At 46.1% G+C, this 113,944-nt stretch overlaps 1 protein-coding gene and 1 non-coding gene across 4 annotated transcripts; both read left to right on the top strand.

Moving 5' to 3' along the window:
- The first annotated feature begins 9,366 nt into the window (after positions 1-9,366).
- Positions 9,367-95,286, top strand: KREMEN1 (kringle containing transmembrane protein 1). Of its 3 annotated transcripts, none has more exons than XM_007975295.3 (10): positions 9,367-9,559; positions 32,092-32,254; positions 36,987-37,078; positions 61,897-62,021; positions 66,466-66,619; positions 77,374-77,706; positions 78,088-78,297; positions 79,747-79,831; positions 81,375-81,531; positions 94,073-95,286. In XM_007975295.3, exons 1-10 carry the CDS (start codon positions 9,463-9,465, stop codon positions 94,211-94,213), a joined length of 1,557 nt encoding a protein of 518 aa, XP_007973486.3. In that variant the 5' UTR covers positions 9,367-9,462; the 3' UTR covers positions 94,214-95,286. The 3 variants fall into 3 exon arrangements, with proteins under 3 accessions (XP_007973486.3, XP_037863578.2, XP_007973489.1); XM_038007650.2 differs by having other exon boundaries at positions 9,368-9,559; positions 78,088-78,246; positions 94,073-95,281; XM_007975298.3 differs by lacking the exon at positions 94,073-95,286 and having other exon boundaries at positions 9,370-9,559; positions 78,088-78,246; positions 81,375-86,265.
- Positions 73,683-73,789, top strand: LOC119627500 (U6 spliceosomal RNA). The gene has a single exon (XR_005243686.1). It is a non-coding gene; the product is annotated as a U6 spliceosomal RNA (small nuclear RNA).
- Positions 95,287-113,944: the final 18,658 nt, after the last annotated feature.

The following is a 113,944-nucleotide window of genomic DNA, read 5'->3' as shown; positions in this document are numbered from 1 at the left end:
CCCGCCACCTCGCCCAGCTAGTTTTTTGTATTTTTTTAGTAGAGACGGGGTTTCACCGTGTTAGCCAGGATGGTCTCGATCTCCTGACCTCGTGATCCGCCCGCCTCGGCCTCCCAGAGTGCTGGGATTACAGGCTTGAGCCACCGCGCCCGGCCTCAGCCTTCCTTAAAACTAACCCAGGGTACCTTGGTCTAACCTATTTCTCCTATGTCAATAAAACTAGTATTTATTGAATCCTTCCTGAAGGCCAGGCACTGTTCTAGCCACTTTATTAGCATCATGTCATGAAATACTACCAACAGTCCTATGAATTTGAGTACTATTACCTGTTTTACAGATAAAGAAACTGAGGCACAAATTGCTCAATTATCATGCCCCAAGTAACCAACAAAGGCTGAACCCAACCCAACCAAAGTCTACAATGCCCTTTATAATGCTCTTGGGGTTTTTTTTGTTTTTTTTTTTTAAGTTTCACTCTTGTTGCCCAGGCGGCTGGAGTGCAGTGGCACGATCTTGGCTCACTGCAACCTCCACTTCCTGGATTCAAGGGATTCTCCTGCCTCAGCCTCCCGAGTAGCTTGGATTACAGGCACGCACTACCATGCCTGTCTAATTTTTGTATTTTTAGTAGAGATGGGGTTTCACCATGTTGGCCAGGCTAGTCTCAAACTCCTGACCTCGGGTGATCCACCCACCTTGGCCTCCCAAAGTGCTGGGATTACAGGAATGAATCACCACACCCAGCCCTACTATCCTTGTTCTTAAACAGTTATCACCGTGATGCCTGGCCTCGCTGTTAGTCAGCCTATCCATCTACCATACCCAGGCCCAGTTCTAGTCCTGTCCTTGTCATGAGACTTTCTCTAGGCTCATGAGAGAGTCTGCCTGTGTTGGCATCCCAGATCCATCTTTCATTAGGCAAGTGAATTCATACCCGTGAACCTTAATTTCCTCAGCTGTGAAATGGGCCTAGTTATAGTGCCTACCTAAGGATTATTGTGAGGGTGAAGTGGGACAATTCATCTGAAGTACTTGGCATGGCTCCTGGTGTATAGTAAGCACTCAATAAATATTTGCTTTTTTGTATTTTTGTTTTTGTGTTGAGACAGGGTCTTAGTCTGTCACCTAGGCTGGAGTGTAGTGGTGTGATCATGGTTAATGGGAGCGTCGACCTCCTGGGCTCAAGCAGTCCTCCCACTTTAGCCTCCCAAGTAGCTGGGATCACAGGCTTGTGCCACCATGCCCGGCTAATTTTTTTTTTTTTTTTCTGTAGAGATGAGGTCTCCCTATGTTGCTCAGCTTAGTCTGGAACTCCTGGGCTCAAGTGATCCTCCCAAAGTGCTGGGACTACAGCTGTGAACCAACACACCCATCCCATGTGAACGTTATTATTTATTTATTTATTTATTTATTTATTTATTTATTTTGAGACAGAGTCTCAATCTGTCACCCAGGCTGGAGTGCAGTGGCACATTTCTCAGCTCACTGCAACCTCTGCCTCCCAGGTTCAAGCAATTCTCCTGCCTCAGCCTCCCAAGTAGCTGGGATTACAGGTGCCTGCCACCACACCCGGCTAATTTTTATATTTTTAGCATAGACAAGGTTTCACCACGTTGGCCAGGCTGGTGTTGAACTCCTGACCTCGTGATCTACCCACCTTCATCTCCCAAAGTGCTAGGATTTCAGGCGTGAGCCACCGGGGCGCCTGACCATGTGAATGTTATTAATATTATGGTCCATTTACTCATCTGACCGTTTCTTGAGCTCCTGTTGCCCATGGTCTAAGTGATGTAATGCAACATTTGATATGATCTTCATCTCAGGTCACTCATATGCATCAATCTGGTTTATGGCCGGGTGTGGTGGTTCCCACCTATAATCCCAGCACTTTGGGAGGCTCAGGCAGAAGGATCACTTGAATCCAGGAGTTCAAGATGAGCTTGGACAACAAAGAAAGACCCCATCTCTACAAAAAAGAAAAAGAACAAAGAAAAATAATCTAGTGTATGAGGTCAAGCAATGAGCCTCTTGGAAGTAGGGAATGTTTCTGATCTGACTTGGGTATCCGACTTTCATGATTCATCTTTATTATGTATTTGTCACATTGATTGATCTCACAGAAGTGTTGAATGTAGAGGAGCTACATCCCCTGGTTATGGGAGTGGTTCAGAATATTCTATGCTTTGTTACACGGAAAGGGAAGCAGGTAGCTGAAGATAAGATAAGGAAGTGGTTAGTCTTTAGCAGAGATTGTCCCATCAAAGGTTGTTTAGAATTATAAAGTCAGGATAGAATGACTATTTGGTCCAGGGTACTGAAACCATGGCAAGAATTTCCATCATGGGTGCCAGCACTTGATCCAGGGAACTCAGGGTTAAAGCGGTAGGGCTTCCAAGTTACTGAAAGACCTCTTCCTTAGTTTGATTCTTCCACGAAGGTTTTTTATTCTGCTGAGCTCAGTCTCACTAACCTTTATTTTCCACCCATCATTTGGAGCTGTGCTTCCTGACATATCTAAACCACCGCTTCTATTTGCAAACACATCTGTCCTTCTTTGATGTTTAGCCAAACTTTCCTCACAGTATTTTTAGCTCCTATAATCTTCCTTCTTCCTTTTTTTTTTTTTTTTTTTTTCGGTCTTTCCTTTACTACTACCTTTCTTCTTTTTAGCTTCTCTTAGCTTTTATTCTCCTTCTGGTGGATCAGCTAATAAAGAAGAAATTGAGTCAATTTCTATTAATTCTTGTCTTCCGCCTCTATGGCCCCACCCCACCCACGCAATTCTAGCGGAATTTAGTTGCTTTTAATTTCCTCAGATGTTTTTGTTTTAACACCCAAGCAGTAAACTTTCATACCCATGTGGGAACATATCTGAGGTTCATGATGCAGAAGAGAAACACTTTGGATGGGAAAGAATTGGAAAAGATTCCTGAACTATGATGCAAACTCCGAGGACCAATGATTTGGACTACATGTGCTGAATATGCTCCAATCGTGGGCCAAGTATGTGAAATAATGGTGTCCTGTGTGCTTCCCACCAGTTCTCACCTGACTCCCGCAGAGACTCCCGCTTCTTTCCTTCCTTCTTTCCTTCCTTCCTTCCTTCCTTCCTTCCTTCCTTCCTTCCTTCCTTCCTTCCTTCCTTCTTTCCTTCCTTCCTTCCTTTCTCCTTTTCTTTCCTTTTCTTTTTTTTGAGATGGAGTCTCGCTCTGCTGCCCAGGCTGGAGTGCAGTGGCACGATCTTGGCTGACTGCAACCTCTGCCTCCTGGGTTCAAGCAATTCTCCTGCCTCAGCCTTCCGAGTAGCTGGAATTACAGGCACTCACCACCACGCCCGGCTAATTTTTGTATTTTTAGTAGAGACGGGGTTTCATCATGTTGGCCAGGCTGGTCTCGAACTCCTGACCTCAGGTGATCCACCCGCCTCAGCCTCCCAAAGTGCTGGGATTACAAGTGTGAGCCACCGCACCCAGCCAGTGCCTCCTCGTTGATAACCCAAACCCTGCTGTGAGCCTTCAGAGGTGCCCACCTGGATGCCCCACAGACACCTCTAACTCATTATGTTCAAGACCAGATTCTTTCTCTTCCTTCACCCCCATCAGAACAAGCAAATGACTGCGTCTCTTGAATTTCCCATCACTAGTTGTCAGAGCCAGAATCCTGGGAGACTCAGTAATGACACAGTGCAGACTCAAGCCTGAGACTGAAGGAAAATCGGGAACACAGATCTTATCTTCATTTAAAGTTGAGATAGTCTGTTCATAATGGATTTTTTTTTGGATTCATTTAGATGTTAAAAATTATTTTAAAATATTGCATTAAATACTATTTATTAAATATATTATTCGATGTATAAAATACCTATTAAATAATATTTATCTTGATTACCGGATTTTTTATTGTGTTTTCTAAAAATCCTCTTAAACTCTGGGCCTGAGGCACATACCTCACTTGCCTCATTCCAATCCCAGCTCTGTCCACTCAGCATTTGGTGACAGAACCCTATTATTTTATTTTTTATTAATTATTATTATTACTTTTCTTTTCTTTTCTTTTCTTTTTTTTGAGACGGACTCTCACATTGTCACCCAGGCAAGAGTGCAGTGACACGACCTACAACTTCCACCACCAGGGTTCAAGCGATTCTCCTGTGTTAGCCTCCCAAGTCACTGGGATTACAGGCATGAGCCACCACTCCCGGCTAATTTTTGTATTTTTAGCAGAAATGTGGCTTTGCCATATTGGCCAGGCTGGACTCAAACTCCTGACCTCAGGTGATCTGCCAGCATCAGACTCCCAAAGCAATGAGATTACAAGCATGAGCCACCGCACCCAGCCTATTACTATTAATTTTAGAGACAGGCTGGATTGCAGTGGCTCTATCCTATTCACTGTAACCTCAAGCTACTGGATTCAAGAGATCCTCCCACCTCAGCTTCCCAAGGTGCTGGGATTACAAGCATGAGCCACCACACCTGGCTTAATGACAGAACAAGGAAGCATTAGGTACAGTAGCAAGCACCTGTAGCCCCAGCTACTAAGTCTGAGGAAAGAGGATTGTTGGAGCCCACGAATTCAAGGCTGTAGTGTGCTATGATTGTGAATTATCACTGCACTTCAGCCTGGGCGACATATCAAACCCTGTCTTTTTTTTTTTTTTTTTTTTTTGAGACAGAGTCTCACTCTTCCCTGGGTTGGAGGATAGTGGCACTATACATGCTCACTACAACTTCTGCCTCTCAGGTTCAAGCGATTCTCCTGCCTCAGCATCCCAAGTACTTGAGACTACAGGTGCCTGCCACTACGCCCAGCTAGTTTTTGTATTTTTGTAGAGATAGGGTTTTACTATGTTGATCAGGCTGGGATTACAGGTGCATGCTCCCACACCTGGCTAATTTTTGTATATATACAAAATATATATATATATTTTGGTACAGATGGGGTTTCACCATGTTGGCCAAGCTGGTCTGGAACTCCTAACCTCAAGTGATCCACCTGCCTCGGCCTCCCAAAGTGCTGTGATTACAGGTATGAGCCACCACACCTGGTTCCAAGACCCTGTCTTTAAAACAAAAAAGACAAGGAGGTGGCTCAGCCTGGCTTTTTGGCTTTTCTTTTTTTTTTTTTTGAGACAGAGTCTCGGTCTGTCACCTAGGCTGGAGTGCAGTGATGTGATCTCAGCTCACTGCAACCTCTGCCTCCTGGGTTCAAGCAATTCTCCGGCCTCAGCCTCCCAAGTACCTGAGACTACAGGTGCCTGCCAGTACGCCCAGCTAGTTTTTGTATTTTTGTAGAGATGGGGTTTCACTATGTTGATCAGGCTGGTCTTGAACTCCTGACCTTGTGATCCACCTGCCTCGGCCTCCCAAAGTGCTGGGATACAGGTGTGAGCCACCGCACCTGGCCCAGCCTGGTACTTATGAGGGTGAGACTAGGGTTCCACTGCCTGGGTTCAAAGCCCAGCTCCACCACGATGTCACCTTTGGGCAAGTCATTTAACCTCTCTTTGTACTGGGGTGGGTGTGGGCTGGTAAGAATGCCTCCCTCACAAGGTTACTGGGAGGATTTTGTGAAATGCAACCGTGGACACCCTGCACAGCCTTAGTCGAGTCCGCAGTAAACGTTTGCTATTGCTGTCACTATAATCCGGACCCCTCCTCCAGGGCTCTCTCCATAAAAAGACTGTCCTTTGAGTGGAAATCATCCCAGCTAGAGTTTCAAAGACACTTGAATGACCAAAACTCCAACTTCATAGGTCTCCTGGCTTCTTGACCAATCCTGCTGCCCTCGGAGGAAGAAAGGGGCCTGACTTGCACAGTGCAAACAGACAAACGGACACCAACATCTTTCTGGAGGCCCAAGAGCTGCATTCAGCGTCCTCACTCTTTCCATGAAATAAAGCTGCTAAACACCCCAGGCATGTAAAGCACTGAAATGAGTATCCCGGGTTGCTCTCTGCCAGAAGCCAGGACCACATAGTGGAGCAAAAGACCTTGAGCTGTTAAGCGCCATGACCTAGACACGCCGGGCTGTATTTTTAGCCTCTTGTGCACTGTTTCCATCACCTGTGCTGGGCTTTCAGCTGGAAAAGAGAAGGTGGGGGTGGAGAAAGCTAGAGGGATGTTTCTTACCGCAGCCAGTGCCAGGAGGAGCTTGCCAGGATTTCCAAGTCCTGTTGTACAACAGGGCTATTTTCATGGGCGTGCAACAGGTATATTAACATAGGCCCCCTTGCTACTTGCTTGGAAGGGCCTCATATATGCTTTATCTTTTTATCTTCTGCTGTCACTGTCTTGAAATTCCTTTTTTCTTTTTTTTTTTTTTTTTTTTTTTTTGAGATGGAGTCTTGCTGTGTGGCACGATCTTGGCTCACTGCAACCTCCACCTCCCAGGTTCAAGCAGTTCTCCTGTCTCAGCCTCCTGAGTAGCTGGGATTACAGGAGCCCACCACCACGCCCGGATATAATTTTTTGTATTTTTAGTAGAGATGGGGTTTCACCATGTTCGCCAGGCTGGTCTCAAACTTCTGATCTCAGGTGATCCACCTGCCTTGGCCTCCCTAAATGCTGGGATTATAGGTGTGACCCACGTCGCCTGGCCTGTCTTGAAATTCTTAATAAGTTTGGACAAAGGACATACGTTTTCATTTCTCACTGTGCCATGCCAATTATATGGCTGGTCCTAAGGAGTGCACATGACAGAGAGAGCCAACTGGAGGAGGGGCTGCTGCCAGCCCAGGAGGGGTGCCTTCCCACAGCAGGCAGGACAGACCAAAGCTACTATCACAGGGCATGGCTGCCCAGATTTGGCCAAATAAACCTTGTTTCCAACCTCCTGGGTGCCCTTCCTACTTTCTTCTCTGAAACCTGAATGAGATGTCGAAAGAACCTTGGAAACTGTAGAGAACTGTGTCCTGCTTTGCTACAGTCTTTCTCTGGCATCCTGTTTAAAGTAGCCCAAAGGTTAGCTGGGTGTGATGGCGTGCCTCTGTAGTCCCAGCTACCCAGGAGGCTGAGGCGGGAGGATCATTGGAGCCCAAGAATTGGAGGCTGCAGTGATCCATGATCTCATCACTGCACTCCAGTGTGGGCGACAGAGGGAGTCCCTGTCTCCAGAAAAAGAAAAAGAAAAAAAAAAAAAATCCACAGAGCCTTCAGTTAACATAATTTTCTTGTCTTTGTATTACTTTTTGTTCTCAGGAATTTGCGTGTTTTCAGATTGACTAGAATGTAAGTTCCAAGAGGAAGGTTTGGTCTTGGTGGCTGTGTCCTCAGCCCTCAGCAAGTTCGTCGCTGAGTATTTGCTGAACAAAGGAAAGTTCGACTTTATTGTTTGCTTTGGGCTGAGGGCTTCACCTGCATCTTCTCATTTCATTCTCTTCAAAGGCACTGCTGTCTGGGAGGGCATAGAAGTCCCAGAATAAGGGTTCTCAGGTCCGGTGGAGAAGGTGGGAAGGGCCCAAAATTGTGGAAAAGGGGAAAGCTGGACAAAAATGGGGATCACCGGTGGTAGGAGGTGGGGGGCTCCCCAGGACTGAGGCTGGCTGGGTGAGGGGATGGTGGGTGCCCCTAAGCTCCAATAAGAAGCTCAGAGGGTCCTTGAACTCGGGAGTGACACATGAAAACAATAACTGAACAAGATTCTTCTTGGTACAGCGCTGAGTAGTGTGGGTGGAGAGGGACAGAGATTGAGAGGCCTCGTGGGAGGTAGCTGCGCCCTTCGGGCCCGGACCTGAGAGCAGCCGTGGGTGGGGAAAGGAGTTTGGGGGGACGCGGGCTCTGGGAGTGGGTGAGGGGGCGGCGCCTGGGGGTTGAGGGGGCCCAGGGGCGAGTGTACCTAAGGCGGGCCTGCCCCGCCCAGCCGCGCTCTGGGTGCGGCGAGTCTGCACACTGGGGCAGATGTTCCCGCCGCCGCGCCGCGCGCAGGTCTGCACTTGCAAGCCCGGGACCAGGGACTTGAAAGCTGCCGGCGCGCCGCCCAGACCTGCCCCGCCGGGCGTCACCGCTGCGCTTTAGGCGGGAGCTGTAGGAAAATCCCCTCCGCCTTGGGGGAGGGCGGGGGAGGAGGACGGCCCACGACCGACCCCGGGTGAGGCAGGGAAAGACCTTGCCGGGGTCGGCGTGGAGGAGGGCAAAGGGCCTACCACGCGGGCCGAAAGTTTAAGCACGCCGCGCGCTCTCTGATGCCTAACATCCCAGGCTGTAGGATAAGCAGCACTATCCCATCCATTTCTGGTCGTTGCACTGGGCGTTTTACTTGCTTCTATCTCATCGAATCCTCTGAAGGCCTTTTATTATTCCTATTCTGCAAACGGCTGAGCCTCAGACACATCAGGAAACTTGCCCTAGTTGAAACTGGCTATGTGATAAGATACGGAACCAGGGGGTCAGTATGTGGCTGCAAACTTGGGGTGGAGAAAGGAATTCAGCATTTGCTGAGCTCCTACTGTGCGTGCCTAAAAGCTTCCATGCTTTCGTTTTGTTTTGTTTTTTGAGACAGGGTCTGGCTCTGTCACCCAGGCTGGAGTGCAGTGGTGTGAACAAGGCTTACTGAAACCCCGACCTTCCGGGCTCAAGCGATCCTCCTGCCTCAGTCTCCTGAGTAGCTGGGACCACTGATTTATTTATTTTTTCCTGTAGAGATGGGGTCTCGCTGCTTTGCCCAGGTTGGTCTCGAACTCCTGGGCTCAAGCGATTCTTCCGTCTCGGCCTCCTCCCAAAGTGCTGGGATCCCAGGATTTGTTAGCCACAGCGCCCGGCTCTAGGCGTTCTTATTTAGTGCAACCGCTCTGGGGAGTAGTAGCTATTATCACATCCATTTAACAGATGAGGAAATTGAGGTAAGAGCTATTTTTCCTTTAAACATGTCCAAGGTCTTACAGGTGACCAAGTGGGATGTGAACTCTCCAAAGCATTCTTTTTTTAACCATTACGATGAGCTAAGCAAGGGAAAACAGCTTGCAAACTGCTGTTGTAATTATTATCGCTGTAGCTGAGCTCGCGTGTGGGTCACGACCCGAGTGAGGGTGGAGGAGGGGTCACTGGGAGCCCGGCCTATTTCAGCCCGGCCAAACCGCTTGGTGACTTGGAGGCCGGGCCGAGGCCCCGCCCCTCACCTGCTGATCCCACCCGTGAATGGGACAAACAGAGGACCCTGAGGGGCGGGCCCAGGTGAGGTGAGGGATGGGCGGGGCCTGATGCGTGAGTGGCAGGAGAGGCACGCGGCCGGGGCGGGGCGTGCGCGCGCGGTAGGCTCCACCCTCCGGGCCTCTCCGCGGATCCAGGCGGGCCCCAGGCTGCAGGGGCGGTGGCGGCGCTGAGGGGGGCGGGCCGGGGCGGGGCGGCCGGGCAGCCGGGGCGGGGCTACACTCGGGCCCCGCGTCCTGCTCCCATGGCCGCCCCCGGCTCCCCGCGCTGCCCCCTTTCCCCCGGGCCGCGCCCCGGGGCCCCGCACTGACGGCCCATGGCGCCGCCCGCCGCCCGCCTCGCCCTGCTCTCCGCCGCGGCGCTCACGCTGGCGGCCCGGCCCGCGCCCAGCCCCGGCCTCGGCCCCGGACCCGGTGAGTGTGAGCGACCCCCGCCGCCAGCCCTGAGCGGAGCGCACTCGAGGGGCGACAAGGGCCGGCCGGCCTGAGGGCCCCCTCCCTCCCGCCTCAGGACCTTTCGGTCCCCTTCCCCGGGCCCCTCGGCGACGCCCCTCAGGCTGGGACCGTCCCTCCCTGGGACCCGGGCTTCCCCCAGGCCCGTCATCGACGCCCCCGGGCCGGGTACTGTCCCCTGGCTGCAGGACCCGGTGCTCCTCAGCGACGCCCCTCAGCCCAGGACGCCCCCTTCGCCTTGAGACCTCCAAGGCCCTCTGCGACGCCCCCCGGGCTGGGACATCTCCTCTGTCTTGGGATCCGGGACCCGCTGCCCGAGTCCCTCAGCGACCCCAACCAGGCTGGGACGCCCCCTCTCCCCGGTACCTCCTGGGATCCCATCCCAAGTCCCCAGCGACTCCCCCCCGGGCCAGGGCGACCCCTGCTCCCCGCTACCTCCTGGGATCCCGTCCCCAAGTCCCCAGCGACCCCTCCCGGGCCGGAACGACCCCTGCTCCCCAGTACCTCCTGGGATCCCGCCCCAAGTCCTTCATCGACGCACCTTGCACTGGGACGGCTCCCCTGCTACAAGAGGCTACATCCCTCTCTGCAAGACCCTCAGCGACATCCCTCCCCCGGGCCAAGGTCCCCTCCCTGAGCCTCACTACGACGCCCCCGCGTCCCCCAGTCCTCTCCTCCCTCCTACACCGGTGGAACCCGGCGCCTCCCCGCACAGAGCAGAGCGGAGGCGGGAGGAGCCGGCACTCAGCCCCTTTTCCCGAGTCCTCGACTGCACCCGCTTGGCGGACATTGTAACTTCTGCCTCGCGAGGAACGGGATGGACTTGTTCGCCCTGCTAGAGGCAGGTTAGGGTCCTGGGACGACCTTGTACCCAGACGGACTGGACGTGCCCTCTTTCTCCGCTGGGCCGCTTTGAACTTCCGTATGACTTAGGTGATGGCGCAGCAGGGGGAGAGGAAAAAGGAAGCGGTGATGGGAAACTTCTCCCCTACTGAGCTTAGGGTGCTCTTCCTAAGGGTGCAACGCCAAGCTCCGTGTTTCGGTCACCCCACACCTTAGACAGGTCACTCACTCCCCAGGCCAAGGCCAAGGCCAGGTCTTCCCGAGGTGGGGCTCTGGTCCAGGATGAAGCTTGGACTTTGCTTAACTTCCACACGCAACCTTGTAGCCAAATCCTTTCTAAGTTGAAGAGAAGGCAAGAGGGCGTTGCATTTCTCTGCAGGTTGTTTGGATGTTGAGCATAGGACATTTGTGAAAGGGATGGGAAGAGTTTATTACCAGTCTGCAGGAGTAAGAAAACCCGCCTCTGGGTTCACCACCCAAAGTCACAGACTGATATTGGAAAGGATGGGATTTTGCTGGTGTAAGAAAACTCGGAGTTGCTTTGTTTACTCATTGGCTTGGATTAGTGAAAAAGCTAGGACTTGGTATTGTCACTTACTGCCTGACTTTGGGCCATGTCTTCAGCTCTCTGAGCCTGTTTCCTCATCTGTAAAGACAGGATAACTTCTTTGCAGAGTGTTGTGAATATTAAATGATATACTACTGTAGGTAACATACCCGCATATAGGAGGGAGTCAATAAACATATTTTAATAATACTTTTATAGGACCTCACAGTTCATCGAGTGCTAGACACCTCATTTACCCTGGGAGTGCTAAGAGCTTTCTGTCTGATTCATTTCTGTAAAAGGCAAAGCTTGGCTTTAAACTGGTAGAACTGGGGTCTCCAAGTGTTGTAAACCTGAGGCTCAGTGAGTGGTTTCTGAGTGGTCACCGCCTTTTATGGGACTTCTACAGTATGATCGCTTCTACTGTTGTGAGGAGTGAGGGACATTCCGAGAGCCAGGATATGTCAACATAACTGTAACCTAGTAACCCCTTAGCTCCACTTTGCTATCTGTGTGGTCAGGATTTAATGTCCCCTATAAAGAGAGAGGTATGGGTGGCAATAGACTGGTTCCCCTTCTGGAAAGGGCAGAGTAGTAGCTCTGAAAAGCATCAAGTGAGCCAACTCTGCTTAAGCTTGTTGGAAGCTATTCTCTTCCCAGATATCTTTGCTTTTTTAAGATCAAATGCAGCAGCTCTTATGAAGTTTGCACCCCAAATTTTGGTGTACTTTTATTTAGGAGTCTGGGGTAGGGGCAAATAATCATTGTGAAATGATTTGTGGTAAGTGGCCCAAGTTCCCAATTCACTGAGCCTTGCCAGCTTGGTGTCTTACCGTCCTGGTAACTCAGTGCTTTGCTTTTTTGACTTTTCCTGCCTAGTTGCAGAAGCAGTTTTAGGGAGATACCACATGGTCTTCACCAACACATCCTGTCTAGATCCTACCCACTAGCTTTTAAAATCTTTTCCAATAAAACACACACACACACACACATTTTACTCTGAGGATATGCCAAACTTGCCATTTTATATTTTTTGATACTGTAATTTTCTCTAAAATTTTGTGGATGGAAAAAATTATTTCAATATTTGTATTCTGCACAATTTTGTAATATTTAAATTACTGGTGGTTTGCATTTTTGAATGCTGACTTTATAAAAACAGTTAGCTCATTCCCCATCAATCCTACTTCTAATTACAATGTGTACCCAACCCCAAATGATCTCCCTTCTTTTCATTCTTCCTCTAAGATTCTCTTCCTTCCTTCACAACTCATAAGAAGGAAAATAGAAGGTAATGGAATCTAGACTTTCCTTCAAGGAGGAGTGCAGCTAGGGCCATGCGGTCGATGGGTTCTCTGTAGTGGGTCCCATCTGGAATGTATGGAATTTATGGTCTACTCACTTGGGTGTTTTACTACCTTTAGGGTCTATCAGATGCGCATCAACAGAGCTTCTCCACTCAGGTTATGTTTGCTGTGAATATCTTTTATAAGTTTATAGATTGATGCTCATTCTCCTCTAACTCCTCATCTGGAATTTGCCCCACTAGCCAGTAGTGTGTTTGCTATAAAACCTATGAGTTCAGTTAACAGCTAGAGTTCATACTGTCTACCAATTCCTGGCCCTCTTGGGGACTTCATTAATGCTAATAGAATTATCTGCAAGCAATATGGGGGGTGAAGCAGTGAAGGAGTGAAGGGTGCATACCAGTTACTTGTATGCTCTGAGTATTTTAAGAAACGCCATTTCGACGTGGTATCAGAGACCTCTGATATTTTTGTGAAAATATATTTTGGCCTCTAGACAAACTATTTAAATCTTTGAGGCCAGGCGCGGTGGCTTACGCCTGTAATCCCAGCATTTTGGGAGGTCAAGGCAGGTGGATCACCTGAGGTCAGGTGTTCAAGACCAGCCTGGCCAACATAGTGAAACCCTATCTCTACTAAAAATACAAAAAATTAGCCGGGCATGGTGGCGGGCACCTGTAATTCCAGCTACTTGGGAGACTGAGGCAGGAGAATTGCTTGAACCCAGGAGGCGGAGGTTGCAGTGAGTCGAGATCGCACCATTGCACTCCAGCCTGGGCAACAAGAGCAAAACTCTGTTTCAAAATCAATCAATCAATAAAAAATATTTGAGATAGGCAATGAGCCCTTTTATAAATCCTAAAGCAAGAAAGCATTCCTTTTAGGCTCACTACTCATAAACAGAAAGTTGATACACTCAATATAGATATTATTGATACACTCATAGTTTAGCATAGTTAGACCAAAAGCAATAAATTAGTAAGATGAAATACATTGTTTTAAATAGCTTCACAATATACAGATTAGGGATTTTTGGTGATGGGGAGTATACCATCCTTAATATAGAATTTTTGAGTATGGAAATGTCAACTGATAATCTAGGTCAGGTATGGGCAAACATTTTTTGTAAAGGGAAGATAGTAAATAATACGAGATTCATGGGACTTATACTATCTCTGTTGCAATTATTCAACTCTGTAGGGCAAAAGCAGCATAGACAAAAGATAAATGAATGGATGTGACTATGTTTCAGTAAAACTTTATGGACACTGAAATTTGAATTTCCTATAATTTTTTTTTTTTTTTTTTTTTTTTTTTTTTTTTAAGGGACGGAGTCTCACTCTGTTACCCAAGCTGAAGTGCAGTGGCGCGATCTCGGCTCACACTGCAACCTCTGCCTCCCGGGTTCTAGCAGTTCTCCTGCCTCAGCCTCTCAAGTAGCTGGGATAACAGGCATGCATCACCATGCCTGGCTAGTATTTTATTTTTAGTAGAGATGGAGTTTCACCATGTTGCCCAGGCTGGGAATTTTCTATAATTTTTATGTTAAAAAATACTGTTCATTTGATTTTTCAAAACTAAAATATTTTTAAAATTATAGATTTTTGAAGTCTTAGCTTGTGGGCCATACAGAAGCAGGCAGTGAGCCAGATTTGGGCCACAGGCTGTGCTTTGCCGAGTTCTGTTCAAGGTCCATGTCTTCTGATTTTTTTCAGTGTTCACTGGTCTAGAAACGGTGACAAGGAGGCTTGATGTTGGTGAACGAATGAAACTTTTACCATTTACTGTTAACTAACTTTAAGATACATATGGGAGAAATGGTTAAAATGGTAAATTTTACGTTATTTTTTACCACAATTTTTTTAAAAAGATACGTATGGGGAAAAGTTCATGCACATACATACATTTGGGTCTTTAATAGGACTTTTAGACCAGGCGCAGTGGCTCACGCCTGTAATCCCAGCAGTTTAGACGATCCAGGTGATTGGATCCCTTGAGCTCAGAAGTTTGAGACCAGCCTCAGCAACATAGTGAGACCCCGTCTCTGTGAGACCCCATCTCTACAAAAAATAGACAAAAATTAGCCAGATGTCGTGTAGTCCTAGCTACTCAGGAGGCTGAGGTGGGAGGATCACTTGAGCCTGGGAGGTCAGGGCTGCAGTGAGCTGAGATTGTGCCACTGTACTCCAGTTTGGGCAACAGAGCAAGACCCTGTCTCAAAAAAAAAAAACCTTGAAAATGTCCTAAAGAGAAATTCAGCGTGGTTCAGTGTGCACTACATAAATAGTGCCTGCCTTGGAACTGGCCTATGGTTTGTTCAACTGTGCCTGCAGATGTTGCTTAGAACAAACCGTTGAGAGATCTATTTCTCAGAGGAAAGCCCAGGCAGCAGGTGGCACCAGCCCTGACACAGAAAAACAGCCAGGAAAAAAAAAAAAAAAAAAAAAGAAGAAGAAGAAAACAAACTTCTGTCACTTTCCTAAGCAGTTAATTTTTATTTCCAAGGTTCTGTTGTCATATTTAAAGTCGTTTTAAAAAACAACAATGTGCTTAGCGTGGCTGATTATTTTGTTTTAATTAAAACATTTCTGAAAAAACAAAATGAAACATTCAAACATACCAAGTTGATTGTGCTTGTACTGTGGAACAGTTAATGCAAAACACTTGAGAGAGGCCGGAAGTTTGGATCTGTAACTTTTGCCTGAGTGTCTGCCGCCTGAATAAGGACAACATAGGAGGAAGTGAATGTGTCCCTTAGAAAACTACCTGTATAGGTTTTGAAGTGAGATCCAGCACCTCCGATGCCACTTGGCAGGTTACTTTCTGGCCGGCTCACTGTGCAGCCTCGTCATTGGTGAGAATGATGATTGACATTCCTTCTATATTCAGTTTGACCTTGAGAATCCAGCTGGAACTCGTAAGTATTAGTCTAGGAGGAGCAGTCTGAGGTCACTCTATTTTTCCTCCCTCTCTTATCTTCATAGTCTCCCTGCCAAGATGGCAGTGCTTCCCTCAAGCCTCACCTCACCTTCTGAGACTTTGTCTGGATTCAGACTGATGAGGGAAAGGAAAGAGGCCATCGTAGAAAAATGTCACATGCGTGTCCATACACCTCACAAATAACTACTTCACAGAAACGTGACTTCTCCTCTTCTAAGGGAATCCCTTCCCCGCTTTTTAAATTCTCTTTCTAGGTAAATACCTCCCTAGCCTGGGCTTGTACCAGTTTAAAGAGGAATGAATGAATTGGGGTTCTAGGGGGCGCCTTGGCAGACAAAATGTTTTAGGCCACCTCACACACAAGGTTGCCTCTCTCCCTGCATTTACACAACAGGGCCGTCTCAGAGCTACCCCTCTGCTGGGCCCAGCTTCTAGCTTCCCTTGCCACGGATTTAATCCCTGGCAAGTAGCCAAAGCATTAAACTTTTATTGTTCAATTTGCCACAAGGGTGGGGCCCTGCTTCTAGTGGGCTGAGGAGGCTGCAGCCGCTTCCAAACCCAAGTGTCACACCACATTAGCAACTGCAGACTTTGAGGGCTGGATTTCTTTCAGTTTGGTTAGATTCTTGGTTAGAACCAGAACAGTATACTCACACTCAAAATTTTAAAGCTAGGAAATAGTAAAAACAGTGTAGGCAACTTTTAAAGATGATTCAGAGTGCTTGTAGTTATCAGCATGTATGATTGACTCTGCATGGTTTCTTCATACCTTCCAAACAGACATATTAGATGGCCATGCATGTGCCTTAGTGTCCTAAAGTTAGATGAAAACATGGCAACCAAGTAGTTTTCTTCTAGACTAGTAGGGACTGCTAACCAATCCCATCACAGTATGTAAATTACTTGCTGCTGTTCAATCTATAAAAATTCATCTTCAAAGAAAATTATTGGGCTGGTAAAAATATTTTTAATAATGACCACAGAAGCCATATTTGTTTTTCTTTGATGTTCTTCCGAAGACCCTTCTGGTTCTAATCAGATTGTTCCCACATAAAATACAGTGGAAATCTACAATAATAAAATCCCTATTCCTATGTCTATGGGGAAATAAACAGGATGAGGACTGTCCTTTTAAGGGGCTTTCCCCTTCCCTTTCCCCAGACTCAAAGCCTCTATTACTGGTGGGTGTTTTGGCATCAGTTAAGGGCCTTCAATCCTTCCCTCCCTCCATGTTTTGCTCTTTCATTAAAGTGTTTCTGTTGTCTAATTATATCCTTTCAATCAAATTAGAGACTGTAGCATCTGGTGAGGGCTGTAACTGCTGCCATCTGCACCTCGTCTATACAGGCCTTTTCAGCTGAGAATCACTCAACTTCCAAATGGCAGGAAGAGATTTGGAAAAAGTTTAGTTGGAGGGGAGATTAACTTAAAAGGAGTGTCTTCAAAGGCTGGGTGCGATGCCCTCCTTGCTGTGATGTGTGCATGGCCATGCAGAGCTTCACTGGCCTGACTCACCAAAGATTCTTCCCTAGCGCTTCTGGCAGATGAAGGGTTTCTGATTGTCTTAGCTGAAATGACTAGGCCTTCTTTGTTAGGGGCTTGGAGGGACCAGGGGCTGAGCTGAGAAAGTCTCCCTTGAGAACAATCTTTAGTTATATGACCACTGGTTAATGGATGTGACACTTTCTGTTTATTTGACCATTTCTTCTAACTCAGTGATTTCAACTGGAGGAGATTTTGCCCCCTAGGGACATTTTGCCCCCTAGGGACATTTTGCAATAGTTGGATTCATTTTTGGCTCTCACAACTAAAGAGGTACTACTGGCATCTAGCAGGTAGAGGCCAGGGATGCTGCTGCTAAACATCCTAGAATGCACAGGAGAGCCCCCACGCCAAAGAGTTATACAGCCCAAAATGTCAGTAGCGCTGAGGTTGAGAAACCCCGTCCCGATTGTATTATCCTTTTGTTCTTCTTTTTATTGTTAGTTGCCTGCTTAGGAACAATTGATTCTGATGAGCATCTTTTTTCACTCTTTTTGTTTGTTTGTTTGTTTGTTTTTTGAGACAGAGTCTTGCTCTGTCCTCCAGGCTGGAGTGCAGTGGCACGATCTCAGCTCACTGCAAGCTCCGCCTCCCGGGTTCACGCCATTCTCCTGGCTAAGCCTCCTGAGTAGCTGGGACTACAGGAACCCGCCACCTCGCCCGGCTAATTTTTTGTATTTTTAGTAGAGATAGGGTTTCGCCATGTTAGCCAGGATGGTCTCGATCTCCTGACCTCGTGATCCGCCCGCCTCGGACTCCCAAAGGGCTGGGATTACAGGTGTGAGCCACCGCGCCCGGCCTTTTGTCACTCTTAAGCAAATTCTTCGTTATCCACATCAAACCTCTTTAAGCATTTCTGTTGACAGTGTTTCAGAAACCTTAATGTGGTAAGGGGTCTGTGATTCACTGTCTTTTTATTCTTTCTAGAGTACAGTTGTCAGATACATTACAGGATGCCCAATTAAATTTGAATTTCAGATAAACACCAAAGAATTTTTAATGATAAGTCTGTTTCATGCAATGTTTAGGAATACTTGTCCTAAAAAATTCTTTGGTGTTTATCTGAAATTCAAATTTCACTGAGAATTCTGTTTTTATTTGTCAAATCTGGCAACCCTAATTGAGCTTCATGGAACACTCCATGAAACTTTAAAGCTTTGACAATCAGAATTAATCTGTTGGCCACTATCTGCTCTTATTCTTATTGCTCCAAGTGACCAGAGATGATAGTTCCATCTATTTATAAATCAGTTTTAAATTGAGCCTTTCCTTCTGCCCTAAACTGTCTCCCTGGCCAGAACTTATGAAACCCATCTCTTGAGTCATATTTTTATGTTGGGACCAATTAACAAGTACTTATCAAATTCCTACTGTGTGCCCAGCATCTCTGATTAGGACTTATCCCTGTGCCAACTGACAGAAGGCTACAACTTTGTTGCTTCGGGTTTTGCTTTGAAATGTACTCTAGAGATACATGGTCCACCTGGTGTCAGCTTCCCAGTCAGGAGCTCTTGTATTATTTGTCTATCCCATATCAGCCGAGGGAAGCCGAAAAGCCCAGAGCCTGGCTTCCATGGGGTATTGGCTGCCCTCCAGGACTCCATTATTGGGGAACTTTCTTGCCATCTGACATTAAAAATAGGTCACAGGCATTACTAACAAAACTTGTCTAGAAGCTGGATTATATCAGTTTATCTCCTTTTCGTCTAATTGAGAACTTCAGACAATACGGAAAAAGTTTGCTCAAGCGAGTGAGGCAAGGCATAGATTTGAGCTGGGTGCCTCCTGCTTAAAGCAAACTAAGAATATAAAATTCATATTTATTGTTTTATTTTATGTTATGTTATTTTTTAGATGGAGTCTCGCTCTGTCACCCAGGCTGGAGTGCAGTGGCACAATCTTGGCTCACTGTAGCCTCTGCCTACTGGGTTCAAGCAATTCTCATGCCTCAGCTTCCCAAGTAACTGTGACTGCAAGTGTGCACCAACACACCTCGCTAATTTTTGTATTTTCAGCAGAGACAGAGTTTCATTATGTTGGCCAGGCTAGTCTCGAACTCCTGGCCTCAAGTGATCCTCCCGCCTTGGCCTCCCAAAATACTGGGATTACAAGGGTGAGCCACTGTACCCAGCCACCATCCATTTCCTTTAAATAGCAGAGTCCCTGGTTTAAATAGCAAATATTTGATTTTCTTGATTTACATAAACTTATACTTGATTTACATAAACTTTCCTAGAACTTCTCATAGGTATTGCTAGGTAAGTCTTGAGTCTGGGCTAGAGGAATACATTGGTGAGGAAACTAATGCACCCTGAATGTATCTGTAGTGGAGCTTTCCTCTAGCCCCTCATTCACCAGCTTCCCTTTTTCAACAGACATTTTGCCAGGCACCTTCTATGTGGTCTGTAGTTGCTGAGGATACAAAGGTGAGTAAGATGCTCACAAGCTATTGGAAACAGGGCTATGTGCTTCCTGAGCAATTACAGTTCAAGGTAATCAAGTCCTTTAAGAGCTGTGGCAGCAGGTACTGTGTGACTTGTTTCAAAACCCCTGGTTTCTATAGAAGTTAGTGCTACCTATTCTAGACCCTGAGCCTTCAAATAGTTCTCCGTCTTTTGTCTTTTTGTTTTCTTTAGAGCTGGCTTATAATGAGCTGAGGTATTGTCCCTCAGCAAGCTGGACTCACAGCTTTAAAACATCTCACGTTTCCCGTATCCTTATATGAAAACTTCTTTTTTTGAGACAAGGTCTCGCTCTGTCACCCAGGCGTGATTACAGCTCACTGAAGACTTGACCTCCCAAGGCTCAAGAGAGACCCTTGCCCCAGCCTCCCGAGTAGCTGGGAGGCACCCTAATTTTTAAAAAATATTTTTTGTAGAGACAGCGTTTCACTATGTTGCCAGGCTATGAAAACTTTCCAGTATGAAATTTTATTTCAAGAGTCAGGAAGATATTTATGAATAAATATCTAAGGTAGATTTATTTGTACTCACATATTACATTGAGAGATAGATGCTTTACATCACCAAAGTATAATAGAATATATTCTATTGGTATTAGAAGTAAAATCCATCAAGGTGCTTTGGTTAATAAATGAAACATTTTTCTTAGAGTTCTGCTGAGTCGGTGACTTTTGACTATTTGAATGAATCCATTCTTTAACTGAGGTTTAATCTCTACATATTATAGACCTGAATGTTGCTAGGTTAATGGACTTTTTTTCCTCAAAAAGTATTTTTTGGGCTTCAGTTTGATGGTTGTGGTACCAGAAAGGGGTCCTGATCTAGACCCCAAAAGGGGGTTCTTGGATCTTGCATAAGAAAGAATTCAGGGGTCCAGCACAGTGGCTCACGCCTGTAATCCCAGCACTTTGGGAGGCGGAGGCGGGTGGATCACCTGAGGTCAGGAGTTTGAGACCAGCCTGGTGAACATGGTGAAACCCTGTCCCTACTAAAAATTCAAAAATTAGCCAAGCATGGTGATGGGCGCCTGTAATCCCAGCTACTAGGGAGGCTGAGGCAGGAGAATCGCTTGAACCCGGGAGGCGGAGGTTGCAGTGAGCCGAGATTGCGCCACTACACTCCAGCTTGGGCCACAGAGGGAGACTCATCTCAAAAACAAAAAGAAATAATTCAGGGCAAGTCCACAGAGTAAAGTGAAAGCTAGTTTATTAGAGAAGTAAATAAACAAAAGAATGGCTACTCCATAGGCAGAGCAGCCCCGAGGGTAGCTAGTTGGCTATTTTATGGTTATTTCTTAACCATATGCTAAACAAGGGGTAGATTATTCATGAGATTTCTGGGAAAGGGGTGAGGAGTTGCCAGAACTGAGGGTTCACTTTTTTTTAGATCATATAGGGTAACTTCTGGATGTTGCTGTGGTATTTGTAAACTGTCATGGTGCTTGTAGGGGTGACTTTTGGTTTGCTAATATATTATAATTAGTGTGTAATGAGCAGTAGGATGACCAGAGGTCACTTTCGTCGCCATCTTGGTTTTGGGGGGTTTTGACTGGCTTCTTTACCACATCCTGTTTTATTAGCGGAGTCTTTGTGACCTGTGTCTTGTGCTGACCTATCTCATCCTGTGACTAAGAATGCCTAAATTGGGGATGTAGCCCAGCAGGTTCCAGCCTCATTTTACCCATCTGCTGTTCAAGATGGAGTGGCTCTGACTCAAATGCCCCTATTATATGGGTTTATAATATGGTAAATGATAAATAAAAATTCTCCAACACTAATGCATATTCATGATGACTATTCCTGGCAGAAACACACATGCTCACAGTGACAAGCATGGCATGTTTTCCAGGGGACCCTGCCTGGGTAGGAGTGGAGCATATTCAAGATGAGAGCCAGATGGGAAAAGAGTGGTACCAAAGCCACTGCATTCTGGACCTTCTCTGCCTTGATAATTATTTGTTTTTTGAATTTTTATTTAACAAATAAGGCCCCCTCTCTGAAGCATTTTCATAGTTCTTCTGAATTCAAACATCTGGTCTTATGCTTGCTCTGTAAGTTCAATTTTTCTTGGAATGGTCTTTTAAGTAATTAAATATTTCATCTCTTAGTAGAGATAAATAAGTTGGAGATTCAAATAGAAGAACTCACGTCCCCTTCCAAAAGTATAAATTCTTTAGTTAAAGTATCTTTGAGAGGCATGGCCTTTCCTTCTGTGCTGTTTTTAAGGGCACCGTCTCCTTAAACGGAAAAGATCTAAAAGGTATTTTAATGAAAAAGCAACTAATATGTAAAACATTGCAGTGATTTTTGTTGTGGTAATTCCACTTTGGGCAAAAGGGCAGCTCGTTCTATGGTCATTTGGCACTGTTAATACATAATCCAAGAACATGATATATGAATATTGATTTTAGATGGCTAACTTTATGGCTGAATTTATTTATAGTTCTTGAAAAAAGGCTAAGGTAGATTAATTTCAAAATAACATGTTGGTAACTATTTTCAAGATGTCCTTTGAAAAATTTTTTATTTTTTATTTGTTCAGGACGCAAATAGAGAAGAGAGTGCAAGGAAGTCCCATGTATCTGTCTCCCGACTCCCACAATTATTAACCATGGCTAATGTTATTTCATCTATACCCTCTTCATTCCCCTTACTACATTACTTTGTAACCAATTTCAGATAGGTCACCTCATCTGTAAACATTTTAGTATGTAGCTCTAAATGCTAAGGATTCCCTTCAAAAACATAGTAATAGTACTGTTATTACACCTGGAAAAAAGAATAATTCCTTAATGCCATCAAATATCCAGTCAATGCTCAAATTTTCCTGGTTGTCTTATTAGTATTTTTGACACTTCAGTCAAGATCTAAACAAGGTGTATTTAGATAATGTGAGTCCTAAATCTCTGTTAACCCTTAGATTTCCCCTTTTTTTATTTTCTTGCAATTTACTTGCTGAAGATGTAGTTTCTTTTAAGCAAGAAGAATGCCTAAGTAGGCCGGGCACAATAGCTCTTGCCTGTAATCCTAGCACTTTGGGAGGCAGAGGCAAGTGGAGAGCTTGAGCCCAGGAGTTCGAGATTGGCCTAGACAATGTAGACCCCATATCTACAAAAAAATTAAAAAATTAGCCAGGTGTGGTGACACATGCCTATAGTCACAACTATATGGGAGGCTGAGATGGGAGGATCACTTGAGCCCGGGAGGTAGAGGCTGCAGTGAGCCGTGATTGCTCCACTGCACTCCAGCCTGTGTGACAGAGCAATACCCTGACTTTAAAAAAAAGGAAAAAAAGGGCCTAAGTGCCTCTCAGAGGGAAGGCCCACATGGGAGGTGAGGTTTGTTTGTTTTTTTTAAACCATAGAATTCTTACTTCCATTAGAGAAATATAGAATTAGAGAATTTTAAGCCTAGAAGAGATTTTTAGCCATGAGTCCTTTCCAGTCATATCACCCCAGACTTTTGAACCTGAGTTTCATTTTGTTAGATCTTGAACTTGAAATTGTAGACATTTACAGTGAAGGGACATTGAGATAATGTGACTCAACCCTCCTAATTTCACAAATGAGGAAACCAAGGAAGACACTGAGGCCGAATGACGTCTGGTTGGTTTGTTCAAACCACAGTTTTAGCTGCTTCTCTGATATCATTTCCCCTTTATTGCACTGATTCTCCATATGTACTATGTATGTACAGGATTGTTGTTTTTTCCCTAAAGTGTCCTCTCTCTATTCTAGATCTGATGACATTCCTCTGTGTAATTGTAGAAATCACTGCTCTTGGAGAGCCATGTTTGAAGATAGGAGTGTGTCCTATCATAGCCTCAGTGGTGGTGGGTTGGAAAAGGCTGGGAACCCCTGCCTTCCCAGGGCCACAGGCCCCTTTACTACAGGGTTTCACATAACTGAAAGCAGCTTTCCCATAGTGCTTTTGAGTGTCTGAGGGCAAAGGGTAGTCTGCCCAGGAGCTTTGAAGTGGTACAGGTTCCCACTGGGCACCAGTCTGTATTTGAAACCCAACAGGGCAATAGGTGTGCTATGTGAATATTTGACAACACTGTCATTTTGCCCTCTCTCTATATATATGTTTTTTGAGGTAGGGTCTCACTCCATCGCCCAGGCTAGAGTGCAGTGGTATGACCATGGCTCACTGCAGCTTTGACTTCCTGGGCTCCATCTCAGCCTCCCAAATAACTAGGATTATAAGCACATACCACCACACCCAGCACATTTTGAATTTTAATTTTAATTTTGTAGAGATGGGGTCTCCCTATGTTGCCCAGGCTGGTCTTGAACTCCGGGGCTCAAGTGATCCTCTTGCCTTTGCCTCCCAAAGTTCTGGGATTACAGGCATGAGGCATACCCTCTAAATATTAAAAAAAAAAAAAAAAGCATTTACACCTAAACCTTAGATTTCTATAATCTATCCACCTACCAAGCTTCACAGACATTTTTTAAAGAGCAAAGGATATTCTCATTGGAACATGTTCTCTACCGTCTTGCTTTAAGATGCTGTTTTAATGTGAATTGATTCATGTTGATTTCAAGCCAGGTTGAAACCAGACAGATTCTTCCAACATAAGATCAGTAGAAGTGCTAAGTGGTCCTACAGAGAACAGAGACTTAACTTTGGTGGATTAAAAAAAAAAAAAAAAGACTCTCACAAGCATCATATATAGAGATCTAGCTAGTAATTCTACCAGAAAACCAGGAATATTCTAGATTCAATATGATAAAAATGTTGTATTTCTCAATAGTATGTTTTTGGACAAATTAAGAATTACCTACTTACAGAGCGTTACAGAGAGCATATTCTTCAGCTTTATTAAATCTTACCAAAGATTAGGATGTCTTTTAGATTAACTACTGGATTAACTACTGTTTTCCTACCACTACCTTATACATGTCAAGTTTTGTGTTTTTTTGTTTTTTTTTTTTGTTTTTTTTGAGGCAGAGTCTCGCTCTGTCGCCCAGGCTGGAGTGCAGTGGCTGGATCTCGGCTCACTGCAAGCTCCGCCTCCCAGGTTCACGCCATTCTTCTGCCTCAGCCTCCCGAGTAGCTGGGACTACAGGCGCCCGCCACCTCACCCGGCTAGTTTTTTTGTATTTTTTAGTAGAGACGGGGTTTCACCGTGTTAGCCAGGATGGTCTTGATCTCCTGACCTCGTGATCCGCCCGTCTCGGCCTCCCAAAGTGCTGGGATTACAGGCATGAGCCACCGCGGCTGGCCTGTTTTTTTTTTTTTTAATGGAGTTTCACTCTTGTTGCCCAGGCTGGAGTTCAATGGTGCGATCTTGGCTCATTGCAACCTCCACCTCCCGGGTTTAAGTGATTCTCCTGCCTCAGCCTCCTGAGTAGCTGGGATTACAGGCATGCGCCACCATGCCTGGCTAATTTTGTATTTTTAATAGAGATGGGGTTTCTCCATATTGATCAGGCTGGTCTCGAACTCCCGACCTCAGGTGATCTGCACACCTCGCCCTCCCAAAGTGCTGGGATTACAGTTGTGAGCCACCGCACCCGGCCAAGTTTTAATTATTATTATTATTATTATTATTATTATTATTATTATTTTTTTTTTTTTTTTGAGACGGGGTCTCGCTCTGTCACCCAGACTGGAGTGCAGTGGCTGGATCTCAGCTCATTGCAAGCTCCGCCTCCCGGGTTTACGCCATTCTCCTGTCTCAGCCTCCCGAGTAGCTGGGACTACAGGCGCCCGCCACCACGCCCGGCTAGTTTTTTTTTGTATTTTTTAGTAGAGACGGGGTTTCACCGTGTTAGCCAGGATGGTCTCGATCTCCTGACCTCGTGATCCGCCCGTCTCGGCCTCCCAAAGTGCTGGGATTACAGGCTTGAGCCACCGTGCCCAGCCAAGTTTTAATTATTTTAAAAGAATACCTTGTTATAGTTTAAACATGAACTTTACAACTACAGAGCAGGTATTATACAATCTGGCAGAATTTTTCCTGGGACTCTATTAACTTGTGTCTTCCTCACTTATGATTAGTATAAATATTGAATTATGTGATTTTAGTAGCATAAATAAATGAAGATGTGTTTCATCGTATTTACAGCTGAAATTTTGATTAAGAAAAACCTGGCCGGACGCGGTGGCTCAAGCCTGTAATCCCAGCACTTTGGGAGGCCAAGACAGGCGGATCACGAGGTCAGGAGATCGAGACCATCCTGGCTAACACAGTGAAACCCCGTCTCTACTAAAAAATACAAAAAACTAGCGGGGCGAGGTGGAGGGTGCCTGTAGTTCCAGCTACTTGGGAGGCTGAGGCAGGAGAATGGCATAAACCCAGGAGGCGGAGCTTGCAGTGAGCTGAGATTCAGTCACTGCACTCCAGCCTGGGTGATAGAGTGAGACTCCGTCTCAAAAGAAAAAAAAGAAAAAGAAAAACCTATTTGCTTCTCTGTATCTTTTTCCCTTACTGCTTATCCGTTGAACGCTAGGATTCAACACAGGATTCAAACCATATATATGTTCCATTTTGATTTAGCCTAACTTTAAACAGAATTGTAGTAGGATGATGTGCCCATATACTCATGTTATCTTGCCTTTTATAGCTAATTATTTTATGGACCAGAATAATGTGCCCCCCCCAACACACACACACATTTTGAGATGGGGTTCTCACTCTGTCACCCAGGGTATAGTGCCGTGGCGTGATCTTGGCTCACTGCAACCTCTGCCTCCCAGGCTCAAACAATCCTCCTACCTCAGCCTCCTGAGTAGCTGTGACCACAAGCCCACACCACCATGCTTGGCTAATTTTTTATATTTTTGATGGAGACGGGGTTTCGCCATGTTGCCCAGGCTGGTCTCAAACTCCTGATATCAAGTGATCTGCATGCCTCAGCCTCCCAAAGTGCTGGGGTTACAGGTGTGAGCCACCGTGCCTAGCCTCAGAATAACCTAAATTATCATGATGCTTATAGTATTTCTAAGCTTATATAAAGCTTGATTATTTTTATATCTTTATGATTATACAATAATAATTTTTGGATACCTACTATGTACCGAGTACTTTACTTGCACACTTTCCAATTCTTCCGACTGCCCTGAGCTGTGGATAATCAAATCCCTTAATTTGCAAGTCAAGAAACTGAGGCTTAAAGAGGTTAGGCAAGTGCTTGTAACTTATAAACTAAAAAGCTGAGGTCTGGTTCTAGAGCCCCTAACATACACTTTCCATACTATACCACATTGTTGCTAGAAGTTGTGTGATAAAGAAAACAAAAATTACTGAAAACGTTTTCCTAGCTTTTCTCCTACCCCACAGGCTGTACTTTTTCGGTCATCATTGCAAAGTGTGATATGTTGGAGGCCCCAGGGCTCAGCCCCAGATGGTGGGGCTGATACACACAGAATCCTATTCCCTCTACACGTAAGTGCTGGAGACCATATTTCTAGCTTTAGCCTCAGCCTTTTTCCTGAACTCCAGACTCATGTAGCCATTTGCTTACACTACATCTCCATTCAGTTTTCCGAAGATGTCAAATTTAACCTACCCAAAACCAAATTATTGATTCTACCCCAAAAATACTCTGACATTCCTGAGCCCTCCCTATTACAGTAAATGGTATCACTACTCACCTGGTTGCTCAGGTCCTTTTGGTGTTCTGTGTGACCCCTCTGTCTCTCAGACCCTGTATCCAAAACCCCAGCAAATACTTTTGCCACTACCTTCAAAATATATCTGGAATCGGTCCACTTCTCACCACCCCACAGCTGCCAGCCTAGTCCAGGCCATCCTTTCTTGCCCATCCTTCTGCGGTAACTACCTACTTTTCTCCCTGCCTGTCAACAGGTTTTCCTCCACCCAACAGTTAGACAATTCTATTAAAAGATAAGTCACAAAAATAAAAAAATAAAAATAAAAATAAGTCACATTATGTCATTCCCCTGCTCTAAACCCTCCAGTGGCTTCCCCTTACACTTAGAACAAAAGCCAAAATCTCATTTATCTAACCCTCAAGACCTTACATGTCCTGGCTTTGCCTGCCCTTCCCTGCTCATTCTGCTCCAGTCGGATTAGAGGAGCAGCTTTGTAGCTCCCCAAACCTGCCAAGCATATTGCCATTTGCAGAGGCTGTGCATTTGCTGGACCCTCTGCTGGTTACACACCTCCCGCCTCATTCACTGGGTTTGCTTCCTCCCTTCATCCACAACTCTGCTCACTAGGCGTTCCCTGACCCACCCTAAGAGAGAACCCTCACCATTCCATCTTACTCCCTCTCCTCTGCTTCATTCCTCCTAATAGCACTTATCACTGTATGATATTCATTTTCATCAGTTTATTATAAACATGTAAGCCCCATGAATACAGGATATTTGTTCATCTCTGTAGCCCCAGGGCTGTGAACAGTGCCAGGCACATAGTATTGAATAAATATTTGCTGAATTAATTAATGAATAATTTCCTAGACATTAGATCTCTTGCTTTCACTCATTCTCTCTTCACTGAATACATAAATAAACAGTTGGCTCAGTGTGTGTATGTGTGTGTTTCATATTGGTGTAAGCCACTCCTTGCTTATTTAGCCAAAGCTTCCATCAGTTTCATAGCAGTAGAAAATAAGGGAGGCTGGGAGCTACATGATAGAACCTTATGAACACAAAGAAGGAAACAACAGACACTGGGGTCTACTTGAGGGTGGAGGGAGGGAGGAGGGAAAGCAGCAGGAAAGAGAACTGTTGGGTACCTGGGTGATGAAATAATCTGTACAACAAATCCCTGTGACATGAATTTACCTATGCAACAAACCTTCACATGTACGCCTGAACCCAAAATAAAAGTTAAACAAATTTAACATAATCACGATAGAAAACAGTATGGAAGTTCCTCAAATGATTCAAAATAGAATGACCATATTCCAGCAATCTCAGTTCTAGGTATATAGTCAAAGGAAATAAAATCACTGTTTTGAAGAAAAAAAAAAAATAAGGGAGGTAGGGTCATATTTACCTAATATATACCCTAGTACTCTGATGAAATCAGGATGCACTAGATGACTTTAAATGCAGAGCATTCAAGTTTGTTTTCCTTGCTTTTCTTCATCATTTATATGTACTGGGCAAGTCTGGTAAAAAAATAACCACAGAATCTGATACATTGCCTCAGTTTCACCAGTGTAACTGAGAATAAGATTGGGTCTGAGAGGAACAGACCCAAGCAAAGAAGCCTGCACTTTCCCGTTTCCACTCTCAGATCCATCTAGTTTCCATGAGGACTGCCGGGTGCGTGGATTTTATTTATTTATTTATTGAGACTGAGTTTCACTCTTGTTGCCCCGGCTGGAGTGCAATGATGCGATCTCAGCTCACCACAACCTCCACCTCCCGGGTTCAAGCGATTCTCCTGCCTCAGCCTCCCAAGTAGCTGGGATTACAGGCATGCACCACCACCCCCAGCTAATTTTGTATTTTTAGTAGAGACGGTGTTTCTCCATGTTGGCCAGGCTGATCTCGAACTCCCGACCTCAGGTGATCCACCTGCCTCAGCCTCCCAAAGTGCTGGGATTACAGGCTTGAGCCACTGTGCCCAGCCATGGATTCTTTTTATTACACATTCTGCCATATTCTTTTGTATTACAAACCAAGTCATCTGAGTCTCAGGAACCCCACCTGTCCTGCAGGTTGCTATGTATAGCTAAGACCTTCCATTGATCTATTGAGCTGCATTTCTGGCCCTGGATCACCCTTCATACTTTTTTAAAAAATTTATTTTTATCCTATTTATTTAAGGGGTACAGTATGATGTTTTGATATGCAAGTTCTGATAGGAGAAAAACATGTGTTAACACACAGCAATTAAAATTCTAGCAATTGGTAAAGGTTGGCTGATGTTCTTAGAATCATCTAGTCTAGTGGTTCTCAAACCTGATTACTTAACAGAACCACCTGGACTGCCTTATAGAAATAAGGTTTCAGGTCCTGCTCTAGCTCTGGGGTTGGGATAGAGCTCTGGTGTGTCTGGTGTGGTACATACCACACACATTGTCTCTCTCTCTCTCTTTCTCTCTCTCAGATCACATATATACCTTGTGATGGTAAGTGTTGTGAAGCAAACAAAGGGCAGAAAAATAGGAGTAAAGATGATAAGAAGGGTTTTCTGAGAAGGTAGTATTTAGTCTGTGATGGGAAGTATTAGGGGAAGAACATTTTGGGCAGGAAATAGCATAGTGTGTTCACAGAATTAAAAGCAGACCAGGGTGGCTGGAGCACAGCGAATGAGTAAGGGAAGAGCTCTGCTTCAGTGGGAGGAAGGGGCTGAGGCTGCATCACAGAGGCCTTGCACACACCAAGGAAGAGTCTGAGTTTTGTTTTGAGTGCCATCATTCTCTTAAGAACTATGGAGGCCGGGCGCGGTGGCTCAAGCCTGTAATCCCAGCATTTTGGGAGGCCGAGACGGGCGGATCACGAGGTCAGGAGATCGAGACCATCCTGGCTAACCCGGTGAAACCCCGTCTCTACTAAAAAATACAAAAAAACTAGCCGGGCGAGGTGGCGGGCGCCTGTAGTCCCAGCTACTCGGGAGACTGAGGCAGGAGAATGGCGTGAACCCGGGAGGCAGAGCTTGCAGTGAGCCAAGATCGCGCCACTGCACTCCACCCTGGGCGACAGAGCGAGACTCCGTCTCAAAAAAAAAAAAAAAAAGAACTATGGAGAATGGATTGTAAGAGAACAACAGTGGAAGCTGTGAGACCCAAACTGTTCTCTGATGATAAAAGGGACTATACTGGTGGCATCAAAGATGGAGAGAAGAAGGCAGTTTCAGGGTATATGTTTTAGGGAAGTCAACAGGACTTGCTGACGAATCGGAAGTGGAGTGAGGGAGAGAATGGGGGAAGCAAGAATGATGCCGAAGAGGTTCCATTAGAGGCAGTTTAGGGTATGGTCGAGTACCCAGTTCCCTTATCTGCAAAATGGGGTACTAAGGTACCTCTCTGGGTTGGTGGCAAGTTGACATTTGTAAAGCACTTAGACAGAGTTTGGCACATGGTAAAACACTGTGTAAATATTAGAAGTGATTTGGATGATGTTTATTCATCCAAGGTCGCACAGCTGGTCAGCAGCAGGTCCAGGACAAGAAGCCAAGGCTTAGTCTCTTGGTTTAGTGCATTTTATGCCACACTGAGCTGCCTCCTTCAATTTATTCCTCCTTTGAACTTATTTATGCAGACTCTTGGTAGAGGGGTTTGGTCCTCATGGTATACGAAGAATTGCACTTACCATAACACATGAGTGTTGTACCAGACATGATAAATTGCTAGGGTTGGCGGGGCGTGGTGGCTCACACCTATAATTCCAGCACTTTGGGAAGCCCAGGTGGGCGGATCACTTGAGGTTGGGAGTTTGAGACCAGCCTGGCCAACATGGTAAAACCCTGTCTCTACTAAAAACACAAAATTATCTGGGCATGGTGGAGGGCGCCTGTAATCCCTGTTACTAGGGAGGCCGAGGCAGGAGAATCGCTTGAACCTGGGAGGCAGAGGTTGCAGTGAGCTGAGATTGTGCCACTGCACTCCAGCCTGGGCAACAGAGCGAGACTCCATCTCAAAAAATAAAAATAATAAAAAATAAATTGCTAGGGTTTCCTGCACAGGTGGATGTTCAGATTATTTTGGCTATCCATAAAATGGTGCCATTCCAGACAAAACACAGGGCCTGGATGGTCGGAGGAAGGGGGTGCTGGAAGAGAGATGTTCTGTGGATAGATTGACGTATTAAAAGAAATATCTTCCAGAATGCGTTCATGTTGTTCAGACGCTTAGACTGGAGTAGGCACATGGATGACAACAGGAGATGGTATTAAGAGTCTTTAATACTGGAAGTTATAGGTCAGTGCATGCCAGGAGAAGGAAAGAAATGCAGCTAAGAATGCTAGTGTAACTCCCCCAGATTGTCCGTTTTCTAGTGATATATCTTAAAGAAGTGTTTGAAGTGCTTCTATCTGTCAGTTTCAACTAAGCTAATTTTAAAAAGTTGTTCTTTGTACTGTGCCTGTCTCATGAACCTCTTCGAGTTTAATGCATGCAATATGTGGGTGAAAATCCTATCAGCCTCAGTTCCCATCCCCCAAAGTCTGAGAAGCAGATTTTAGAAACACATTGTTGCACCTGTGAGGATTTGTCATTTTATTAAATTGGACCTGAGACGATTTTCAATGTGCCTCATCAAAAGAATTTCAGAAAGAGGTGAGAGAAAATGCCAGCCCGGCCCTTCCCCTCATGTTGATTGTCTGTTTTGTTGCACCTCTATCTCAAACAGCATGGGGAGGACTGTTCTTCATTACCAGGGAATGTGAGTCATTCCCAGATTTGTGTGATTGGGATTCCAAAGCATTGCTGTATCCGATGGTCTTATTAAATCCAAGTGTCAGTGCAGCCTTTCAGACTGTAGGGGAGAGCTCAGTTACAGCTGGTGACCTGGTTCTAGTTACCACACAGAGACACTGGCTACAGCAGTGACCCCCTCCGAGTACCCAGAATTCCACATGGATGGCTGTTACCAACTGTTCCCAGATTTGGGGGTTTCCTGGTTCACTTCATGGGCTTCAGTACACTTCAGCTCCCTGTTTATGTCCTAGTTGGGATCTGTATACTTTAGGGGAAAATGTTCTAGTGTCTGTAGACAAGCTAGTGCCAAGATTAGCCTAGCTTTTTGAGGGTACCTTGTTTCAGATTTGTTCAGCCCCAGAAGTGTTAACTGCACTGTGTCCAGGATCTAGCAAGACACTATCCATTTCCAACTCGGTCCAAACAAAACAAAACATCAACCAAAGAGGGAGGAAACTATGAATGTTGCCAGAAAATTAGTTTGCTCTGTCTTTTCTTTCTTCTAGAGTGTTTCACAGCCAATGGTGCGGATTATAGGGGAACACAGAACTGGACAGCACTACAAGGCGGGAAGCCATGTCTGTTTTGGAACGAGACTTTCCAGCATCCCTACAACACTCTGAAATACCCCAACGGGGAGGGGGGCCTGGGTGAGCACAACTATTGCAGGTAAGATGGGACCACTCAGTACTTTAAAACAATAGATATATATCTGGTCTCTTCTTCCAACCCCTTTCATCCCAGCTCACAACTAGGGAAAGTCTTTTGGCCAACTCAAGAGACTTATCTTGTCAGTTTTTAAAATATTTCCTCCACACCTTACACACACACACACAAATACACACAAATTTACCATTGTTTTCAACATGGGTTGCTTTAATGCTGGCTTTCAAAGCTCTACTTTTCTGTCTGATCACTTCTTTGTCTCTTTTGAAGGGTTTTCTTAGTTAGCCCTACCACCAGTGGACAATACACAGTTAGCAGAGCAGCCTACGCTACTGAGAATGTTGTGGTCAAACAGCACCATCTGTGACCGAAAACTCCCTCTGCTTCTGAGCAAAGGAAGCTGCCTACATTATTCTACCTCCGGCCAGCCCAGGATAACCTTGCTCTGGGAACAACTGTATCCATCAGATGTGTGCCATTTACTTCCTTTTAGTAGACTAAGGTGTTACTTCGCTTTTCACCTCCTGTCTGACTCTAGCAGGGGATCTTAACCCGACATCCATGGTGCTTCAGATGTGTATTCACAATTTCCTGGAGATGATCCATAGCTTTGATCAGCTTCTCAGAGTTATCTGTGATTGAAAACAAATTCAGGGCCGGGCGCGGTGGCTCAAGCCTGTAATCCCAGCACTTTGGGAGGCCGAGACAGGCGGATCACGAGGTCAGGAGATCGAGACCATCCTGGCTAACACAGTGAAACCCCATCTCTACTAAAAAATACAAAAAACTAGCCAGGCGAGGTGGCGGGCGCCTGTAGTCCCAGCTACTCGGGAGGCTGAGGCAGGAGAATGGTGTAAACCGGGGAGGCGGAGCTTGCAGTGAGCTGAGATCTGGCCACTGCACTCCAGCCTGGGCGACAGAGCAAGACTCCGTCTCAAAAAAAAAAAAAAAGGCCGGGCGCGGTGGCTCACGCCTGTAATCCCAGCACTTTGGGAGGCCGAGGCGGGCGGATCACAAGGTCAGGAGATCGAGACCATGGTGAAACCCCGTGTCTACTAAAAATAGAAAAAATTAGCCGGGCGCAGTGGCGGGCGCCTGTAGTCCCAGCTACTCGGGAGGCTGAGGCAGGAGAATGGCGTGAACCCGGGAGGCGGAGCTTGCAGTGAGCCAAGATTGCGCCACTGCACTCCAGCCTGGGCGACAGAGCGAGACTCCGTCTCAAAAAAAAAAAAAAAAAAAAAAGAAAACAAATTCAGGATCACTGATACGTAGGGTCCAGAACAAAGATTGTAAGCACTTTTGGTTATACATTTGTGCCGCTTATGCCCAAGATCCTGGTAATGAGACTCATGGTTGAGCAATGCATTGAATTTAATTATTAGTAGGACAGGTGCAAAGGCAGCCTCTTGAGCCATTGGGATGGGGAAAATGATTGTTGAACTATACACCGTGTCCCTGGTTCTACATACATTGGAATCTCAACCATGGCACTGTTGACGCAGCTGAGCCAACATATATTTTCCTGTATTGTGTGGGCCACACTGTTTACCTTCTGCCATCTACATACCTTTTCTAACACTCTAGGGCCCTTGTAGTTGTCTCAAAGTCACCAGGCCTTTAGTCTATGGTTTCTTTATCCCTATACCTTTGCCTATCTTGTATCAACTGACTATTCCCTCCTAGTTGCTATTGACTTATTTTGTTTGTTATAAAAGTGTTAAAAGCTTGTTCTTAAAAAAAAAAAAACTTCTCAAACAGTACAAATATATGTTATTTAAATAGTTAGAGTTCCCCATTTTACCTATTTTCCCTGAAACCTTCCCCACCAAGTCCCAAGTCCCAGAGACAACCAATTTGGGTATTTGCCCCTTCACATTTTGCTATCTGTTGTCTTTTATTGTTCAAGTTACACATGCTCATTAAATAATTCTTTTATATTTTATTTTCCAAGTTATACATGTTAATTTATCTTTTGCATAAATTAAAAAATTAGTCCCACCCCAATTTTTATTACCTTCCCATAGGTTTTCTATTCATAGGAATAGTGGGTTGGGTTGAGAAGAGTGTTTAGGAAGAGAGACAAGTATTTGGTTTTTGTTTTCCCACAGTTACTCATCTTTTTGTTCCACAGTGTCTCTTGGTAGTAGGCTGTTGGTTTATTCTATTGCTCTGTTGCTTCCTATCAAGCAAGTCGTCTTAGAAGAGCTCATGTTTTTAAGTCTGACTTTAAGATACATTTTAAGTTTCCAGTGAGGCCTAATTTATGTGAAAAATTTTTCTTTCTTGTGGATTAGCACCCACTTCTACTCACAGGCTCCTAGAAATGTACCTGTAAACATCCATTAAGAGAGCAGTGAGAGCCAGGAGGGACCACCTTTCTCCTTAGCCCTGGTCAGCCATCAAATCAAACCCTCTCGTTTGATTTGATGGAATGCAGGAGACCTGAACTATTTAATACCAGTTTGTACGTTGGAAAAGGGAGGCTGAAATTGTTGATTATCACATCAAAGAGTCCAAGCCTTTTGTTTTAGCACTGCAGCAAAGTCAAAGATGAATTTGCTTGTTCTTTATTAAGCTATTCTGATGCTTTTCAATATGGTTTTGACATTGGTAATAAACAGTTTTCTAAGGGCTTTACCAAATAAATACATCAAAGCTGAACACTGAATAGAGGGAGGAAAATGACAGTGAAATACTGTTTAAAGAAGGGCTTTGTACAAGTTTTCCTACTTTGATTTCTCAGCTGACACCCGACACCATGTTTGTTTTGTGTGACTTTTTCAGACCCATCACATTAGAGATGTCTGAGAGTTGGCGAGTGATGGGAATGCACTTTTCTGGGCTCAAAGTAACTGGCTTAGAAGGGAAGGCAGAGACTGGGGAAGAGCAGAGTTGGTGCTGGCACCTGCCTTTGGGCACAAGAAACAAAAGGACGCTTTGTACTTTGGGAAAGCTTATCTTCTAGGCTACACGATAGGCTTAGTCCACTCTGGCCTGATAGGGGTTACTCCCAGCTCCTGTTGCAGGATCTTTATGCCCATTTCCGGCCTAACCGGAGTGTCAGCTTTCCAGTGTTCTGAGTCTAAATAAAAGGGGCTTGGAAAGCAGTGAAGAGAGGCGAGGCTTTTCTGTGTGTCCAGTAGCCCCTGCCATTTTATTTATCTGCTTCAGTAGTGTTGCTTGTTATTGTTATGCCACCTATGAGTTGGAAAGACCTTAAAGCATATTTACTCCAGGACACTCTCATTTAGAAATGTGAAATAGATCTTTAAAAATATTATCTCCATATCAGAAGTTGGTACCTCATGACAGGATCACAAGTTCTAGCTGAGACTGACGCAATTTTCTTCAGTATTCTCTGAGGAGTCAGCATTTTGAGGAAGGAATAGCACCCATTTCTAGCAAATGTGAGCCTGATCCTGGTGAAAGCTTGTCAGTGGAGTCTTTTATTTTATTTTTATTTTTATTTTTTAATTTTTGAGACAGAGTTTTGCTCTTGTTGCACCCAGCCCAGTGGAGTCTTTATTAAGTGAATTCTATTTTACTGTTTAAAAATTACACCATTGGAGTATTCAATATAGAGGAAATAAAATAAAACCAGAAAAGAAAAAAGTCGAAATCACCAATAGTTTCAGTGTCTAGAGACACTTTATAAGAGTTTGGTGTACATTCTTTCCTAAATAAGTCTTTTCAAAACATGGGATTATGTCATCTATTGGGTTTTATAACTGCCTCTTTAAAAACACATCTAAGAAGGCTGGGCATGGTGGCTCACGCCTGTAATCTCAGCACTTTGGGAGGCTGAGATGGGCGGATCACTTGAGGTGAGGAGTTGGAGACCAGACTGGCCAACATGGTGAAACCCCACCTCTACTAAAAACAAAAAAAACAAAAATTAGCCAGGCATGGCGGCGGGCACCTGTAGTCCCAGCTACTTGGGAGGCGTGAGCCAGGAGAATCGCTTGAGCCTGGGAGTTGGAGGTTGCAGTGAACCGAGATCACGCCACTGCACTCCAGCCCGGGTGACAGAGTGAGAGTCCGTCTCAAAAAAAAAAAAAAAAAAAAAAAAAGCCTCACAAGGCATTGTGAATATATTTGCAAATTAATAAGACTGGTCTCTATATCACATATTCCCTTCTATGGATATACAATTTATTTAACCAATCCTTTGTTGTTGGATATTTGCTATTCCCACCTGTTTTTTTATATTATAAAAGTGTTTTGTTGAACATCTTTATAGGTAAGATTTCCTTAGAATAAATTCCTAAAGAAGAAATTGCCAAGTGAGGGGCTTGCATATTTCTAGGTCCTTTGGCTCTAATTCCCAAATTGCTGCTCTGACCATTTGTGTCAGTTCGCATATTCATCAGCAGCGCTGAGAACCCCTATGCTCACTCAGCCTTGGAATCTCCACGTTCACATTCAAGGTGCCAGTGCTATTTGGCATGATGTGTGCAGTGGCCATTTGTCCTAGTTATACTACAGTGAATTTGCCTAAACATATATTACCTTTGCTCACTTCCCCCCAAACTCTGAAGTATCTGTCAGAGCAGATATATTTGTTCTTGTAATATTACCATTTTTTCCCTTTTGATGAGAGACAGCACTGAGATACGGACCAACTATTAGAGAGAATACAGAAGTTAAAGCATTTCCTTTTCTGTAAAACTGAAAAGCAATGAACCAGCTGAATTAAAACATCAGAAGTCATCAGTTTTGTCCTTTTCCCCAACAGAAACCCAGATGGAGACGTGAGCCCCTGGTGCTATGTGGCAGAGCACGAGGATGGTGTCTACTGGAAGTACTGTGAGATACCTGCTTGCCAGAGTAAGACTGTAATACCCAATGTGATGGTTTACAGGACTGTGACACTAAGAGTGCGGAGAGGGAGGCCCCTGCCAGAGTCAGGTAGTTAGGCTGGTGGATTTCATGGAGCATGTGAAAGGAGAAGCCCTCCTGGGCTGAGGATTTTCACTTCTCTTGTTGAGGCTTTTCAGGAATAGGAATGCTGATTTCCTTGGCACCTCATTCTAAAGGTATTCCCTTGATGGGTAAGCCCCATGAGAATTCCTACTTTTGGTTAATTTCTGATTCTTTCAGGGATAGAGAAGGCAACGGCTCAGAAGCAGGCTAGGGGAAAAAGTATCTTGTACTTTTTGGAACGAACGTCTTTATACGTAGTGAAACTCAGTGATGGCACTACTTATTATTTGGATTTGAATAGGTCCCCAGAAGTGATATTTGGTAAATACCTTGTTAAATACCATACAAAGCTGATGTGGTAGTTCTTTTACGCACATTAGCCTAACATGTTCTACTGTTTATAATAATAACTCACAACCCAGTTTCTTCAGCCTTTTACTAAAATGCCTGTTTTCTTTTTTTTTTTTTTTTTTTTTTTTTTTTTTTTTTTTTTTTTGAGACGGAGTCTCGCTCTGTCACCCAGGCTGGAGTGCAGTGGCCGGATCTCAGCTCACTGCAAGCTCCGCCTCCCGGGTTTACGCCATTCTCCTGCCTCAGCCTCCCGAGTAGCTGGGACTACAGGCGCCGCCACCTCGCCCGGCTAGTTTTTTGTATTTTTAGTAGAGACGGGGTTTCACCGTATTAGCCAGGATGGTCTCGATCTCCTGACCTTGTGATCCGCCCGTCTCAGCCTCCCAAAGTGCTGGGATTACAGGCTTGAGCCACCGCGCCCGGCCTAAAATGCCTGTTTTCTAACTGTTTCATTCATTTATTCCCTGGGTTTTTTTTGTTGTTGTTGTTTTGTTTTGTTTTTTTGAGACAGAGTCTTGCTGTGTCTCCAGGCTGGAGTGCTGTGGTGCGATCTCAGCTCACTGCAACCCCCGCCTCCTGGGTTCAAACGATTCTCCTGCCTCAGCTTCCTCAGTAGCTGGAACTACAGGCATGTGCCATCATGCCCAGATAATTTTTGTATTTTAGTAGAGATGGGGTTTCACCATGTTGGCCAGGATGGTCTCCATCCCCTGACCCCATGATCCAAAGTGCTGGGATTACAGGTGTGAGCCACCGCACCCGGCACCTGTATTCACTGTTTATTATATGCAAACTACAAAGACAATAGGATACGCTGACCTTCGGGAGTGTATGGTATAGGAGGAATCTTAAAAAGATACAGTCGTGCACCACACAAAACAGACCACATATACAATGGTGGTCCCATATGGAGTATTTAAACTGATTGTTCAGTCAGTTACAGATCACACTTCTTTTTCTACTCTTCTTTCTTCCTTCTTTCTTCCCTTCTCACTACTGCACTTGACTAATCTTTTTTTTTTTTTTTTTGAGACAGAGTCTCACTCTGTCGCCCAGGCTGGAGTGCAGTGGTGCCATCTCGGCTCACTGCAACCTCCACCTCCTGGGTTCAAGTGATTCTCCTGCCTCAGCCTCCCAAGTAGCTGGGATTACAGGCATGTGCCACCACGCCTGGCTAATTTTGTATTTTTAGTAGGGACGGGGTTTCTCCATGTGGTCAGGCTGGTCTTGAACTCCTGACCTCAGGTGATCCGCCCGCCTTGGCCTCCCAAAGTGCTGGGATTACAGGCATGGACTAGTCTTTATATATGTGTATAAAGATTATAATGGAGCTGAAAAATTTCTGTTGCCTACTGATGTTATAGTGCAACATGTTACTCATGTGTTTGTGGTGATGCTGGTATAAATAAACCCACTGTACTTCCAGTCACACAGAAGTATAACATATACAATTTTGTATAGTACATAATACTTGATAATGATAGTAAACAACTATGTTACCGGTTTATGTATTTACTATACTATATTTTTACTATTATTTTAGAGTATATTCCTTCTACTTATTAAAAAAGTAGTTAACTGTGAAACAGCCTCAGGCAGGTCCTTCAGGAGGTATTCCAGAAGAAGGCATTGTTTTCACAGGAGATGACAGCTCCATGTGTGTTATTGTCCCCTTCCAGTGGGACAAAATGTGGAGGTGGAAGACAGTGATACTGATGATCCTGACCTTGTGTGGCCTAGGTTATTGTGTGTGTTTGTGTCTTAGTTTTTAACAAAAAAGTTTAAAAAGTAAACGAAAGTAAAACATTTAAAAAATATAATAAAAAAAACTTATAGAAGAAGGATATAAAGGCTGGGCGCGTTGGCTCACACCTGTAATCCCAGCACTTTGGGAGGCTGAAGTGGGCAGATCACTTGAAGCCAGGAGTTCCAGACCAGCTTGGCCAATATAGTAAAACCCCATCTCTACTAAAAACACAAAAATTAGCCAGGTTTGGTGGTATGCACCTGTAATCCCAGGTACTTGGGAGGCTAAGCAACAAGAATCACTTGAACCTGGGAGGCAAAGATTGCATTGAGCCGAGATCATGCCACTGCACTCCAGTCTGGCCAACGCAAGAGTCTGTTTCCAAAAAAAAAAAAAAAGAAAGAAAAAGAAGGATATAAAGAAAGGAAGAAAATATTTTTGTACAGCTATACAATGTGTGTTGTAAGCTAAATGTTACTATGAAATAGTCAAAATGCTAAAGTAATTAAAAAGTTTATAAAGTAAAAAAGTTACAGTAGCTAAGGTTAATTTATTATTCAAGAAAAATAGTTTTTAATGAATTTAGTGTAGCCTAAATGTTCAGTGTTTATAAAGTCTACAGTAATGTACAGCAATGTCCTAGGCCTTCACATTCACTCACCACTCACTCACTGACTCACCCAGAGCAACTTGCAGTCCTGCAGGCTCCATTCATGGCAAGTGCCATGATACAGGTAAACGAATTTTTATCTCATATACAGTATTTTTACTGTACCTTTTCTATGTTTAGATATGCTTAGATACATAAGTACTTACCATTATGTTACAGTTGCCTATGGTATTCAGTACAGTAACATGCTGCTCAGATTTGTAGCCTAGGAGTGACAGGCTATCCCATTATAGACTAGGTGTGTAGTAGGCTATCCCATCTCAGTTTGTGCAAGTGCACTCTATTATGGTCACACAACAACAAAATTATATGACCATGCAGTTCTCAGAACGAATCCTTGCCTAAGAGATATATGACTGTACTTTTAAACAAGGTAGAGAAAATACTGTGTGTAGAAAGCTCTTTCAGAAGGTTTGAACCACAGAAACTAAAGGAAGATCTGGTTCTGTAAGGAGTCTATTAATGTAGTATATATAATGTATTTTAAAATATGCCAAAAGAGCTCAGTGCCTAGAGCTGAAGAAAAAGACAGTGCGTTCATAACATTCTATCTGGGTTATTTTTTTTCTTATTATTTAAACCTACCCTTTGCCTTGCCATCTTTCTCACCTCTCAGGTCAGGAGGCTTATATATGGGACCTGGGAACCCTTTCACTAGTACCTGGAATAACATCTGAATTCTGAGGCCTTCAGGGGGAAAGGCGGCCCCCTACCAGTGCTGCAGACATAGTGCTCACCTTTTGTAATTTAAACGCCCAGATGTCAACACTGCCTGGCAGTTCAGGCTTAGCTTCACTATCCTTCCAACCTGAGTGTGCCTTCTTCCAGTCCCCAAATTGAGAAAACAGTAAAGACCAGAAGAATGGGCTTTTGCTCAGTCTGCTTAATCAAATTTTTAAAATGAAAAACATCTCATTTGCCTCTAGTTATGTAAAGAAGAAAGAGGCAGAGGGAGAGGAAAGCAGATTTTCCTCGGTCCATTTGTTCAACACAAAGATAGTCTTTTAGTACCAGCCTGTGTCATTCTCTTGGGAGTGGTAAAGAGGGGGTTTCAATCTGGGCACTTTTATTTGGAAAGATAATCTTCGACTTGTATTTCTAAAATATAATCTGGGCCAATAGGAGCTGATTCATGTGGTCATTGAAACCAGGTTCCAGAAGAGATAATTATAACAAAATGCTATAAACCACTTAGTATGCGTCTAATTTGTAATATTTACCAGATATGCTTTACTGTTCCAAAAAAGGAAAATTAAATATTATTTCAACTTTTCTGTGGCCCCTTGATAACCCTCTAAAATCTCTAAAGCTGGCCGGGCGCGGTGGCTCAAGCCTGTAATCCCAGCACTTTGGGAGGCCGAGACGGGCGGATCACGAGGTCAGGAGATCAAGACCATCCTGGCTAACCCGGTGAAACCCCGTCTCTACTAAAAAATACAAAAATCTAGCCGGGCGAGGTGGCGGGCGCCTGTAGTCCCAGCTACTCGGGAGTCTCGAGGCAGGAGAATGGCGTGAACCCGGGAGGCGGAGCTTGCAGTGAGCTGAGATCCGGCCACTGCACTCCAGCCTGGGCGACAGAGCGAAACTCCGCCTCAAAAAAATAAAAAATAAAAAAAAATAAAATCTCTAAAGCTAGCCTTGAGTTGGTCTGGGCAGAGATTTGTAGAAGTTGGGAATGAGAGCTCTACAGTACCTGGTTTCTGGGGATAGAGGGTGGGTGGTATCTGACTTTGGTTCTTTGGAAAACCCTTCAGTTTACCCTGTGGGGACCAGGGCTCCCCATCAGGCTGGACCTCAGACATAGAGTCTGGCAGCATATTGTGCTTCCAGTGTGTCTGATTAACACAGTTGAGCAAAATCTCTTGTGTCGTTTGTAGCAAGAGACGTTGGTAATTGCCTGGCGGATTTAACAGAGATACAACCTGCCTATTTTAGGCCACTTTTGCCCTATTTCTGGATGTGGAGTCAATTTTCATGAATAATACTAAACCTCTGCATGAAGCCTGCTATTCATGATTAGCATTGAACTTGTCATACAGGAAAAGGCCTGTGGCATGATCAGATTCCTGGAAAGTTCATATCTGAATATAACAGACCCAGCAGGAGCCAGGGAGAATGAATATTTAGGGACAAAGCAGAATCTGGCTGAATGGTGGGCCATTGTGTGGAAACCAGATCTCTGCCCCTTGGTGTGTTATGTGTAGAGCTACAACAAGCAGGAGGCAGACCTGAAGTACGACTCAAATGGGAGCAGAGAGAAATCTGAACTGCTCTTGACCTGCAGAGCACGGAACAGAACTTACCGTTAAAAGAACAACTCAGAGGTAATTGGATTTGCCCCTGAAACTGCTTCTGCCAGTATGTTTCTCAGAAACCCTAAGTTCTTATTGCAGCCAGGAGAAATTCAGACTTCAAAAGCAAATTCCAATGCCATCGGGTTTAACGTGTCTCTAGATCCCACACTTTAGATCTCTAAGGCCTGTTGGTTTGACTATTGAGAGCTGTCTTGTTTGCTGAAAAACATTCCCCCAATTTCTACAAATCCAGCCATAGAAATTCATCTTTGAATTAGGGACATTTGAATACAGACGAGTATTAGATTATATTAAGGAATTACTGTCAATTTTATTAGCTACGATAATGGCATGGTGGTTAAGTCCTTTAAAATTACAGATACTGAAATATTTGTGGTTGAAATGACATAATATTTGGGATTTGTTTTAAAACAATCCAGCCCCCCAAAGAGTGACTAGGTGGGGGTGAGGGAAATAGATGAAACAAGAATGGTTTTTTAAGAAGTGGATATTCGTCAATGCTGGGTGATGGGTTCATTATTCTTTCCCACTTTTGTGTATATTTGAAACTTTGCATAATAAAAAGATAAAATTTAAAATTATTTTATAATATTTTAAAGAGTACATAAACACAGCATCCTGAGTAACTAGATTCAAATATGTAACATGATTAACCTAAATTGTAGTACTTTTTTTTTTTTTTTGAGACAGAGTCTTGCCGTGTCACACAGGTTGGAGAGAAGTGGTGAAATCTTGGCTCATTGCAGTGTCTACCTCTTAGGCTCTAGCGGTCGTCCCACCTCAGCCTCCTGAGTAGCTAGGCCTACAGGCACATGCCATCACAGCTGGATAATTTGTGTATTTTTTGTAGAGACAGGGTTTTGCCGTGTTCCGCTAGCCGGTCTCGTACTCCCGGGCTCAGCAATCCTCCTGTCTTGGCCTCCCAAATTGCTGGGATTACAGGAATGAGCCACCGCACCCAGACAATTGTAATACTTTTACACATAGCCCACAAGTATCTGACATCATTGTTAAAGTTAGTTATTAAAGTTTTAGTTATTAAACTTGTTAAAACTATTAGTTATTTAAAGTTATTAAAACTATTAATTATTGAGGTTAAAGTTAGTAAATAAAGTTTAAAAATCACAAGAACTTGGCTGGGTGCAGTGGCTCACGCCTGTAATCCCAGCACTTTGGGAGGCCAAGGTGGGCAGATCACCTGAGGTCAGGAGTTCAAAACCAGCCTGGCCAACATGGCGAAACCCCATCTCCACTAAAGATACAAAAATAAACCGGGCGTGGTGGTGCACATCTGTAGTCCCAGCTACTCGGGAGGCTGAGGCAGGAGAATCACTTGAACCTGGGAGGCAGCGGTTGCAGTGAGCTGAGATGGTGCCATTACACTACAGCCTGGGTGACAGAGCGAGACTCCATCTCAAAAAATAAATAAAATCACAAGAGCTTTAGACATATTTTGAAGTTATTAGTTGTGTCAAATGACATTTCTTAAGCTCTGACCATCTGTCAGACCTTGTACAAAATGGGGTCACAAGGATAGTGTGTTCTGCAGCCTGTGGGGAATCCTCAGTCTGAGACCGAAGACAGACACATGAACAGATAAGCATATGCAAAATACTCTATAATAAGTGAGGTGAGCAAAAGTTGGGAGCACCCAGGAGGGCCATCTGTTTGGCATGGTAGGGAAGCAGGTGCTACTGTCTGTTGAAGAGGGCTTCTGGAAAGAGTGGAGTCTTAGTTTAGGTCTTCTCTACTTTAAAGTACATCCAGTCACCTGGGATCTTATTAAAATACAGATTTTTTTTTTTTTTTTTTTTTTGAGACGGAGTCTGGCTCTGTCTCCCAGGCTGTAGTGCAGTGGCGCAATCTTGACTCACTGCAAGCTCCATCTCCCGGGTTCATGCCATAAAATACAGATTCTTATCAGTAGGTCTAGAACAGGCCTGTTACATTTCTAACAAGGTTCTGGGATGCCAGAGCTGCAGGACTACACTTTAAGGAGCAAGGTTCTAGATGTTAGGGCTGGGTGGGGTGGGGGTAGTGAGGGCATTGGAGGCAAAGGGAACAGTTTGCACCTATGCATGTGCGTGTGTGTGCACACACACACACACATACACACACATGTGCACTGATGAATTCCAAGCAAGTTGGTGTTGCTGAAACATAAATTTTAAGAAGAGGGCAGGAGATGAGGTCTGAGAAGCAGACAGGGCTAGATGATGTCAGGTCTTATGGTCTGGGCATGAAGCCTGGACCTGATCCAGGAAGATGGTGATGAAGCTGAGGTGAGGGCTGAGTGTCTGAAGGAGACATTTCTCCATAGTTCCTTAAACCTCTGTATTAGGGATTTGGGTCAAGATTTCCCACTTTTAACCTATGATAAGTTCTTTAGTGATTGTATCATTCGCACAGATCAGCCCTAAGAGGATGCCAGCAGTAGCACCTCTGCAATACATGTGGAACCTTAGGTCCATCTCAGCTGGTGTGGTGACCTCACCAGCTCAGCTTTCTTTTAACTAACTAATACCTGGACTTGTTAAAAATAGATTTAAAGTAGATTTCAGATGTTAGTGTTTGCCTTACAAAAGTCAGCCCAAAAAATAGGATGTGAAAGCTTCCTATTATCCCTGATAAGAGTTTTTAAAACTGTGTTAGAGTTTGAGTAAAAAGCCAAGGGCGCTGCGGCAGTAGTGGTCAAGGCAGTTTCTCAATTATAGAAAATGTTTTGTTTCTGTCAGCACTTTCTGTGTTTTAATGTCAGCACTGCTTTCTAGTATGTTTCAGCTATTGCTGAGTGCCTACTATGTACAAAAAGCACTTATATTCATTCACATTATCTCTCTCTCTTTTTTTTTTTTTTTTTTTTTCTTTGAGACAGAGTCTCGCTCTGTCACCCAGGCTGGAGTGCAGTGGTGTGATCTCGGCTCACTGCAAGCTCCACCTCCCGGGTTCACACCATTCTCCTGCCTCAGCCTCCCTAGTAGCTGGGACTACAGGCGCCCGCCACCACGCCCAGCTAATTTTTTTGTGTGTTTTTGATAGAGATGGGGTTTCACCTTGTTAGCCAAGATGGTCTCAATCTCCTGACCTCATGATCCGACTGCCTCGGCCTCCCAACACATTATCTTGTTTAACCTTTTCAACAATCCTGTGAAGCAGATGGCATGTCTACTCTCCCGCCTCCATTTCTCAGATAAGAAAATTGAGCCTAGATAGTTAAGTGATTTGATGAGGATTACAGTCTGAGTCAAACAGGATTTTTGACTAGGATTCCTGATAGCAAGACCAGTGCCTTTTCCTTCTAGCACTTGAGAATAGTCCTATTTCCTTTATTTCCTTGAAAACAGGGGCTCTGGGATGGATTTGGGCTACTGTTGAGGTCATTCTTCAGAATTTTCTTTGTGAATTGTTTGGAAATTAAAGTTTGAAATTCTGATAGTATGGTGAATTATTAAGATTGCTTTTGTGACATTGTGGAAACCAAAGGATTAACTCAGTGGCGACAGAGGGTCTGCAGTTCATGCTGTTAGCTCTAAGTCATTTTCTTTTCTTCTTTGGCTTTGGGAAATCCCAAGCCCCAGGAGTAAAGCAGGCTGAGATGGGATCCGGGAAGCATTTGCTGCCCAGCAGAGCCACTCTGCAGTATGCTGGGCTATCTCTGTGGGTGTTCCCAGACCAGCTGTTCTCAGCTAGGAAAGGGCTCCCCTGGGGTTGGACCTACTGCACAAAACAGTTCATCAGCAGCTTTGTGTGGGCCTTAGGTTATCCCCCAATACCATGTCTTCACTGCTGTGGGCTGAAGTTCACCTCCTCTAAAATGACGCATCCCTGTGTACCATTTATACTTTTTTTTTTTAAGACGGAGTCTCGCTCTGCCGCCCAGGCTAGGGTGCAGTGGCGCCATCTCGGCTCACTGCAAGCTCCGCCTCTCGGGTTCACGCTATTCTCCTGCCTCAGCCTCCTGAGTAGCTGGGACTTCAGGCGCCCGCCACCACGCCCGGCTAATTTTTTTGGTATTTTTTTAAGTAGAGACGGGGTTTCACCATGTTAGCCAGGATGGTCTCGATTTCCTGACCTCGTGATCTGCCTGCCTCGGCCTCCCAAAGTGCTGGGATTACAGGCGTGAGCCACCGCACCTGGCCTACTTTTTTTTTTTTTTTTTTTTGAGACAGAGTTTTGCTCTTGTTGCCCAGGCTGGAGTGCAGTGGCATGATCTCAGCTCACTGCAACCTCTGCCTTCTGGTTTCAAGAGATTCTCCTGCCTCAGCCTCCCGAGTAGCTGGGATTACAGGCGCCCACCACTACACCCAGCTAATTTTTGTATTTTTAGTAGAGACGGGGGTTCATCATGTTTTCCTGGCTGGTCTTGAACTTCTGACCTTGTGATTCGCCCACCTCAGCTTCCCAAAGTGCTGGGATTACAGGCAGGAGCCACCACACCTGGCTGTGTACCAGCTTTACAGCTAAAATGAAAATTCCAACTTTTGTTGATAGCCAAAGCAATATTGAAATGAATATTAATAGGCCAGGCGAGGTGGCTCATGCTTATAATCACAGCACTTTGGGAGACTAAGGTGGGAGGATCGCTAGAGCCAAGGAGTTCAAGACTAGCCTGGGCAACATAGGGACCCTATCTTTACAGAAAACTTAAAAATTCACCAGGTGTTGTAGCATGTGCCTATGATCCCAGCTACTCAGGAGGATCGCTTGAGCTCAGGAGGTTGAGGCTGATCTCGTATCACAGGCACCCTTGTTTTACTTGATTGTACTTATATTTGTGGGGGAGTGCTGATGGAATTTATGGAAGCTTTACCTCTTCAAGCCTTTCCCTGGTAACCACTAAAAAGAGCCATGTATTTCAACAATCTTCCCCACACCTAGCACAGTGGACAGTGTATTAATGCTTGCTAAGTATTCTTTCTTGGCTGGGTATGGTGGCTCATGCCTGTAATCCCAACACTTTGGGAGGCTAAGATGGGCAGATTGCTTGAGCCCACGAGTTTGAGACCAGCCTGGGCAATGTGGTGAAACCCTGTCTCTACCAAAAATACACAAATTAGCCAGGTATAGTGGGCACGTGCCTGTAGTCCAGCTACTCAGGAGGCTAAGGCAGAAGAATCGCTTGAGCCCAGGAGGCAGAGGTTGTGGTAAGCCTAGATTGTGCCATTGCACTTTAGTCTGGGCGATGAGAGTGAAACCCTGTCTCAAAAGACAAAATTCTTTCTTGATGCCATGAAGTCTTATCTCTTCCTCTCTTCCCATAAGAGACAACACAAGCTGGTGGAAAGATGGAAAGAATGTGGACATCTGAGTCACACCCAGTTAGGTTTGAATCATTATCTGCTTAATAGCTTTAGGCACAATGACTCTCAGTTGTGCCTGGGTTTCCTCATCGGTGCCTTCCAGGGTTTTTTTTGAAGATTAAATGAATAAAATGCATGCTACCCTAAGTCCTAGCACATATCAGGTAGACATGAAAGTACCAGCAGGTATTGTGATGGTATGCTTTCCCCAAGGAATGGACTGCTGTTAGTATGTTTCTGTCATCTGATTCCTAGAATATTTTATTCATAACTTGCATTTTATTTCTGCCCATCCCTTTTTTATCTAACTGACCATAGGTCTTAGTACCAGGCATCAGCTGCTGCAGTGACTGTTTCCTGTGGCCTGCTGCAGCACTGAACTCAGCGAACACAAGAGACCCCACGTTTGTTTGTTTGTTTGTTGTTTGTTTGTGACAGGGTCTTGCTCTGTTGCCTAGGCTGGAGTGCAGTGGCATGATCATGGATCACTGCAGACTTGACCTCCCAGACTCAAGCGATTCTACCACCTCAGTGTCCCAAGTAGCTGGGACAACAGGCACACACTACTATGCCCAGCAAATATTTTTACTTTTTTAGAGATGGAGCCTTGCTATGCTGCCCAGGCTGATCTCAAACTCCTGGGGTCTAGCAATCCTCCCACCTTGGCCTCCCAGAATACTAGGATTACAGGTGTGAGCCACTCTGCCTGGCTGTCACGTTTGTTCCTGCAATGCAGTTTTATGGTTTCAGATCTGGCATGTAATCAGTTATTTTTTGGGTTTTGCCAGTGGGTATTATTTAATTTTCCATTAAAAAAATACAGACTTTCTGAACCAAATGGATATTGGTACAGTGACAGATACAAATGTTCTAAAGCACAGTTGTGTAAAGCACACTAGGGACTTAAAAATGAAAACTTGGCCGGGCGCAGTGGCTCAAGCCTGTAATCCCAGCACTTTGGGAGGCCGAGACGGGCGGATCACGAGGTCAGGAGATCGAGACCATCCTGGCGAACACGGTGAAACCCCGTCTCTACTAAAAAATACAAAAAAACTAGCCGGGCGAGGTGGCGGGCGCCTGTAGTCCCAGCTACTCGGGAGGCTGAGGCAGGAGAATGGCGTAAACCCGGGAGGCGGAGCTTGCAGTGAGCTCAGATCCAGCCACTGCACTCCAGCCTGGGCGACAGAGCCAGACTCCATCTCAAAAAAAAAAAAAAGAAAACTTATTCAAATTGATAGGAATGACTTTACTGAAAATCTTTATACCAGCACTTGCCTATAAAGAAGAAATTGCCCCTCAGTCTTATGATGTAATTGGGAATCTGAGTTATAAACCTAAGAGAAAATTGCAGACCAGCACATCAATTATATAAATAAGTGTTGAATTATGAGGTAGAGTGTTGTGAGTTTTTGAAGACAAGAGGACTCAGTAAAGATAGCAGAAATTGGAAGAAAGGTGACTGGTGGCTGAATGGGTCAGGGAACAGCAGGACAGAAGCTTGGAGGAAGCACAGAATTGATGTGTGTGTGGGTTGGGATCCAGGCTTCCTGAGTAGAGGAGTGGACAAAAAGGAACCAGGTCAGACCTGGAAAGCAAGAGTTGATTAGATGGGACTGATATGCTGAAAGCCCTAGTTTAGGAAGAAAAGCAAGCCCAATGTCATTTACAGGATGGATCAAAGGAAAAAAGTTTGGGGAAGAGAGGATGGATGTAGATTTCTAAACTCAGGGGATAAGGGCCTGGGCTATGATGGCGGCAGTGAGACAAGACGGAAGGATTAAGTCCTAGAGGCACTTAGGAAGAAGACAGAGCTTGTTGACAAGTGGAATATGCAAGGGATAAAAGAGCATGAAGAGGTTCCTTGCCTGGGATATTTGTGGTGTCCCTGAAAAAAAAAGTCCAAGTCAACAAACGTGCTTTTCTTCCCAGGGACACAGCAGTTATCATTCCTCTTGAACTTGGACTGACCTTTTACCAAGTAATGTGTACTAGTTGTTTACTGCTGTGTAATGAGCCATCCCCAGCCCTAGTGACTTAAGCACCAACAGTTTATCATTTCTCCCAGTTCTCTGGGTCGACTTGAGTTTCAGCTGAGTGGTTCTTCTGCTACTGTCACCTGGACTCAGTGAGGTGCCTGCATGCAACTGGGAGCTCTGCTGGCATTCAAGGTGGCTTCAGACCTCTATCCAGTGACTTCTCTCAACAGCAGGGTATTCAGACTTCTTATACGGTGGCTGGCTTCCAAGACAGAAGCAGCAGAAGCTGCCATTCCTCTTAAGGCATGAACTCAGAAGTCTACCACATTCTATGGATCAAAGCAAGTTGCAAGACCCAATTTAAGAAGTGGGGAAATCTATTAAAGTGGGAGCAACACACATGTACAGGGAGGGGAGAAATTACTAGAGCCTCTTTTGACTCTTTATCACATTAACTCACCAGAAACTAAGTTTCAGAGAAGGAACTCCCACCGGGAGGGAACTACTGCTGTGATAGATCCTGGCCTTACGGGATCAGGATCTTTAGGAACTCTTACTACCTCCCCCAAGGACAGAATTTCACAGAGGAAGAAAAAGCTGTGCTTATTTATTTATTTGGGGATGTTGCTGTAAGACTCAGGGGCACAAGTAAGATTGTTTGAAGAATCAGAGTGACTGAAAAGGAAGTTTATGTTTAGAAATAAAATTATAGAGGTAGGGTGGGGCCATATTGTGAGGAGTTGGACCAAGATGGCAGCTGTCAGATTTCGAACGGAGTTGCAGATGAACAGCGTGGGGTACAATGAGCTTATGGTCATGGGTCTGAGGGTGTGGATGAATCCACACTTAACCTGTTGATGCTCATACCAGCTGCAGCCTCAGATGTACATAGTTTTTCTTTCCACAGAGGGGAGAAATCAGCTACTGAGGCACCAGTGTGGGGTCCTTGAGGCAGAAGATGGTATTGACACAGGGTTAAATGACATTTAAAATCAGCAGAGAAGCACTTTGGGAGGCTGAGGCAGGAGGATCACTTGAGGCCACAAGTTTGAGACCAGTCTGGGCAACATAGTGAGACCCCATCTCTACAAGATACACAAATAATTATCCAGCCATGGTAGTACACACTGGTAGTCCCAGCTACTCAGGAGGCTGAGATGGGAAGATCACTTGAGCTCAGGAGTTCAAGGCTGCAGTGAGTATGAATGCATCACTGTGCTCCCGCCTGGGCAACAGAATGAGACCCTGTCTCTATTAAAAAAAAAAAAAAAATCAGCAGAGGAATTACATCATTTCTGAAAAAGCAGATTTTACTTAGGAAAAAAAAAAGGAGTTCTGCAGAGCCTTGGAAAGAGTTTTTTTTTTTTTTTTTTTTTTTTTTTTTGAGACGGAGTCTCACTCTGTCGCCCAGGCTAGAGTGCAGTGGCATGATCTTGGCTCACTGCAAGCTCCGCCTCCCAGGTTCACGCCATTCTCCTGCCTCAGCCGCCTGAGTAGCTGGGACTACAGGCGCCCGCAATCTCGCCCAGCTATTTTTTTGTATTTTTAGTAGAGATAGGGTTTCACCGTGTTAGCTAGGGTGGTCTCGATCTCCTGACCTCTTGTGATCCACCTGCCCCAGCCTCCCAAAGTGCTAGGATTACAGGCGTGAGCCACCGTGCCCGGCCTTGGAAAGAGTTTTTTTTAAGACATAGGACAAGAACTCAGCGTCTGGTTTCTTAAAGCAAATATCCCAGATCTGGTCAGAGCAGTGGAATAGAAAACATAATAATAGTCAGGGCTGCTTCTTGGTGAATTACCAGCTGAAGATTTGGATTCAAACTGAACCTTTGCTGTGATGGGTATGCCTTCTGTCTTCGATAGGAATGATTTGGTTACCAGGACTAGAGCTCACTCAAGCTAACTTGAGCAAAAGAAATCTATTCGAAGACCATTGGGATATATCACAGAACCCAACCCCTGTGTCCCAAGAAATTATAAAGAAAGCAGGCACTTTCACTGTCTCTCTCTGTGGCCACTTCATCTCCCATGTCTGCCTCTCAGCTTGTTATCCATCCTTTTTCCTCTTCGTGGACCAGCAGAATTGGCTCACTCATCCACTTACATGGCCCAAACTTGAGTTTGGTTGCCTCAACTCCTACTTGACAGATCCCTACAATTTCAGTGCCTGCATTCACTGAGCGGATCCTAATTCCAGCTTCCTAAGAAAGAGAATCTGGTGGCCCCAGAGTGAGGCAGCTGTGGCCAGAGGATGGAGCCCTTTGTCTTGTCCCCAACCAGCAGCAGTTATGGGAGCAGAGACTCTGAGAAGGGGCTGTGGGTAATAGGTGGTTCTCAAAGAACGGCTGTCAGCCATGGAGGCCCCCATGGAGGGGTATGTAGCACCTTCACAATGAAGCCACAGTTATATTCAAATGTAACAATGTTTAGTGGGCCTGTCTGATTGCTTCCCAGTTGTTTCTTATGATAGTAAAAGAACTATAGTTCCTGAGTTAATGCGAATGGAGGACCATCTCTCTTTAACTCCTCTAAATTTTTTATCTTCAACATCTGAATGTTTGTAATTAATTTTCACGAGTTTTGAAACCTCAGCTATGATAAACAAGGGGTCCATTTGTATGTGAAGATAATTTTTTTAACATTGAAAGTGATGAAGCCTCTTTGGTAAGAGGAAAAAATGCATGACCAAGCCACAAGGACTTCAAAGTAAGCTTGAAATGAAAAAGGAATTTGAAGACAAATATCCTTTTTCAAATTGGCTTTTCCTCCCTGCTTCTGGGAAGCACTAAGGGTGGAACACGATCTAGAAATCCACTCAGTTGAGTAGTAATGCTTTTGAAGCAACATGACGTGTCTTCTCTGACTAGACTTGGAGCCACACTTTCCAGGACAAGTCAGAGGGCAGTGGCCCCCTCAGAGGCTGACTGGGACCGCAGAGGCTTCCCTCATGGGGCACAGAGTGTTGAGGGACTAATGTGTTTGAGAATTCAGTCTTGAATCTCAGGGAGTCATTTTCACTTACTTACCCAGACTGGTCCTATAAGAAAAGGGGTCAGAGACATGGACAAAAAAAAAAAAACCCATGGAATGGGAGTCTGCAACCCTGGAGCTTACCCTGACTCTCCAGTTCTGCCTTGTGTGTCCCCATACAAGTCCTTAAACCTTGCTAGACTGGTTTTCTTCTTTGTGCTATAGGAATAATATCATCTGTCCTGCCTCCCTGATGAAAGGGCTAGAGCTTCCTGTGAGCTGACTTATGTGAAAATGCACTGTATGCTATACAGATGTAAGAGATTAATATTTTAATATCCGGAATCAAACCGTTTTCTGAGGTGGCTGCCTTTGATTTTTGTCTTTTAAATCAGCCTATTTTATTTTTCTATGACTCAGCAAGTTGTTCTTGTTTGTGTGGTGAATGATGAAAGTCTTATTGTATATAATGATAATAAACACTATTTATTCAGCACATTCTATTCTGCTAGGCCTTGTGGTATTTACTTTATTTACATTATCTCATTTTATTTCTCACAAGAACCCTTTGAGGTCCGTATTGATTCTCATTCCGCTGTTGATGAACTGAGCTGAGAAAGGCTGTGATGGAGAGGCCAGAATTTACCCTAGGGTTTGTCTCACTGTAAAAGGCCACCTGCTCCTGGACACATGGTGGTGGCACCAGTGCCCTTCAGGACATTGCCAAGTCCTAGGAAGGGAGCAAGCAAAACCCACTCCTGAGCCACAATGTGGATGGCAGGAAGTGAGGGGCATAATGGCCCTCCCTCTTTTAAACGCTGCATGTTCTATTTTTCATACAGTTCTTATAAGCTCCACAGTTTTGTTCTAAGCCTAAGAAGCTGCAAATTAAGAAGAGGTTAAGCAAAGACTGCAGGCATTGACAGGAATAAGAAGTAGATGCCCTCAAAGACCCCTTTCAATTCTAATGTTCTGAGGTTGCAGCAGCCTTGCAGCAACTGTTTTAGACTGAATGTTTGTCCCCCCTCCCCACCCCCACCATTCTTATATTGAAGCCCTAACCCTGCAATGTGATGATATTTGGAGATGAGGCCCTTGGGGAGGTAATTAGGTTTAGATGAGGTCATGAGAGTGGGACTCCCATGATGGGATTATTGTCCTTATAAGGAGAGGAAGAGGGCTGGGTGCAGTGGCTCACGCCTGTAATCCCAGTACTTTGGGAGGCCAAGTCAGGTGGATCACCTGAGGTAAGGAGTTCAAGACCAGCCTGGCCAACATGGTGTACCCCATCTCTACTAAAAATACAAAAAATTAGCTGGGCATGGTGGCGAGTACCTGTAATCCCAGCTACTTGGGAGACTGAGGCCAGAGAATCACTTGAACCCAGGGAGCAGAGGTTGCAGTGAGCCAAGATTGCACCATTGCACTCCAGCCTGGGCAACAAGAGCAAAACTCCATGTCAAAAAAAAAAAAAAAAAAAAAAGGAAAGGAAGAGAAACCAGAGCTCCATCTCCCTCTGCCATGTGAGGAGACGGCAAGAAGGCTTTGGTCTGAAAGCCAGGAAGAGGGCCCTCATCAGGAACTGAAACCGCCAATACCTTGACCTTAGACTTCTCAGCCTCCAGAACCATGTCCGTTGTTTAAGCCACCAGCCTATGGCATTTTGTTTAGCAGCCTGCGTTGACTGAGACAGCAACCAAGAGATAAATTAACTATTAAAGTCAGACACTAGAACATAAAAAAGCACACCAGTCTAGGGCCACTTTGAAGTATATTTGATGACCTCAAGTTACCAAGAAAAATGTAAAGTAGGCTAAACTTGTTAAATTTGTTTAAGAAAGATCTAGTACATGTTAGAAAGATTTCATCCAAGATGATTAAGATAAAAATGTTAAGTTTTAAAGTTAAGCTTTCTGGAAAACTCAGTTATCCAGAATGATGTTCCTGCACAGCCAAAGAAGACAGTGAGGAGAAAGGAGTCAAAACCAACTGTTCTCAGCTTTAAGTGGATGATGTTACGCAGGTTGAGTCTGCTTTCCACTTTCACTGTACCTTGTTCATTCACTCTGCCCTTTATCCACTCTGATGACATTCGCAGCAACCTGGATGGGATTGGAGACTATTATTGCAAGTGCAAAGTAACTCAGAAATAGAAAACCAAACACTGTATGTTCTCACTCATAAGTGTGAGCTAAGCTATGGAGAATGCAAAGGTGTAAGAATGACACAATGGACTTTGCGGACTTGGGGGAAAAGATGGGAATGGGGTGAGGAAAAAAGACTACAAATTGGGTGCAATGTATACTGCTCAAGTGATGGGTGCACCAAAATCTCACAAATCACCACTGAAGAACTTACTCATGTAACCAAACACCACCTGTTCCTCAATAACTTATGGAAAAAAAAAAAAAAAGAAGTACTGTTATCCACTCATTCCATGATTTCAGTGGGTGACACAGGAAGTGCTTGTTCATTCAGCATATAGTCCTAGATCACCTGCTTTGTGACTGGGACCACTCCAGGCCCTGGGAATACTGGGGTGTGTGGAAGATACAGTCCTGCCCTTAAGTTGTTCATAGTTAATCAGGTAGAGAGACAAGAAAACAGATGTTCAGAATGAAACTCAGCATAGACTGGTGTAGAACTACACAGCAGGGACACGTAACCCTCTTTCTTGTTGGGGATAGGGTGGGGAGGATGGGAGGGCCATGGGGCTTCCCAGGGGAAATGATGCTCAGGCTGAAATCTTAAGAAGGGAAGAATATTCTAAGCACAGGGAATAGCATGGCAAAAACCCAGAGGCCAGAGAGCAAAGTCTAGTTGGGAAACTTGCAAATACACTACAATTTGGCCTCTGTATAGAATGTGAGCTGAAGGGTAGAGAGGTCATGGTGGTGGGAGAGGGGAATGTGGAGCAGCACAGAGGGGAAGGGGGAGCAGCACAGGAGCTGCAGCAGTGTACCATGTGAGAAAGTTTGGACTTTATCCTGGGGGGCAACCAGAGAGCTTTGAGGGTTTGGGGAAGGGCTCCACTTACCTCACCAGCTGCTGCTGCTTTTCCCTTTCTCTGCCACCAGTCACGCTCACTTCTTGTAGTTCCTGCCAAGGCCACAATCTTTCTTGCTTCAGGCCTTTGCACTTCTGTCTGGAATGTACTACAAAGATTATTCTGTTGCAGTTTGCTAACTAGATTAGAGTAGGGTAAGCCTAGAAATGGAGATAGAATAAGAGTCTGATGCAGTGGTCTAAGTGGAAGGAGATGGTGATCCAAACTGGGGAAGTGGCAGCATGAGCAGAGAGGCAAGGGCAGATGTATGTGATATTGTAGGAGGTAGAACTGACAGTGTCACAATTGGCAAGTGATTGCCTTTGGGGGCAAGTTTGATACCTTAGGCCAATGATGTTCAAATGGGTTAGAAGGGCAGCAGGCTGTGGTCTGATTCCCAGTGATCTACCTCATGGTGTGTTTCAAGACCTCACTGTCCTATTGAAACACGAACCACCTGGATTTGTTCAACAAATTAATAAAGCTTAGAGGTTCCAGCTGCGTTAATGCAAGCCATGACCTTGTTTATGTCTAACCTTAACATTTATGATGATATGCCTTAGGCTCTCTGTAAACTAATACATAATAACATGCTTACTTGTAAGCATAACGGAATAAATGAGACAAAAATCAGAGTAAATGACCAAGATGATCATCATCAAGTAGCTCTTATTAAGAACCATTAAATGCCTGGCTCAGGTTTCCACGCGCAAGGTCCCTTTAACAAACTCGGTTTATATCATATGCTCTTGACTAGAGAAGCTTGACTCACTGCAGTTGTTTAAACCCTAAAACCCAGACATTTCCAAGCCAGGGCCCCCCGCCCCCACCACTGGACTCCTACTGCATAGAGCTTTTCTGTTTACATTTGCTACTATAGAGATTTAGTTTGTTTCCGAAGGATGCATTTTAACTTTTGTGTGGTGAGCCACATTTGTTGTATTTGAACCATGTGTGACGCAAGGGAGAAAGGTAACCACTTGGCTTAGAGGGGGAAGGGTGAGTCTTTGGGTTAAGAGAGGTACTTCCTGCCAACTTAAAATGAGCTGGTTAGATGGTGAAATACATTAAAATATATGTGTGTCTGTGTGTACATGTACACATATGCATGAATATATTTTTATATGCCCAACAGACTAATGTGGATATAAAGCTTATTAAACTGGACCATACTGTTTTCCAGTCTGAAACATAAAGGAAAAAAATGCTATCTAAGTGTCTATATGGCTGTCACTTTGGAATTGTATAATACATAACTCTCAGCTGACCTAGAAGTGCTTCTGAGACCAGGCCTCATTTGTTGTATCTTCAGTTATATAAACCATGGGGAACAAATGGAGAAAGGGAAAGGACTTCAGCTGATAGCAGAGTGATTCATAAATCAGTCTCATAGATGGAAAACTAAGGTCCACAGAGATTCATTGTCCATGACCCATGATGAATTAATTTCTTTATTCAATAAAGCTATATTTGGTATTGTAAGTATTATAGTATTATAAGGTATATTAATTATCTATTACTGCATAACAAATTACCTTAAAACTTGGTGGCTTAAACAACACACATTCATTATATCATGTATTCTGTGGGTCAGGAAATCCAGGGTATGACTTAGCAAGATCCTGCTTCAAGGTCTCTCACAAAGCTGCAATCCAGGTGTCTACCAGAGCTGGAGTCTCATCTGAAGGCTCAACTGAGGAAAGATCCACTTTCAACCTCACACAGTTGTTGGTAGGATTTAGTTATTTGCAGACCATTGGGTGAAACTCTTTTTCTTGCTGGATGTTGGCTGAAGTCCACCCTCAGTTCCTTACCACACAGCCTCTGACATGGCATATTGCTTCATAGAAATATACAAAGCGAGAAAACAATAGAGAGTCTGCAAGCAAGATGAAGTCATAAGCTTTTGTAACCTAATCCCAGAAGTGTCATCCCCATCAACTTTGCCACATTCTACTTGTCAAAAGCATGTCAGCAGTCCAGCTCACACTCAGCGGGAGGAGATTATACAAGGACATGAATACCAGGAAGTGGGGATCTGTCTTAGGCAGTTTGGGCTGCTGTAACAAAATACCATAGAGTGGGTGGCTTCAACTACAGACACTGATTTCTCACAGTTCAAGGGGCTAGGAAGTCCAAGGCCAAAGTGCTGGCGACTCAGTGCCTGGTGAGGCCTCCCTTCCTAGTTTGCTGAGGGGGCTCTGGTCTCTTCCTCATATAAGGGCAGTGATTCCATCATGGGGACTCAGCCGTCATAACCTCATCTAAACCTAATTACCTCCCAAAGGCTTCACCTCCAAATACCTTCATATTGGGAACTCAGGCTTCAATATATTAATTTTAGGGAGTAATAGGGGGAGAAAACCTTTTCCCATACATTCATACACTTCTTTTCTGACACTAGATGTATGGATTTGACTCAAACCAGCCAATTCTCCAAGTTTCCAGACACCACCTGGGGGTCCTACAATTAAGTTATGGCACTACCTAACTCAGTCCCACAAGACTGCCCCCCACTTCAGATGCCAATTGCAAGGAGTGGGTCCCAACTTGGCTACAAATTGGGGGTTCCCACAACCCTCTCCTTTGGTTTGATAATTTGCTGTAACAGCTCCCAGAACTCAGGGAAACACTAACACTTACCAGTTTATTATAAAGGACATAGGCGTGGCTAAGCATGGTGGCTTACACCTGTAATCCCAGCACTTTGGGAGGCTGAGGCAGGAGGATCGCTTGAGCCTAGGAGTTCAAGACCAGCCTGAGCAACATAGTGAGACCCTGTCTCAATTCAATAATTAAAAAAATAAAACTAAAAGGCTATAGGTGAACTGCAGATGAAGAGATACATAGGGTGAGGTCAGGAAGGATCCTGTACACAGGAGCTTCTGTTCTTGTGGAGTTTGCCATACCTGGCACAGATATGTATTCACCAACCCAGAAGCTCTCCAAATGGCATCTTTTAGGAATTTTAATGATGGCTTCATTACATAGGCATGATTGATCATTAACTCAATGTCTAGGCTCTCTCTCCTCCGGATGTGGGGGTGTGGGACTGAAAGTTCCAAGCTTCTAATCATGGCTTGGTCGTTCTTGTGACCAACCCCCATCCTGAAGCTATCCAGGAACCTACCAAGAGTTGTCTCATTAGAACAAAAGATGCTCTGGTCACCCAGAAAATTCCCAGAGAGTTGCTCTGTGCCGGGGCAGAGACCAAGTGTCACAGGGGTATGCAGACATTGAGTGCATAGCAGAATCATTGAGGTCCATCTTTGTAAGCTGTCTACAAGAGTTGGTACATATATCTAGCTTTCTTGTTCTCAGCTACAGCTTTTTCTACTAGACCAAACCATCGATGTGTGGCTATGAAACACTAATATGCTCAGTGTGGTGGGCTGAAGAATGGCCCTCCAAAGATATTCATGATATAATCCCTAGAATCTGTCAGTACGTTACCTTAGATGGCATAGGAAATTTTGCAGATATGATGAAAGATTTTGTAATAGATTATCCAGGTGGGACCAATGTAATCACAGGGTCCTTAGGCAGGAGGATCTGAGTCAGAAAAGACGATGTGACAATGTAAACAGAGGGAGGAAGGAGAGGTGATGATGGAAGCAGGGAGAAAGGAGAAGTGATGAAGGAACCAGAGGGAAGAGGGAGAGGTGATGAAGGAAATAGGGGAGGAAGGAAGAAGAGGTAATGAAGGAAACAGAGGGAGGAGGGAGAGGTGATGATGGAAACAGAGGAAGGAAGGAGAGGTGATGAAGGAAATAGGGAGGAAGGAGAGGTGATGAAGGAAACAGGGAGGAAGGAGAGGTGATGATGGAAACAGAGGAAAGAAGGAGAGGTGATGATGGAAACAGAGGAAAGAAGGAGAGGTGATGATGGAAACAGAGGAAAGAAGGAGAGGTGATGATGGAAATGGAGGAAGGAGAAGTGCTGATGGAAACAGGGAGGAAGGAGAGGTGATGGAAACAGAGGGAGGAGGGAGAGGTGATGATGGAAACTGAGGAGGGAGAGGTGAAGAAGGAAACAGAAGGAGGAAGGAGAGGTGATGATGGAAGGAGAGGTGATGAAGGAAACAGGGAGGAAGGAGAGGTGTGAAGGAAATGGAGGAGGGAGAGGTGATGAAGGAAATGGAGAAAGGAGAGGTGATGAAGGAAACAGGAAGGAAGGAGAGGTGATGATGGAAACAGAGGAAAGAAGGAGAGGTGATGATGGAAATGGAGGAAGGAGAAGTGCTGATGGAAACAGGGAGGAAGGAGAGGTGATGGAAACAGAGGGAGGAGGGAGAGGTGATGATGGAAACTGAGGAGGGAGAGGTGAAGAAGGAAACAGAAGGAGGAAGGAGAGGTGATGATGGAAGGAGAGGTGATGAAGGAAACAGAGGGAGGAAGGAGAGGTGATGGAGGAAATAGAGGGAGGAGGGAGAGGTGATAAAGGAAATGGAGGAAGGAGAGGTGATGAAGGAAACAGGGAGGAGGGAGAGGTGATGATGGAAACAGAAGGAGGAAGGAGAGGTGATGAAGGAAACAGAGGGAGGAAGGAGAGGTGATGAAGGAAACAGAGGGAGGAAGGAGAGGTGATGAAGGAAACGGAGGAAGGAGCGGTGATGATGGAAACGGAGGAAGGAGAGGTGCTGATGGAAACAGGGAGGAAGGAGAGGTGATGAAGGAAACAGAGGGAGGAAGGAGAGGTGATGATGGAAACAGAGGAAAGAAGGAGAGGTGATGAAGGAAACAGAGGGAGGAGGGAGAGGTGATGATGGAAACAGAGGAAAGAAGGAGAGGTGATGATGGAAACAGAGGAAGGGGAGGTGCTGATGGAAACAGGGAGGAAGGAGAGGTGATGATGGAAACAGAGGGAGGAAGGAGAGGTAATGAAGGAAACAGGGAGGAGGGACAGGTGATGATGGAAACAGGGAGGAAGGAGAGGTGATGAAGGGGGATGAAGGAAACAAGAGGGAGGAAGGATAGGTGCTGACAGAAACAGAGGGAGGAGGGAGAGGTGATGATGGAAACAGGGAGAAGGGACAGGTGCTGATGGAAACAGGGAAGAGGGAGAGGTGATGGTGGAAACAGAGGGAGGAGGGAGAGGTGATGAAGGAAACAGGGAGGGACAGGTGATGATGGAAACAGAGGGAGGAGGGAGAGGTGATGATGGAAACGGAGGAGGAAGAGGTGATGGAAACGAGGAAGGAGAGGAGATGAAGAACACAGAGGGAGGAGGGAGAGGTGATGATGGGAACAGAGGGAAGAAGGAGAGGTGCTGACGGAAACGGAGGAAGGGGAGGTGCTAACAGAAACAGAGGGAGGAGGGAGAGGTACTGACAGAAACAGAGGATGGAATGGTGTGGCTGCAAACCAGGGCATATGGGCAGCTGCTAGGAGGTTGAAAAGGCAAGGAATGGATTCTCCCCTTGAGCCTCTAGGAGGAACTTGGCTCCGATAACACCTTGAGTTTAGATCCATAAGCCCCACTTAGTACTCCTGACCTCCAGAACTAAAAGATAATAAATTTATGTTATTTTAAGCCACTAGGTTTGTGGTAATTTGTCCTAGCAGCAATAAGAAACTAATATAGCCGGGTGCGGTGGCTCACGCCTGTAATCCCGGTACTTTGGGAGGCCAAGGTGGGTGGATCACGAGGTCAGGAGATCGAGACCACCCTGGCTAACACGGTGAAACCCCGTCTCTACTAAAAAATACAAAAAATTAGCCGGGTGAGGTGGCAGGCACCTGTAGTCCCAGCTACTCAGGAGGCTGAGACAGAAGAATGGCTTGAACCCAGGAGGCGGAGCTTGCAGTGAGCCGAGATCACGCCACTGCACTCCAGCCTGGGTGACAGAGTGAGACTCCGTCTCAAAAAAAAAAAAAAAAAGAAACTAATATATTCACCAAAAGTCCTTGAGGAATCCCACTTGTAGAATTTTTGAAGGAATTAGGAGCTTACATAGAAGGTATAGGATAGTGGGCTTCTGAGGGCTTTTCCTGCCCTCTGGTAACTCTGAAACATAATTTACATTATTGGAGTCTTTCTGTTTTTAGGAAATTGTTCCTAGTTTTCTTCAATACTAAATCCTATCAATATTAAACAGTTTTTTAAAAAAACATATTTGGTTAGTTAAAGGTAGACCTAGGTCTCACATACTCTTCAAAATAAAACAAAAACATGATATTTAGCAGATGACACTAAAGCTTCCATTTTCAAAGCTGGTTGCTTGTTTATTTGTACCTCAGGAGTGGAAATACTGGCTGAGATGAAAGTACCTGGCACAAATCACTTTTCCTCCTTGGTGTTTCACAGCCAGATGTTGTGAAATTCTTTTGTTTTTCTTTTTTCTCTAGTGCCTGGAAACCTTGGCTGCTACAAGGATCATGGAAACCCACCTCCTCTAACTGGCACCAGTAAAACGTCCAACAAACTCACCATACAAACTTGCATCAGTTTTTGTCGGAGTCAGAGGTTCAAGGTGATGACTCTGTGGCTATGTAACTATAGAAAAATGTAAAGATGTAAATGCATTTTGCTCGGATAACTTAAAAATAAGTGCTAAGTAAAATAAGCCAGACACAAAAGGCCACCTATTATATGATTCCACTTATATGAATCATCTAGAATAGGCAAATCCATAGAGATAGAAAGTAGGTTAGTGGTTGCCAGAGGGTGGGAGGCGGGAGGAATTGGTACCAACTGCTAATCAACACAGAGTTTGTTTTCTGGGTTATGAATGTTCTGGAATTAGATGGCGGTGACTGCACAACACAGTGACTATATCAATCACCACTGAAACATACACTGAAACAGTGAATGCTATGTTATATGAATTACATTTCAGTTTTTAAAAAACCTAAAATAACTAAACTTCTAGAAAAATAAACAGAAAATCCTAAAATATTGGGTTAGACAAGGATTTCTTTTTTTTCTTTTTTTTCTTTTTCTTTTTTTTTTTTTTTGAGACGGAGTCTGGCTCTGTCGTCCAGGCTGGAGTGCAGTGGCCAGATCTCAGCTCACTGCAAGCTCCGCCTCCCGGGTTTACGCCATTCTCCTGCCTCAGCCTCCCGAGTAGCTGGGACTACAGGCGCCCACCACCTCGCCCAGCTAGTTTTTTGTATTTTTTAGTAGAGACGGGGTTTCACTGTGTTAGCCAGGATGGTCTCAATCGCCTGACCTCGTGATTCGCCCCTCTCGGCCTCCCAAAGTGCTGGGATTACAGGCTTGAGCCACCGCGCCCGGCCTTTTTTTTTTTTTTGAGACGGAATCTCACTCTGTCGCCCAGGCTGGAGTGCAGTGGCCGGATCTCAGCTCACTGCAAGCTCTGCCTCCCGGGTTCACGCCATTCTCCTGCCTTAGCCTCCCGAGTAGCTGGGACTACAGGCGCCCGCCACCTTGCCCGGCTAGTTTTTTGTATTTTTTAGTAGAGACGGGGTTTCACCGTGTTTGCCAGGATGGTCTCGATCTCCTGACCTCGTGATCCCCCCATCTCGGCCTTCCAAAGTGCTGGGATTACAGGCTTGAGCCACCGTGCCCGGCCTTAGACAAGGATTTCTAAATTGGACACAAAAACTAATCATTTAAAAAAGTATGGTAAATTGAAGTTATCAGTATTAAAATATTATCTTCAAAAAATAGAGTTAAGAATATGAAAGGCAGACCACAGACTAGGAGAAAGTAGTTGTTAAATATATTTCTGATAAAGGACTTGTATACAGAATATATAAAGAACTCTTACAGCTCAATAATATGACAACTTGATTTTGAAAATTAGCAAAAAATTTGAAGAGACATTTTATCCCCCCAAAATACATAAATGACCAATAAACATATGAAAAGATGCTCAGCATCACCAGTTGTCAGGGAAATACAAATTAAAACCACAGTGAGATACCACTGCACACAACTTCAGGATGTCTGAAGTTAATACTGAAAACACTAAGAATTGATAAGGATGTGGAGCAACTGAAACTCTCATAGACTGCTAGCAAGAATGTAAAATGCTACAGCTTCTTTGAAGAAAGATCTTAAATTTTATTTCAAAGTTAAATATACACACCTTAAAACTCAGCAATATCACACCTGGATAGTTACCCAAGATAAATGAAAACCTGTGTTCACACAAAGACTTATACATGAATGTTTATAGCAGCACTATTCATAATAGCTCCAAACTGTAAATAGTCTAAATGTCCATTAACTGATGAATGGAGAAACAAAGCACAGTATATCCATACATACTGTGGAATACCACTCAGCAATAAAAAGAAGAGACATATTAAGACATACTGGCCAGGTACAGGGGCTCATGGCTGTAATCTCAGCACTTTGGGAAGCCGAGGTGGGTGGATCACGAGGTCAGGAGTTCGAGACCAACCTGACCAACATGGTGAAACCCTGTCTCTACTAAAAATACAAAAATTAGCCGGGCATGGTGGTGCATGCCTATAATTCCAGCTACTCAGGAGGCTGAGGCAGGAGAATCACTTGAACACAGAAGGCGGAGGTTGCTGTAGTGAGCCGAGATCACGCCACTGCACTCCAGCCTGGGCAACAAAGTCAGACTCTGTCTCAAAAAAATAAATAAATAAATAAATAAATAAATAAATAAATAAATAAATAAAAGACATACTGTTATACACAACATGGATGAATTTCCTAAACAGTAGGCTAGTTGAAAGAACTTAAACACAAGACTACATACTGAACTCAAAATGGATCCCAAATCTAACTGTAAAATGTAAAACTATAAAACTTCTAGAAGAAGATATAAGAGAAAATCTTCATGACTTGAGTTTAGGCAAAAAGTTCTTACATGAGACACCAAAAGCATGACCCGTGATGAGAAGAAATCGGTACATTTTAATTTGGACTTCATAACAATTTAAAGATCTTGCTCTGTGAAAGATATTTTTAGGAGGATGAAAAGACAAGCTATATCCTGGGAGAAAATATTTGCAAATCACATAAGTGACAAAGGACTTGTATCCATAATGTGTAAAATTAAAAAAAAAAAAAAAAGCCAAACAACTCAACAGTTAAAAAAAAACAAACAAAGCAATTTAAAAATGGGCAAAAGACCTGAACAGAAGATATACAGATGGCAAATAAGCACATGAAAAGAAGCCAAAGAAGATATACAGATGACAAATAAGCACCTGAAAAGATAGTCATCTGGGCATGGTGACTCAAGCCTGTAATCCCAACACTTCGGGAGGCCAAGGCAGGAGTATCACTTGAGGTCAGGAGTTTGAGACCAGCCTGGCCAACATGGCAAAACCCTGTCTCTACTAAAAGTACAAAAATTAGCTGGGCGTGGTAGCACACCTGTAGTTCCAGCTACTTGGGAAGCTGAGACAGGACAATTGCTTGCACCTGGAATGCGGAGGTTGCAGTGAGCCAACATCATACCACTGTACTCCAGCCTGGGTGACAGAGTGAGACTCCATCTCAAAAACAATAGAAAACAAACAAAGATAAAGAAGATGATATAGTCAACATCATTAGCCATTAAGGTAATGCCAATTAAAACTATAATGAGATACCACTACATACCTATTAAAATGGCTAAAATAAAATATACTGAAAATAACAGTGCTGACAAGGATACAGAGCAACTAGGACTTTCATATATTGTTGGTGCAGATCTAAAATGGTACAATCATTCTGGAAAAGTTTGGCACTTTTTAATAAAGTTAAATATACATCTACCATATGACCTAGTAATTCCATTGCTAGTTACTACCCTAGAGAAATGAAAACTTATATTCACATAAAAACCAGTACACAAATGCTTATAGCAGTTCTAGTCATAATTATGAATAACTAGAAACAGCCCAACAGATAAACAAGCTGTGATACATCCATACAATGAACTCTGCTCAGCAATAAGGAGCAAACTATTGATACAAACACCAATTTGGATGGATCTCAAAGCCATTATGCTGACTGAAAGAAGCCAGTCTCAAAAAGATTACATACTGTATGATTCTATTTATGTGACATTTTTGAAAAGACAAAACTATAGTAATGGAAAATGGGTCAGTGGTTGCCAGGGATTCTGGGGTAGGGCACCTATAAAGCAACAGTGCGAAGAAAATTCCTGGGGTAATGCAGCTGTTCTGAATCCTGATTGTACTGGTGGTTGCACAAATCTTTTCTTTTTTCTTCTTTAAGACAGTCTCACTGCGTTGCCCAGGCTGCAGTGCAGTGATGCAGTCTCGGCTCACTGCAACATCCACCTCCTGGGTTCAAGCAAATCTCCTGCCTCAGCCTCCCAAGCAGTTGGGATTATAGGCACCCACCACCGCGCCTGGCTAATTTTTGTGTTTTTAGTAGAGGTGGGGTTTCATTTGTTGGCCAGACTGGCCTCTAACTCCTGACCTCAAGTGATCCACCTGCCTCAGTCTCCGAAAGTGTTGGGATTACAGGAGTGAGCCACTGTGCCCGGCTGTGGTTGCACAAATCTATACAAGTGTTAAAATTTACAGAACTATATGCCAAAATACTATATAGTAATGTAAAAACAAAGTTGTAAAATGGGGCCTATAATGTGTTTGCTTTGAGGGTTAGCTATAAAGCACTCACTACTTGGCACACAGTAAACAGTCAATAAAGTGTTTAGCTGTTACTCATGTTTGAAGTTTATGAGATTTTCTCCCCCTTAAAACTTACTTAAGTGCAGCAGAAACACAAACATTAAAAAGTGATGCTCACCGACAGGGAAACACATTGGTGGTTGCGTACCTATTGGTCAGCTTGAAATTAAGTGTTTCGAGAGTGGAAGAAGGGGGAGGTCCCAGAGGAAGGGACCCTGGGAAGATGAGCCTGATTGCTTGCTGGAAGCCCACCCTACCAGGCTCCTTCAGGCCATCTGACATCCCTGATGATGCTTACCGTGTGCTGCTTCTCTGTTGTGGCAGTTTGCTGGGATGGAGTCAGGCTATGCTTGCTTCTGTGGAAACAATCCTGATTACTGGAAGTACGGGGAGGCAGCCAGTACCGAATGCAACAGCGTCTGCTTCGGGGATCACACCCAACCCTGTGGTGGCGATGGCAGGATCATCCTCTTTGATAGTGAGTATGCCCTGTGTCCATCACTGCCCAAGGCACAGGAACCCTTAGACCAGAGCAACAAGCCTGCCCACCCTTCCTCCCTTCTATGTATTCATTCATTCACTTGGCAATAGGCAATACTTGTGACTAGACCCTGGGAATACAGCACAGTGCATGAAGACTCAGCCCCTGCCTTCTGGAAGGGAGAACAGACACTTAACAAGGGATTAGCTACAGTCATGCCAAATGGTTTGAAGCAACGTGGTCTATTGTGTGATGCTTAGACAACCTAGAAATGATAATCTTTCCAATTTTACATAGACACTAATATAACAATCCAGTATCAGCTTTATTATCCTCTTGCTTTAATATAATTTCCAAACCCTTTTGACTTTTTTTTTTTTTTTTGCATTTGGGATTTATATATTATTGTGATACACCTGAGAAGAGAGCGTAGTTCTAAGTTGTTTTTTCAGGCCTAGCATTGGGTTTGCCCTGACCCACCTCCTCTCTAAACTGCCGCATTTGTGAGATGCTGGCCAGGAGCAGAGTGTGTTCAGAATGGGAGTGAATCCAAGGCCTTGACCTCACCAACATCATGTCCTAACCACTGAGCCAACTGATTCCTCATCGTAATCCACCAGCATCCTCTCAGTAGCAGTGAGACTTTATGAGAGTTACAGCAACAGTGCAGCACCAGATTTCAAGATAATGGAGACAGACCAAAAAAAAAAAAAAAAAAAAACGGCTCGAGATTACTAAGAAATATTGCAGTGTCTGTGGTGTCTTTGGCCTTTAGGCTAGAGGAAGTGCACTCCTGGCATCTCAACCAGGCAGCATGGCTAGTTTTGAGCAAAAATGACATATGGTTTATTAGTTTCCTAGGACTGCCATAACAAATTATCATCAAGTGGGTGGCTTAAAACAAAGCAAAACAAAATTCATTCTCTGACAGTTCCAGAGGCTAGAAGTCCAAAATCGAGGTGTCAGCAGGGCTGTGCTCTCTCCAAAGTCTCCAGGGAAGCCCTCCTCACTTCTGGTGGTTGTGGGCAATCCTTGGCATTTGTTGGCTGCACCACTCCAGTCTCTGCCTTCTCCTTCACATAGCCTTCTTCCCTCTATGTGTGTCTGTGTGTCCATGTCTCTGTGTGTCTCCTTAAAAGGAACCAATCATTGAATTTATGGCCCACCTTAATCTAATATAGCCTCATCTTAACTCAGTTACATAACATTCACAGGTACCAGGTGTTAGGACTTGAGCATATCTTTCTAGGGCACACAATTCAGCCACTATATATAGTGACTATAAAACCCAGCCAAGGTTTATAACTGAGCCTTTTCATGTTATAGCTTAGACACTGTCTGAATTGTGTTTGTATTTGGGGTGGGAAGACAGGATTAGTGAACAGAACTTGCAGTCAATTGGTTTTTTTAGCTAAGTGTGCTCATTGGAGACTGCCAGTTGATTCCTATACATCCTGTTATGTCCGGACCAATGCTTAGTTTGATACCTTTGTTTTGGCTAAAGACTGAACTTTGGCTAATGATTAAGGAATCTTGCTAATGCTTAGTTGGCAAATAACTATGCACTACACATCTATTTAACCTTTTATTCTAGAGTTCAGTATTATAAGATTCTCTGCCTTAACACTCTTAACTCAGGAGAGTAAGTTTTCTGAACTTGCAAAATGCCTGGTATACTCTTAAGTGAAAAAACAAAGGAAATAAATGTTTCTTGAGTACCTAGTATGCATGAAGGCTTTATCTAAATTATCACATTAGGTCCTCTTGGCACCCTTCTGAAGTAGGGGTTATTGTGATTACTCTCATTTCACAGAAGAGAGCCATATGACATGGACAGGATAAATAACTTGCTGGGATCCACACTGCCAGGAAGCCACTAGAGAGGTGCTAGAGAGGAAAGAGGAGTAGTGTGAGGGTTTACTACCTGGTTTTTTACTTTAAATAGAATGTAATGTCAATTTAAAAATGGAAAATGAGTATTTGCAGATATATGGAGAAACTGGAACCCTCATACATTGCTGGTGGGAATGTAAAATGGTGCAGCTGCTTTGGGAAACAGTCTGGCCAGCCTGGCCAACATGGTGAAACCCCGTCGCTACTAAAAATACAAAAATTAGCTGGTTGTGGTGGCACGTGCCTGTAATCCCAGCTACATGGGAGGCTGAGGCACGAGAATTGCTTGAACCCAGGAGGTGGAGGTTGCAGTGAGCTGAGATCACGCCACTGCACTTCAGCCTGGCGACAGAGTGAGACTCCATCTCAAAAGAAAAAGAAAAAGTAAACAGTCTGGCATTTCCTCAAAACATGAAACAGAGAGTAACTGTATGACCCAGCAGTTCCACTCTTAGGTATATACCTGAGAGAACTGAAAACACGTTTCCACAAAAAACGTACATACCAATGTTCCTAGCAACATTATTCATAATAGCCAAAAAGCGGCAGCAAACCAAATGTCCATCAGCTGATGAATGGATAAACCAAGTGGTTATCCATATGATGGAATATTATTCAACCATAAAAATAAATAAAGTACTGAGGCATCCTGCAACATGGATGAACCTTGAAACCATTATCCTAAATGAAAGAACCAGATGCAAAGGGCTATATATTTTATGATCTCATTTACATGAAATGTCCAGAATAGGCAAATCCACACAAACAAAAGCCAGATTCCTGGTTACCAAGGCCTGGGGGAAAGGGAAGAATATGGAGTGACTGCTTAATAGGTACGGATTTTCTTTTTAGAGTGATAAAATGTTCTGGAATTAGATAGGGATGATGATTGTATAACATTATGGATATACTAAATACCACTGATTCATATATAGATAGTCCTCAACTTAGGAGAGTCAACTTATGATTTTTCAACTTTACAGTAGGTTTATTAGAGTGTTAAATGCATTTTTGACTTTGATATTTTCAATTACAATGGATTTATCAGGACATAGCCCCATTATAAGTCAAGGAACATCTGTACTTTAAAATGGTTAAAATGGTGGATTTTAGATCAAGAAAAAATAGAATATAGTTTTTATAAGACAGTCTTTCATTTAGCACATTTTTATTGGGCATCTGCTGTGGGGTAGATAAAAGTATGTTTTCTTTAGTATAGAGGCTTTACTGGAGGTGTCAAATAGAAATAATCTGGATTAAATGTTAAATGCAGCACTGTGGAAATCGTCTCTAAAGTGCACACCTAGTAGCATCCTTGGTACTACTAGGAAAGTGTACTGACCCTCACATAAAGGTGCACTGAAGTGAATTAATTATAACAACAGTTATTGCTCTTTATCAAGTGTTTGTTGTGTGCTAGACTTGATGCCAAGTGCTTTTGTGTATTTTATGTTATTTAATCCTTGTAGCAACCCTGTTGATAAGAAAACTGTGGATCAAAAGATGAAGTGATTTGTCTATGCTAGTAAGTGCCAGAGCCAGGATTCAAACCCTGGTTTGCCACATTTGAAATATTTTTATTTTCAGCAGCTAGAATCCCTTTTATTAACAATAGTAAAACAGATCATAATAATGGATGCAGTTTTATGCTTTAAAGTTATTGAACAAAGTATACCCAGTTCTGATTATTACCACATTGGCCCCTTGTGCAGCTCTCCAGAAACTGCCCTTTCTGGCTTGCATTTGCTCAAGGACTAAGAAAGTTGGCATTCTGAGAGGCTGCTCACGCCATCCTCCAGAGGCCCAGATGCGTGTGGTCTACAGGACCCCTGACAGCAGCCGGTTCTATAACTCACACCCCATTGCTCTGCTGAGAAAGGTACAAAATGCAGCACTGTATAAATAATCTCTAAAGGTGCATCTAGAGGCTGGTGCGGGGACGCACGCCTGTAATTCCAGCTACACTGGAGGCTGAGGCAGGAGAATCGCCTGGGAGGCAGAGGTTGCAGTGAGCCGAGATCTGAGCCAAGATCACACCACTGTACTCCAGCCTAGACAACAGAGTGACACTCCATCTCAAAAAAAAAGGTCCATCTAGTAGAGAGTAAAATAGTTCAAACAGCTCAAGTACCACCTCATGGAAATCCTTATGACTCATTGAACAAGGCTGAGCACTTTGGAAATGGTGACTACAGACTGTCCCATGATTTGGGAGGGAGAAAATGTCTTCCTAAAGATATTGGAGAAGTTAGATGGTGAGAAATGACCAGATTACAGTCTGTCTCCCAGAACATGAGGCCCTGCTACCAGCGTGGCTCGCATGTGGGTCTCAGTCAGTGTCGGCGAGGTCTTCCTGTCCTCTGCTGGTTAGAGGAGCACCCAGGCTCCTCTGCAGTAGAAGCGCTCAGGCTGTGTTTGCTCTTCAGGAGAGAGACGACGGGGCTAGTGGGGGTGGAGGGTGAGGGGCAGCTGGAAGAAGCTGTCTGCTCAGTCATCATTGCCACATCAAGTAATTTGTCACGGACTCTCTGGCTGATTTTTCAGCAAGCTCTCATGGACTTGGAGAGGTCACTGAGGTGAGCTGTGTACTGTGTGTAAACACAACACTGATGGGGGCTTCAGAACCTCTGCACCCCTGGGATTATAATTTATTGAATTAACAGAACCAAATAGAAAAACATGTAGGCCAGAGTCAACAGAGGGTTACGGGAATGACCCGGGCTAGCCTCTTGGGACTCTCTTGGCTTCTAGGCCCTGAAGGGAGGGATCAGTCATCTGGATTGGACCTCATTTTGTAGCATTAGTTGAACACTTATCATTGACAGGGCCCTGTGCTATTCACTTTACATGCGTTGCTTCCCTTAATTCTCACAGTACTGTGAAGCAGGTACTGTTATGCTTATTTTACAGATAAGAAAACTGAGGCTCATAAAAGTTCAGTAATTTGCCCAAGGTCCCACAGATAAAGATCCTGCCTTCATGGAACCTTTATTTTAGGGGGAAGGGAAGAGATTAATTGTGAAAGTGATTGAGGGTCTAAGGATGGGTATAATCTGGTTCCCGGGACTGTGTTAGCAATTTTATTTCATAGAGTCTAAGATGCCTCAATTCTGAGGTGCAGTATTATTTTATACACCATTAAGGGAAAAAAAATTTCCAATTTAACAGTGACATGCATTGACTAAAAGATACATCCCAGTTTAAAAGATTAAAGTGTTTCCCTTAGAGTTGATGAAATATGGTACCAGCCTTCTTTCTTAGGTGCCAAGAAAGAGTGGAATGTTTCCATCCTGAGTGGAATCTGATTCATGGCTGGGACCCATTTGGTTGAGGTTTGTTTCCTGAGACACACCCATTATCATTCCTGTCTAGAAGTGGAGCACTCAGCTGGGGTTCAGGGAGCTGCCTGTCCTAGCTAGTGCCTGAGGCTTCTTCCCAAAGAAATGGACTCAGCTAGTATCGAGGAGGAGCAGGAAGGTTGAAGAGAATCACAGATGGCAGGAGGATACTGGCCTCCTGCCATGGAGAGCTTGCCCGGGTCTATCCTGGGCAAGTATATAGTTATATATATATAGAGTATGTATATATATATATAGTTTGTGTTTTGCAGAATATTATATAAATGGAATCACAGTATTTAACCATTTGTGTCTGGCTTCTTTCACTTAGAATAATGCTTTATCATTCACCTATGTTGTTGCCTGTATCAGTAATTTTTTCCTTTTTATTGCTAAGAAGCATTCCTTTGTACGGATGTATTGCAGTCTGTTCATCCATTCACCAATTGACAAACATTGGCCTGTCTATGATAAAGCTGTTGTAAACATCCAAGTACAGGTGCTTATGTGGACATACGTTGCCATTTCTCTGGGGTACCTACCTAGGAGTGGGATTGCTGGGTCATGTGCTAATTGCATATTTAGCATTATGAGTCACTGCCAACTATTTTCCAAAGTGGATATGCCATTTTGCATTCTGACCAACAATATGTAAGATTTTCATTTGCTCCACATTCTCTCCACCTACAGATACTTTTGTATGATCTGATTTTTAAATGTGATCCATTCTAGTAGGTATGTAGTAGTATCTCATTGTGGTTTTAATTTGCATTTCTCTAATTACCAATCATATTGAACATCTTTTCATATTCTTATTTGCCATCTGGTATTTTCCTTTCCCCTAAAGAAATTTCTTTAGCATTTTCTCTGGTACAGGTTGACTGTCAATGGCTTCTTTCTCCTTTTGTTTGAAAAAGCTTTATTTCACCTTCATTTTTGAGAGTAATTTTTGCTGGGTATTGATTTCTGTGCTGACAGCTTTTTTCTTCCAGTACTTCAAAGATATTGCTCCATATTCTTGTGACTTGTATGGTTTCTAGAGGTGTATGCTCTATCTTTATTCCCCTGTATGTAATCTTTTCCTCTTCCTTGCCTGCCTTCAAGATTTTATCTTTTTGGTTTTCAACTTTTTTTTTTTTTTTTTTTTTTGAGACAGGGTCTTACTGTGTCACCCAGGCTAGAGTGCAGTAGTGCAGTCATGGCCCACTGTAGCCTCGACCCCCTGGGCTTAAGCAATCCTGCCTTAGCCTCCTGAGTAGCTGGGACTATGGGCATGTGCCACCACACCCAGCTAAGTTTTTAATTTTGTGTAGAGACAGGGTCTCACTGTTACCCAGACTGGTCTTGAACTCCTGGGCTCAAGCAATCCTCCTACCTTGACCTCCCAAAGTGCTGGGATTACAGGCATAAGCCGCCATACTCAGACTGGTTTTCAACATTTAACTATGATGTGTCTTCTTTGTGTGTTGGTTTGTTTTTTTGTTTTGTTTTTTGTTTTGCTTTTGTTTTTGTTTTTAATTTTTTGTTTGTTTGCTTGGGTTTGCTGAGATTCTTGGATCTGTAGTTTGTCACCTTTTATTGATTTTGGAACATTTTTCACCATTATCTCTTCAAACATTTCTTCTATATTCTTTTTTTCTTCTTTTGGCATTCCAGTTACACTTACGTTAGACCATTTGATATTGTCCTACAGCTGTTGGGTGCTCTGTTCTCTTTGTTTTCCCCTTTGTTTCATTTGGGGATAATTTCTATTGACCTGTCTTCAAGTTTATTGATTCTTTCTTCAGCTGTGTCTAGTCTCCTGATAAGCCTATCAAAGGAATTCTTCAGTGCTTGCCTCAGCAGCATATATACTAAAATTGGAAAAAAACAGAGTAGATTAGCATGGCCCCTGTGCAAGGATGACATGCAGATTCATGACGCATTCTATAATTTTAAAAAATGCATCTCTCATATTGTTTTATTTCCAGTAGTTTTATTTTTATTTTTATTTTTTTTAAGAGACAAGGTCTCACTCTGCCACCCAGGCTGGAGTACAATGGTGCAATCATAGCTCTCTGCAGTCTTGACCTCCTGGGCTCAAGTGGTCCTTCTGCTTCAGAATCCTGAGTAGCTGGGACTACAGGCACACACCACCATGCCTGGCTAATTTTAAAATTTTTGTAGAGATGGGGTCTCACTGTGTTCCTCAGGCTGGTTTTTAACTCCTAGCCTCGAGAGATCCTCCTCCCTTGGCCTCTCATAGTGTTGGGATTACAGGCATAAGCCACCATGCCTCACTTCCAGTAGATTATTTACTGTATTCATCGTGTAGTCTCTGTCTGATAGTTCTAGCATCTGGGTCATCACTGAGTCTAGTTCTGTAGATTGTTTTATCTCTTAACCATGTCTTTCACCCCTGCCACCCTTGCTTTTATATGTGGGTTGTAATTTTTTATTGAATGCCATATACTATGTATAGAAGAGGCTGAGATAGTGTTTACACCTGGGCAGATCTGCATAGTGTAGGGACTGAGCCAGTCTGTCAGAAGTTGAGCTGGGTTGTTTCTCTCACTACCCTCAATGCACATCAGGCTTTAAACTCCTCCAGCAATGGGTTGCTATCAGCTTGTGCTTAGTGTGGAGCCTAGGGTATCCATGAGTTTTCCTCAGTAGTCCTGTTCCATCCTCAGCTTTGAGGAGTTCCTACATGCCTGTGCCGCAGATGGGCTCTTTTTCCATCCTCTTTCCCTCCCTCAGTGGTAGGCTATGGCTGCTTGTTACCTGGCTCTACTCATGATGAGGTCATGGGAGTGGTTCTTGGTTCTCCTGCCCTGTCCTCAGTCTTAGACAGGATGTGAAAAGGCCACCGGCCTGAGGTCTTTTCAGCATTCCCACACCCTTCTTCTCTCCCTGGCAGCCAAACACTGCTTGCATCTGTGGTGGATCTTGGGAAAGATAATTTCTTCCCTTCCCTCCAGGAGTAGTAGAGCTCTGCTTTGCATTGGCTGCAGGATCCTGGGCTTAAGAGGGCTCAAGGCAACCAGGGACCAATGGCTTTTGCTTCTGCTCTTCCCCCAGAAGCAGTGGATCTTCACCTGGTTACTTTGACAGGAAGGAGAATTTCAAGGAGACTGAAATTTGGGTTTGTGAAATGGTGTTTGGTATAGACTTTTCTAGTCAAATCAGATCTACTCCCTCCCCCAGAGGCAAACAGATTTTGCCTCTGCCCGTTTTCAGTGGCCCTGGGAGTAACAGGATTTGCTTCCCCTCTCCCAGCGGCCGAAGGCTTTTCCTTTCTTAGAGAGGAGAGTCCCCTCCTGCAAGTGCAAAGAGAAGGAAGTGGGCAGTATTTCATGCCTGTCCCCCAGTGGCAGCCTGTCACCTCCTGCACACTTGTGCCACTCAGGGGGACTATGGTCTGCTGGCCAACCTAAGTCACTTGTGAAAGCACTGAGTAGAGGTCTGTGCAGAAAAGCTCGCAAGTGGGGGCAAAATGCCCATTGTGTCTGGGATGCCCAGTTGCCCTAAGCTAAGACACTAGCCCACTCTCAGCCTTTAAGAGTTTGTTGGCCGGGCGCGGTGGCTCAAGCCTGTAATCCCAGCACTTTGGGAGGCCGAGACGGGCGGATCACGAGGTCAGGAGATCGAGACCATCCTGGCTAACACGGTGAAACCCCGTCTCTACTAAAAAAAAAAAAAACAAAAAACTAGCCGGGCGAGGTGGCGGGCGCCTGTAGTCCCAGCTACTCGGGAGGCTGAGGCAGGAGAATGGCGTAAACCCGGGAGGCGGAGCTTGCAGTGAGCTGAGATCCGGCCACTGCACTCCAGCCCGGGCGACAGAGCAAGACTCCGTCTCAAAAAAAAAAAAAAAAAAAAAAAAAAAGAGTTTGTTAAGATTTTAGTGCTTTCTTGTTACTTCTCTGGCAGTCACCTCTTCCTCCTGTGTTCTCTCAAAGATGAAACTATTTGTGTGGCCTGACTCTCCTTGGTGGGGCTTTGACTTTGTAGAATTAAGTTCCCCTGGTTGTCATGAGACCTCAGCTGAATTTTAAGCTTTTTCTCATTGTTAGGATGGAAGCAGCATTTGCTTGTTGTTGTTGTTGTTGTTGTTGTTGTTGTTTTGAGATGGAGTCTTGCTCTGTTGCCCAGGCTGGAGTGCAGTGGCTCAATCTCAGCTCACTGCAACCTCCGCCTCCCAGATTCAAGCAATTCTCCTGTCTCGGCCTCCCTAGTAGCTGCGACTATAGTCACACACCACCAAACTCAGCTAATTTTTGTATTTTTAGTAGAGACGGAGTTTCACCATATTGATCAGGCTGATCTTTAACTCCTGACCTCAGGTGATCCACCTGCCTCGGCCTCCCAAAGTGCTGGGATTACAGGCATGAGCCACTGCACCCGGGCTGCTTGTTGTTTTCTACATCCTAAAGGGAACCAGAACTCCCCCAAAGCCTGCTTTTTAAATCCTAGCCCTGACTGGGCACGGTGGCTCATGCCTGTAATCCCAGCACTTTGGGAGGCTGAGGCGGGCGGATCACGAGGTCAGGAGATCGAGACCATCCTGGCTAACATGGTAAAACTCTGTCTCTACTAAAAATACAAAAACAAAATTAGCTGGCCTGGTAGTGGACACCTGTAGTCCCAGCTACTTGGGAGGCTGAGGCAGAAGAATGGCATGAACCCAGGAGGCGGAGCTTGCAGTGACCCGAGATCACGCCACTGCACTCCAGCCTGGGTGACAGAGCGAGACTCCGTCTTTAAAAAAAAAAATTCCTAGCCCTACACTCCCTCCCAAGGAGTTTCAGTTCTAAGATCTTGTTTACATTTCACCATGTAAGACAGGAAACCACTGCATCCCCTTTCTAGGACCTGCCTATCAAAAATAGGAGTCCAGAGAAATCAAATGTGCTCAGTACAGAGTGCTTAGAATCTAGCGTGTTTCCTCACTGCAGAAAGTCATTTCTTGTGCCTCAGTTTCTCTGCTTGAAAACATGGTCCCTCATGGGAGCGTTGCAAGGATACTGGGGACACACGAGCAACTGTAAAGCCCTTCTCTTGTGACGACTTTACCTCATCGGGTGGCTCCCCTGCAGAGAGGCCCCAGCGGTTTGTGTGCTTTGTCTCATGTGCCGTCGCACATTCCTGTGATACAGGAGCAGGTGGTGCTCTCTCCAGCCTTGAAACTGAGAGAAGCAAGACGCCCGCGAGTGACGTGCGGCCCCTGCCATCACTTGGCCCTGCCAGTCCCAAGTCCAGACTCTCTGACTCCAGCCCAGCCCCAACCTAGGCCACACCACTGTGCTGTGTGCTAATTCTAAGGTCTCTGGGGGGAAAAACATCTCCACAGTCATTTGTCCAGAGTCTCAGCGATTCATTCTGTGACTCGATCCTGAAACATAAGACTGTCTGGTTTTACAGATAGAAACAATGTCCTAAATGGGATCCTGCTCGTTAGGAAGCCTTTAGAGCCTTGGTGTTGGAAGCGTGCCTGTGGCAGAGGCCCAGACTGAGGGCATGGTGTCTTTTTCTCTCCTACAGCTCTCGTCGGCGCCTGCGGTGGGAACTACTCAGCCATGTCTTCTGTGGTCTATTCCCCTGACTTTCCCGACACCTATGCCACGGGGAGGGTCTGCTACTGGACCATCCGGGTTCCGGGGGCCTCCCGCATCCACTTCAGCTTCCCCCTATTTGACATCAGGGACTCGGCGGACATGGTGGAGCTTCTAGATGGCTACACCCACCGTGTCCTAGCCCGCTTCCACGGGAGGAACCGCCCACCTCTGTCCTTCAACGTCTCTCTGGACTTCGTCATCTTGTATTTCTTCTCTGATCGCATCAATCAGGCCCAGGGATTTGCTGTTTTATACCAAGGTGAGACATCCTTGCCTCCTTGGGGGCTCTTTAGGGCCCATGTGCCTCGGGCTTCTCTTCTTTACCCTTGTGACTTGGGCAGTTCTTGCGGGGCGGATTGGGACTCAGGAACTACTGACTCAACTTGCAGATCATCCCGAGGCTGTGGCTCCTTCCCGACCCCCATTTCATAACTCATTTATATTTCATGAGACAGAAAAGAGGTGAAAACCTGTCAGTGTGGCTATTTTAGTAGGTCTAATGACAGGGACCCGCCCATGGAAGGAACTGCACCAGAATTGAATAGAGCAGAAGGCTTGTTCTTCTTAACTCGTGCTCTCCCCCCGCTCAGCTCTGAGTCTCCATAGCCCTGGCCCCAGTTAATTGCTTTTTCTCTTCTAGCTGTCAAGGAAGAACTGCCACAGGAGAGGCCCGCTGTCAACCAGACAGTGGCCGAGGTGATCACAGAGCAGGCCAACCTCAGTGTCAGCGCTGCCCGGTCCTCCAAAGTCCTCTATGTCATCACCACCAGCCCCAGCCACCCACCTCAGACTGTCCCAGGTAGCAATTCCTGGGCGCCACCCATGGGGGCTGGAAGCCACAGAGTTGAAGGTAGCGCTCTTGACAGTTATAAAGACAAAAGCACTTGGGTGTTTCTTATTCAGAGGCAGGTTGGGATATTGACTCTGTGACCTATAGTCTGTCCTGGCTTTTGAGGGAAATTTTCTTATTAATTGGTTCCTTAGTCCTGAGGGAAAAGTACTCACCTCCAAAGATTAGGCAAGTATGCCTTTTGTGCATTGTGACTAATCAGCTAATCCTGTATTTTCCCACGTTAAGATTATCTTTCTAGAGCCCCACATTGAAACTCCCTAAATTTATTGGCATTTCCAAGAACTCCATTCATTCACTCACTGACTCATTCATTCAAAAGATATATAAGTGCTTCAGTGGTGCCAGGCACTGTGCTAGGTACTGGATTATACAGTGAACCAAACACAATCCCTGCCCTTCTGTGACATATAAATGAGAAGAGAAAGACAGAAAGCAAAATAAAAATGAGATAATTATAAGAGCTATGAAGAAAAGTCATGCAGGACCAGGTGCAGTGGCTCACGCCTGTAATCCCAGCACTTTGGGAGGCTGAGGCAGGAGGATGGCTTGAGGCCAGGAGTTTGAGACTAGCCTGAGCAACATAGGGAGACCCTTTCTCTACAAAAAATAAAAAAATTATCTGGGTGTGGTGGTGCACGCTTGTGGTCCCAGCTACTTAGGAGGCTGAGGTGGGAGGATGGCTTGAGCCCAGGGGTTCAAGAATGCAGTGAGCTATGATTGCACCATTACACTCCAACCTGGGTGACAGAATGAGACCCTGTCTCAAAAAGAAAAGAATAGAATAGAAAAATTAACTGGGTATAGTGGCACATGCCTATAGTCTCAGCTACTCGGGAGGCTGAGGCAGAAGAATTGCTTGAGCCCAGGAGCTTGAGGATGCCGTGAGCCAAGGAAGTGATGCTTTTATGAGCTGGTAGAACTGGAAAGTACCCTCAGTAGTGACCTAGCCTGGAGGCTTTCCAACTGCCCGGGGCCCCTGCAGGACCCACCATAGAAGGTCAGGGAGAAGGGCCTGTCCAGCACTTCCTGTGTGTCATTTGGCTATGGATCTCAGTAGCATCTCATAGGCCACATCTCATTCCTCGGATGAGGAAACTGAGGCCCAAAGAGTTTACATAACTCCATCTGTGGTTGCACAGTGGTCCCAGTGGCAGAGACAAAATGCATATCATCCCTTTAGATTCTGAGTCCAGTAGACTTTGGATCATCCTGCCTGCCTCTCCCTGAGAGTGACTTGTGGAACAAAGGGAAGTATTCAGAACACCTGGGGCCCCATGCTTAGCCTGGGTCTCAGCTGCTCCTGAGGCTGGGTTTGCTGGCTGCCCTCCCACATCGGCCTGCAGGGAGCCCCTCAGTCAGACTTACTCACTTGGGTATTCTAGCCGACTTCCTTTCGGAAACCAGCCACAAACAAGCCTAGTAAAGCTCTATCTTTTGCATTTGCAGGATGGACAGTCTATGGTCTGGCAACTCTCCTCATCCTCACAGTCACAGCCATTGTAGCAAAGATACTTCTGCACGTCACATTCAAGTGAGTACGAGAGGGAGCTGCCCGATTCCAGGAAAGGGAAGGCTCAGAGTTTGTTTTCTATGATGCTTCATTTGTCTGGGTACAACTGTAGAATCAGCAGATGATTCCAAGGCCCTCAGTCCTAGGGAATGGAAGGCAGCAGACATTCCCCCTTCTCTGTAGAGTGAAATGTACAACTGGACAAATCTCATTAAGGTTTGAGGGATTTTGTTTGCTGTGTCCAAAGCATACAATTTCAAGGAGGATTGCAACATTCCTGGCTTAAAAAGCAAATGTGCTAGTCCCTTACGGAGATCTTTATGCAGGATTGAAGATAGCTAGGATGATGCGGTGCATACTTCCTGATGCCTTCTAGAAATTGAGAAACAGCCTTAGGAAGAGAATTCTCACATTTTATTCACTATTGCTTAGTAGTTATTTTAAAACAGTTATTGAAGAAACTTATGGAAGCTTTATCATTCAATTCTGACCAATTTGGGGGAAAATATATTTCCTTCCCTTATGTTGCTACTCAAGTCTAACAGTTGTACCTTCCAGGAAAGGGGCAATTGTTCATGCTACTGATGTTTGTGTACTTAGAGGGGAGCTTGTTCTAATTTTTCCTAGACCCCTACTCTGTCTTTCCGGTGGTTTCTAGTCGAGGTTCTTCTCATTTCACAGCCTCCCTGAAAATGTATGTATGTCCACTAAAAGCTGTCTTTTTCCTGACCATCTCACTTGCCCTGTGCTACAGACTTCTTATACATTCAATGCGAGCTCTTCTATTGCCTTGTGAAGGCTGCCTTTGGCCACATTGGAACCACTTTACATAGACACCTCCACCCTACACTTGAAATTTTTCAGTGGAAATAATGTCCTCGTGTGTGTGTGTCTGTGTGTCTGTGTCTGCGTGTGTGTGTGTCTGTGTGTGTGTCTGTGTGTGTATGTGTGTCTGTGTGTTTTAAAGTCACAATTCACATGTTCTGGGGAAGCCTCTCAGGCTCAGTCCTGACCACATCCCCTGTGGCAGCAAGAAAGCCCGATGCTTCCTATAGCATCCAGCATCTGACAGCATGGCTGAGGCCTTAAAGTGCATGCCTAACTCTCCTCTGACATCAGCTGCAGCTTCCCTGCCAGGCAGCTGCCGGGACCGAACAGAGTCTGGGGCAGCACCGGAGGCTAGACGGATCTCTGCTTGAAGCAGAGAAGTTTTGCATTTATCTTGTTTTAGCTAAGTGGGCTTCCAGGTAAATGGCATTTGAAGATAGTTCTTTTATTTAAAATAAAAGAATTTGAAAATTCATATTCTCTCAGGCTGGGCTTTTCCAGATTCGAAGAATTCCGCTAGTTAGAAAGTTCTTTGTTATTCTGATGCGGACGCTGCCCTGCTGCACTTGGCCTCATTTCAGCTGCACACTAGTCCTTCAGTTCTTTAGAGGTGGCTGTGAGGTCCTTCCCAGACCTTGCCCCACCCCATTTCCTACATACAGTATCTCATGAGATGGTAGGTTGTTTGGAGTGCTTTGTTCTAATCTATTGGAAAAATTATTTATCTGCTTGACAGATCCCATCGTGTTCCTGCTTCAGGGGACCTTAGGGATTGTCATCAACCAGGGACTTCGGGGGAAATCTGGAGCATTTTTTACAAGCCTTCCACTTCGATTTCCATCTTTAAGAAGAAACTCAAGGGTCAGAGTCAACAAGATGACCGCAATCCTCTTGTGAGTGACTAAAAACCCTGCTGTGCCTAGGATTCGAGGGCCCTCTTTGAGCTCAAGGCTGCTGGGGTCAGCCCCTCCTGTGGTTCTTCTCTGACAGACTCTTCCCTGCCTCTCCCTCTGCCTCGGCCTCTTCGGGGGCACCCTCCTACAAACTAGGAAGAGGCACCCTGCTGCCAGGGCAGGCACAGCCTGGATTCCTCCTGCTTCATCAGTTTCACTTAGGAGAGAGACTCAAGGCCCTGGGGCCCAGCGCTCTCTGCATCTCTCTCTCTGATCTAGCTAGCAGTGGAGGTGTCAGGACAGTGAGGCTGAAATGACAGAGGTGGTCATGGCTGGCACTGGGCTCAGGTACATTCTAGATGGCTGTCAGGTGGTGGGTAGGTTTAGTTACATTGAATTTTTCTTGCTTCTGCTCTTCTCCTGGTCTTTATGGCTTGGAACAGGGCCAGACAGGGAGAACTCTCAGGTATTCTTGGGAGTTGGTCTGGTCCCATGCAAGCGTGGACTCCTGGACATCAGTGAGGTGTAAAGAGGGCGGTGTCTGTGCTGCCCTGGCAACTTTGCTCTCCAAATGCTGGACTAGGATGGGCCTCCTCCAGCCTGGGAGGGTCTGAGAATAAGATCTAGTGACCCCCATTTATATCAAACCTGATACTTTACACATGGGCTTCTTTCTAGATTCTTCTTTCCATAGCTCATGGAGCTGCAGGGAAAGCTTGAAGAGCTTTGGTCATATAAAACATCCATTCGGCCGGGCACAACAGGATTATGCCTGTAATCCCGGCACCTTGGGAGGCTGAGGTGGGCAGATCACCTAAGGTCAGGAGTTCGAGACCAGCCTGGCCAATATGGTGAAACCCCATCTCTACTAAAAGTATAAAAATTAGCCAGGCGCGGCTGGGCGCGGTGGCTCACGCCTGTAATCCCAGCACTTTGGGAGGCCGAGGCGGGCGGATCACGAGGTCAGGAGATCGAGACCATCATAGCTAACACAGTGAAACCCCGTCTCTACTAAAACTACAAAAAATTAGCCGGGCTTGGTGGCGGGTGCCTGTAGTCCCAGCTACTTGGGAGGCTGCAGCAGAATGGCGTGAACCTGGGAGGCCAAGCTTGCAGTGAGCCGAGATTGCACCACTGCACTCCAGCCTGGACGATAGAGCGAGACTCTGTCTCAAAAAAAAAAAAAAAAAAAAAAAAAAAATTGGCCAGGCATGGTGGTAGGAGCCACCTGGGATCACTGAGTAGTAATCCCAGCTACTCAGAAGGCTGAGGCACAAGAATAGCTTGAACCCGGGAGGCGGAGGTTGCAGTGAGCCAAGATTGCACCATTGCACTCCAGCCTGGGCGTCAAGAGTGAGACTCTGTCTCAAAAAAAACAAAAAACAAATAAACAAAAAACACCATTCATTTACTCATGCAACAAATTCTCCTGCAAGCTTTTATGGGCACTCAGGATTGGATTTATCAGCCTTGCCCCTGAGCAGCTCATGGTCCTATGGAACCTGAGCCAGGCCTCGGTCTCTCTATGATTGGCTCAGCTAACTCTCAGTTCAGAGCAGAGAGTATCAATCTTGTGTTTTTGCCTTTAGGCAGCACTACATGAGACATGGGGCCTGTGGTCCTTCCTTCTGGCATCCCCCGTGTTAAAAGATAAAAAACACCCCAAGAGCCATCCGTGCTCTCTGCCCCTCCTGTGGGGACCATGTGGGGTTAGGAATGTCTCAGTGGGGAAGGAGAGGGCTCTTGTCCCCAGTCCCATGTCAACCTGTCCCTTAGATAGGGAGGTGGGCTGCAAAGATTGGTGCGAGGAGAGGGTGGGTTTGGGAATTGGAGCTCCTCCAAGGAGCTCCTCCTAAGATTGAGAGCTGCAGCTGTAGTGGCTGCTGGTTGGGAGGTAAGTGCCATCGCTAATTTAAAAGTCCTTGCCATCTGAAAGCAGGCTTTGTCAACAGCAGCTGAGAAAAGCGGACTGTGCCTCTGCTGGCCAGGCCTAGGCCCTCGTCAGAGCGTGCCTCTCCCCAAGGCACTGGGGCCTGGGTGATTGTTGCACCTCTGGCCTTGGCGTTTCCTCTTTGCAGCACTTTGCCTACCTCCCCCAAGCCCTGAGCCACTGCCTGCTGGGGCTCCTACTGAGGTTCTGGCAACACCTCTGCACCTGCCACCCCTGGGAGGAAAGAGGGCCACACGGGAAGTGTCTGCAGGGAGAGGTGACACTCGGCAGCCTGAGTTCAGGAGAGGTGCTCAGAGCTTCAGGCAAAGGGGCCTTCAGAGGAGGGAAATGGAGCAATGTGTCACAGGCAGACAGGGTCAGGACTGCCACCCCAGGCCCCATGGGAGGCCAGCTGAGGGCACAGAGCTGCTCGGTGCAGGCTTCATGCTTTGATCTGGAAAGAGCAGCTGTCCACAGGCCTCTGTCTCCAAGAGGCCCATCACACAGGAGGACCGCTGGAAACATATCGACACGTGCAGTCTCCCCTCCAAGCTATTCGCACTGATTGTGGAATCTCAAACACAAGTGTCATGTGTGTGTCATCCCAGCAGGCCCTGTGCTGTGAATAGAGCCATGTGCAGCACAAAGGGAATGTGGCATGTGGCCCCAGGAAGAGTTCACCCGGCCAGGGGGCAGTTGTTCAGTTGCCTGGGGCTGACACTGACCACTGGCCTCTGGGGTGTCCTACAGCCCAAATGCCCACCTTGCCCTCCTCACATCTCAGTCAGGGGAGGCCATGCCTGGGCCAATGTGCTGTTGGAGCCTGCAGTGGGGGCAGCACTTCCTTGGAGGGCCTGGGAGGTGCTGGGGATGCCCCAGCGCTTCTCCTCCTGCCTGGCCCTGGCATGGCCCAGTGCCTCTAGGATCAACTTACAATCCGTGGAGCAGCCCCGGGAAACCCAAACCTGGCTCAGGACAGCGTAGGGGCAGGAGGGCTGTAAATCATCCCAGGCTAAGCCTCCATGGGTGCTGGGTCCTGCGCAGCCTGGCTATGGGCTCAGTTAGAACCACTTAGAAAGTCAGCAACACCCCACAGAAGGCCACTGCAGCTAAGTAAACACCTGAGAAAGAAACTGTTCCAGAAGAGATGACATGGGCTTCCAGGAGCACGGAGGAGGTGGCACTTGAACTTGAACTTTGAGGAAACTCCTTGGATGAGATAAAGTGGGGGTTGGAGGTGGCGGGAAGAGGGTAACCCTGGGAGTCAACGTCAGAACGCATGGCAGAAGACTGTGGAAGAGGCAGGGGAGGGGCTTTGGGGACCACTGTGGACGGAGCTCTGAAAGCACCCTGGCCAAAGCCTCTCCTGAGGTGACAGAGCGTGGGAGGAGGCTGCGGGGGCACTGGGCCTGCATGCTATCCTCACCCTGTTCCCCGCTGGCGCCAGGCCCTGCCTTCTTGGTACATATGCCAACAGGAGAGCCCTCACCAGCTGATCTTGTCACTCTCCATGGTGACTATGCCTTGGCCAGCTGTGGCCCCTAGTTTCTAGCAGTGTTTCTCAGTGTCCTTGGCCCTTCTGAGAAGGCAGGCGGGAGGCACACGGTGCCTTGTTCTTCCCCGTTTGTCCAGTTGTTTGCAAAGCAGAGAATGAGTAGGAATGAACCCGAGTGCCTTCACCCATCCTGTCCCCCACATCAGGACAGGCTTGAGGCCTCTCTGGGCGTGAGCGAGGAAACCAGGCTGCTCTAACTTCTGAAGAGTGGGCTCCAGCTCAAGACTCCAATCCGCCAGAAGCCCACAGAGATCAAAGCACTAGCAAGTTCAGCTGTCCTGGCCCTCAGGCAGAACCCACCGGAGTGCCTGGGTGTGGCTCCACCCACATGCCCCACTGTCAGCCCAGGCAGGACCCTTCCTGGCCAGGCTCAGGATCTGCCTGCAGCCCAGCCAGGCCATCACCCAGCCCCAGTGCATCCTGGCACTGCACACTTACTCTTCACAAGCACTTATATGCGGATGGCCTCCAAGACCCTGCCTGGCCTGGTCTGCTGAGGCCAGGCCAGGTCTCCCACGGGGCCGGGCAGCTCCCCCCTCCACCACCTGGCACAGTTAGGTCTCAGATCTCCCATGTGGTGTTTGATGTCGGCTTTTGTTCCTACCTTGGGAGTTTGGATTGTTTCCTCTGGTGTCTTTGTTTACCTTCCTCACTGTTCTACCTCCTGGCCAGGTCTCAGCTTAGCTTCCCTGGTGTGGGGTGTTTTTCAAGCCTTCCAGCCACAGCTGTCTCCCCTCAGGCTGGATGGCTCAGGGGTGACAGGGCTTCACCCTCTGACTGCAGACCCCTGGTGGGCACATCTCACAGGCTTCCGTCTTGCTGAGTTGGGTACAGAGGCAGAAGTGAGGTGTGGAGGAAAGTCAGAGGGAAATCTGCTTCAGAAAGGAAGGGTCTTTAGACACGAAGACTGGAGGGCCCTTCCCCGCCTGCACGGGAACTGCCATCGTGGGGCTCATGCACGTCAAGACCTTCCCACATCCAAACTCACCTTCCAGCAGGGATTTTGACTTTGGATGACAAGGCTTTATTTGTAAATATGCTCTTAATATGCAACTTTGAGAATAAAATAGAAACATCATGTATTTTAAAATATAAGATGAAGTGTGATGCACTGTATACAATTTAATATATATTTTTAGGATTTTGTTATTTAAGAAAATGGAATGTAATGGTACTTTTACAAAAGAGAAAAAATGTTATTTTTACTTTCTGGAAAAAATAAATATTCTCATTGTTGTAGAAACAGTGATGGGCCCTACGCTGTCATTTCTACAGGAGTTCCCCAGAGACCGTGGGACAAACGGAGGGTGTCTGTGGTGGGATTCTTACCTTCCCTCGGGTGCCAGTCCTCACCTTTTGGTTGCTTTTTCCTAGTAATGCCTCCAAATTTCTTCCAGTCTTGTCACGGCTTTGACCCACAGCTGACCTTCAGCTGGTAAGATCGGAAAGATTAGGTACTTCAAAACCACTGCACTGCAGCACACATCCAAGGAAGGTCAGGGCAGAGCACAGCGCTCTGCATCAGAGAAATCTGGGCTCGAGCTGGCCTGGAGTTGGTCCCTTGACTCCTCAGCCTCAGCTTCCCCATCTGAAAAGGGTAATGGAATCTCTTCCTCAGGAGGCTATGGAGGTTATGTTTTGACAAAATGCATCTAAAGTGCTTATGTAATTATTATCCCAGGTGGAACTGACTTTGCCTCTCAGAGCAACCAGTTCCTCCTCTCCACGCACTTCTTGCCCCACCCTTTCCTTCTTAGGAAGGAAAGAAGCTAATAGAAGGTCCATGTCTGAGCTGCCCACTCTGTGCCAGGCACTCTGCTGGCAGACACTGTGCACATCCTACAACTCTTTGCCGTGGGTACCACTTTCCCTCTTTGGCAGATGAGACAGCTGAGGCATGGAGAGGCCGTGGGGGACCGTAGCTGGGAGCACAGCCCTGGAGTCAGCCCTCCAGGATTCAGTTTCCTCCATTCATCCTCTGTGAGGCCAGTGAGAGTAAAACAGGGAGCCTTTGAAGGGTTTCAGCGGAGGAGTGACATCAGATTCCCAGTTTAGAAAGCATTTCTCCTTGCGTCTGGGAAAACAGATCTGAGCAGGGTAAGACCGAGGGCAAGGAAACCAGTCAGGAGACTCTACAGGCCCAACCAGGAGATGCTGAGGGCATGCCTGGGCCCCCACGCCAGTGCCGTGGAGAGAGACGCTGACCGCATCGCCAGAGCAGGGGCACGTGCATGGGGTGGGCAGCTCAGGCTCACATCCCAGTTCCACTATTCACTATGTGACCTGGGGCAAGGAACACGGCCCTGTGTACCTGTTTTCTCACCTGTCAAATGGAGACAGTTACAGTACCTGCCTTTGTGAGGCATTGGGCTGTATGAATTATTATTACCTGCAGTATGTTTTCCATCAAAGGTAGATGTTCCTTTCATTCTAGAATAGAGGTGGGGGTTAAGAATGAGGAGGTGTCTGGGATGGTGCTCGGGTACCTGACATGGGTGCCTGAGCAGAGAGAGGGGCCATTCTTTGACATAAGGAATGGAAAAGGTGCCAGGTGTGAGAGGAAACCTGATGAGTTCCTTTTGGGCTAAATCCACTGTGGTCCCTGTGGGACACTGAGGCAGAGCTGTCCGGCAGGCGTTGGAGAGACAGCCTGAGCCCCCCCAAGGAGCACAGGGCTCTGCACAACCCAAGGGAACATGGGCACAGGCAGCATCCTCAGGGTGAGTGTTGGGGCCACCCCTCAGAAGGCTATAGGGGACAGTGTCCTGGGATGCACTGAGGCAGTGAGGGAGTACCTGGCAGGACCAGGGTGGGCAGGGGTAGGACAGGAGACAAAGACTCCCCTGGAAGCCAAATAACCTATGGACAAAGCTTTTTTTTTTTTTTTTTTTTTTTTGAGACGGAGTTTTGCTCGTCGCCCAGGCTGGAGTACGGTGGTGCAATCTCTGCTCACTGCAACCTCCGCCTCTCAGGTTCAAGCGGTTCTCCTGCCTCAGCCTCCCGGAGTAGCTGGAATTACAGGCGCCCGCCACCACACCCAGCTAATTTTTGTATTTTTAGTAGACATGGGGTTTCACCATGTTGGCCAGGATGGTCTGAAACTCTTGACCTCAGGTGATCCACCCGCCTCAGCCTCCCAAAGTGCTGGGATTACAGGCGTGAGTCACTGAGCCTGGCGAGCAAAGATTCTAACCTGACCGGCACACATAGACTGTTGGGGCTTTGAGTCCCAGTCCCAGATTCTCAGGAGACAGCTGGGCCAGGTGAAGTCTCCCTCATCTAGCCAGTTTTTGCTAGGATAGGGTTCTCTGAGAAAAGAGGGCACAGGCCAGTCCAGCTAAAGAATATTACCACCACAGACATGGCTCTCGGTGGGATGCATTTGACCACTTGCCTGGGAATCCCTACGTGCTCTGTTAAACTGCAGGTTCCTAGGCGCCACCGCAGACCTACCACATCAGAATCCTTGGAAGCATTGCCTCAACACAGAGTCCACGCCCTTCACTTCACCACTGTCCCCTCCCTGGCTAACTTCTGCCTCCACCCTGCAGCCAGCCCCAACACTGTTGCGGCTGTTGCAACATAATGGCACTTTTTTTTTTTTTTTTTTGAGATAGAGTCTCGCTCTGTTGCCAGGCTGGAGTACAGTGGTGCGATGTCAACTCACTGCAACCTCTGCCTCCTGGGTTCAAGCGATTCTCCTGCCTCAGCCTCCTGACTAGCTGGGACTACAGGTGCCCGCCACCATGCCCGACTAATTTTTGTATTTTTAGTAGAGACAGGGTTTCACCGTGTTGACAGGATGGTCTCGATCTCTTGACCTGGTGATCTGCCCGCCTCGAGCTCCCAAAGTGCTGGGATTACAGGTGTGAGCCACTGCGCCCGGCCCGGGATGGCTCCTTTAAAGGTGAGCTTCGCTTGACTGTTTCTCTTCACCGGGCTTTCCTTCTGTCTCCCAGAAGCTCTTTCCTTCCATGAAGGAAAATATTTTTAATGGCAGGAAATGGCTGGTAGAAAACAAACGGGGTGGCCTTGCTGGTGAATTTCTTAGGGACAAATTATGCTGCAACAGAAAAATAAATAAATGCAGCCAGAATGTGCAACTGTCCTACCTAAAAAACCACTTTGGGATTATGAGACAATGAAGCCAGGATGAGACCCTCACACCCATTTGAGTGGACTCTGGGGACCACTGACCTTGTCCTGTGTTCTCCGGAACCTGAGAAACGCAGACATTGGAGAATCCACCCGGGAGCCAGCACCACGGCAGCACCAGCCCCATCCTTTGTCAGGCAGTCAAAGGCTCTTCTTCCCATGAAGGGAAATAGGGCTGGACAAGGGTGACCTTGTCTCCAGGCTTGGAAGTCACATGACCATCTTCTTTCCCCTCTGGGCCATGCGTGCCTGAGACTGCAGACAGTCTCTGGGACTCGGAGAACTGGGAAGCTTTTGTTCCTCTGTGGCGAGGTCGGGTCCCGATGGGGGATTGTTTTTGCTCAGCTGAAAGGGACACTTTAGGGATAGAATATTTCAACCTCAAGAAGCAGCAACATTTGCTTGTAGCTGGAAGTCTTCACTTCTGGTCTCCAGCTGTTGTCTGGAGCCACCAGGCCTCCGCTGAATGGGCCTAAGCCCAGCAACTGGGGGCGGGCAGTGCCTGCCGGGCTGAACATGAACCAGTCTGTGCAGGACGCCCATCTCCAGGACAGCCCGTCTGCAAAGACACCCTGTCCCCTCCCGGTGGTGGCTGCTGGGCTTTGGAATAAACCTGTTAGCTCTGGGTGACTGAGCTGGGAAAAGGGGCTCCACAAGAAGCGTTTTAGGGGGAAAGTAGACCCAAGCTTGAGCTTCAGAGTAACCTCTCTGGGAGAAACACCAACCACTCGGAAACAGCCAGGGCTTTTGCAATAGTGAAGCTGCAGATCCCGTTTATTTCACTCTTAAAAGCATTGTCTCTGTTCAAATGAGGTCACTGAACTCTTAAAAACTTCACTGAGGGTCATGCTTCTTTGCATATTGATCACGTGAATGTTTAGTGGACTTGCCTTATTTGCTGGTGCCAAAGATAAAGATTAAGGGTCCTTAAGGGGTATTCAGACCTCAAATTCAGCCAAATACAGGGGCAGCTTTTCCTGGGTCTGAGTGAACTGAGGAGAGCACTTTTGAATGTGCAAGGACAATAAGATTAGTAATCACTACCATCTCTGCAGTACCTGTTGTGTACCAGACACTGTGCCAAGTGACCAACAGACATTACCAAATTAATCTTTGCAGCAACCCGACAAGGAAACCGAGGGTCAGAGAAGGGGTTCAGCTAGGGGCCGCCAAGGTTTGGACTCAGCCTGGGACCGCTGGCTCCAAAGCTGTGGGTCCTCATTCCTGTTGAGCTGCAGGCCCCTCCAACACAGGCAGTGGGTGGGCCCCCAAATAGCTCATCTTCAAGGATGTGGCCTTCAGACAGCCCAGGGAAAGTGTGGATCGATTTGCCTGGGTCAAGGAAGGATCAAACCTACACTTTTTTTTTTTTTTTTTTTTTTACCTATTTGTTGACACCCCTTTGAGAACCAGGGGTTGGATGGAGCCTCTCCCCCCAAAAAAAGACCCCATCTGCCAGACTGCAGAGGTCCAAAGACTCCCTGCCCCCTGAAACCCTTCCATGGACCTCAGGTTTAGAATCTCTCCATTAAGCCATGAGTGTGATTATTTGAAAGTTAAAATGAGGCCAAAAGGGATAACAGTAACAGTAATAATACGAATAACAGGATACATTTTACTGACCACCTATTGTCAGGCACTTATGCCAGGGGTTGACAAACATTTTCTGTAAAAGGCTAAATACTAAATGTTTTAGACTTTGCAGGCCATACAGTCTCAGATCCTTTGACCAGAACCACAGGCCAGTCACTGGGACCCTCAGTGACCCCAGCAAGCTCTGGAGGCATCTGGGCAGCTCCACGAGGAGCGGGGGATGAGGGGCCACCAAGCCCCCCTTGTTATTAGCCACAGACAATATGTAAACAAATGGGCACGGTTGTGTTCCCATAAAACTTCACGGATACCAAAACCTGAAGTGTATATAACATTCACATGTCACAAAATGCTACAAAATGCTTTTCTTTTGATTTTCCCCCCCAAATTAAAAAGTGTAAAAACCGGCCAGGCATGATGTCTCACCCCTGTAATTTCAGCACTTTGGGAGGCTGAGGTGGGTGGATCACTTGAGGTCAGGAGTTTGAGACTAGCCTGGCCAACGTGGTGAAACCCTGTCTCTACTGAAAATACAAAAATGAGCCAGGTGTGGTAGCACGTGCCTGTAATCCCAGCTACTCGGGTGTCTGAGGCAGGAGAATCGCTTGAACCGGGGAGGTGGAGGTTGCCGTGAGCCGAGATTGTGCTGTTGCACTCCAGCCAGGGAGACAGAACAAGACTCTGTCTGGAAAAAAAAAAAAAAAAAAAAGCACAGGAGTCAGGATTTGAGCCCACTCCCAAGCCTGTTTGCTTTCCTAAGAGACAAGGCATGTAAATTGTGGAGGAAGAAAAGGTGACAGTGAAGCAGGAAGGAAGGCCCAGGAGCAAGGGCAGTCCCCTGGGCCCTGGGAATATCAGGCAGAGAGGCTCCATCCTCCCGCAGTCTTTGCTGAATGGTCTGCACTGTAGGGGAGGGCGGCTGGTTTCCTGAGCCATCCCTCCAACCCCCTGCAAGTGGCTCCAAGGACAGAGGCTCCAGATCCAGGACAGCTGGTGGCCTTCACATTGTTTTGCGTCTCCCAGGTTCTCTTAATTATAACCAATTTGCCACCCTCAGCAATTCCTTGTTCCCCTTTGCTAATACCCATGAGTTGGAACCATCAGCCGAATTCCCAGCCAAACGCGGCTAAAATCACTTCCCTTTCCCATGTAGGGAGCCCTCCAGTCTCTTAGAAACTCGCCTCTCTTCTCAGTCCTGTGAGACCGGTGAGGCCTGCCCTTCTGTGCGCTGACTTACTGGGCTGGAATCTGCCCCCCAAATCTCTTACGAAAGCGGGAGACAGAATCTGCTCAACTTTCTCTAGCTCCTCCCTGCGCCCCACGTCCCCCCACCTCTCCTGCTGACTCTTGGGGCTCTGGCATACTGCCTGCCAAGGACAACCTTTCCTTTTTTTCTCTCTCTAAAGACAGGGTCTCACTCTGTCGCCCAGGCTGGAGAGCAGTGACACCGTCACAGGGTAAACTCCAAAACTGGGATTCAGCCTGGGAGGCCACATGGGTTCCTGGCTTTAAGCAGGAAGGAACTCAAGAGTGAGCTGACAGTAAAGTGAAAGCAAGTCTATTAAGAAAGTAAAGGAATAAAGGAAGGATACTCCGTAGGCAGAGCAGCGGCGTGGCTGCTTGAATGAGTAGACTTATGGTTATTTCTTGATTATATACTAAACAAGGGATAGATGATTCATGAGTTTTCCGGGAAAGGGGTGGGGAGTTCCCGGAACTGAAGGTTCCTTCCCTTTTTAGATCATACAGGGTAACTTCCAGATATTGCCGTGGCATTCATAAACTGTCATGGCCCTAGGGGGAGTGTCTTTCCGCATGCTAAAGGATTATAATTAGCATACAATGACCAGTGAGGACAACCAGAGGTCACTTTCATTGCCATGTTGGTTTTGGCGGGTTTTGTCCAGCTTCTTTACTGCATCTCATTTGATCAGCGGGGTCTTTGTGACCTGTATCTTGTGAAACCAGTCCTGCCGACCTCCTATCTCATCCTGTGACTAAGAATGTCTGACTTCCTTAGAATGCAGCCCAGCTGGTCTCAGCCTCATTTTACTCAGTAGCCCCTATTCAAGATGGAGTCGCTCTGGTTCCATTGCCTCTGACAGCACAATCATAGCTCACTGCAGCCTCACTCTCCTGGGTTTGAACAATCCTTCCATCTCAGCTTCCTGAGTAGCTGGGACCACAGACGTGAGCTGCCATGTCCAGCTGATTTAAAAAAAAAAAAAAAATATTCTTGTAGAGACAGGGTCTCACTATATTGCTCAGGCTGGTCTTGAACTCCTGGGCTCTCATCTTGGCCTCCCAAAGTGCTGAGATTACAGGCGTGAGCCACCATGCCTGGCTCCTTTATAACCTCCATTTATTCATCTAGAAAATAGATAGAGGCTGGGCGCAGTGGCTCACACCTGGAATCCCAGCACTTTGGGAAGCTGAGGCGGGCGGATCACCTGAGGTCAGGAATTTGAGACCAGCCTGGCCAACGTGTTGAAACCCCGTCTCTACTAAAGATACAAAAAAATTAGCCTGGCCTGGTGGCAGGCACCTGTAAACCCAGCTACTCCAGAGGCTGAGGCAGGAGAATCGCTTGAACCTGGGAGGCAGGAGGTTGCAGTGAGCTGAGATCACGCCATTGCACTCTAGCCTGGCTAACAGGGTGAAACTTCATCTCGGAAAAAAAAAAAAAAAAAAGAAAGAAAGAAAGAAAAAAAGAAAAGAAAAAAAAGAAAATAGATACAGCAGTAGTTTCTCATAGGGTTGTCGAGAAGATTAAATGAAATAAGAAAAGTACAATATTTAACTCAGTGACTGGCCTGTGAGTCCTCAAGAAATTTTAACGATTTTTATCAGTAAACTAAGGGGACCACCAGGAGCAGGGGGGACCTCAGATGTGCCCGCCTTTCAGATTGAGAACCCCATTTATCAAACTCCAAGTTTACAACGCACAAAGTAGGGGCAGTTCCCTCCTTAGAAAATAATTCCTGACTTGGTTCTTTCAGGTAGCTGGTTTTCCCCAAGACCTTCAATATGTGACCCCATTTAATAAAAGTATCTACTGACCTTCACTTTCTTAGGGACCTAGCTGTTGGGTGAAAATCCGCCTGCGGTGGATTTCCTTATCTGTTGCTTCAGGTAAGGGAACGAATGCAGAATTTGAATGTCCTCATAGTTCCCCCAGTGCTGCAGGTGGACAAATAGGCTAAGGCCCCTGGCCCAGCTGGCAGAGGTAAGGAGCTGCCAGCCCGCCCGGCTCCCGCTGCGGCAAAGCCCCCAGCCGCCGCCTCCTGTCGCCCTCGCCTTTCCTGCAGGAGCCATCCCGGCGCAGGCTTGCTCACCAGCTCCGCCCCGTGGTAAGACCGGAGATCTGCGGAAGAAGGCCCGCCCCGAACCGCGACTGCACTCAAGCCCTTCCATTACAGTTACACGGATTCTTTTGCCCAGCGCGGTGATGTGTGCCTGTAATCCCAGCTACTCTGGAGGCTGAGGGAATGGATGCCTTGAGCCCAGGAGTTCACAATCAGCCTGGGCAAAATAGCGAGAGCCCTATCTCAAAACAAAAAAAGAAAAGAAAAAAGAAAAAAATAATGTCACAGGTTTCCTGACCCTAAACCTGGACATTAGCCCAGGTCTCACTCTCACCAAGCCCTCTAAAGAACTCATTCTGGCCGGGCGCGGTGGCTCACGCCTGTAATCCCAGCACTCTGGGAGGCCGAGACGGGCGGATCACGAGGTCAGAAGATCGAGACCATCCTGGCCGTCTCTACTAAAACTACAAAAAATTAGCCGGGTGTAGTGGCGGGTGCCTGTAGTCCCAGCTACTTGGGAGCCTGAGGCAGGAGAATGGCATGAACTCGGGAGGCGGAGTTTGCAGTGAGCCGAGATTGCGCCATTGCACTCCAGCCTGGGCGAGGAGGAAGACTCCCTCTCAAAAAAAAAAAAAAAAAAAAGGACTCATTCCATTAGATAAGTGATCAGATGAATTATTCTACCTCCATACTATGAAATCCTATGTCACCATTGAAATTAATGTGGTGTATAATCTCCAAAGGCAATGAAAAAATAAAGAACAAATTAATGTAGTGCCTCTACATATACTGTATCAGAATACCTTACATGAAAAAATCAAGTCAAAGAACAAAGCATAAGTGTAATTTTTTTTTTGCCAAATTTTAAAAAGAGAGAGAGAAATATATGTATGCGTATACAAAGGCACCAGCAAAGTCCTGCAAGGTCTGTGCCTAACTCTTATCGTGGTCACCTTTGGAAAAGAAAGGAAGGAAAAGAGGAGGAAGCCAGGGGCAGTTGCTTATGCCTATAATCCCAGCACTTTGGGAGGCCAAGGTAAGTGGCCTCTTGAGCCCAGGAGTTTGAGACCAGCCTGCGCAACATAGCAAAACCCAGGGTCTACAAAAAATTTGAAAATTAGCCAAGCATGGTGGTGCGTGCCTGTAGGCCTAGCTACTCAGGAGGCTGAGGGGGGAGGATCACTTGAGCATGGGAGTTCTAGGCTGCGGTGAGTCATGATCACGCCACTGCAACAGAGTGAAAACTTGTCTCCAAAAAAAAAAAAAACGAAAAGAGGAGGTAAGGACACTTATATTTTCACATTTTTTTGATATATTTATATGTGGCTTGAGTCTCTTACATTCATGAATTACATGTGCAAGTTTGAAAATAAAGTGCAGGTGGATTACTTAAAAATTTGGAGGCTGGGTGCTATGGCTCACACCTGTAATCCCAGCACTTTGAGAGACCAAGGCAAGTAGATCGCTTGAGGTCAGGGGTTTGAGATCAGCCTGGCCAACAGGGCAAAACCCTGTCTCTACTAAAAATACAAAAATTATCTGGGCGTGGTGGCACATGCTTGTAATCCCAGCTACTCGGGAGGCTGAGGCAGGAGAATCACTTGAACCCAGGGAGCAGAGGTTGCAGTGAGCTAAGATAGTGCCACTGCACTCCAGCCTGGGCAACAAGAGCGAAACTCCATCTCAAAAAAAAAAAAAAAAAAAAAATTTGGAAAGCACGCAAAGCAAAAAGAACAACATAAGTCTCTCTCACTGTCACACTGCTCAGTAGAAGCACTGTCAAAACGCTGGTGCGTATTTCCAGCACACATTAGGACCACTGAGGAACATTGCTTCCCCTGCTTGCCCCCAGGAAGGGGCCTGGCCAATGCCCTGGACTAGACATCTATTCTACTGCCCAGCATCACCCACACCACTGCCCTGCCCCACACTGAGCCACTCCTGGAGACACCTCCCAGTGCGAGGAGTCTCCCAGAAGCTTCTCCTTCGGGCCAGCAGAATACTCAGCTCCCAAGTCAAAATGTCTTTCTCTTTGTTAACTACAAAATAAACATCTCCAGGCCCCCTGGGCCACTTGCAGTACAAATGTTTATGTCTTTGGAAACAGACAAAAAAAGACAGAAAGACTCTTGCAAGTTCTCCCTGAGCCGACGGTGCCAAGTTGGTAATTAACCCTCAGCAACCAGGGCGTCTGATCTTCTGCCAGCCGGTCTGCAGCAGGTTGCGGGAGTGATTGATTGGGCCTGTGCTAGAACTTGGTGATTGGTGGGCCTTCCAGGCCTTGGAATGCTGTCTGCACAGGACACTGGCTGCCTCTTTAAAACTCTGAATGAGGTACTAGGGACCCACCCCCAAGAAGGCCCCCACACTGCTGCACCCCATTCCAGATGAAGGGCCGTGAGCAGCCCTGGAAATCATCAAACCACTCGGGGGAGTCCCCAGGGCCCGCATGCAGAGCTGGGAGGAGCAAGGCTGCTGAAGGGCAGGCACTCGGTCATTTTGACATTGACATTCACTAGACACCTAGGACCAGGCTCCCCGCTCAACTCTACATACGGTGCCTTATTTCCTTTGACTCTCCCAGCAACCCCATGAGGTAGGTATAGTTCTATTTCTATTTCATAGATGAGGAAATTGAGTCTCGGAGAAATAAAGTCTGTGCTGTCATCACTTAATCCTGGGTGGATAAAGTCTCTTCTTCAGACAGAAGGTGTTCCTTGCCCAAGGGCATCCTGCTGGTAAGTGGGGGAAAAGTTGGACTGAACCTTTTTGCAACTTTGAAGCCACACCTGTCCATCCCCACATATTCATATTGGAAAAGTCTTTCCATAGGGTTATCATCTTCAGGCTTCTACAAACTATGCCAAGCTCAGAGGAGCCGACCTGTGGGGGCTCCATGCAAAGACCACAGTCAGGTCTTCCCTTGGATGTAGCCAGAGAGAGTGAGGGGACAGCTCTCAGCTGCCCTCGGGACCGGAATTCCATCATGAGAGGCTAGGGGATTGCCTTCTTTCCAGTGGGGGAGCTGAGACCCAGAGAGCAGGATTCGTGTTCAAGGTCCCACCATGACTTTGTTTGTTTGTTGTTGTTGTTGTTGTTGTTATTGTTGTTTGAGACACAGTCTTGCTCTGTCACCCAGGCTGGGGTGCAGTGGCACGATCTCAGCACACTGCAACCTCCACTTCCTGGGTTCAAGTGATTCTCCTGCCTCAGGCTCCCGAGTAGCTGGGATTACAGGCACACACCACCATGCCCAGCTAATTTTTGTATTTTTAGTAGAGACAGGGTTTCACCATGTTGGCCAGGCTGGTCTCAAACTCCTGGCCTCAAGTGATCCACCTGCCTTGGCCTCCCAAAGTGCTGGGATTACAGGCGTGAGCCACCGCATCCAGCCCCCACCATGACTTTGCCTCTGTGGCCAATGTCATGTCCCTGGCTGCATGGAGTTCCCTGAAAACAAGGAGGCTGGTGGCAAGGACCCGCCTTGAAAAATGGGGAGAAAGCCAATCCCCTAGATATGTTCCCTGAGCCCTTGGGCTGGGAGAAGGGCATCGTGTAGCCTCTAAGGGAGACTGCAAAGTCAGAAGGGATTGCTTCCATCTTGTAGCTCCACCATCTGTGTCACAAACAGGCAGGTCGGGGGAGCAAACATGGCAGAGGGACATGGCCTAGGAGTCCTGTACTTCATTTCCCCTCACATTTCACTGGCCGTCACAGGTCACATGGTCTCACCTAGATGCACAGGCCACTGGGAAATGTAGTCTTCCAGTGGGCCAGCAGGCGTGTACAATGAAATTAGCAAATATACAGCTCATCTCTGCCACACTATTCAAAAGCTTGTAGTCATGTCAGGGCCCAGAATGCCTTGAGATTGTTGCTCAGCACATGAGAGCATGAAGCTGAAGAAGTGGGCTGGCCCAGTGTGAGAAACACAGGTAAAACACGGGGTACCGATTTGCAATCTAGCCCCATGTGGTCCAGGTTCCTCACATGCAGCCAGCCATGGCAATAGAGGGACAAAATGATGCCGGAGCAAGAGGCAGAGTCCCCCAGATGAATGTCAAGGGAAACCCAACAGCCCTGAAGACGTCAAGGGGAGGCCACACCAGCCAAGATTCCTGGCTCACTTTGCAGAAAAGAGGATGTGAGAGGGCACTGGGGAAGGAAAAGGGAGAACAGAGGAGAGGCGCCAACATGGGGCACAGGGAATTCCAGGGACACTGGGCCAACCTGGGCAACAGCGTGAGACTCCGTCTCAAAAAACAAAAACAAAAGAAAACAAAAAATCGACACTCCTGAGCTGACCACTACTGTCCATCATCCTCCAGACCCATTTCCCGTGGTCTTGGTCTCCCACCAGGCTGGCAGATAACCATCAGCCACAGCCATGCCTCCTGGGTTCAAGCGATTCTCCTGCCTCAGTCTCCCAAGTAGCTGGGATTACATGCAGCTGCCACCAAGCCGGGCTGGAAACGTCTGTGCCACCAGCAGGACGGCTTCATGGAAGTACAGCCTCTACAGTCACACAGGGCCCATCCTCACAAAGGCCCCACATTTGACCCTAGCTGTCACTATCTTGAAATTCTTAATCATTTTCCAAGAAGGGTCCCCATATTTTTATTTTGCACTGGGCCTCACAAATGACAAAGTCAGTCCTGAGTCCAGAAGGGATCAGTCTTGATTCCAGATGGCCCCACCTCCAGGGCATGGCTGTGGCTGATGGTTATCTGCCAGCCTGGTGGGAGACCAAGACCACGGGAAATGGGTCTGGAGGATGATGGGCAGTAGTGGTCAGCTCAGGAGTGTCGATTTTTTGTTTTCTTTTGTTTTTGTTTTTTGAGACGGAGTGTCACGCTGTTGCCCAGGTTGGCTCACTGCTCAGTTCACTGCAACCTTCGCCTCCTGGGTTCAAGCGATTCTCCTGCCTCAGTCTCCCAAGTAGCTGGGATTACATGCAGCTGCCACCAAGCTGGGCTAATTTTTGTATTTTTAGTAGAGACAGGGTTTCTCCATGTTGGCCAAAGCTGGTCTCGAACTCCTGACCTCAAGTGATCCACCTGCCTTGGCCTCCTAAAGTGCTGGGATTACAGGCATGAACCATGGTGCCCAGCCAAGTGTTTTGTTTCTTTTTTTTAGAGACAGGATCTCACTTCGTTACCCAGGCTGGTCTCGAACTCCTGGGCTCAAGTGATCCTTCCTCCTTGGCCTCCCAAAGTGCTGGGATTTCAGGCATGAGCCACTGCGCCCGGCCAGCCCAGGAGTGTTTTGCTCCTTAATGTTCTCAGGTGTAAACATTCAGGAAGCAAAAACAAAACAAAACCAAAGGCCAGGCAGAAATCAAGGCAGAAAACTACCGAAGAAATTCTGGACTTAAACTCAGCACTTGACCAACTGGACCTATTAGACATCTATGGAAAACTCCACCCATCAGCCACAGAATATACATTCTTCTCATCCGCACATGGAACATATTCCAAGATCAACCACATGCTCGGCCATAGAGCAAGTCTCAATACATTCAAAAAACTAAAAATTATGCCAGCCATATTCTTGGACCACAGTAGAATAAAGACAGAAAATACTAAGAAGATTTTGGCCAGGTGCAGTGGCTCACGCCTGTAATCCTAGCACTTTGGGAGGCCAAGGTGAATAGATCACTTGAGGTCAGGAGTTTGAGACCAGCCTGGCCAACATGGTGAAACCCTGTCTCAACTAAAAATACACACACACACAAAATTAGCTAAGTATGGTGGCAGGTGCCTGTAATCCCAGCTACTTGGGAGGCTGAGACAGGAGAATCACTTGAACCTGGGAGGTGGAAGTTGCAGTGAGGTGAGATCATGCCACTGCACTCCAGCCTGGGCAACAGAGTGAGACTCTGTCTCAAAAAAAAAAAAGAAAAAAAAATTAATTAAATTAAATTAAGAAGATCTCTCAAAACCACACAATTATATGAAAATTAAATGACTTGCTCCTGAATGATTTTTGGGGTAAACAACAAAATAAAGGCACAAAATCAAAAAATTTCTTTGAAAGAAATGAAAACAGAGATACAAAGTACCAAAATCTCTGGGATGCAGCAAAAGCAGTATTAAGAGGAAAGTTGATAGTGCTAAAATGCCTACCTCAAAAAGTTAGACCTCAAATTAACCATCTAATATCGCACATAGAGGAACTAGAAAAACAAGAACAAACTAACCCAGAAGATAGCAGAAGAAAAGAAATAACTAAAATCAGAGTTAATAACTTAATGAAATTGAGACACAGAAATTCATACAAAGAATCAGCAAAACCAAAAGTTGATTATTTGAAAGGATAAACAGGTCCAGTAAACCACTAGCTAGATTAACAAAGAAAAAAAAGAAAGATCTAAATAAGCAAAATCAGAAATAACAAAGGTGTCCCTTGTAATAAGTGACCCCACAATACAAAAGAAATGCAAAAGATCCTCAGAGACTATTATCAACACCTCTGCACACATAAACTAGAAAATCTAGAGGCAATAGATAAATTCCTGGAAACATACTATCAAGATTCAATCAAGAAGAAACTGAAAGACTGAACAAATCGGTATCATGTTCAGAAATTGAATCAGGGTTCTCTAGAGAAAAGGAACTAGGCCGGGCGCGGTGGCTCACGCCTGTAATCCCAGCACTTTGGGAGGCCAAGGCGGGCGGATCATGAGGTCAGGAGATCAAGACCATCCTGGCTAACACAATGAAACCGTGTCTCTACTAAAAATATAAAAAATTAGCCAGGCATGGTGGGGGGCGCCTGTAGTCCCAGCTACTTGGGAGGCTGAGGCAGGAGAATGGCATGAACCCTGGAGGCAGAGCTTGCAGTGAGCCGAGATCAGGCCCCTGCACTCCAGCCTGAGCGACACAGCAAGACTCCATCTCAAAAAAAAAAAGAAATCGGTACTAAAAAACTTACCAGCCAAAAAAAGCTTTGGACCAGCTAGATTTACAGCCACATTCCACCAGATGTACAAGGAAGAGCTGCTACCAATTCTACTGAAACTATTCCAAAAAATCAGGTAGGAGGAACTCCTCTCTCATTCTATGAAGCCAGCATCACCCTGACCTCAAAACCTGGCAAAGACACAGTGAAAAAATAAAACTCCAGGCCAATATCACTGGTGAACATAGATACAACAATCCTCAACAAAATACTAGCAAACTGAATTCAACAGTACATTAAAAAGTTGGCTGGGCGGTGGCTCATGCCTGTAATCCCAGCACTTTGGGAGGCTGAAGTGGGTAGATCACTGGAGGCCGTAAGTTTGAGAACAGCCTGACCAACATGGCGAAACCCCATCTCTACTAAAAATACAAAAAAATTAGCCAGGCATGGTGGTGCATGTCTGTAATCCCAGCTCCTCAGGAGGCTGAGGCATGAGAATCACTTGAACCTGGAAGTGAAGGTTGCAGTGAGCCGAGATTGTGCCAGTGCACTCCAGCCTGAACAACGGGGTGAGACTCCATCTCAAAAAAAAAAAAAAAAAAAAAAAAAAAAAAAATCAATTCACTATGATCAAGTAGGTTTCATTCCTGTGATGCAAGATTGGTTCAACATGCATGAATCAATAAATGTGATTCACCACATAAACAGAATTACAAACTAAAACCATCATCCCAATAGATGCAGAAAATGCTTTCAAAAAAAATCCAACATCCTTTCGTGATAAAAACCCTCAAGAAACTAGGCATGGAAGGAACGTACCTCAAAATAGTAAGAGCCGTCTATGACAAACCCACAGCCAACATGATACTGAACAGGCAAACACTGAAGCATTTCCCCTTGGAACAAGAAAAGCAATCCCAGCCGGGCGCAGTGGCTCACACCTGTAATCCTAGCACTCTGGGAGGCTGAGGCAGGTGGATGAACTGAGGTCAGGAGTTCAAGACCACCCTGGCCAACATGGTGAAACTCTGTTTCTACTAAAAATACAGAAAATTAGCTGGGCGTCGTGGCAGACGCCTGTAATCCCAGCTACTCGGGAGGCAGGAGAATTGCTTTAACCCTGGAGGTGGAGGTTGCAGTGAACCGAGATTGTGCCACTGCATTCCAGCCTGGGCGACAAGAGCAAAACTCTGTCACCAAAAAAAAAAAAAAAAAGGCGAGAAAGAAAAGAAAAAAAGAAAAGCAGTTCCATTATAGCTGCATTATTGGGTATATATCCAAAAGAAAACAAATTATTCTACCAAAATGACATAGGCACTTGTGTGTTCATCACAGCACTATTCACAACAGTAAAGACAAGGCATCAACCTAGGTGCCCATTAATGGTGGATAAGATAAAGAAATCGTGGTACATATACATTGTGGAATACTACATAATCATAAAAAAGAATGAAATCATGTACTTTGCAGCAACATAGATCCAGCTGGAGGCCATTCACAAGTACATAAAACCATAAACACAGGGTACTGATATGGTTTGGTTCTGTGTCCTCACATAAATCTCATCTCGATTGTAATCGCCCCCTGGCGAGGAAGGGACCTGTAAGCCCCATGTGTTGAGGGAGGGAAGTGATTGGATTAACGGGGCAATTCCGCCCCCCGCCCCAGTGGTTCTCGTGATAGTGGGTGAGTCTCGCGAGATCTGATGGTTTTAAAAGTGGAATTTTTCCCTGCGCTCGCTTCCACGCGCGCCTACCATCCTGTGAATGAGGTGTCTGCTTTCCGTTTTGCCTTCTGCCATGATTTTAAGTTTCCTGAGGCCTCGCCGGCAAACGATGTGGAACTGTGAGTCAATTAAACCTCTTTCCTTTATAAATTACCCAGTTTCAGGTATTTCTTTTTCTGTTTTTTTGAGACGGAGTTTCTCTCTCGTCGCCCGTGCAGTGGCGCAATCTCGGCTCACCGCAACCTCCGCCTCCCGGGTTCAAGTGATTCTCCTGCCTCAGCCTCCCAAATAGCTGGAATTACAGGGGCCCACCACTACGCCCAGCTAATTTTCGTATTTTTAGTAGAGACGTGGTTTCACCGTGTTGGCCAGGTTGGTCTGGAACTCCTGACCTCAAGTGATCCACCTGCCTCAGCCTCCCAAAGTGCTGAGATTATAGGCATGAGCCACTGTGCCCCGCCTCAGGTATTTCTTGATAGCAGTGTGAGAACAGACTAATGCAGGTACTCAGGGACATAAAGATGACAACAGTAGACACTGGGGACTACTAAACGGGGAAGGGAGGAAAGGGGGCAAGGGTTGAAAAACTAACTCTTGGGAACTATGCTCACCACCTGGCTGATGGGATCATTCATATCCCAAACCTCAGCATCACGCAATACACCCATGTAACAAACCTGCATGTGTATACCCTACATCTAAAATAAAAGTTGAAAAAAATAGACGAGGTCTTGCTATATTGCCCAGGCTGGAGTGCAGGGCCCATTCACAGGCTGAATCATGGCGCACTGCGCCTCAAACCGCTGGGCTCGAGGGATCTTCCCACCTCAGCCTCCCAAGTAGCTGGGATTACAGGCCCCCATTGCTACGCCCAGCTGAGGATCTTACATTTTAAAAAGAACAGTCCAGATGTAAGAGATTTACGAAAGCGGGAGATCGATTAGTCCAAAATGGAAACGGCTGTTGACTACGGTGTGGGGGCCTTCGTGAAGTCAAAGAGGAATCTGGACACACCTGACAAACTGATGGGACCAGTCCTTTGTTGCATTGGCTGGAACGGTTGAAGGAGAGAAGGAACCTAGCACGATGATCTCAATCTGGTTACAAAGCATGATTCCAGAGAAGAAGGTTGATTAGTAACAGCACCTTGCTATCATTTATTGATCATTTATTTTATCATTTTACTGTGCTCCAGGCACTGGAGTACACACATGCTTTTGTTATACTTTGCCACATAACAAGCTATCCAAAAATAGTTTAAAACAAGGAACTGGAGGCCCAGGCAGGCAGATCATGAGGTCAGGAGGTCGAGACCAGCCTAGCCAACACAGTGAAACCCTGTCTCTACTAAAAATACAAAAATTAGCTGGGCATGGTGGCAGGCACCTGTAATCCCAGCTACTTGGGAGGCTGAGGCAGGAGAATCGCTTGAACCCGGGAGGCGGAGGTTGCAGTGAGCCGAGATTGCGCCACCGCATGCAAGCCTGGGAGACAGAGCTAGTCACCATCTCAAAAAAATAAATAAACAAAAAAACCCACAAGGAACTGTGATTATCCCAAGTTTCTGTGGGTCAGGGATTCAAGAGCAGTTTAGGCCAGGCATGGTGGCTCACACCTGTAATCCCAGCACTTTGGGATCAAGAGACCGGGAGTTCAAGACTGGCCAGGGCAACAGAGCAAGACCCTATCTCCACAAAAAGTTAAAAAAATAGCCAGGTGTGGTGGTGTGTGCTTGTAGTCCTCAGGAGGCTGAAACGGGAGATTCCTTGAGCCCAGGAGTTCAGGGGTATAGTGAGCCATGATTGTGCTGCTGCACTCCAGCCTGGGTGACAGAGCAAGAGCCTGTCACACACACACAAAAGATAGTTCAGAAATCACTGTCATTTTTACAACATCCAATAGGTACAGAGGCCAGCCCTATTCGGTATGGGAGGTGACTGTACCAGGGCACGAAACCAGAAGGTGGGGCTCATTGGCCACTCTCTCATCTTGGAGGCCGCCGCCCACCACGTGGTACTTCATGATCCTGCTCAATAATCACAACAGGCTAATAATAATTTTTCCCCTACTCAGAAGAGGGAATTTTGCTCAAGACCAAACAACTAAGAAATAGCAGCCCTTGAATTTGAACCCCACTGTCCTTGGCTATGTTGGAGCTCTATGGCATGCAGGGGTGATAGCAGCAAGGACTGATAGAATGTCCCCTGAACCCCATTCGACTCGACTCCAGGCAGCAAGACATTGTATTTCTCTCCTCCGGCCGGGTCACCAGGGGGACTGGCATCTTCTCTTAGACTCTTGCACAGGTCATGGGGAGTTTAGGCCCTGGGAGGGCGCCAGTTAGCAGGGCGAGAAGAAAGAACTGCCTCTCTCCTGTCACTCGGCATTTTGCCTCAAGACGAGGGGCTGCCATTCAGAATGGGTCAACTTCCAGGACAGTGACTGGGTCAAATTTGCTGGAAGGCAGAGTCACTATCAGAAGATCTGTCACCTCACCACACACACACCATGTGTGTGCACATATGCACACACACACGTGCAAGCACACAAGTACCCATGCACACATCACCTGCATGCACACACACCAAACACATGCACACACATGCACACACACCTAGTCGTCTGCTTCTGAGTGACCAGATGGCTTTTTTTCACAACTACTTATTGAGCACCTGCCAGGTGCCTTGTATGCTTCTGGTTGCAAAGGACACAGAGCATGGAACAGAGACATGGCGTCTGCTCATGTGGAGCCTGTGGTCATGCACCCTGCTGGACAGTTGCCTTTCCGGGGGTCACTTCTGCTCCTCACATCTGCAGGGGCTCATTCACTTCTTCCATGTGGTGTTTGGGCACAGGCATGGGGAGGTCCCCCTAGACCTTGCGCCTAAGCCTTGAACTCTGGCCCACTTTACCAAAAGCCCAAATTAAGGAATTGATCATCTGCTTAGTAATAGTTTAGAACCTTTAGAGTATGTTACAACCTGCAGAAGTTATACCAGCCTGTCTCGACTCTTTTAGTCACAGTGAGATGGAGCTTTCAGAAAATCAAGAGACTAAGATGAGGCCAGGTGTGGTGGCTCACATCTGTAGTCCCAGCACTTTGGGAAGCTGATGTGGAAGGATCACATGAGCCCAAGAGTTTGAGACCAGCCTGAGCAACATAGTGAGACCCCATCTTTCAAAAAAAAATTAGCCTAGTGTGGTGGCACATGCCTGTAGTCCCAGCTACTCAGGAAGCTGAGGCAGGAAGATCGCTGGAGTCCAAGAGTTTGAGGCTGCAGTGAGCCATGATCGCACCACCGCACTCCAGCCTGGGTGACAAGAGTGAGGCCCCGTCTCAAAAACAAAACAAGAGACCAAAATCCGTCAAATTCTTCTTACTGTTCTCTCCCTCCCTGCCTAGAACTGTACTTTCAGACACCACTCATTGTCCTTCCTGCTTTCCCAGGCAATTCAGGACTCTGCAGTGACATCACTCATCTGGTCTCAGGGGCAGCCCAGAGGTATCTGACTGCAGACACAGCCAGGTTCCATGGGCACAACTGGGTGGCAACTTCAGAGGGCAGAGGGGACGCCTTCATTGCCTCTCCTCGCACAGAAACGGTGGACTGTTTCTGACCCAGCGTGGTGGTTCATGCCTGTAATCCCAGGTGCTTTGGGAGGCTGAGACGGGAGGATTGCTTGAGCCCAGGAGGTCGAGGGTGCAGTAAGCTATGATCACACCACTGCACTCCACCCTGGGCAGCAGAGCGAGACCTCATCTCTAAGAAAATAAAGAAAAGCTGAGCGTGGTGGCTCATGCCTGTAATCCCAGCACTTTGGGAGGCTGAGGTGGGAGAATCATGAGGTCAGGAGATCGAGACTATCCTGGCTAACATGGTGAAACCTGTCTCTACTAAAAATACAAAAAAAAAAGAAAAAATTAGTCAGGCATGGTGGCGGGCATCTGTAGTCCCAGCTACTCGGGAGGCTGAGGCAGGAGAATGGCGTGAAGCCGGGAGGCAGAGCTTGCAGTGAGCCGAGATTGCGCCACTGCACTCCAGCCTGGGTGACAAAGTAAGATTCCGTCTCAAAAAAAAAAAAAAAAAAAAGAAAGAGAAACAGTGTCCTCCACACAGCCGGTCAGAACTCTGTGACTCACTTGAGGCAGGACCGAGAGTGACATCTAGTTGTACCTTTCTCGCCTCTGGGACCCTCGGGGGTGAGTTCCCGTTTGTCCTCTTGTGGAAACAGCACACAGCAAGCAACCACAAAACCAGAGCGGAAGGAGGGACATCCCACCAGCATCCGGCCCTGGTGCCATGTTTTATCATCTGGAACCGTTGTGAAGCCTTGTGTGACTTGCTCAGGATCAGTGGTCACCATGATCTAATCCCAAGAGGGACTTGTCACCCAGAGACCTCAAAAGGCCCCAGGGCCACTGTGGTTTTTTCTGAGAGGCTCCCAGAACCAAGTGGCACGTTGGTTTCCGGTGCGTCTGTGTCTTTGTGCCTGTATCTTGCTGGGGGACTTCACAGGAAGCAGGATTTGGGCATTCCTGAGGCTCCTAGCCAGACACCACCCCTGAGCGCCACATCCCATGATCACTTCAACCACAGGCCTTTGACATTTCCATGTGGCAAGGCACCCAGCAGAAGATGAGGATGATGGGTGATGCCAGATGGATGCGTACCTGGTGGCTGGCCCACACAGGAAGTCTCGGGACCCTCAAGACTGGCCATATAATCTGCAAGGTCCAGTGTGAAATGAGAATAAGTAGCCCCTATGGCCGGGCATAGTGGTTCATGCCTGTAATCCCAGCACTTTGGGAGGCCAAGGTGGGTGGATCACTTGAGGCCAGAAATTCGAGACCAGCCTGGCCAACATGGCAAAACCCCATCTCTACTAAAAATACAAAAATTAGTTGGGCGTGGTGGCACACACCTGTAATCCCAGCTACTCAGAGGCTGAGGCACAAGAATTGCTTGAACCTGGGAGGCGGAGGTTGCAGTGAGCTGAGATCATACCACTGCACTCCAGCATAGGTGACAGAGTGAGACTCTGTCTCAAAAAAAAGAGAGGCTGGGTGCAGTGGCTCACGCCTGTAATCCCAACACTTTGAGAGGCCGAGGCGGGCGGGTCACCTGAGGTCAGGAGTTTAAGACCAGCCTGGTCAGCATGGTGAAACTCTGTCTCTAATAAAAATACAAAAATTGGGCATGGTGGCGGACACCTGTAATCCCAGCTTCTCCGGAGGCTGAGGCAGGAGAATCGCTTGAAACCGGGAAGTGGAGGTTGCAGTGAGTCAAGATCACGCCATTGCACTCCAGCCTGGGCAACGAGTGAAACACAATCTCAAAAAAAAACAAACAAAAAACAAGAATGAGCAGCCCCGTTGGAAAACTATGAAGAATTTCAAGACAGCAACAGCAGAGCGTTAAACGGAGCATAGGGCCCCTCTCCCCATGAGGCCCTGGGCAACAGCTCACAGGTCGTTGTCTGTTGCGGGCCCTATGGGTCCCTCCGAAACCGTGCCCCAAGTAGTTTAAGATGTCAGGGACTAACAGAAATTCTTGAGTTTGCAGGATAGCAGGTAAGAAAAGAAACAACTTCCTAAAAAGCTGACAGTCCCTCCACTTGTGAGATTTTAGAAACTGGCTGAACTTAGCTGGAACCAAGATGGCCAACGGGAGTCTGTGCAGAACAGGCTTTCAGACATCAAAGCCTAAATTTCCACTGCGTGTTTCATACTAATGTCTCCTGATTTGCACATGCGACCCATGAGGAGGCATGAAGGGTAACTGCGCCTGCCCAAGGACCTCCCCTTACCTTCCACCCCATAAACCTTTTCCAATAAAATTACGCCTTAAAGCCAGTACAGGGAGGCAGCTTTGAGCTGGACTCCTATTCCCTTGTAAGTCAACTTGCAATAAAAGCCTTTCTTTTCTCAAAAACCCAGTGTCGGCCGGGCGCGGTGACTCATGCTTGTAATCCCAGCACTTTGGGAGGCCAAGGCGGGCAGATCGTGAGGTCAGGAGTTTGAGACCAGCTTGACCAACATGGAGAAACCCCATCTCTACTAAAAATACAAAAATTAGCCGGGTTTGGTAGCGGGCACCTGTAATCTCAGCTACTCGGGAGGCTGAGGCAGGAGAATTGTTTGAACCCAGGAGGTGGAGGTTGCAGTGAGCCAAGATGGCGCCACTGCACTCCAGACTGGACAACAGAGCAAAACTTCGTCTCAAAAACAACAACAACAAACAAGTTAGTGTCGTAGCATTGGCTTTTAGCACATGGGGCGGTGAGCCCCTTTTGCCCAGTAATGCCTTCACCCTGCCACAGCTGGGTAGCCCTCCATTCAATTCTGGACAGTGAAACCTGTTTGCAGGTCTGCTGGTGACTGGTTTGCATGTCATATCTAGGCAACTACAGTGTCCTGGCTGAGTCAGGTGCGGACTGTTGCTGGCTTGGCTCTCTGAGGGCTCCAGGAAGGCAGGGCTGGGTCTGAAAATAATCTCTGGATTCCCCAACCTGGTCCAGTGCTGGGAATACATCAGAGGCCCCATGGCATGGGTTGGGGGTGTTAATTAGTCCGACACTGAGACCTCATAGAGGCCACAGGTAGGCCTGCTCTGGGGCCTTAACATGGTATGGCAAGGAACACTGGTGGTGGAGTGCTGGCCCTGCTGAGACCTGAGCACCCCCAACCTGAACTCCGTGAGCCTCAGGGAAGACTCAAGGGGAGCAGCAGGGTAGATGGGCTGAGCTGGCAAGGAGAGGGGGTGGCCAGGGAATGTGGAGGGGTCCAGGCATGAAAGGGAAGCCCCTTGCAGAGGAAAGGTGATGAGAGGTGGAAGGAGAGAATGTGGTCTGCAGAAACCTCAGAGGTCCTGGCATCGGAGATTTAGAAATGTACATGAGGCCGGGCACGGTGGCTCACGCCTATAATTACAACACTTTGGGAGGCCAAGGCAGGTGGATCGCTTGAGCCCAGGAATTTGAGACCAGCCTGGGTAACAAAGCAAAACCTCATCTCCACAAAAAATTAAAAAATTAGCCAGGTTTGGTGGTGCACACCTGTGGTCCTAGCTACTTGGGAGGCTGAGGTGGGAGGATTGCTTGAGCCTGGGAGGTTGAGGCTGCAATGAGCCATGATTGTACCACCGCACTCTAGCCTGGGCGACAGAGTAGACCCCATCTCAAAATGATAATAAATAATTAATTTACTGAGCATGGTGGTTAATTTGTTGGGCACACCTGTAGTCTTAGCTACCCAGGAGGCTAAGGCAGGAGGATTGCTTGAGCCCAGTTCCAGACTGCAGTGAGCTATGATTGTGCTACTGTACATCAACCTGGGTAACAGCAAGACCTTGTCTCTAAAAAAAGAAGAAATGTACATCCAACGTGAGGAGGAAAGCCTTTGGTCATCAGAGGAGAGAACCAGGGTTTGGAGGGGGGTGTTTTGCTAAGCCCACAAGGGAGGGCATGAGGCCAGCTGCAAAGCCCGCTATTATTCATGACACTTGTTAAGGATGATCAGGCTGACTTTATGCAGTGGGGAGCCACTGAGATTGGCATAGGGACCATCGTGATGGGGTTTTGCGGTGGGGGATTGATCACCAAGGAGTACAAGGAGCAGGGTGGGGATCACTGGATGGAAAGTGACTAAGGAAACATCCGAGCGAAGAAGGGTTCCAGCTAAACCCACCTAACAGAATTCCTGCTGAAGACAGGCCAGGGTGCTCAGACAGCACCTAGGGGTGGTAGAGAAAGAGGAACCCAATCAGACATGGAAGGTGGTCAGATATGGGGGGCTCTGGATAAACTGACTTAGCAGGATTCCTGCTAAAATTGGACAATACAGAGGTGACCACGGAATTCAAAAGGTCAGGCCTGGTTGAAAAAGAGTCCGGGGGCTGGGTGCGGTGGCTCACACCTGTAATCCCACCACTTTGGGAGGTTGAGGCAGGTGAATCACTTGAGGACAGGAGTTTGAGACCAGCCTGGCCAACATGGCGAAACCCCGTCTCCACCAAAAATACAAAAATATGCCGGGCGTGGTGATGCACGCCTGTAATCCCAGCTACTAGGGAGGCTGAGGTTGCAGTGAGCCGAAATCACGCCCCTGCACTCCAGCCTGGGCGACAGGGTGAGATGCCATCGTAAGGGTAATAAAAGAGTCCAGGGTGGCAGAGTAGAGTTTGTTCAAGGCAAGAATGAGAGAATCCCGGTCACCCTGTGGCTGTCTTCCCGCCCCTCCTGAGTGGCTCTGCGGCCTCCTATGGTGCAGTGGCTGTGGGCAGAGTCCCTGATTCTGACTCCTCCACAGCGTCAGCCCTGTGCCTCTAGAGCAGGGGTAGATGGGGCTTCTTTCCCCTTTGGGGTTCGCCTTCCAGATGAGGTTCTTACTTGAGGGTTTTGCAGGGGACCTCTCCGTGGATGCCCTCCCTCCCCACATACCTATCTATTTGTTCACAACCGTTCCATGCGCCTTCCCCAAACCCAGCCTAGGCCAAGCCTGGAAGGAAGTTGGGGGCCCATTAGGGACAAGCCCAGGAGGCCTGAGTGACTATAGAGGCTCCCAATCACCCCAGAAATTCAGGGGATGCCCAGGAATGACCCCCAGGCAGGGGATGGGGGGAGGGAGCCGAGGCACAGACTGTGCTCAGGTTCACAGGCCAAAGGCAGTGGCTGGTTTGAGGAGCGAAACAGTGCTTGTCTGCCTGGAGCTTGGGGTGCAAGTGAGGATGTGGCAAGAGATGGGGCTGGAGGGCTCAGCAGCAGCAGGCACACTGGATGTTTGCCCCAAGGGCAATGGGGAGCAACGAGGAAGTGAGGCAGGCGGCAGCCCTGCCAGATTGCCATCGCATTTATTCCCAGAGGTGGTGGCTGGGAAGTAGATTGGGAGGGATGGGGCTGAAGGCTAGAGACCAGCAAGGGAGTTTGCAGTCATTAACATGGGAGGTGTCAGTGGCTTAGACCAGGAGTGGAGTTGGGTGGAGAAGGGGTAAGTCCGAGAGGCGTTTTGGAAGGAATGCTGGTGGAGTTTCCCATCGTTTGAGTGCGGAGGTGGGTGGCCTGCGAAGGAAAACAAGGGCTTGGGCACCAGGAAAGGGTGGGGCAGACGCGGGTGGTGGTGCAGGTTTAGGTGGAAGGTCACAGGTTTGGTCATGAACATATTGAGTTCACGGACCTGCGACACAGAGGGACCCAGGCAGGATTCACACTCAGCCCTGCTGCAGACCCAGCTCTTTGGGCTGCTGCCCACACAGCTATAGAAGAGCAGAGGCACTGACCTGGCCATGCCCTGTGCTGCCCTCAAGCTGCAACCTGGTCTGGGTTCCCTGGGCATCAAGCAGGGGAGGCTGTTCAGGAAAATCCCCCAGGCCCACTCACTCTGATAGCCCAGAGCAGCTGTTCCTGGGACCTCTCTACACTCGGAGGATTACCAAAGACTCCCAGGAGCTTCTATGTATGCGGCTCATGACTCCTGATTCTTACCGTATGTAAAAGGCTGAATGATGGCCCTCAAAGAAGATCCACATATCGGCCTCCCAAAGAGCTAGGATTACAGGCAGTAACTACTGCACCCAGTTATGGAGGAGCTTTTTAGATAAGCATGGATATTCTTCTTTGATATAAATCAAAATGCAAAAAGTGGTAGTTTTTCAAAGGTTAGTTGCAGTGTAAAATCTGAAATCAGGTCAATGGATTTTTTGTATTTTGTGACAGTGAAATCCACTGACCTTACACTTTGAATGGATCTTTTGCTGGTGTATGATTCTGGATTGGCTGACCCCAAACGTTGAAGGAATAAATAAATGGTAGCAATTTTTTTAAGACAGGGTCTCTCTCTATTGCCCAGATTGGACTCAAACTCCTGGGCTCATATGATCCCCATGCCTTAGCCTCCCAAGTAGCCAAGACTACCAATTTTACATAAACTTCCAGAAAATTGAACTGAGAGAAACATTTCCTAATTCATTCATTCTATGAGGCCAGCATTTTGTTGATACTAAAACTGAACCACAGTGTTATAAAAAACAGAAAAAAGTTTTAGAGTCGGGTGAGTTTAGGAAACAACAAAATTATATGTAAAAATTAAAAAAAAAAAAAAAAAACAGGAAACCTAAAATCCATTGTTACTCATGAACATAGAAAAATTCTCAACAAAATTTTGGCAAATTAAATTCAATAGTATATAATAAATTTTCTCAGTATTTGCAGATCTGGAAATGTCTTTATTTCACCTTCAGTTTTAAAAGACAGCTTTGCTGGATATACAATTCTTGGTTGATACTTATTTTTCCTGTCAGCACTTTGGCGTCTATCCTTCACTGTTTCTAATGACAAGTCAGCTGTTAGTCTGAGGTATTGTTCTCTTTGATGAGCCTTTTTTCACTTAATGCTTTGCTTTTTTTTTTTTATTTGTTTGTTTGTTTAGAGATGATGTCTTACTGTGTTGCCCAGGCTAGTCTGAAACTCCTAGGCTCAAGTTATCCTCCCACCTCAGCCTCCTGAGTAGCTGGGATTATAGCATCTTTGTTTTGATTGTTTAATCATTTCACTATAATATGTCTGGATATATTTGCATATTTGCAAATTCTGACCTAGAGTTCATTAAACTTCTTGGATGTGTGTAGATTGTTTTCCTCAAATTTGGGAAGTTTCTGAGCATTATTTCTTCGAATATTTTTTCTGCTCCTTTCTCTCTTTCCTCTCCTTCTAATACTCCCAATTACATGAATGTTGGTGTGCTTAATGGTTTTCCACATTTCTCTAAGGCTCTGTTCATTTTTCTACATTTTTTCCATCTCTCTGCTCTTTCAATTGTGTAATCTCTATTAATCTCTCCTTACAATTGCTGATTCTTTCTTTTGCCCATTCATTCTACTGCTGGATCTCTCTAATGAAGTTTTCATTTTAGTTATTGTATTCCAACTCCAGAATTTTCATTTGGTGCTATTTTATAATTTCTGTCTCTTTATTGATAGTCTCTGTTTTGATAAGAAATTATCATTTTACCTTCCTTTATTTTCTTAAGCATTCTTTTCTTTAGTTCTCTGAATATATTTATAACAGTTGCTTTGGAGTCTTGGCTAAGCTTGATATCTGGACCTTGTTAGGGAAGTTTCTTTCTTTATTTTTCTTTTTTACCGAATTTGTATACTCTGAAGATTAACGGCAGTTTCTGTTGCCTGTTTTTCTTTTTCCTATATCTGGTCACACTTTCCTGCCTTTTTTTTTTTTTTTTCATGTCTCATAAA

The sequence above is a fragment of the Chlorocebus sabaeus genome, chromosome 19 (assembly GCF_047675955.1).
Source record: "Chlorocebus sabaeus isolate Y175 chromosome 19, mChlSab1.0.hap1, whole genome shotgun sequence".
In the NCBI taxonomy this organism is placed as follows: Eukaryota; Metazoa; Chordata; class Mammalia; order Primates; family Cercopithecidae; genus Chlorocebus; species Chlorocebus sabaeus.
The sequence above is the reverse complement of the archived record's forward strand: the minus strand, read 5'-3'. Positions and strand labels throughout refer to the sequence as shown.

Excerpts from the sequence above, each read along its gene's own strand:
- KREMEN1 (XM_007975295.3), top strand. The coding sequence starts at position 9,463 with ATGGCGCCGCCCGCCGCCCGCCTCGCCCTGCTCTCCGCCGCGGCGCTC. Across the intron at positions 9,560-32,091 it reads CGGCCTCGGCCCCGGACCCG|AGTGTTTCACAGCCAATGGT; the intron begins GTGAGTGTGAGC and ends TCTTTCTTCTAG. Across the intron at positions 32,255-36,986 it reads GGTGAGCACAACTATTGCAG|AAACCCAGATGGAGACGTGA; the intron begins GTAAGATGGGAC and ends TTTCCCCAACAG.